At 37.7% G+C, this 144,179-nt stretch overlaps 3 protein-coding genes and 1 pseudogene across 9 annotated transcripts; 2 read left to right on the top strand and 2 right to left on the bottom strand.

Annotated features, from left to right (window-relative positions):
• The first annotated feature begins 6,955 nt into the window (after nt 1-6,955).
• LOC145795874 (uncharacterized) lies at nt 6,956-7,835 on the top strand. The gene is made up of 2 exons (XM_082880802.1): nt 6,956-7,344; nt 7,430-7,835. Exons 1-2 carry the CDS (start codon nt 6,956-6,958, stop codon nt 7,833-7,835), a joined length of 795 nt encoding a protein of 264 aa, XP_082736928.1.
• Nucleotides 7,836-31,184: 23,349 nt separating this feature from the next.
• On the top strand, nt 31,185-63,951 carry LOC114277691 (Pentatricopeptide repeat (PPR) superfamily protein). Of its 5 annotated transcripts, none has more exons than XM_028219624.2 (12): nt 31,185-31,503; nt 39,891-40,014; nt 47,321-47,552; nt 47,740-47,842; nt 47,926-47,990; nt 48,816-48,935; nt 49,022-49,123; nt 49,959-50,112; nt 51,420-51,529; nt 58,084-58,233; nt 62,480-62,575; nt 63,666-63,951. In XM_028219624.2, exons 1-12 carry the CDS (start codon nt 31,470-31,472, stop codon nt 63,777-63,779), a joined length of 1,404 nt encoding a protein of 467 aa, XP_028075425.2. In that variant the 5' UTR covers nt 31,185-31,469; the 3' UTR covers nt 63,780-63,951. The 5 variants fall into 5 exon arrangements, with proteins under 5 accessions (XP_028075425.2, XP_028075426.2, XP_082734268.1 ...); XM_028219625.2 differs by having other exon boundaries at nt 31,262-31,503; nt 47,327-47,552; XM_082878142.1 differs by having other exon boundaries at nt 31,263-31,503; nt 47,327-47,552; nt 51,420-51,533; nt 58,088-58,233.
• A 1,300-nt stretch (nt 63,952-65,251) lies between these two features.
• LOC114277692 (uncharacterized) lies at nt 65,252-124,835 on the bottom strand. 2 transcript variants are annotated; one of them, XM_028219627.2, is made up of 11 exons: nt 124,271-124,835; nt 123,371-123,465; nt 121,282-121,339; nt 98,551-98,745; nt 80,443-80,519; nt 74,695-74,777; nt 74,390-74,441; nt 73,207-73,275; nt 70,978-71,064; nt 70,791-70,852; nt 65,252-65,773 (listed from the first exon to the last, which is right to left on the bottom strand). In XM_028219627.2, the coding sequence occupies exons 1-11, from the start codon at nt 124,386-124,388 to the stop codon at nt 65,539-65,541; spliced, it is 1,131 nt and encodes a 376-aa protein (XP_028075428.1). In that variant the 5' UTR covers nt 124,389-124,835; the 3' UTR covers nt 65,252-65,538. The 2 variants fall into 2 exon arrangements, with proteins under 2 accessions (XP_028075428.1, XP_082734269.1); XM_082878143.1 differs by lacking the exons at nt 74,390-74,441; nt 74,695-74,777.
• Nucleotides 118,890-120,865, bottom strand: LOC145795148 (GDSL esterase/lipase At1g09390 pseudogene; annotated as a pseudogene). Its single transcript, XR_014335467.1, has one exon. The product of XR_014335467.1 is annotated as a GDSL esterase/lipase At1g09390 pseudogene (transcript).
• Nucleotides 124,836-144,179: the final 19,344 nt, after the last annotated feature.

Genomic DNA, 144,179 nt, shown 5'->3' with positions numbered 1-144,179 from the left:
TTTTGAAATATCTTTGAGTATGATATAAATTTGATGAAGGAATTTGAATTAGAGTCAAACTCATCTTTTATCTATAAATATTTTGAAAAATCCTATCCATATGATATTATATATATCCCTGCCCTAAGTAATTAAAAAGTGAAATAAAATATATATTAAAAAAGAGGAAAAAATAGGAAAATAGAATGAGAAAAGAATAGATGTGCCAGGAAAGAGTTTAATATATATAGTATAGATTTTTTTTTCTCTCCTAATCATCAAATCAATTTTAAAAACAATCAACTATTATTCTAAATACAACTTTTTTTAACCACGCTAAAATAGTAAAAAAAAAATCAATTAAAATAGCCAAATTTCCAAATTAGCCCTCAAATTATAATAGTTGTATTGGAATGCATCAGTACAAATTTTAGACACATGGTGGAATTTTCATTTTTTTTGCATTTTTTTTTGCATTGTCATCAAAACAATCACACCAGAAGTAATTAACCCTAAAGTGGATATATAGGTTAATTCTACCTAATCACACAACCTTAATCAATAGCAAAGTAAACAAATTATTGATCAATACCAATAATCATCTAACACAATCTAAGGAATTAATAGAGCAAGAGACTCATAATTATTTAAGTGGAAACCTTATAGAAAAAGTATCTCCCTGGATAAATACCATGATACCAACAGCCACAAGACTCCTTGCGCCAACAAGCTCTGTAAATCCAAGAATCATCACGAAGCTTTAAGCTCCAATCCCCAAATGAATGGATTCAATTCTCAATCGACCATAGTGTTTTATGGATGAATAATAAAGTCTTTTAGATTTCTTTCAAATCAATATAACCAATCTAAAGGAAATTGACAGGTTGAAAACATGGTTAATATTCTAGGTTGATAGATCCATCAATGGACTCTTGAAGCACAAGCTTGGATGAAACTCTAGAGAAAGAAAATATATCTGAAGCTTGTATTCACGAATCTCTACCAAGAAGATGAGATTAGATTTGTTTACAAAACAATTTGTGGGTAAAAGGTTTTGAAAAGACCACAAAAATACCCTGCCAAGAGCCGACATAGTTTGACTAACGCTGTGTTTGGTTGGGGGATTTGGAGAGGGATTTGAAAAGGGAAAGGAAAAAATTGTGTGAAACTAGGTAAAATATAGGTATGTTTTATTCACATTTCACCTACCTTTTCTATTTCCCTTTCCAAATTCCTTCTCAAATGCTCCAACCAAACACAACATAAGAGTTGAGTGTTAATTGAGTGTGATTCATAAGAATCAAGCGCTCAAGCTCCTATTGTGACAACTCGAGTTTGACCCGACCCTTTTCTTGCTTCATTTGATAGATTGACTGTGTTTGTTTATTCAAAAACTTGAGTTAGTGATTGATTTACTGAATTGAATTGTTGATGTTTTGATTTTAGGAGTTAAGATAATTGAAAAAAAAAATTGAAATTTATGGGGAAGCGATCCATCGCACTTCATGGAGCGATCGATTGCTCTGTTTCAAATTTGTTCCATTTTTAGGCAATAGCGTGCGATCACTAGGTGTAACTCCCCAAAAATATAAATTATAATTATTTGAATTATTCATATGTTAATTGCGGATTATATGATTTAATTTGTGTATATTTGTCCAAATTGAAAAATTATTTGTTGAGAATACAACTTTAGAATTGAAATTGACGACCTTACTGGGTTCAGAAATCAAAATTGAGTACAAGGCTATGTTAATTGAACTTTTTAGAGTTATCCAGAAAGTTTAATTAAAAATTGATTCTGTCTGATTCGCTAATTTTAATAGGTTGGAATCAAATAATTAAATAGGAATTAGAGCCTAATTTATATTAGTATAATTGAGATTATTTAATGTAGAGGATTAATTTATTTGGGTAGAAATGAGTGTTTCTTTTTTTAATTATTTATTTATTTGTATTTAATTTAATTGGAACCTCAATTTAACAAACTAATTGAAAAACTAAATAATAAATTATATTTCTACTCATCTCATAAATATAGACTAAGAGAGAGAGTGCCTGGTTACCTTAAGTTAGTCTTCTTTTTGCACACCAAACAGACCACGTAGAGAGAGATTGAGGGGAGGAGTGAGTTAAGCTTAAGCTCATATAAGAGAAATTGAAAAGGAGGAAGAGCAAACTTAAGAAAAGTTGGAACTTTGGTCTTGAAGCATCAATTACGGTAAGAAATTATTCCAAATTCTTGGTATTGAAGCTCTATTACACATTATCTTCCAAGATATAAATTTAAATGAATTGAATTTTTCCCCAAATAGGAGATTTGCTCATGTAATTGAGAACTTAGGGCATGCATGTTAAAACACATTGAAGAATTGATTAATTTAACTCATAATCCTTACATGCATGGCATATTCTTAAGAGAACTTGGGTTCGAAACTTGTTTTTAACCATGATTCATAGAGTTTGAAAAGAGATTAAACATGAATTAAGCTTGGGTTCATGAAAACAGAGATTTCATGTAACTAAGTTTTAAATAGAGGATTTGAACTTAAGAATGTAAAGTTATGGGATTATATTTGAATTCAAGAGTTGATTTATTTTACATGGAAATTGAGTTTCAAAAATGGAAGAATGAGTTGAATTTGATATTTAGAGCCTTTTAAGAATTCAATTAAAAATCTTATTTAGGTTTGTAAAATTAGATATAGTCATATTAAGCCTTAATTGAGAATTAATTAAATTCAATTGAAATTGAGTTAGGCTTAAGATTATAGAGATAAATGTGAAGATTAATTATTTGGGCCTTGATTTGCTTGAAAATGGAGTTGAAATTGCAAAATGTGCATATTTATGAGTTTTTGATTCAGTAATTTAAACGTGACTGAATAATTATAATTTAATGTGTATTAGCCTAATTTAAGTTTGATTGTGTAATTAGTGAACTTAATAAGGGTTGGTATATGATTAGATTATTCATATTTAATCAGTTTGGTTAATACATAGGTAAACATATTTTAATTGGTGGTTAATAATTTAATTTATTCCTAATTTTTGTTATCTATATTTAAAAGCTTAAAGCTTAAGTGAACTAAATATGTTTAAGATGATTGTGTATCGTGCTATGCATATTTGTGATTGTAGGTCACGAGTCAAGGACTACTTGACCAACCGTTCTGAAAGCCCATTGTGAGTAACATTTCTGTAAAGATATGTTGATATAAATTATGTTTTAATTGTTATCGACAAGCTATAGTTTTTTGAAATGCTAACTTGATTATGTGAATGAATGTCCTATTTGTTAATCTATTATGGTATCCACAGATAGTCCCAAGTCATGGGGGACAGCATGTAAATGCAGGTCCATGACATATATGTGATACGAGATCTCGTGAACCGCTTCATTGCGGTGATATGTGTTTAATCGGTATTCGGAATCGATTACTCTAGTCGGAAGACGATATGTGTTATGTTCTGTGAGATGTACCGTTATGTTATGCTCTGATATGAGACTGATATGAATTATTGTGTCACGATTTGGTTTACGGATATGATATCTTTGGAATTCGTTCACTAACCCCTTTACTTTAATGTTATTCACTAGGCTTTAGCTCACTATTTATATATATATATATATATATATATATATATATATATATATGTATAGGTGAGCGTTCTGGAGGACAAGTCTAAAAGGAGTCTTTAGTCGAGCCACCATTTTGAAGCCTACCGCGTGGTTTTGAGTGCCTCGGAGTTGAGGCCTAGAAGGCCGTTGTCAGGCTTTTGATCATGTAGTACACTTTTGTTATGTGCATATGTTATGTATAAGATGTTAAGTTATAAGTTATGTACTGAATGTGGGTAAATTAACGTTTTTGCATGTAAATATTTGTTCACATAGATGCATAGCTCATTGGACTATTGGTGTTTTTTGTATATTTCTTCCGCTAGCCCCATTTATTTTTGATTATACAGGAAGGCCTTTGGTAATCTCGAATTACTGGCCGGTTACGACACCGAACTTATAGGGGCGGGTTTGGATCGCGACACTAGGCGATCGATTACGAGGTAAGGGATCGTTGGGTGATTGATCACAGAATAAATTGCATTTTAAGCAATAGGCTCTGATCTCTAGGTGGTTGATCCCTCTTTGGGGCAATAGATCGCTCTGCCTTGCACGATCGATCGCTAGGGTGAGATGTTGTTTTGATGCATTTTTCTCTTCTTTCTCTTTCATGCTTTCCTTTATCATTCAAAATTTTCTCTTCCTTTCTCATCATTTTCTCTTTGAAAACAAGCTTCAAACCTTGATTTCACCTAGTAAAAGTGAGATTTTCACCCTAGTTCTTTGGGCAATATTGTTGAACAAGTCAAGAGCTTCAAATCCATCAAAGAAAAATCCAACTCTGGGCAACCTTGATCACCTGGGACTTGTTCTCCTTAAACTTTGAGGTAAGGGTGTCTTGTTTTTAGTAAATATGGGTTCTAATGTGAATATATGGTAATTTCCTTGTATGAAAATGTTAAAGTTTTACTCATTGCATGAGGGTTGGAATTTTTGGGTTTAAATTTGGATTTTTCTTCATTATTCTCATTCAAATTCATGCTTTGGGTTATGAATATCTTGATATATGTGATAAGTGGGGAAAACCCCAAATTTATAGACAGAACCCTAATTTTCTTAGAATTGTATAAATTGGGGAAATTGGAAACTAATGAACATTTGAGAAATTAAATTTGGATATTGCTAATTGAAACTATGATAAGAATTGTGGACATTCAGTTTAGATAGTTGGTTGAGAATATGGAAATTATCCTCTTTACATATATATTGAATTAATTGAGGATTACTATTATATATTGTTATTATTGCAATCGGTGAAAGATTGCACGTTGTAATGTTGAATTAATTATTAAGCCATTGTTAATGATTGTTGAGTAATGAATCTAGGTAGTATAGTTGGGAAACTAAGTTGGCAAGAGTGTTCATAGTTAAAGACCAATCCGTGCGGAAGTGGGTACCACTTTTCTTCTGGTTAATGACCGGTAAAATAGGGATATTATTTAGTGGCCTGTGTATTCTAGGGTCATTGGAATATACTAGTCTGGGGATTCATTATTGTTGCTCTTATCTTGATATATGGAATTGTATAGATAAATTGGATTATGTACCATCTTATGATTATCTTGAAATTACTAGTGGTGGTGCACTTGCATTGCAGGTAATAATTTTATATAAATATACTTATTATCCATTCAAATTAAATATTTTTTGAAGTTTTATTAGTTTTATCAGTTATAAAAAAAACATTTTTAAGGATTTTGTATTTTATGTATGCATGTTATTGTGAGTGAGTGAACTAGGATATTAACTGTCAATAACCTAATAATTTATTTTGTTGGATATATTGACAAATAGCAATTGTAGGAGTCAATAGCCATAGCATGCAACACCAGCATAATTTGACACCAACAATCTCAACAAATTAAGGGAATAACTTTTAGCATCATACCAATTATTAAACAAGTTACAAAGGGTATGAAAATCTACCAACATGACAAATAGGCTAAAGCACACCAATAGTTGTCAAAACTTTTGTGGGGAAGTATTTTATGAATGACAGCACGTGGCTAAGATGACGCCGAAGTGCCATGTGGCCTGGTCACGCTGCTGAAATGATCTCAGCTAGGCCGAGGTTATCTGCAGAGATGTCAGAATCCGAGATAAGCAGATAAGGGACAAGAGTCCTATAATAGGGGAGGATCTCAGTCTGGATAAAGATAAGGCTCAAGAAGAGTTTTTCTTTATCTAGATGGGGGTCCAAGATAAGCATTGAGCCTAAGTCCATTGAAGTAAAACTTCTAAAGGGATTAGGTCACTGCTGGTTATAAGAGCAAGACACCCTCGTGGGTCTAGGGTAAGTTCTTTCTTGTGACTTGCTATCTGTGAGAGATATTACTGACTTAATCGTTGGAGTGCCTCCGGGTGGATGAACCATTAATTGATTCTCATCTTTTTATGCATGTTGTTGGGCTTAATCTATTCTGTCGGTGCTCTCAAGCTGAGTTCTCCCTTTTGGTTGTGTGGTCAGAAATCAACACCCACAATTTGGTGTTATCTATGGGAACTTAAGGAGAATAGATGGCTAACATCAGACAGGAAGAAAAGATTGGGGATGGCATCCATAGTGAAAGTGGTGAGCATATAAATCCTAACGTTGAGGAGGAAAATTGTAAAAAAGGAGCACAAGATCCGAATCCTGGGGAGAATGATGTCGGCGAAGAGGGTAACACCCCGAAGAAAGCTGGTCGAGATGAGTATTACAATGAAAGTGACCTCCAGGTATGGAAGGATAGATGCCTAAGGAGGAATGGCGAGATGAAAGGGATGACAAACAAGTTGGCAAACTTATAGTCGGTTGTCAACTTCATGATGCAGAACAACGTGATACAACCACCGTTCCCATTGCAAGATACGCCGATACCAGTGGCCAAGACTGATGCCCAAATAGAGGGGCAGAAAATGGTCCTAGTAGTCCCGCAGCATGGCAATGAGCGCTTACATTGGCCTTCACGGGATGCCAGGCGAGCAGAGTCAGTAAGAGATGAGTCACAGAAGACACCGCGAACCAAGGGGACTTATGTCAAAGAACCTCAGCATGTCTAGGGAAAGAGCATGTGTTTTGATACAGCGAATGAAGAGAAGTCCAAGAGGACAAATAATGACACCCAAAACAGCGCACCAAAAAGGCTGAAATCAGTTAATAGCCGAGCTACCGGTCGAACAAAGGAGGACTTGAGAGACTACCTCTAGAAAGAGTGGCTCAACACTGAGATCACATCCCCCTTCAAGCCGAGGACACCGTTCTCAGTGAAGTTGGATACATTCAAGGCCCCAAAGAGGTTCCACATGTCGAGGTTCCTGATTTATGAGAGTAAGTCTGATCCGAACTTTCATGTTGGCTTATATTTAAATTCAATGGCTTTGTATAGCGGGAATGGGCAGTTGCTATGCAAGGTGTTTCCCTCATCCTTTAGGGAAATCGCATCGGATTGGTTCTACAAGTTGTCGAAAGGAACTGTGAAAAGTTGGGAATTCCTGATTGAGATGTTTGTGGCCATGTTTGTTACAAACAAGTTACAGCCACTAAGGGTAGACTCCTTGCTGGCTTTGGATATTAGCGATGGTGAAAGCCTTAGGGCTTACGCCAAGAGATATTACGAGGTGTTCAACCAAATTCCTGCTTGCAACCAAGAGCTAGCGGTCGTATCTTTTAAGAACGGTCTGGATGATGAATGCCCTCTTCAGAAATCATTGGCAAAAACCCTACCAAAAAGTATAGAGGAGCTCATGGCACAAATTGAGAAGTATGCCAGAGTAGAAATGGACACCAAAGCAAGAGAAGATTAATGGCTCGCCGAAGCGAGGTTAAGGTAATTCTGGTATAAACAGGCAGGAGATAGGATTGAGGGTTGCGCAGGTAGTCACCACAGTATTCAGGATCCCACTCTACAAAGTTCTGGAAAGGTTCAAGAACCAGTCGTATTACAGAGCACCGGAAAAGATCCTTGGCGAGTTTATGGAAAGGAGCCTTGGGAAGCACTGTGCTTACCATAATAAGGATGGGCACTTGACTCAGGGATGTAGGGTTCTGAAGATGCACTTGGAGGATCTGGTCAGACAGGGTCACCTAAAAGACCTAGTAGATGAGGCCAAGACAAGGGAAGAGCATACAAGGTTTTCCCAAGCAACAGCGGCACCACCTCCACCGCCGCCGCTACAGCAAGCAGATGAACCTCGAGTGATCAATGTGATTCATTCGAAGGTCAATGAGAATGATATACGAGGGGAGACCTAGAGAGTAAGGCATCTGTAGCACGTATATCAGGTCCAGCAAAAGAAGCCTAAGACAATTGAGTACCAGGGACCTGTGGTTTCTTTTACTGAGGCAGACTTGGATATGGTGCAACATCCACACAACAATGCCCTAGTGATAACACTGAAGATTGAAGAATGCTAGGTAAGGTGCATATTGGTTGACCAAAGCAATTCTTATGACATCATGTATGTTAGATGTTAGAAGAAGCTTGGCCTTCACCCAGATGATCTAGAACAATCTGACAGTCTGATGGTTGGATTCAACAAGATGCCGACATGGCCTCTAGGAGCAATGAATTTGGAGGTGCAGGCAGGCACCAAGAAGGTAAGTACGGAGTTTACAGTAATTAACACCCATTTCCTTTACAATGTTATTTTGGAGAGACGGTGGTGCACACAATGAGGGTTGTTCCCTCAACGCTGCACCAACTGTTGTTTTCCCAACCAAACATGGGGATTAAGGAGGTCAGAGGGGATCAGGTGTAGGAAAAAAATTGCTCCATAGCAGCAATGAAGTACATTTGCAACGTGCGAGAAGTAGAAACAGTAGAAATTGAAGATGAGGATAGAGAGGTCCTAGATGATGTCAGCAAAGAACCAGCCGACAAGAGTGAAGAAGCTTTGCAGAAGATTCTGGTCAAAGAAGGTGATAAAGAACACTTCTTTCTTCTCGACTCAGGCTTAGCTGAGGAGGAGAAAAAGGAGTTAGAGACTTTCCTACGAGCAAACACAAAAGTGTTTACTTGGACATCCTATGAGATGCCTGACATTGACCCCGAGGTCACTTGCCATAGGCTCAATGTGGACAGGTCGGCTAAGCCTGTCATCCAACAAACAAGAAGGCTGACCTTGTTATATGTGGAGGCAGTCTAGGAGGAAGTGGATAAGCTGTTGGAAGCCCAGGCCATTCGAGAAGTGAACTACCCTACTTGGTTGTCCAACATAGTGGTGGTGAAAAAGAAAAATGGTAAGTGGAGGGTCTGTGTAGACTTCACGAGTCTAAATAAATCTTATCCCAAAGATAGCTTTCCTTTGTCTAAGATTGATCAGCTGGTGGATACCACTTCAGGGCATGGGATGATGAATTTCCTGGACACATACAGAGGCTACCACCAGATAACAATTATGCCCCAGATGAGGAGAAGACAACGTTCATTACCTCAAAAGGACTCTATTGTTACAGAGTGATGCATTTCGGGTTGAGGAATGTAGAAACAACCCGCTAGAGGTTAGTGACCAAAATGTTCAAACATCTGATTGGGAGGACAGTAGAGGTCTACATCGATGACATGGTCATGAACACCAAAGAACTTGGGAATCATTTGGTCAACTTGAAAACATATCGGCTTGACTCAATGTTTCAAAATGCTCATTTGGAGTTGGATCCGGTAAGTTCCTAAGATACTTGGTCACAAGGAGGGGCATTGAAGCAAGTCCAGATCAGATCAAGGCCATCATTGACTCGAAAAGCCCGACATCAGCCAAGCAAGTACAGATGTTGACTGGGAAAACAGCGACCTTGAACAGGTTCATTAGTCGACGTTCAGACAAGTGCAAACCATTTTTTAATTTGCTGAAAAATGCCACAGATTTTCTGTGGACAGAGGAATGTGAAGTCACTTTGACCGACTTGAAGAGATACTTGACAATAGCTTCAGTTTTGTCAACTTTGGTGCTAGGAGAAGAACTGTTTTTATACCTGGTTGTTTCAGACCACGCCGTAAGCGTGGTCGTAACCCGCAAGGAAGAAGGAGAACAGAAGGCAGTATACTACATGAGCAAGACCCTGGCAAGTGCAGAAACTAGGTACCTACCCCTGGAGAAGTTGACACTAGCCTTGGTGATGGCTTCCAAAAAGTTGAATCACTATTTCCAAGCCCACAAGGTTGTGGTACTGACAGAGCACCCACTAAAATCCATGTTACAGCAAGGAGATCAAACAGACAGAATAGCCAGATAGGCAGTGGTACTGGGCTAATACGACTTGGAGTTCAGGCCTAGAACAACAATCAAGGGCCAGGTGCTGGCTGATTTCATGGCCGAGTTCACTCTTAGCGCAATCTCGAGACAGGCTTCGGTGAGCCTCAGCTTAGGATGCCCAAGGGAGCAGGAAGAGACCCAGCTGGGGCCAAAGAACCCTAATCTCGCAGTGCAGAAGGAGGAAAAAAAACCAAAGCCCTGCGATATCTACATCAGAGACTCATTTCAGCTCTTTGTTGACAGCAGCTCCAACCGGCAGGGATCGGGGGCAGAGTAGTATTGGTATCGCCAGATGAGCGAATGATTGAGTAGTTTATTCGTTTGGGGTTCAAGGCCTCAAACAACGAAGCAAAGTATGAGGCACTGATTGCGGGGTTAAAACTAGCAGCAACAATGAAGGCCGGTGATGTGGTAGTCTCCTGCAACTTCCAGCTCATCATAAATCAAGCAATAGGCAAGTATGCAGCCAGAGATGAAAGAATGATAGCCTATGTCAAGGAAGTTGTTAGGTTGCTAACACTGTTTGAAAACTACCGGCTGCAATAGGTTAACCGAGATGATAGCAGTCATGCCGATGCCCTGGCAAACGTAGCTAGTGCAATAAAGTCAGGGGAACTAAGGACAATCATGGTTGATTATCTGACAGGACCAAATATAGAACTCTGATAACGAAGTACGAAGCAATGTCCATGGAAATGGGTCCCAGCTGGATGGAAGCCTTAGTTGTGTTTCTCAGAGATGGCAGGCTGCCAACAGACAAGAAAGAAGCACACAAAATCATATTGAAGTCAGTCAGGTTTTGCATGTCAACAGAAGGCCATCTGTACAGAAGATCCTTCATTGGACCTCTACTTCGGTGTGTGCACCCCTCTCAGGTAGAAGACTTTTTATATAAGATCCATGAAGGAGTTTATGGAAGCCATGTAGTGGGCAGATCTCTTGCCCACAAAGCCATTTCCCAAGGATACTGGTGGCCATACATGCAAAATGATGCCGAAGCCTATGTGAGGAAGTATAAGAAGTGTCAAAGGTTTGCACTTTTGATACATCAAGCAGTAGTAGATCTAAACCCAGTGTCCAGTCTTTGGCTGTTTGCCCAGTGGGGTATGGACTTAGTGGGACCACTACCCCAAGCAACTGGGCTACTTCACAAAGTGGGTAGAGGTTGAACCTCTTGTGAAGATTCGAGATATTGATGTGAAGAACTTCATCTGGAAGAACATAATCACCAGGTTCGGGATCCTAAAGGCCATTATAGTAGATAATGGCACCCAGTTTGACAGTAAATTGATCAAGGGCTTTTGTACAAAATACAAATTTAAGAACTATTACTCTACTCCTAGTTTTCCCTAAAGTAATAGTCAGGCAAAATCATATAACAAGACCATCTTGGATGGGATCAAGAAGAGGCTAGAAGCAGCCAAGGGAAAGTGAGTGGAAGAATTGCCCAATGTGCCGTGGGCATATTAGACTATGCCAAAAAGATCAACTGGGAAGTCTTCTTTTGTTATGACATATGGCACTGAAGTAGTCATCCCACTGGAGGTTGGTATCCCCCAAGTCAGAACCTAGAGAGTGGAAAACGGGACCAATGAGGCATTCCTGGCCCGAGATCTGGATCTTTTGGAAGAAAGAAGGAAGAGAGCAATAATTCGGCTGGGGGCATACTAGTAGCAGCTTACTAGGGCCTACAACAAGAAGGTCAGCTCAAAGGAGTTCAAAGTTGGAGACCTCGTCTTAAGGAAGGTTGTCGACAATAAGAAGGTTCCTGGGGAGGGCAAGCTTGGCCCAAACTGGAAAGGACCATATCGCATCATCTCGGTTGCCGACAATAGAGCATATCGGCTAGAAGACAGTGACGGCAAAGAGTTGCCAAAACCCTGGAACACTTGCAATTTGAAGTTTTTCTACTACTAGTTTTTGTTTTTTAAAATTTATGCAATGATTTTATTAGCCGGAGTTTTAATAAAATGCTAGCTCGATCTTGTTTTTGTAATTATTGTTGAAAAACTTGTGCAATAGAACTGAAATAGTCTTATGATGATGTTCCCATGGTGAACATGATGAATAACTTTATCACATGGTAAAGTTGAATTACACTTACCATATGATAGAGTTGAATTAAGTTGGTAATGTTTCTAAATGAAACATGACGAATAACTTAGACTTATCACATGGTAAAGTTGAATTACACTTACCATATGATTGAGTATAACTAAGTTGGCGATATTTCCGAATGAAACATGATGAATAACTTAGACTTATCACATGGTAGAGTTGGATTGTACTTACCATATGATAGAGTTGAACTAAGTTCGCGATGTTTCTGAATGAGACATGACGAATAACTTAGATTTGCCATATGGTAGAGTTGAACTAAACTTGCGATGTTTCTGAATGAAACATGACAACTAACTTAGACTTGCCACGATGACAGATTTGAAATAAGTTTGATCTAGTAAGATTAATAGAGACACCGAGGTAGAAAACCTCGGCTAAGATTTGTTCGAATTAGACTTCAGCAAAAAATAGAGATGCAGACTTAATGTGAACATCAGTGGTACTTAGGTTCACATTAGGGGGTAGGAAGTAGGAATAAGGAATAGGTTTGACACTTGTTGAAATTTTTGAAAACAAATTTACAAGTTGGAGTCAGCTGAGGTATCCAGATGAGGGGACACTTGAGTTGTTTGTTACCCGAGATCACCAACCAAGTCGTCAAACCTGGAAATGTTGGAAGTGTAAAGATAACAAGTACAAGTAAGGAAACAATACTTGTTGAATGTTATTCAAAGAATAGTTATAAAGTGCCTGTTGGCCAAGATCACAGTAAAAGGTGAATTCCGAGGTAAGTTGGTCCGAGGTGACTAACTAAGGGTGCACTCGAGATGATTACATGACAGATGTGTTCTAACCCGAAGTGATTATACAGTTAAAGTATACTGGGGAAAAGTACAAAAATATTCTAAGTATGGAAACATACAAGACAGTAAAGACAAATACAATTCAACACTAGTAAAAAAGAAGACTTGTATTAAAAAAGGCAACTAGTTCAGATACAAAAAAAGGCACATCGGCCAAACAAGAGCAAACATTGTTCACAAGCAAAAAGCTTACAAGTAATAAAAAGAGAAAAGTTCAGAGAAAAGAGGAAAAAAATCCCGAGTACATGAGTCTCTAATATTTTCCTTAAACTGCCTTGCCTTGGCAATTGGCGTTATTTCAGCCTCGGCAGTCAATTGGGCAGATTTTTTAGCTTAAATCTCAGCATCGATTTCGAGTACGGTCTGGTCAAGACTCTTCTTGGCGGAGGCGATCTTGGCTTCAGATGTAGCTTACCCCAGAGGTGTCTTTGGGGACCTTGTCCTTATCCTCTCCGGTCAAGTCCAGGACTTGATCGTCAAGGGTTGGGGACTTGGCCACTATATCAACCTCGGCCTGAGTGGTAACTTTAACCTCGTCTTCTTCTTCGATCCCAACATCGGAAGAATCCGGAGAATGGGGGAAGGGAACTTGCAACTGGGTAATATCTCGAAGTGGCGAGTCAATGGGCGCCCCCAGCTTGTCAAGAGCAACCACCCAGCCCAAGTAGTAGCCTCTGTTGCAGGCTAGGTTGATTTGCTCCTTGTACTGATCACGGACAGCGCCTTGGCCTTCTTCAAATGCCTTCTCATCGGCCGCCTTAACCTCGACCTCCTTTGATTCAATGGCCTCTTTGAGCTTGGCCTCGGACTCCACTACCCTGGCATTGGTAGCCTCAACATCGGCCTTGGTGGCTTATGCAGAGGCCTCAGTAGCTTCGACTTTTACCTTGGCTTGGTTTTATACAACTTTGGCAGCCTTGACCTGATCCAGGAGATTTCGGTTGCTGACCTCGGCATTGTTCAGGGAGGAAAGGAGCTTGGCAACTTCCTGAGTTTTTTTCACTAACTCCTTTCTCGTCATCTCGGTCTTGATCGCATACGAATGTGCATGCTAGATGGCCTATAAGAAATGAAACAGATTCGTAAAATTTGGCTAAGTGTTGGAAAACTTTAAAGGATAAAGTAAGAAATTTACAAAGACGGAGTGTTACAAAGACGGAGTGTTGCATCATGAGGCCGAAGTTCTTGTACACATGAAGATCGAGCATATGATTCATGTCAACTAGGAGGAGCACGGTCATTGATAGGGCGACGCCGACCTCTACGCTCTCGATCGCACTATTGCCGGTTGTTAAAGGTCGATCCCCAACCATGATCTCGGGCACCCAAGTCTGATTGCATGGGAAGCTGCTACTACCCTCTAGGCGATCAGACCTCGGCTTCTTTGGTGGTGGGACGTCGGATGTTGCGGCCTCGGCTAGCCTCCTCTCGGACTGGGCTAGCTTTGATATTAGCCCAGAGTCCTCAAGATCCTTCTTAGATTCAGAAGGAACCTAAGTCACTGTGGCCTTGGCCTTGGCCTTCTTCTATCTTTTTGGCTTTGGTTTGGATTGGGATGGAGAAGAAGAGGACTGGATGGTCACAACCCCAAGAATGTTGGCAATGAGGTCTTCAACAATGGCTGGTTTACGGCCTATCTCGTCGACTGTTATAGTTACGGTAACTTTGGTGCCGAAATGGATTGCAGGAAGGGTTATGGGAGGGTTGGGTGGATCGTAAGCCGATGCCTCAGATTCTCGGCGTTTGCGACTGCGAGTTCTACCACCATGAGCGTTCGGAAGAGCTCGGTGTCAACGACAGCGCTGAGAAGGTGGAATCAACTGGGGTAAAAATGGACGGCTAGTCTGTTGAATTCGATGTGGAGGCCTGATCTAGCCATGGTGATGAAGCAACTGGTGGAGTTGTGGCAGAAGGAGGAGTTCTGCTTCGTTTTAGAACGTCGGGCAAGGACAACTTGTACGTTGGTATGTAGTTGAGCAACAATAGGGCCTTATGTCTTTGAATCGGGAGATCCAAGAGCTTCTTTAGATCTCGGCTAGGAAAATACGACTGCCGAAATCCCTTCGCTGGCTGAGGAAGAACTGTAAAAGCAAACAGCTAACATTAGCATAGATAAGAGAAATAAATTGACAAGACTTAGTAGAAACATGAAAGCCATACTTGTACTAAGTTCTTACCCTCATCCTCTCTAAAAATTGCTCGGCGTAGAGGAAAGAGATGAAAATCGTCATCAAGTGTGAACTCCCAATTGCCCGAGACAATCAGGTAGTCATCTCTAGCACATTTGTTTGAGTCAAGAAGGTCGGCTATAAACTTGAAGGCGATAGATCTGGGCTTGAGGTAGTATATGTGACCTTTGTCAGACTTCAGGCCACACATGGTGTAGCAGAACTGGATGTCGGCTAGTGTAATCCTAGCATTTTCTCGATGTGCTAGTTCGATTATGTCATTGATAACCCTATATGAGTTGATGGCTAGTTACACGGGGTTAAGTTTGTAGTAGTAGAGGACTTCTCGAAAAAGAATGTCTAGGGAAAATCGAAGTCCACATTTAATGAACGCAACTACGGGGAAGGGCATGGAGTCTTCATCATGCATGATAGAGTCCTCCTTCCCAGTCAACCTGATTTGAACATCGACTGCGATGGAGAACTCTTGACGAAAGTCCTCTAGTTTGGCTGGGGTATCTACCCTCTATCTGAACATTCCCATAATGTTGGCTTGAAGTGTTTGGTGCTAGATTTCAAAAAAAAAGACACTGGTAGGGGGTTTGAGACCTCGGTTAGACCCTAAATAGGCACTAGGGCAAGGATTTTGAAAATCTAAGGGGAAATTTGTTTCAGTTTTTCCGAAGTATATGGTTTCTAGGCAAATCCCAAGCCTAAAACTAAACACACAAACAAAGGTGCAAGGGAAAGAATCTAGAAAACAAGCCAAGAAAACAAAAAGGAACATGATTCAGAATCAAGAAACTAACATTTAAGAAGCATGGAAACTTACAAATTCATAAACAGTGAGTAAGTGTGTGCAGATGTACGAAAAATCACAAGCAAGACAATTGACGTTCCAGAAACATAGTGATGAATTTCAAAGCGCATAACAGATCCAAGAAGCAAAAATTGATTTGCAAAATGAAATATGGCAACCAAAATCAGGGAATTAATGAAGAAAAATAGAGTGTAGCTATGAATAACAGATTCAATGGCGGCAGATACAATGTAAACATGTGGCAAAAAAGCATATTGAAAAAACAATAAAGATAGAAATCAGAAAGAACAAATAGAGAACTTATCGACTAAAGCCGAAGAAGTGGATGCCGGAGTGAGACGACCGAAACAGTCGAAACGGAATGACAGCAAGCTTGTCGGAGGTGAAGAGCGAAAACAGTTACAGAAAACTCAAAGAGATGACGATGGAGGCTAGGAAACGAAGAGAGAGAATCTTAAGCAAGAGAGGGAAATTGAATTTGCAAAAGTGAAAAGATGAAGAGAGAGAGAAAGAGTTTTGTCAAAAATACGAACAGGTGGCAAACTGTAATGAATTAGCTTTGGACGACATGCTTGTCAGGTGACGTGGAAAGAAATGACGCGACCTAACAGTGCGTGTTAAGTACGAACCAATGAGGAGGGGACAGGTGGATGAAACGGTTGAAAGGTTATGTGTGACAACTCATGTGCAGTTAAAACTCTTGAAATTCTCAAAATAATGAGGCCATAACCTCGGCTAGAGAAGCGATCTCGGTTGAGATATATAATGAACTTATGAACTTGGTTCTTAATCCTAGATAAAGTGGATAACTGAGTCCAGGTTACTTGAAGCCGACGAGTCTTAATCTCGGACGAAGAGAAGAATGAATCTTTAGCTGACATGTAGTGTGGACAAACAATGTTGGTTTCATCACCTCAGGTTGCCGAGGTAATAGAACCTAGGGGGCAATTGTGGGGAAGTATTTTATGAATGACAGCACGTAGCTAAGGTGACGTCGAAGTGTCAGGCAAGGTGCCACGTGGCCTGGTCACGCTGCCGAGATGATCTCGGCTAGGTCGAGGTCATCTGCGAAGATGCCAGAATTCGAGATAAACAGATAAGGGACAAGATTTTTATAATAGGGGAGGATCTCAATCTGGATAAAGATAAGACTCAAGAAGAGTTTATCTCTATCTAGATGGGGGTCTAGGATAAGCATTGAGCCTGAGTCTATTGAAGTAAGGCTTCTAAAAAGATCAGGTCACTGTTGGTTAGAAGAGCAAGGCACCCTCGTGGGTCTAGAGTAAGTTCTTTCTTGTGAGTTTAAGCACGACTTGTTATCTGTGAGAGATATTACTGACTTGATCGTCGGAGTGCCCCAAAGTGGACGAACCACCGCCGGATTCTCATCTTCTTGTGCAGGTTATTAGGCTTAATCTATTCTGTCTGTGCTCTCTAGCTGAGTTTCCCCTTTTGGTTGTGTAGTAGGAAATCAACACCAACACCTTTGTTACTTGAGTAATTGAAGTAGTACTTATTATAAAAAATAGAAAAAGAAAATTTATGAGGTTGCCCAATGGCAAATCCGATCCTAAAATAGATAAAATACTATATACATAAAATAAAATAAATAGAATAATTTGCTATAAATAATCATGGTTTACGTTGGCTATATCAACAATGTAGTGAAGGTGTATTTCTTTAGCAAATTTATAAATTTGATTCTAAAGAAGAATAAACAATACACTATACAATCAAATAATCTTATAATGTGTATGGTTCTAGAAAGAATATTTTAATGGGAGGCATCATGCCATCATTACAAAACTTTGAAATTTTACGATATTTCAAAATTGCAACTAAAAGGCAAAGCCTCACTATTTGGCCACTATCTTAGGTTAGCGATGTCTTAAACACCATACTAACATTTTTAGCAACATTCAAAACCATGGTATCAGTCTTGGAAGCAACAAATTGCAGCCAACAACTGATGTAATCATTGATTTATAGTGGCATTTTTATTTTAATAACATCAACGTATTGAGATTTAAATAAAAAAAAAAAAAAAAAAAACCTTGAAACATATAATTGATGGCATGAACAGAACAAAACAAAAGATAAAAATTATAATCCACATCAAAAAATTCCACATACACAAACAGCATCCATATATAATATGACAAATATGTACTTTAATTATTGTTGGTTTCTATTGGATTACCAATCTAATGAGCCAAAGAATACCTCTCTTTCTACAGAATCTTGATTGGAGCTAATATTTCTAAGAAAATAGAAAAACAAAAGGAGAGAAACAACACAATCTAATGTGGTTTCAAATCGATGTCGCTGATGTGGATTGATGGGTTAGGTGGAACTCTGAAAAGGTCTTGAATGCATTATAGATTGATTTCTGGTAGGAGAATGGCAAAAAAATAGTCCAAGCGTTAAGCAATTGTTGAACTTGGTAAGATGATTTCATCCAAGAAGCTATCTCATTGAGTTCTAGTTGTAGGACTTGGGACCAAATATAAAAACACAGAAATATTTAGAAAGAAGTTGGTTTGAAAGAGAGAAAGAGAGAGAGAGAGAGAGAGAGAGCCTGATTGGTTTTGGGGATAGAGAACGCCAAAGAGAGATGAAAAGAATAGGGATTTACAAAAAGAAAGGGCACTGAAGAGAATGGAAGTGGTAAGGGGGTGCCCATTTAATAAATGCTTTGTCAAATGCAACGGTTCGAAAAATGCCAATTTTATGAATAGGATAGGCATAAAACGGTTCATAAAACATTTCTTTTTTTTTTTTTTTTTTTTGGTTAGTGCACTAGTAGGCGGTTTGGAAAGCATTAATAATTTGTGAATTTATTATGGGTATTTTCAGAATCTAAAAATGTAAAAGACACTTGGGCTGCTTCAGTCTTTTAATGTTGTGTTTGGTTGGGGGATTTTGAGAGGGATTTGGAAAGAGAAATGGAAAAGGTAGGTGAAATGTGAATAAATTATGCCTATATTTCACATAATTTCACACAGTTTTTCCCTTTCCCTTTCCAAATCCCTCCCCAAATCCCCCAACCAAACACACTATTAAAGTAGTAATAAAAATAGATAAAATCTCAAGAGAACTATATTATGTATCACTTGTATCATAATCATGTTCCACTATTGCACATATTTCTTGAGTATAGAGATTTTCATCCCTCATGATTAACTATTTTTCAAGTTTAGACGGTGTACCGCCACCGCAAGGTTGATGGTGCAGATTGTGGGCTCAAATGCCTCTTTTTGGTTGATTTTGTGTGTAAAGGCCTAGGGCTATATTTGTAAATTAAATTGTCGGGCACTTTTATTTGATAGAGGAAATTCCCTCTCTTTTGTGTAAGGCTTAGGGCAATGCTTTCATTTTGTTTTGTTGATGAATGACACATATGCCATATATTCAGATTGTTTCGTATTATGAACATAAGTTACATATGTTTTTGTTTTTGTAATCCAAGTTTGTATGAAAAAAACATTTACACATATAAACATGTTATCCCATGTAGACAACCAAAAGGGGAGTGAATTGGGTTATTAAAATTAATTTTATAATATTAAATTAATAAACACAATATTCAAATTTTAACAAATAAGAAAACAGAACAATAATTATCAATATAAAAGTAAGAGAGATAGGAAGAGAAAATCAAATACTGAGATTTATAGTGGTTCGGCCCACCAAGCCTACATTCACTCCTCAAGGAACCTCCTCGAGAATTTCTTCACTATCAAATTGAATCAATATACCACCAAAATTTCACCAAGCTTGTGGGTCTTACTCTTATCCATTGAAAATGCCTCACCCTAACAAAATTTTTCTCACAAAATAATCAATAACGATAAGAGGTGTTTAAGCCATCTTTTACAATAATTCTCCCACAAAGAGTAGATATGAAAGTTTAAGAACAAAAACAACACTTAGATTTTAAAATGAAAGAACAGAGTGAAAAATACAATCACAATTTTGGAGCACACAAATTTTTTTCTCTTCAAGTTCTTAATTTTTCTCCACACAAAACACTTCTATATATACTCAAAAATATACCCGTTAGAAGGCGGACGCTCTTCGGATCACAAGGTGACGAAGCGCAAGACGCTCCTCCTTTGACTTTTTCCTTCACGCGAACTAGATACGCACGCCACACGTTGTGTTTGAAAAATATAGTCAGGTTGCTATCGATGAATAGTAACAACAAAATTTTTCAAACTTCTCCCGTAAATGACAAAAATGCATAGTGACTGCATACTAACTTTTCTATTAAAATATTTGACTACACAGTAACTTCTCTATTAAAATATTTGTATGCAAAGTAAAATCTTTTTAAATAACATTTATATTATATCTGAAAATATATATTCCTTTTAAAATTTTTGTAGAAATTTTAAATACACATTAGTGAAAAAATGACCCACCACCCATGTGGGTATATCAAGTTTTGTCAAAAGATAACAACTCACCAAAATCAAATTTGTCAAAAAATAACAACTCACCAAAATCAATTTTGTCAAAAGAAGAACTCTTCAAAATCAAATTTGTCAGAAGATAAATAGTGATCAGCTGGATTTTTCAAAACCGTGAATAGTAAATTTTTTTAAATATTTCTATTTAAATAATATTTATAACAAATATATCATATAACATATATTTTAAACAGATAATATTTTATGCCAAACAATATAAAGAATGTATATTAAAAAATCATAATTTATCACGTAATATTTTAGACATTATCAAATAAACCACATGATTAACAAAACGAAGTATGGGTTGTTTCATTTCTAACACTTCGTCATTTATCAATTTAGTTTCTCTCGTTATCGTTTAATTGTCCTACCAATTCGTGTATTCCAAATCATATAAATATCGAGGCGTGTCACATGTCAAATGCAAAGCGAATACGACTCATAGAAAATCAGGCGCTCAGTCTCCTATAAAGCGTGCCTTGCAAGAGTTTAGGTTCTTGAGCTTCTGTCAAGCGCTAAGTGAACAAGTTCTAATTTTTATTTTTTTGAAATAGATCTCTAACACTATGACATGTATAAGAGGGTTTGGACAAGTCATATATCTTTGCTAATCAAAATCCCATGAAATATAATCACAAAACAAAGAAGACTGAGACAATAGGAAACTCAATCTTTCTAAAACTATTTATAACACCTCGTTCCACATTGGAAGTTTGCATGGGTGTTCTTGGGCATACCTTGCTACTAAGTAACTTGGACTTAAGCTTTTTGGTCATGTTGGTAGTAGACCCACAAGTTACTTGGGCAGCAGATAGTAGGGCGTTATAAATGATATCAAAGTCGGCCCATGCACACAACCATGTGGGCCACTTATTCTAGGCTGGCCACGAGCTTGTTGTGGTACTCTGATTGATTATGGACCCTTGCGAGGACATGAGTATTTATAAGTAGGGGAGTTTGTAACACCCCGTTCCACATCAAAAGTTTGCATGGGTGATCTTGGACATATAAAGTATCACTACCTTGCTATTAAGGAACTTGGACTTAAGCTTTTTGGTTGTGTTGGTAGACCCACATGTTACTTGGGTCAGCAGGTAGTAGGGCATTACACTATTAACCTACAAAGCACCCCAAACAATTACAAACACTATAGGTTTTGTACAAATGAAAATCAGCCAACTATAGCTAACAATCATGGTCGTTAGGAAGTTGTTGAAAATTCGACGTCGAAAAATTACCCAAAAAATGGTTACCGTAAATTATCATTGGCGATCGATGCCTTGCAGCTGGTGAGGACCGTAGTGTATGAGAAGAGAGAGAGAGAGAGAAGATAAATTTGTTTCATAAAATTACATGATACCAAAAAATGAGGTGAATTTGGAATGGAATAAAATGACTTTAACTCACTTAAACAATGAATTTTTAGTTAATTATCCATTTAAAGTTTATTAACAAGTAAGGAGCTTCTATTTACACAATAATTCTATCTCATTACACCAATTTTCTATTTATGCATCCTTTCAAATTCAAAATTTTCAAGTACTCTCCATAATTTCAAAAACAAATCCTTATCCTTAACCTTCTACATTTAATTTACAACCCTAAACATTTCAAAGCCCAACTCTTGCACCCACCCGACCACCACCACCTCTACTCCCGACTACCATATCGTAATCCCTCCACTGTCACCAACAGTACCATTTCGGCTCCCAACCACCATGATTCCCCCTTTATTTACTACAAATCCCCTATCATTTCCTCACTGGTGACTTCCGTACAACCTTTCCCATACCCGCAACCTACGACCCTACCAATAGAACCCCTTTTTTTACAACATTCCTCCACCTTCGTGCTTGTAGACACCTCATTTTGACTAGCCCTAAGACTTGGGCATTATTTTCTGAACACCCGATGATGAAAGTTAGAATGTGCTATCTTATGAATTCCTCCGTAGGAAAGCCAGTTTCAAGCTTTAATCCCAACCTTGCACCCGTTTTGGCTAAAGTATTTTAGACCCTCTTAAATCCCTTTTCAAACATTTCTACAAAGTTCCGAGGCTTGCATTTTCAAAATTCAGGTATTACATTTTCTTAGTAAATTGAGCAAGAACAAAGTGGAAATGAGTGGAATGAATGAAAATTTTATGGAAAAAAAATCCTATTTTCCCCTTTGAAAAGTTGTCCGGCCAAACGAATTTTTGTCTAGCCAAACACTTTTTTGATTGGCCAAAGGTTTGTTGAAGAAACAGAGTAGTTTCGAAAAATTCTGCATTTTCTTCGAATTTTACACAAATATCTTAGATATTTTACCTTGGGCTTCCTCTGCAAGTTTCTTAGATATTTTTATTTCCCTCAAAAGTATATAAATACACCTCTCCTTCTTCATTTCAAAAGGGTTACAAAATTGTTTACACCTGCACCTCATCTTTAACCTTCTCATCCATTCTCTTCACTATTTTTTCATTGATACACCACCCAAAACTCCATTAAAGGTAAAATCAAGGTTGAGAAATATTTGTGAGAGGTTACAAAATATTTCAAAAGACTAAGAGATTTGTTTAAAAGCCTACCTCTTACACCTCATCTTCAACCTCCATTTCTCATATACCAACCATCAAAACTCCATTAAAGCTTGAGTCCAAGCTTCTTGCTAAAGACCCTAGGAACTCTAAGCCATATCTAAATGACCTTGAGGGTGCCAAGAAAGAGTTTGACAACCAAGAAATTCACCCTCTTTCAAGAGGTGAAACTTTTGAACTATTTTCATTTTCTCTCTCTTGTTCTTCATTGATAAGCTTTGTATCTCACTATTACTTGTTGTAATCATGTGATGGGTCCTCATGGATGTGGAGGGAACTAGGATATAACCACACATCCATTGAGTTGATTGTTCTCTTTACTTTCTTATGCTTTTTTACTCTTTTCTTGATTTCTAGTCCTTTAGTTTCTTGTTGTTGTATATAGATGTGATACTTGGAACCTTGTGGATGTGGAGGGAGTAGAAAGTAGCCACCGATCCACAAATTTGATTATGTATAGTTTTTTTTTTTCATTTTATACACTTTTTCATCACATATCTCATCATCTTAACATATTGGCCTATATGCTTCAACCCATGCTCAATCTTAATGAGTAGTAGAGGTTGTTTCATGGGGTTAGTTAGATGATTTTTGGGATTTGATGTTGAGAAAGTGGTTGATTTTCATTTTTATTGATTTTCCTTGGAAGCAAAACAAGAGATTCTATGGTAAGAATGTTGAAATCTCTCTTCTCAATCTTTCATGAACATGGGAATGGGTGGAAACATCCTTATTCCATGAATAGAAGAAGAGTTCTCAATAGTTTTTGATGAATCCCTTGCTTTAAAAGCAAAGCTTCCACTAAGAAATGATTTGCATTAATCTACGCTCCTTACTTAATAGTATAGATTTTGGTATTGATTTGCCTTTATTCACAAAAAGAAGATGGAGGTTCCTATTCATTTCTTGGGTTTGAATTTGTTCTTACTTTTGATCCATTTAACTAGTTAATTTATGGCAAAATATCTATTGTATATATATCTGTTATATCATTGTTAAGGGTTACAGCCCATCTACCTTATCTTTAAGTGATTTCTATGGATGAAAGAGGTAGAAGGGATGAACACTTCTTAGAAAGGGTTCTTGGCTTCTGTTCTGGAAAATTTCCACCAACCTAGATTCTACTTAGAAGAGAGGTTCAACTGGCCCATTTTTTATTCGGCCAACCACTGTTATGTATAGGCGGCTAACTTTTCTAAGAATAGAGCAGACAACTTTTAGGGGGTGGTCTCCTGGGGTGGTTTTGGAGCTGCTGGTCAAGTTTTTTTTTTATTTAATATGATTTGTTAGATTCAGCAGTAATTTGGCTGAATCTAGTCATTGTTGTAATAACTTATCTAACCCCCCCCCCTTTTTTTATATTATTCATTTAATTATTGTATTCTCTCTTTCTTTCTCTCTCTCTCTTCGCCTCTTTTTCATTTTAATTGTTGTAATAACTTCTAACCCCACGTCTTTCTATCTCGTTTATTTACGTGCTTTCTGTATATACATAGCATCATGTTTTATTAATCATGTCCACGCTTTGCATCCATCTTTTATGCATTAGGATTCAACCAATTTGAATTTGTGGGTTTTATCAATTCTTATGTGCATTTATGCGCTAACTCATGCCTTGAGATAATTTATATATCAAATGTTAGTAGCTGAATCTATAGTTGCATTCTTGTACATGTATTGTACTAGCTGTTTACATATAGGATCATGCATATGTGTATAGCATATTATTTTGGCTTGCCATAAATGAATGCTAGGTGAGTATTTACTGTTGTAGCGTCCTGATTGTGTATGTTATTTTACCATGTTTAGCATTTTATCATGTGGCTAAGTGCTTAAATAATATACCTCCTTGGATGATAGTGGATGAATGTTGTGTTGCATAGGTTGGAATGATACTAATTGATAGGCATGTGAGCTCAATTTTCATTTTGAGTTGTACATTTATTTAAAAGGTCTTTCAAAAATGCTTGAAATCAAAGCATACCAAAATAAGTAACATAATCTATAAATTGCTTGACTCACATAGTAATTTTAGCATTATTAAAATAAGAACATGAGCATATAATGTTTATAAAACTCATATCATAGCTTAGTAAAGGCCAATCTTTTGATCGGGTGAGCGAGGGGTACTCAATTCATGACCTTCCCCTCTCATACATAAGGTTCCAAACCGAGGTACAAATCATGGGTTTCCTAATTTTTTTCAAAAGATTAGGTGGCGACTCTGAGATTTGGTGATGCAGTCCATTTCTGGCATATTTTTGCAATAAATGGATTTTCTATAAAAATTGTTGGATTTGGACTCTTATTTTTTGTTTCACATTGCCCTAGTGAAACTAGATCACGAGATCAGGAGTTTAAACTGTTGGGTGTGCTTGGTAACCCCAAAAGCATCCCACAGTGCCCTATTTCTCTGCGACCTAGGGTTATTCATATACGAGCTTAAGGTTTGAAGAAGAAGAAAAATAGAAGTTCAGACCAACAAAATAACTTGTGTTCGGCTTCATAACATTGATTCTCAATGTCTAGTGTTTAGATTTAGACAACCAAAGTGAAACTAATGGCTTATGTTCGGTTCCTTTATGTTGAATTAAGGGTGTTCATTTGAAAACCAACCATCGAGCGGAGAAAGAAGGGTAGTAGAGAAGGTAATGGTTGTAATGGTGAGGAGAAAGTGGCCGTGGAAGGAGTTGGTGAAGAGGTCATACTGGTTTAGCAATGAGAGAAATGATTTTGCAATAGGGGTACAGGGTTCAGGAAGTAGGTTGTAGTGGTAAGGGGTTCACTAATAAGAAAAGAGAGCTGGAGAGAGGGTCGCCTATGGGAGATGAAAGGCTTGATGGAGGTGAAGGTTATAACAACAATAGTGATAGTAGTGGCTAAAGGTGGTGGTTGGGGATAGGAATGAATTTAGTGAGTAAAGAGGTTTTTCAAATTTTAAAGTTTGAGGAGTTTTAGGTAAATTAATGTAAAGATAAAATGAAAGGAGTAATAAGTTGTGGTGGTGTAAATGGAAGCATGCCTAACAAATGTCCTTAGCAATTAGAACAATGTTAGACCATCTCCAATAGTTGCTCAAATCTTTCATTAAATTTGAATTTGATGAAAAATGATTCATTTTCTTGCTCTAACGATTTTATCAAATAGGTATCAAATCGAGAATTTCACTTTTCTTTCATCAAACTGAGGATCAATGTGCCTTTTATTAAATCACTATTCATTGCCGTTGCCGAATGTCCCCCCAAATATCTGCCCAATCGTTCCCTCAGATAACCATCTCAAGGCTAAAATTTGTGAAAAAATTACACTGGCCGGTCGACTGATGGTTTGATGAAACTCCAAAACCCTCTGTTAGAGCACTTGATATCAAATGAAGTTTTTACTCAAATTTGGTGAAAAAATTGATGCACTGATAGAGATGCTCTTAAGAACAATATTTAGTATACTAATAGGAAGATGTTATAGTATACACTCTTCAAAAAGTGTGTACTATATGCACCTTGTTATTTATTTTTATTTTTTTTGTGGTGTATATTATGTATATATGTGATAAATGTTACGATAATTTGTTATTCAAAAATCATGTTACGTATTTTTGTGACAATGTTATATTTATTTTTGTTCAAAATACGTGACTTCATTTCTAAACTACAAATTATTATAATTCCATCAGAAAAAATATGTAACACCACAAAAAAATATAATAAGGGTGTATATGGTGGTACACCACAAAATATATAATAAGGGTGTTGTTGGAACAATCTTCTGTGTACAAAAAATAAATTGACACCAAATCAAACAAACAAAATAAATAATGTAACAAATTTATTTCATCGAATCGAATGAATAATAAAAAGATCAAGTCGAGTGTGTGACACTCTGTCCTTAAGACAGATTCGCCCCGCTACGATGCTTACGGTTAAATGGTGTCTATCTCCTAGGATATAATGATCTTTACAAATTGTAGTAGTACTTCAAACAATTTGCTCGGCGAACAAAACCTATGTTCTAAACTCTCTGAATTTTTTCCTAAAATAATATGAAGAATAATTGATGCAAAAGAGCAAAAAGAAGGCAAAAGAAATGAATTTTTCAGACTGCCAAATGCCGGAACAGATCTGGAAATATGTAGACCCGAACAGGTACATAATTTGAAGTGAACAAATGCAAATTCAAATTGGACAGGTGCAATGGATAATTGCCCAGTAGTTTCTATCTGTTGGAAAACTGCTGCAGTTCAAAAACCTGCCTGGCAGAAATGAATATGTCTGGGTTCAAACAGATTTGAAAACTGTTTGAACAGTTTAATCTGTTTTGGAAAAATGGACTGGAAGAGGTAATAAAGGTCAAAAAATTAAATTCAAATTTTGAATTAATTGGAAAAAAATTCAAATAAATTTTCTCCAAAAAATTAATATAATAACCGACCCTACCCACACCCAGCACGGACGGTGGCGCGCGCGTGGTGGTTTGGGCTAAGGTTCACTTTGTCTATAACTCCTCTCTTTTACAAACTTGGGGTGCCCCCTAGGGCCCAACCCTAGTGTTGTAATCTAGAGCTTATATACACACAAAAACTCTCTTAAAGTTTTAACGTGGGACAACCCATTTCAAAGAAACCCACAATTTATTTATTTAATTGTCCATTCCACGAACCCGAAAACGACGTCAACTTCTTATTTACTCATAAATGGTTTTGACGAACCGTCTTCGCCGTATGACTCACCATGCGGCAAGGAACACGTCACCTCTTCGGACCCACCTTAAAAGACGTTTGAGGCCCACTCAATTTTGGGCTCAAAATTAGTCTAAAATAAGCCTTATAAAATCAAATTTTCCAACAGGTGTACCATAGCAATTCCCATACCAATAAACATATAAATATGTTCATAGATACTGTTTCTTGCAATGCTGTAGCAAGACATCATTGAACAAATAATAAATTTATATGTACATGAGTTGTTGGCTTATTTTTCCTACGAAGGAAAATATCATAAATGCGAGCGTACCAGCAAGGATTGAAAAATCCTTACAGATTAAATTCAAGCCAATTATCAAGCGATTGTGTTGACGGTTCTTTTGCCTCAACGAAGAGGACTTCAAATTTGCCAAGTGTAGAGAAAAGAAAAAGTAAAAGAAGAAAGAGGGACGGAGAAAGACGATTGAGTGAACAATCAAAGTAATAATTACTTACCTCTACTCCTGTGCTTCGAAAAGAAATTGCATGAAATGCTTCGAAATGGAAATACTGAGAATAAATGCTTCGAAATATAAATCTATATTAAACTACTCCTAAGATAAGGAAAATGACAAGAAATATTGAAATCAATTATCTTTGATTTAAGTTCTGGATCCATTACAATGTAGCCATTAATGGCTATTTATAGAAGAAAAAATACAGTAATAACTACTTAGTAACTACCCATTTCTTCCATCTTCATTCTTGTCTTGCCATTTGTCCTTCCACTCATCCACTTTGTCCTCCCACTCATCCACTTTGTCCTTTATATTCTCCATTATCTCTATAACTTCTTTTAACTTCCAAATGAATAAGAGGATGCCACGTGTCCTGCGATTATATAAATAATAAATAATAATAAAAATTGCAGATTTATGGTGCTAACATTACATGAGTGAAACACAATGAAATACAAATTTCGCATAACGGGTGAGCATAATGTCAGATCAATATTTTGTAAGACATATCATATTCTGTATATGATCTTTGTATGACTTCTTTTGAGAAGTGTCACATTACCTTTTTACATTTTATAGATTTTTTTTTTTTTTTTTGTAATAAATAAAAAATCTAAGATAGTGTTTGATTTAGTTTTGAAATTATGATTCCAATTAAAAAAATTTAAAACTCTTTTTAAAACTCATAACTAAACACACAATAATTATTTTTAAAACTCAAAACCAAACTTATTTCAAAACTCTATTTAAAAAATTTAATTTTTTTATTTTGTTCTTTAAAATTATTTTTTATTTTATATTTTTTTGAAAAATATAAAATTTCAAAAAATATTTTGTTTATTTTTTTGAAGAAAAATATTTTTTATCATTTTTAATTTTTTTGAAATTTTTTTTTTGTTATTTTTTAAGTATTAGCCAAATAATTTGTTATGATTTAGATATTTAAAAAATTTAAAAAATTAAAAAATAAAATAAAATATTTAAAATAAAATTATATATTTAAAATAAAAAATACAATTCATTTTAAATTTTCTAAAAAATAAATATTTACAATAAAAAATATTTATTTAAAAAAAATAAAATTAAGAAATTTTTTGAATAGTTAAAAAATAAATAAATATAAAAAGTTTAAAATACAATTCAAAATTAAAAATTTCAAAACTCAATATTCTTTTTAAACTTATAATAAAACAATTTTTTTTTATTTTAAAATTAAATTTAAAATTTATAACTTAAAATATAACTTCACATTCAAATTATAATTTTAAAATTAAACCCAACAGAGTCAATTTTTTTGGGGCTTTTCCCATATTAAGCCAATTTAGTATCTTAATTCCCAAACTAGGTCTAGTTTAGACGGAATTCCCAAACTAGGCTAAAACGCTATTACAAATCACGCTTTCACTGTTTGGAACCGAAAATGTGATGAATAGTGAAAGCGCTATTACAAACCACGCTTTTAACATAATTTTTTTTTTCAAAAAACGTGGTTAGAAAGCACGCTTTTAAGTGAAAAAAAAATTCTACAGAAAACGTGGTTCCAAACATGCTTTTACTGTGCTTATAATTAAATTTTATTTTTTTGAAGAAAACGTGGTTCCAAACCATGCTTTCACTGCGCAGAATTATTTCCTTAAGAAAACTTTTAATATATATTAAAATGTGATCAAAGCAAAACTTGAGTTCTTTGTAGCTCAAATGGTAGTGCAATTGTTATGCTTAGCAAAGGCGCGGGTTGAATCCACACTAACTCCCTGTTTTTTTCCTTTTTTTTTTTTCACTCTATACTTTATATATTTATTATGTAATTTTTTTATCAAAAAAAGTAAAACGTTTGTTTGGTTAACTAAATTTTTTTTTCTATAAAATACAATTTTTTTCAAAATGTCAACATAATTGTTTAAAAAATATTTAGTGTATTTGGTTTGAGTTTTTTGAATTTAGTTATTTGAAAATTGAGTTTTTTAATTTTCGTATTTTTTTTCTTTTTAGTAAATATTTTTTAAATTTTAAACATTTTTTTTTTACTTTTTTAGATACACCTTAGTTAGATGTATCTAAAAAGTAAAAAATTTATGAAAAAAATATTTTAAAAAATTAATAAATACATAAAAATACAAAAAAATGTACTGAAAAAATATTTTTGTATTTTTAGTATTTTTTCAGCAAAATATGAATTTTTTCAGCAAAATGTACTCAAAAAATGTACGCTTTTAAAATATTTTAGTACATTTTAAAAGCGTACATTTTGCTGAAAAAATATTTTTTGAGTACATTTTTTGAGTACGCTTTCACCGTGCATATTTTTTTGAGTACATTTTGCTGAAAAAATACTAAAAATATTTTTTCAGTATATTTTTTGTATTTTTATGTATTTATTAATTTTTTAAAATATTTTTTCACAAATTTTTTACTTTTTAGATACATCTAACTATGGTGTATCTAAAAAAGTAAAAAAAATGTTTAAAATTTTAAAAATATTCACTAAAAACAAAAAAAATACGAAAATCGAAAAACTCAATTTTCAAATAACTAACCCAAAAAACTCAAACCAAATACACTGAATACTTTTTAAACAATTATATTGACATTTTGAAAAAAATTGTATTTTATAGAAAAAAAATTTAGTTAACCAAACAAATGTTTTACTTTTTTTTGATAAAAAAATTACATAATAAATATATAAAGTATAAAGTAAAAAAAAAATGAAAAAAGAAAAGAAAAAGGAGTTGGCATGGATTGAACCCGCGCCTCGACCAAGCATAATAATTGCATACCATTTGAGGTACAAAGAACTCAAGTCTTGCTTTGATCACATTTTAATATATATTAAAAGTTTTATTAAGGAAATAATTCTACACGATGAAAGCGTGGTTTAGAATCACGTTTTCTTCAAAAAATAAAATTTAATTATATGCACAGTAAAAGCGTGATTTAGAATCACGTTTTCTGTAGAAATTTTTTTTACTTAAAAGCGTGCTTTCTAACCACGTTTTTTGAAAAAAAAAATTTATGTTAAAAGCGTGATTTGTAACCACGCTTTCTTAATTAAAAACTTGATTTATAATAGCGCTTTCACTATTTACCACATTTTCGATTCTAAAGAGTGAAAACGTAATTTGTAATGATGCTTTAACTTAATTTGAAAATTCTGTCTATATTAAATCTAATTTGAAAATTAAGATAGTAAATTGGGTTATGGGAAAAGCCCCCAATTTTTTGGGCGCTGGTCGAACAAATGGTGCAAACCACGTGACAGTAGGGCAGAAAAGGACACTTTTTTTTAGCGCATTGTGAGGTATCAGACCGCGAGAGAGCTTTCGCCGTCCTCGAACTGCACTGACACACACGCGCGCGCGCGCGCGCACACACACACACAATCAAACTGCTCACAACTCACACACACACAAAAACACCTCAATTTACTCACTCCATCATCATACCCCCTCTCCCCCAACCCTACATATCTCTCTATGGCGATCGCAGTGGCTCCGTCGATTTCCCTTGGTAAGTACTGTCAAATACCCCATTTTCATGCAATAATTTTTACTCGGTTTACTCAATATTTCTCTTTATATATATATATATATATAATGGACTGGCTCGAGAATTTGGCTATTTTAGTTGACTTTTTATTATTTTAACTTGGCTAAAAAAACGTTGTGATTTTGATGATAGATGGTTTGTTTTTTTAGTGGATTTGATAGTGGCGAAAGAAATGGTAAAATGATTATGATTTGAACGTGATATTTTGTATTATTGATCATTTTAATCTTTTTTTTCTTTACCTGTTTTAGCCTAAACCTAAGTTGCCGAACATATGCAAAGGAAAATTGACTTTTCTGCTGAATTCTCCTATTACCCACTTCGATATTTGCTTATTTTAGGAAGCCCATTTTGATTTTTCTCTGAAAAGTTAATATTATTTGCAGAGATTGTGGTTTCCTTAGAGTATTGTTTTATGCTTATTCTTCTTGTACAACACCAGGACTATAGGTTGCGATTAGGAATTTTGAAGTGCAGATTGCACTTAAGAAGATGAAATCGAATAAGGTTTTAAGACCCGATGATATCCCTATTGAAACTTGGAAGTGTTTGGGTAAAAAGGGGTTGTTTGGTTGACTAGGTTGTTTAGTAAAATTTTGTTGATTAGGAACATGCCAGATGAGTGGAGGAAGAGTATTTTAGTGTCAATCTATAAGAACAAAGAAGATGCCTAGAATTGCAACAACTATTTAGAGGAATCAAGCTAATGTGTCATATAATGAAAGTGTGGGAGAGAGTGATGGAACGCCGATTGCGAGATATAACAGAGGTGTTAGAGAATCAATTTAGGTTTATGCCTGGTAGGTCAACAATGAAAGTGATCTATCTTTTAAGGAAAGTATTAGAAAAGTATAGAGAAAAGAAAAGAGACATTCATATGGTGTTTATCGACCTTGAGAAAACATATGATAGAGTGACCCGGGATATAATATGGTGGGTGTTAGAGAAGAAAGGGGTGACAAAAGGTTACATTGATGTGATTAGGGACATGTATGAAGAGGTGGTGACCACTATTAGATTGCCTGAGAGACTAATGAATTTCCTATCAATGTAGGGTTACACCAAGGATCTACCTTATGTCTTTATCTTTTTACTTTAGTTATGAAAGAGTTGACGAGAAATATTCAAGATGACGTGCCATGGTGTATATTTTTTGCAGACAATATCATGTTAGTGGATGAGATTAAAGAAGGAGTTAACACAAAGTTGGAGATTTGGAGAAACACTCTTGAATCTGAAGGATTCCGGATAAGTAGAACTAAGACAGAGTACATGGAGTGTAAATTTAGTAACAGTAACAATGAAAGCAGAGGAGAAATGAAGATTGAGAACCAAGAATTGCTTAAGAGTGAACATTTTTATTATTTAAGGTCGATTTTCACAATAGCGGGGGAGATTGATGCAGATATGGCCCATAGGATTAAAGTGGAATGGTGTAAGTAGAGAAGTGCATCTGGGGTACTGTGCGATAAACGAATATCCACTAGACTAAAAGGTAAGTTCTATAGAACGGCTATTAGACCAGCGATGTTGTATGGGACAGAGTGTTGGGCAACCAAGAAATAATATGTAAATAAGATGAGTATGGCTGAGATGAGGATGTTAAGGTGGATGTGTGGCAAGACTAGACAAGACAAAATTAGGAATGAGTGTATTTAGGAATGGGTAGGAGTAGCACGCATAGAAGATAAGTTGGGAAAAAATCGATTGAGATGATTTGGTCATATTCAACGGAGACCAACAGAGGCAGTAGTGAAGAGATGCGATGCTGTAACAGTTGATGGAAGTGTTAGGGGACGTGGTAGGCCTAGATTAACGTTGGCTAGCATTGTAAATAGAGATATGGATCTACTTAATTTGACTAATGAAATGGCCTTTGATAGGGCCGCTTGGAGAAGAAGGATTCATGTAACCGCTCCCATTTGATGGGACTTAAGGTTTGGTTTGGTTTGGTTTGGTTTGTTTTGAAATTTATCATTTAATATGTTTGTTTATGTGGTTGAGAATATGTAGTTGATTTTTACAATTTATGCTAGTTATATATGGACCTCCCCTAAAAGTTTATGATAATTACATGGATCTCCCCGTTCTTTTTGAAATTACACTGCCGTCCGCAATCATAGTTGTTGGCTAAGTGAGTGAGCTTCTATTTACCCAACAAAAGAGTTCATCATGCCCACTTTGTAATTAATTAAACTATTTAAAAAATTCAAAATTTTATTTTTATCTCCTTATTCCCTTCATAATTCCAAACATACCATCATCTCTACCCTGTTATCTTCTCTTTACACCCACAAACGTTTTGTACTCTATTCCATACCCATCCAAACCACCACCTCCAACCATTACAACCATCACCACTTCTACCTTCGACCACCACTCCCAACTCTTCTCCACCCCCTTGACCACTCTTGCAACCCTCCCCCACCCCGCAACTACCATACGTATAGGACCCTCCACCCCTGTGACCACCCCTTACTACCCTCCCCTGCCCTTAAGATCACTACTATTGCTACCTTTTGCAGAGAATGTGAGAGAGAGAGAGCGGGTGAGAGAGAGATCTAAGGTTTTCAAAAGAAGAAGAAGAGGTAGCTGGGGAAAGGGAGATAGGTGATCAGGTGGAGGTGGAGATGGTGGGGAAGGGGTTAGGTGGAATGGGAGATTAGGGTTTTTATTTTTTTGAGTTTGAGTACTTTTTGGTTATTTTAGATTTTTGATAGGGATGAAATTGTAATAAAAAAATAAAAAATTGAAGGGGTGATGAATTTTTTGTGGTGCAAATAGAAGCACCCGCTTACTGAATTTAACAGTAGTTGTGTAATTGCCCTTTTGTCCCTTTATAAAACGAAGTTCCATGAATTATATTCCCAAAGAACATCTAAATTTTCCTAATAACTAAAACCAAACAGCCTTCTTCTCCTCTCCATTATCTTTCACTCTCCTCTTCATTATCTTTCTCTCTCCTCTTCTTTGCACCAAAACTTCTTCTCCACCTTTTATCACAATCAATCAGAGGGCCCCATTGGCTGTGGGTACCCCCACCACCCAAAGCCTCCTTTGGCCGCTGGTACACCCACCACCCGAAGCCCCCTCATTGGCCATACCTTTCAAATACAAAATTGAAAACTCTAGCCCCTGTGCCGCCACTCCGTCACTCACCACCACAGACCTATCATTTGGTTTTATGTTGGATCACTTTTTCAATTTTTGTTTTGGAATAACCCTATTCATTAAATGCAATGACAACATTTTTAAAGGTTTTCCAATCTTGTTTGTAAATAATGCATTTTGGTCAAAAGCTCAAAAGATGACAATGAATTTCGAGCATGAATCTAAATTAGACTGAAAATGGAGGGAATTGAAGAGCATTCCCTTCCACAAATAGACCGTCATTACTATTGGAGTTGGTCATAGCTACAAGTCAGATGAAGCAATCGGTTTTTGGGTTTGATTTAAATGGGTCCATCTCTTTGTTAAACCTTTAATCACCCATCTCCTTCTGTCTCGCTTCTTATCTCTCAACGTCTAAAGATTGGAACTTTAGCATATATGTATATATTGATATGCTAAATAAACCATTGAGAAGAAGAACATTATTTTGGGAAGTGATGGTAAAGTGGATCTGGATAATCAACTCCACCAACCAATACCACCTGCCAATAAATCACTCACGCTCTAATCGAAACCATTCAATTATGTAAAATACATTATCCAAATACATACATATTATATATATGTGAACATGGGAGAGATTATGCTGGAGATTTGTGGCGCCCAAACATAATAAGGAATGAGAAATGCATCATTGAAATTAGTAAGAAAATATTTTATTGGGGAACAAAGACTCCATGACTTCGAGACTCGGTGTTGTTGGTTTGGGCAGGTGTGGGGGTGGTCCATATGTAGAGGGGTGGCTGACAGTATGGTGATGCTTTACTTAATTGCACAATATTTTTCTTGTAGAAGCCTAGTGCTTAGTTTTTTTACACATAGAATAGTAAAGTTCTTGTTTGCAACGCAAAGAAAGAACCAGGAGTTCTCCCCTGAACTCGGCATGCTCATGTGGTAAAAGTTAGGCCTTGTTTGGCATGATCTAAAAAAACTAAAAAGTCAAAAAGTCACTATCCTATTTAAGTCACATCATCTTATTTAAGTCACATCACCTCTCTAACACATCACTTCAAACCCAACCCATATCCAACCCATATTTCATAAAAAGTCAAAAAGTGCACTTATTTAGATCATCCCAAACCACCCCTAGATTTGGTGCACATACACGTCTTCGCATTTGGATCAAACTTGGACCTGGCACACCCGCATACACATACACACAACCTTTATGTTTTCATTCTTTAGGAGGTGAAACATATTTTGGCATGCCTAGACCCTAATCCTGTGTCACAATGACTAGTAAGGGAAGAGGGAAAGTTGTTCAGTAGTAGATATCGCACTAGACAGTTCTGGCGCTAAATCCAATAGGACCACCTCAAACCAACAACCAAGTCTTGAGAATTTGCATGAAATGACTACAAATGTAAGGAATTGTATTGTTAACCAATCGATAGCTCTCCAAGGAGTTATCTCACTCCTTGGCTTCAACTTTGTATTAGATGAAGGAGGCTTAAAGTGAGCTAGTGAGGGCTATTGGTAGGATGATAGCTGTTTTGGGTGAGAAGGTTACTATAAGGTTACTACTCCTTCACCATCCATGGTGTCACAAGCAGCAACTGCAGGAGTTACCAGCTCTGCCACTGATGTGAACCAATCTTGTGGGCACTCCTAGCCATTCCAACAATCATTGCTGACAATACTGGTTTGGACAGTGCTGACTTGGTTGCTTGGCTTAGAGCAGAGCACCACAAGGAAGCAAGCACTACAAGGATTGATGTCGTTTCTGGATTTGTAAGTGTTTCAGTTTAACTAGATGATTTAGAATTACTCATAAGATCTTTGGATTGCTAAGAAGCATATACATGGACACGCCAGGTTAAATATTTGAAAAAAATGTAGGATACAACATATGGGAACATGTTCAAACATATAGTTTTATGTATTTATTTTATGTCATATATATGAATATTTAATTCAAAGATAATTTTTTTTAAATCTAAATGAAGAGATTGGGTCTTAATTTTCGTTGTTTTTCTTTTATCATTAATTCCAATTTATTTCATGAAAACTTGTAATACTAGAAGTCGGGACACGTGTATAGACTAGTGGTTGGTGCACGCGATGCATGTGCAATTCAAATAAGTAAAAATAAACGAAATGTTTATTATATATAGTGTGTCACTCAAGTGGTACGTGTTTTCTCCATTCAATTGAAGGTCGAAGGTTCGAGTCTCATGCATCCCATCTTTCTAATTTTTTTTATTTCAAATAGAAACGTGAACACTTGGCAGCATAAGAAGCCAAGGCTTCGGACACCATAAGGGGTGTTCAATTTATATGTAGTATAGATAGATAGATAATTTAGATGTTTTATGTGTGTGTCTAAGTGATAGACGCGTTCCCCAAGTGTTTGAAGTCAGCTGAGTCCAAATATATATATATGTATATTTTAATATAGCCGGACATGTTTAGACTGTGTTTAAGGGAAAAACTCATGGTTCTTTCTTTGTGTTGTAGACAAGGACTTCACTATTTTCTAAGTGCGAGAAATTGACATAAGCATCGGGTTTGGTTTCTAAAAGAAAGTATTGTGCAATAAAGTAAAGTGCAGAGCTTTAAAGGAAAAGGACAACATTGGAAAATAAACTTACTAGGATTACCATTGGTTGGAATGAAGTTTACAATTAGTCCAATAAACAGGGAGTGCAATTGCTCAACGAAAGCTTGAGAAAATTTGTGAAAACAAAGACCGAATGTAAAGCTTGGGAAAGCTAGAAATTGTGGCTTGGTATATGAAATTGAGTAAAGATAATGCTAGATTGAGTTTTACAAAGTTTTGATAATTTGTGTCGTGATAGATCTTTTGCATAGTCTTCATTTTTTGTATTTATAGATGCTGAACATGACCATTGGCTCTTATCCTTTTCTTAATCATGGCCCATGTTTTTATCCTTCAAGAGTTCGACATGTCCTCTGTCCAAATGGCCACTATCATCTTGTATGCAACAACTCCTTTTAATCTTAGAGGCTGCCTAATGTCCCTCAACTCTTTTTCTTGGGAAGCACCTAAAGACCCTTTGTTTTTTGCATTGTTGGAATGCTCACGTGTTATCTTCCCATTGCTTCAATACCCACCCACATGCAACAAACATCACTATATTATAGGTAGACTATTACAGGTAGAGAGAGATAATGGGATGGGATTTCATTCCCACTATCTCAATAACTGCCACTCTTAACAATTCCCCACTACCACATCCAGCTAGGCTTCACTTCTCCTCTAACCATCTTGCCACATGGTGTGTTCTCATTGGCTTGCTATGTATGAGTGATTCTATTTACACCACAAATTTGTCTTCTTACACCCTATTTCTAATTACACCTTTAACAAAAAATTAAAATATTGATTTACTCACCTTACTCCCAACCATAATTAATACCAAACATATCCTCATCAATATACCTCAAACCTTTCAAACCCTAATCCTACCCCCACCCCTAAACACCACCTCCTCCACCTTTGCCAAGCCCCTCCTCCCCCACTAGCAACCCCCCTATTCCACTACAACCCCCTTCACACCCCAGCCTCCCTTCACCACTGCGATCCCCCCTCACCAACATCCTTAACCCACCGACAACCCCCACTATGACCCCTTTCCCCCACCGCAAAACACTTTCCCCTGCCCTTTTCCCCCACTGTGAAACCTTTTCCCTCATTGCAACTCCCTTCCACCACTATTGTGAGAACCACCCAGATCTAGGGTTTATAATCAGAGCCGAACCAATGGCATCTGTGCATTTTCATGGTGTCAATTCAACACCCAATATTTGGATCCAGACAGCTAAAGCTTAACCAATGGTTGTTTTTTTGGTTTCTTCATGCTGAGCAGATAGTGTTCGTTTGGTGATTGACCATCGAATGGAAAGGTTGGGGGGAGGAATGGTGGAGTGGAGGAGGGAGTTGCAGGGGGGTTTGCAATGGGAATAGGGGTTGTCGATGGGGGAAGGGGATAGGGGAGGGGGAGTTGTAGGGGGAGATGGGAAGGGTCACCAAATAGAGGGAGGGGCTGGGGGAATCAGAGAAGGAAGAGGAGGGGTTAGGGGTATTTTTCTAGTTTTTAAGTTTGTTCAAGTCCTCAACTATGATAAATGAAAATTCAAGTCATAGGTAATTTTCTTTTCCTACACATGTGCACCATATAGGAAGTAATTGATTTTAAAAAAAAAAAAATTTAATTATGGTTTGTTTAAATTGTTTAAAATGAATTCATTTCATTTTAAATTAACAATTTTAAACTTTTTCATTCATAAACCATATAATCCAGGCTTTTGTAGGTGCAAAACAAAATCTACAATAAATGTCATTAGAGTAATAGAGTTTAATTATTTCTCATTAGTTGTTTTATTCGGAAGTTTTAGCCCATCAGATGTTTGCTTGGAAAATAGAACATATTATTTAAGAATATCGGATGTGGTTTAATAACGTCTTGTCTTTTCTTGGGAACCAAAGTAGCATAAGTTATATTGGGGGTGTTTGGTGGGGCTTTTTTGAGCCAACTTATGGCTTCTGGCTTTTAAAAAGTTATTTTGGACTGTTTGGTTAAACTTATTTCAAACAGCTTCTGATTTTAACAACTTATTTTAAGTAAAAAAAACTGATTTTGAGAAGCTGCTCACCCTTGTTTCTGATTATCAGTTTTTGCTGTAGACATATTAATTCACGGTTATACTCCTAGATTTTTTTTTATTTTTTAAAAATAGAAAAAAACCCAAATGGACTATAGAATATTATTATTATTTTTTATGAGAAATGTAGACAAATAGTGAATAATAAAAAATAAAAGTTAATTGAAAAAGTTACTTCATAGCTTATTTAACAAAAACTACTCAGTAACTTAAATCTGTAATCCAACAGTTACACCAAACAGATTAACAGTTTCTGATTAAAGTCATAATCTATAATCTGTTAAGTTATAATCTATAATCTGTTTTAACAGCTACACCAAACAGGACCATTATCCCCAAGTTTACATCATTATTTTTCTGTTTGTTAGTTTTTGTGGCAACCTAATGGTGTTTTCATAATGTATATTTAATATATATGCACATTTGATATGCATTTTTTTGGTTGCAACTTATTTTCTTGTTAAATCACCCCCTCATTTTTTTTTTTCCTTTTTTATATATATAATTTTTTTTTTTGCATAATATCTTTATCGTTATTTTTTGTGTTTCAGGACCCACTCATTGCCATCTCTGCCATGCAGAAGGGATTGGTTGCTCTACGTCATATGCAGTCACTAGCAATAGGATCAAATCTCCTTTTGAGAGTCAAAGATTTTCTGATTGTTCTGGCATAAGGTGAATTGAAGCTCCTAATTGAGATATCTAAGTTAAGGTGGAAGTTGGCAACCTTGTATATTTTGTGAAATTGAATTTGGTTGTTTCTTGTTGATTTCTTCGTGATTTTTCAAACCTTAGGATTTCTGTTGTTTGTCGGGAAATGGAATGAAGTTAAAAGAATTTAGAGTCTTGCTTCCAACTTAGTAAATAATATTGTTTGGTTTAGAGTTTTCAAACACAATTTTTGACTTTTTTGTTTTGCCATATTTCGTTGTCTTTAGTGAATTTTTTTAATATTATAATCAAGTTTTTTACCTTTTAGATGCACCTAACCTAGAAGCACCTAAAAAGTAAAATATTTGTGAAAAATCTTTAAAAATGCACTAAATACCAAAAAATAGAAGGAAAAAAAAAGAAGTACATATATATATATATATTTATTGATTTTTTTTTTTTTTTGTAAAGATTTCTCCACAAATATTTTACTTTTTAGATGCATCTAGGTTAAGTGTATCTATAAATTAAAAAGAAAAAAATGTCTAAAATATGAAAAAAATTCACTGAAAATAACAAAACACAAAAAACTCAAAAGCTAAATTGGAAACTCAAAATCAAACAAAGTGGTCTAATCTGCCTCCATGAAGAGGACTTTCTTGCCAAGCACTTGGATTTTAGAATTAAAACAAAGTCTTGAATCTTTTGTTTCAGTGGAGAAATTGATGTAAATGCAATTCGTGTTGAATAGGTTAATAGACATAGTTGGGTCCATTTCCTATAAGCTTAAGCTTTTGCGAAAGTTGGTGACTTAACATGGCATTAGATCTTAGGTTGAGAGAAGTCTTGGGTTTAAGTCTCTCTATTGGCATTTGGTATTTGGTCCACTTTTGGTTTGTTCTTCTTTGTTTGGTTGTTTGCTTCTCTTTTTGTTTGGTTCTCTGTTTGTCTCTCTTCACGTGCAAGAGGGTGTTGAATAGCTTGATATGTATAGTTGGGCCCATTTCCAATAAGTTTAAGCTTTTGGGAAAATAGGTGACTTAACAATTTCAAGTAGTAAAAATGTATGTTTCCATGGTTTCTTTTCTTCTCATGTATCCCTAAGAAGCACGAACACGAACACTGGATAGGGAAATTTTCAAAACAATCAGGATAGGGCACGACAGGGATACTTTCAAAAAAAAAAAAAAAAAAAAAATTGTATATCACATGTTAAAGAAGATATCATCCAATACATCATTAAAATCTAAGAAGGAGGAAAACACAAGCAAATAGTTTTGTTGGCAATTAAATAAAGATCCAAGCAAAGCAAAAAATTTTGAATGATCATAAATGATTACAAACATACTAAATGATTAACTGAAAATTATAATGGTAGGAAATTTACTCGGCCTCTTTCAAATAAATTTTGGGCACAAATATGTTAGAGGCTTTGAAGTATAGGTTAATTGGTATTAACATTCCACAAGATAAATTAAGAAGGGTGGCAGGTCAAATGGGGTGTGTCTGAATCTTTGTGTCACGACTCGAACTTGCACCTAGAGGTCTAGGTCATGATCGGCCAGTAATCTTTAATTATTTTGGGCCTCAAAGACAAATACAAATTGTATAATAGACAACGGGGCTTAGCGGAAGCATTAACATTAATTAAACAAGTCCATTGAGCGGTGCTTATATGCCAAAATCCAAATGGACTTAAACTCCATTCAACTGATCATAGTAATATACACAATAAACTTAAACTTTTAACACAACTCCAATCTATGTTACCAAAAAACGTTAATACCCTAGCAAATTACGTATTAGTACGCACGTTTCGAAATATGGGACACTTCCGTTCTCAAAAGGGTAAATTTAGTGATCCAAAATGATCCCAGAAGTTTTTTTCAATAGATGTCCTTAAATTTTACCTTAGGAGGAAAAAAATCAAATATAATGAATTAAAATCTAAGGTGAGTTAAGTTTTGACAAGACAAAAATATTAAAAAATAGATCATAATGCTCATAAAAAATATTACATTTTATTAGATTTCTAATAGTTAAAAAAAAAATTAATTTAGAAGTACTTTAAATTCTTAAGTATAATATATACAAGTTTACCCCTATCATACAACATTTTAAAGCATGTGGCGTACTGCGTTTCCGTTCCCGTTCCCGTTCCCAGTACCAGAACAATTCACGTTCCAGGTAACATAGGCTCCAACATACAAACAAAGTCTTCAACTAACAAAACAAAACCAAACCAAACCAAACCAAACCAAGCCTTAAGCCTCATCAAATGGGGTCGGCTACATGAATCCTTCTTTTCCACGTGGCCCTATCAAAGGCCATTTCGTTAGTCAAATTAAGTAGATCCAAATCTCTATTTACAATGCTAGTCAACGTTAATCTAGGCCTACCCCATCCCCTAACACTTCCATCTACCGTTGTAGCATCGCATCTCTTTACTACTGCCTCTGTTAGTTTCCGTTGAATATGACCAAACCAACTTAATCGATTCTCTCTTAATTTATCTTCTATCGGTGCTACTCCTACCCATTCTCGAATACACTCATTTCTAATTCTGTCTTGTCTAGTCTTACCACACATCCATCTTAGCATCCTCATCTCAGCCACACTCATCTTATTTACATGTTATTTCTTGATTGCCCAACATTCCGTCCCATATAACATCGCTGGTCTAATAGCCGTTCTATAGAACTTACCTTTTAGTCTAGTGGGTATTCGTTTATTGCACAATACCGCAGATGCACTTCTCCACTTACACCATCCCGCCTTAATCTTATGGGTCACATCCGCATCAATCTCCTCCGCTGTTGTGATAATTGACCATAAATAACGAAAATATTCACTCTTAGGCAGTTCTTGGTTCTCAATCTTCACTTCTCCTCTGCTTTCATTGTTACTGTTACTAAATTTACACTCCATGTACTCTGTTTTAGTTCTACTTATCTGGAATCCCTTAGATTCAAGAGCTTTTCTCCTTCTCTCGACTTTGGACTCCCGAAGCAACTCTAGACTTGACGATCCTCATGCTCATCTACATATATATAAGGGAGGGGTGAGTTAAAATCTAGTGAGTAATATCAAATGAAGTCCAACACAATACAAAACATGACTTATATTCTCAAAACGAATCACATAACGAATTTCAATCGAACTTTGTCAAATCGAAAACCATTAATCATGCATCATATGTGGTACATCCAATAGAATAACAAAGGGGCTGAAGGCCTAAATCAAAGGGACCATCAAGATCTAGCAAAGGGACTATCAAGGTCTAAACAAAGGGACCATAAAGGTCTAGCGAACGGACCACTCGGGTCAATCATCAGAGATCTCTGTAATTCAATAATCGAAGGGCCATGGTATTGTTTCTCTCAGGCGAGGGCCTCACTAAAAGATGCAATGAATACTTTTCAAATAGGACATTCATTCATTCATATAAAAATAACATTCATAGATATCATTCTTGAAACAATTCAAAGTACATTTCAAACATATCTTTATAGAGATACTACTCACTGTGGGCTTGATTTGATGTAAGTTTCGGGTGACTAACCTACACAAGACATATAATAAAGATACAATGAAGCATATCATACAACAATTAATCGATTAAAGCCTATTCCGGTTTAATTCAGTCCCTTAAGTCGGTTTCATAGCTTATTCCCTCATTAATGATGCCTAAACAATGCCCAAGAATGCCTAAAAGATCATGAGAATGAAAATATGCACTTGAAAGTGTTTTTCAAAAGTTGCTGAAACAGGGCAGTTCGCTTGAGTGGTCCTTTGGTCACTCGAGTGGTTTGCAAAAGTGTTGGATGCTCAAAATCTAGGCTTGACGGGCTCTCGAGCCAAGTGTAATGAAAACTGAGTTCGCTCGAGTGGGCTCGTGGTCACTTGAGTGATTGTGCAAATTTGCAAAAATACTGGATGGTCTCAAAGTGCACTCGAGCGGTAACTTCATCGCTCGAGCGATGAGGCCGAATTCTGGATTTTCCAAACAAAATTTTGAGCTCAAAACATGAGTTTCAAATTCTAAAGCTTGCACGGTTGGTACAAACATATGAAAACTCTTAGAAAAACATGAATATGTATCCATTTGAAGTCAACAACTCAAAACTTAACAAATTTGTCAAAATTGAAATCAAAACTTCCATGCATGAGGAGTTCCAAACTCTTTTCTTCAAAATTCTCAAAATATGAATTTGATCCTTTAAATTCATGAACTCACACCCTCAAACTTCTCAAAATCAAAAATATGGATGCAAGTTAACTTGAATTCCAACAAAGATGGTAGAGTTCATCGCCAAAATAGGATAACATGATGAAATCATGCATGCATGTCCTTTCCAAACTAATTATCATCATCTTCTTGGAAACTCCTTCGAATTACATGCATATGATCCTAAATAATTCATAAACTTAGCTCTTGGATTGATTATCTATAAGATTTAAGGATTAATTACTCACCTAGAGCTTGAATTGATGATTCATTAGTTGAATTCCCTTAGCTTCTCTAATCAATTCCTCAAATTCTTCAAATTTAGCCCCCTCTCTCTTAGCACCAACTCTCTTCTTCTTACTCTAAATTCAGCACAAATGTTGATTATATGAGTTCCTTTCTTTTCTCTTATAACATATATATATATATATATATATATATAGGTTAGATTAGCTTAAGTTAATTAAGCAAGCTTAAGACTAATTAATCCCACTCAATTCTAATTGATTATTTCTAATTATTTTTAATCCGAATCAAATTTTAATTAAGCTTTTCCAAAAGTTCTAAATATTCAAATTAGCCTATTAAACTTGTCAATTTTTGTTTTTGAATTCATTGAGATCTTCAATTTATGATTCAAAGTGAGCATTCTAACAAATATTTCATAATCAAACAGATATATACAAAATTAAACACATAATCATGCAAATTCTCTTAATAAAATAATATGCCAAAAAATGATATGTACGTTGGGGTCGTCACACTTTGTCAATTAAATACTTGGTGCTTCTTGTGGGGAACAATCCTGGATCATAAATTTTGTGGGCCCCAATGATTGAGAGGATTGGTAAGAGGTTGGGAGGTTGGGGAGGTTGGAAGAGGGCAATGTTATCTAAAGGAGGAGGCTTACTCTAGTTCTAACTGGTTTAGCTAGTGTTTCGGTTTACTGTCTTTTTTTTTTTTAATTATTTAGAATTTTGATTGGAGTAGCAAATAAAATTGAGAAGTTGACTAGGGGTTTTTTGTGGGAGGGAAGTGTGGAGGGGAGGACACATCATTTGGTTAGTTAGGAGAAGATAGTCTCTTCGGCTAGGAATAAGGGGGGTCTTGGGATGGGAAATATTGTTTCTAAACTTACTACTTTGCTTGGTAAATGGTGTGAAGATTTCTTGTGGAGCGTGATTCTTTGTGGCATGTTGTTATTAGAGCATCTCCAATGGTAAATGCTATAATAGCATTGCCATTGCCAAATTGTGGCAATGAATACTAGAAAATGGATGAAAAATAGCAATGGTGCTCCAATGGTTCAGTTGCGGCCAGTTGTCTAGACACACCAGTTTTTGTGTTTCTTCTGCAAAAATGGCGGAATGGCGGGCAGGCGGGAGGGAAGGAGGGATGTTTTGCTTGGCGGAGAGAGGTGTTTCTTGATGATTTGGGATAAATAGTAGTTGCCAAAGCTTGTGTCAAATTTGACATAAGCTTTGGCATTTCTTAAATATAGCAGCTGCTATTTCTTGCCATCGGAGCACACTGCTCTGCTGGAGTTGCCAAATTATGGCAAGCCATTGGAGCTACTCTTAGAAGCAAATATGGGATTCAAGAAAATGTATGAGACTCTAGATCTATGTTACCAAAAAATGCTAATACCCTAGCGAATTACATATTGTTACGCACGTTCCGAAATATGGTACACTTCCGTTCCAAAACGATAAATTTAGTGATCCAAAGCGATCCCAAGAGTTTTGTTCAATATATGTCCTTAAATGTTATCTTAGGAGGAAAAAAATCAAATATAATAAACTAAAATTTAAGGTGAGTTAAGTTTTGACAGTACACAAAATTAAAAAATGGGTCATAATGCTCATAAAAAATATTACATTTTATTGGATGTCTAATAGTTAAAAAAAAAAATTACTCTAGAAGTATCTTAAATTCTTAAGTATAATATATATACAAATCTACTCTTATTGTACCACATTTTAGAGCATGTGGCGTACCATGTTCCTGTTTTTTTGACGTACCAGAACGATCCACATTCCAGGTAACATAGCTCTAGATATCTTAATGGGGGAAACTTTTGATCTCCTTGGAAATTTATTTTTCATGAACTTTCTCTTTCTCTAGAAATATTAGGATAATTTATGGGTAATGGGGAGAATGTCCGCTATTGAGAAGATGTTTGTAGGGGTGAGGATTCTTTTGCTCATTCATTTCCTCACTTGTATCATTTATCTTGGTTTCATGGTGTTCCTATTGCTTCTTTGGTTTCTTCCTATTCTTCTTAGGTCTCTTAGAATTTCAAAATTTCCATATATCTTAATGATAAAGAGACATATGAGTTAGTGTCCTTGTTGTCTATTCTTGAGGGTGTTTATTTGAGAAAGGGAGTTCAAATTTTGTGTGGTCGATGGTTAAAGGAAAACCCCATACCATTGATAAATGGTTTAGAGGAGGCCTAACTGCCATTTGTCTCCGGTGGTCTGTCATGTGCAGGAGGGATGAGGAGCATATTGATCACCTTCTTTTGCACTGCCCCTTGGCTATGAGTTTGTGGTTCATTCAGAAATAATTAAAAAAATAAATAAAACGCCATGAGGCATGTCCAACATGTGTCTTGGCATGTCCAAGGAGTGTCTGTGTCAGACACGGTTACAAATGACTAAAATGAAGTGTTTGCGCTTCATAGGGCTGTTTCCCTTGGCAATCAAGGTGGCACTGCAGCATTGTACTTTTAAATGTCTATTAAAATTATGAATGACTTTTTATTTTATTTTAATTTATTTACTTCTGTGCTTCAAAAGGAGGCAGCATGAGTAATTTGGAAACTGTATTAAGATTAAACATATATTTATTTTAGAAAAAAAATATTTGTCCTTCACAGAAAAAGCCTCTTTGTATGAGGGAGCCTCATGCACTGGGACTTTAGGTTTAGTCTAACTTTCTAACAAAATGTTTGTCCTTTTTTACTTTGTCTGTTTGCTGGTGGTAGTGGTGATGTATGGCTTTGATGCCATATAACAATTTTCAGTTTTCAAATGTTTGTACCTTTAACAATGTTACACTCCTAAAGGAAAATAATTATGTAGCTCTCTCTATATCTAGTTACAGATGCAGAAGTCCATTTTTTGGAGCCACACAATTACATTGGTTGCCTGTGGGACGTGAAATTTGCCTTTCAAAAGTTTCGGTTGCTGCAGATTATTCAGATTCATTTTCTGATTCATCTAACTATGTTCATAATCATGGATATCATCCTCTCGAAGATCTCAAAGTTCGAAAAAGAATCCGTGACACTAAGCTCACCCCTGCTGAAATAGCAAGGACTACTGTTGAGGTGTTTTCTTTTCTTCTTGAAATTTCTTTGTTAGAGGGCTAGAAAGTTTGTGCCATGTGAATGTGAAATTCTATTTTTTCTATATGGAACAAAACTCAAGAATGATTGGCATACTCGGTATTGCTTAGTAATGATAATGCACTATATTAATTTGGAATGCATGGTATTGTTTTTGCTTTTGTCTTAGGCTAACAGCAGTGCCTTGTTGATCTTCCCTTCTACGGTACACTGTGAACCACATGAACACATCTCATGGGCTGAATTTCAGTATGTTATTGATGAGTATGGAGGTGTGGTTTTTTTATTTTAAACTTTCATTTTAATTTTGGTCTATTGTATCCAACTGACTATTGTTCTGATTACTTTCTCCCAGATATATTTTTTGAAATCTTTGATGCTGAAAACATCTTGCAAGATCGTGGAGCAAGTAACCCTGTGGTGAGGACTTGCATGCTCTTTTAATGTTGTTCTCCATATGGCAAGGAAACATGGTTGCTCCTGAGCCATCATTGTTGGAGGTCGATGCATATCTAGTAAAATAATTAGATGTAATAAATTAGACCTTAAAAACTCCAATATGCTGTGTCTATTTAATTGTAATTCTTGAAAATTAACTTAAGCTTATGTGAAAATTCATTTGAGAGAACCTGTCAAACGACAAAGAATGTTTGTTGAATTCTTGAATTGTACTGTTTTTCTTTCTGCTTTTCACTTTTTGTTTCTTTTCTTATTTTTATTTTCAAGAGTTGAAGCCTGCTTTTTACTATGAAGCCTCCAAATCAACTTCACTGTTAAGTAACCTCCTTAGCTACTTATATGTAGGATTGTAATCACTCTTTCAAAGGTGGGTGATTGAGGTATTTAAAAATTTCAGTGTTTTTTATTCTGTTGTAGCCTTATTTTGCTACTTCTTAAGGCTTTGTTTTGAGCACCATAACTCTGTGAAACCTAAAATTTGATTTTTGTATAATTTCGGCCTTGATTTGAGTTCTGGTCCACCTTCAATTGTAGTTGTTGGAACATCCAACCAACTACATTTTTTTTTTTTTTTTGATAAATACATCCAACCAACTACATAAGTACTATAGCCGTCAATATTGGTTCATGGCTAAGTTGGAGACTAGTTGAACACTTTTTAACCTTATTTCTTGATAGCACATCAGTCCCGCTTGATAGCATGAAGAATTCTGATTTTGTGATTTGAATTGCATAGGACATACATAATCTTTATACTAATTGTTAAAAAGGGTGGCATTCCTTCAGAATGTTTTAATTGGGATGGATATCACTACATACGAGAACAGAAGGGTAGCTGCTGCTGAGTATAACATTTTAGAAACTGGTGCTAGTGATGATATGCCTTTCAGTGATGATTATTTTGAGGTGAGGAACCATTTACACTTGAATACTATTCTACAGTTGGAGTTCACATTTTTAGGTTGTTGATTTTTCATCTTGCTGTAAAATAGGTTGAGGATAATGAAATGTCTGATATCCCAGTTGAGTGGGGCATGCCAATAGATACTGCCAGTGGTGTTCATCCAATATATTTTGCCAAGTGCTTGACAAAGGTATTATGAGGGTTTTTTTGAAGCTGTTTTTCTTTTTCTTTTTTAAAGATGTTTTTGGTCATAACCATAACTAATGTTTAGCTTATCTGTTAGGCCCCAATGTTTCGTTAAATAGTATGACAATTTTTATCAGTAATGACTAAATTTTTTACCACTGCACCTTCTGGCATAGTTGGTATATGGGCCCGTCGTTGGGGATTGGAGTCCTCCCTTCCCCTGACAGAAGCATGTTCTTGCCAATTTAAAAGTCATGAATTTTTGGTTTACATCTCAAAATACTTTGGTGTTTATCATCAACGTCGTATTCAAAACTACTAATGAAACCTTGATTGATATGAATTCTTAAGTGGAAGTTGAAGCTATTAGTCATTTATTTCTTTATTTATTGATTAAATTACAAATACACCCCCTAAGGTTTGTTTAAAATATGGATTGCCCCTGTAGTTCTAGAAATTACGAATAATGCCTTGTCAGAACCTTTTTAGTTAATGGAATTAACAGAAAAAATAAAATTCGTAACTATTCTTCTATACAACAATAAAATTACTTGAATTATTAATTAAAATATATTTCTAATATCATTAAAATCTATTAATTGACTTCATGATTTATTAATAAAAGGGGTCATTTGTTATGCGATTAGAAACTTGAAGAGGCGGGATGTAACTTTCAGAAACTCAGGGGTAATCCGTATTTTAAGCAAACCTCAGGGGGTGTATTTGTAATTTTCCCTTATTTTTCGTACTTGCTTTCTTTATTTTGGTTTTCTGTTGGCATCTATTCAACATTGCAATTTCATATTGCAATATTCTATTGAGTATATGCTTTCTTTTAGGTTGTTAATTTGGAGTATGCTAAAAAGATGGACCACCCGTCAAATGGAGTTTCCATTATGGGTTGCCTCAGGCCTGTCTTCATTGATGAAGAATTATATTTGCGGCGACTCTTCAGTGGTGAAGATAGTGATGGCTACAACTCAGACTGGAAAGGTATTGGGATGATTTAATTATGTAACTGACATTATGGAGCTAAATCTTCCCTTTTTTCTTGGTTATTTATTTTTCACTCCATCAACTAGTGGGGATTTGTCGGCATCACCAAATCAGGTGGATTGCACCAGAACAATATTATTGGTTGATTCTAGGTTATATTTATCTGACAAATGTGAAACTTTATGTTTCATGAATTTCGAAGTGTGCATAATCTGCTGTTAATTTCCAACAGATATTCAGTTTTGCCTCTTGCTTAGGGCCTATATTCCTTTTGTGAATCATATGGCCATTTATCTAGAGATTCTGTTCAGTTATTGTCTATTTTTGTTCACTACTTTACCAGTTCTCTTCAGTGGGGTGTCCAATCCTTATTTGCACGGAGCAGGGACTGGGGATGGGGGAGTGGGGGTGTATAGAAGTTTCTGAAGTTAGGTGTGTCTATGGGAGCATATAAATATTTTACATATTAGAAGTGAAAATATGTTCTAGTAATTTTTTTCTTAGTTGTAATATATGTATTACAATATGAATAAATACAGATATTGATTTCAACTACAAATTGTCTTCGTTAAGTATTAATAAATATATTATGTAAATAGAAAGTACTAGAATAAATAGTTTTCTTTTGTTTATTTGAAATTTGTATGTTTGAGAGGTTCTATCTCAGTTGGGAGCGAGTTTCATACAAATTTCTTACTTGGGAGCTAGGAATTACAATTCTAAGTAAGAAATGTTACCCAAGTAGGAGTTTCCTGTTACTTAGGTCCAATTTACTTTTTATCTGTCAGTGGGATGGTGACTCTGGTTAAGATATATTGACCCCACTTGATTGGGACACAAGCCTTCTTAGTTTGGTTTGGTATTTGTGACATTTCTTACCGCACATTTATTTAGTTCCTTTCCTAAACTAGTAGGCCCTAAATTTTAAAATTTTATTTATAATTTTGAGTAATTTAGAGATTTTGTACCACATGGTGAACTACTGAGCTGAGTCCATACAAGAGGAAGATGAACCAAGATTTTCTTTATCTGGTATCAAATGGGAGCTACAAACAAATAGTATACTTTTCTTCCATCTGCTTGGAACTGCTTATTTGAAAATCTTGGCTGGATAGCTTTGCTTGCTTACCTTACCACCTTATCGTAGTTGTTAGCTGATGGAAACCTCTACTTTTTAACTACAGGAAATAGAAATTTAGCATGCTATTATTCTTGCTAATTTGAATTTGTATCTTGTATTTGAAAATTGCTGACTTATTTATCTTTGGATTCATTCATTTCACTTTTCTCAAAATTTTCTTTAGATGGTGAAGTTTGGGACTTCAGAACCGAAGGTGATGGAAACTGCACTAGCTCAACTCTCTATAGGTTGGAGATCATGAGAATAGAGCTATTCTCCATATACGGTATTCAGGCATGTATATATTGCACTCGCCATCGTCGTATTTGAACATCTGACACAATTAAAATGTTGTCCTTGTTTATGTCAAAAAAGGTCGGATACGTATGCTTGTCAAAAAAGATTCATGTGATGTTGTCACTGTTTATGTCACAACCCCATCCCATCTCAAACTGAGATAGAGTAGTGACCGGCTAATAGCCATAGACTATCAAAGGCCTTACTAAACAAGCATATGGCACTCCTGTAAAATTTGGGGTAAAACTGCTTTGGATAGCGGAAGCCATTAAATTATATAACTTGCTTATTCCACAATATCTATTCAAAGCAAGTGCATAAGTAAATAAAATAAAACATACATTATTCTTAATTGTACCTTTCCAAGCTTGAACACAGAGTACAATATTTTACAAGAGAAGAACTACTTGTTCTCTCCAAAGTTGAACGTGTACACTTCAAACTTCAAGTCTTTTGTCCAACAACTACGCATACAGATTTCCATGTCTATTCATCTGTACACTTAACTTCAAACATGAAGCCTTCATGTTTTATCCACATCACCTACATATATAGAGAAGAGGGGTGAGCCAAAGCCCAATGAACAGTGATATATCGAAGCTGTTTTAGGACAAGAATATCTTCATTTCAAATGATTGTAAGCAATCCAAAAATTAAATTTGCATTTGAACCACAACATATTTTGTGGATTTGCATTTCTAAACATAATAATAATGCCCATCTAGAGGGTGTGAAACAAAACATAATTGGGTCGACTCTCTGTATGTCAAAACCACAATCTAGGGGGGAGCTTGTAATACCAATACTATTAATATATTTACTATTAGTATATTTTACGTTCCTAATAGCCATTGGGACTAAAGCTGTAGATAGAATCTTATAATTCATATATAACCAACATGATCATCTTGAATGATCAAACATTTCATATTCGAAAAAATATAGCATAGATTTAAGTTCCTAAGAAGACTTACTAAAATAAACTAAGATATATCACTACTCCTTTTTCCCTTTCAGAAAGTAGGTTAGTTCCACGAAGTAGTTCAACCTACATGAGCATGAAAAACACAATGCAATTGATAAGTCATTGCACTAAATGCAGTAAAATTAAGTGTACAATACATGTTAGATTTTTTTTCTTCAAAACAAGTCATAAAAAATCTGCACTTTTAGGTATCTCATTTTTCTCTCTTATTTTAGTGTTAAGTTTGATTTTTGATGCTGAAATTAGGTTATGCAGGTCATAAGGAGTTCAAACAGAGCACAAAAGAAAAATGCTGCAGCTGTCCCACACCGCTCGAGCAACCAGCTCGTCCCTCAGCTTTTGCTCTCTGTTTTAAATTTTTCTGAACAGTTTTGCTGCCAACTCAAAATTATCATTCCAACGGTTTAAAAACTTAATTTAAAGCATTTTAAAACCATAAAAACATGGAAAAAGTATTTATTTATTTATTTATTGTTTTGATCGGCAAAAGTTAGTGGTTAGTTGTTAGATTAGCACATTGGGAGAGTTGAACTCACACCCTCTCCTTGCAAGTACTAAGTCTTGCTTCCCATTCCACTCCTAAGAGTGGAACCCAATAGCTCCCCTTATGTGAGACTTGATGGCCAAAGGGCTAGCCACACACGCTACAACCCTTCATTTTCTTTATTTCTTATTTCTGATGTAAATTCAAAGCTTTTCCAAATCAAATGCTTGAATTCAATGAAAACAAGTTTCAAAACTTAAGCTTTTCAGTTCTTTCTTCAAAGATGGTTTTCAAACAAAATCATTCAATTAAAAGGTTATAATTAGGTGTAGAGGCATGAATTTTACCTCAATTCAAGTTAGGAACAAATTTAGGGCAAGAATCCAAGCTTTCCCCTCTTCCCTTTTCTTTTTCTCCTGGCAGATTTTCACTTTCTTTTCTTGTTTTTTCCTTAATTTTTCCATAGAGACACTTATTTCTATTTTATACGTGTCTATCCTCCAAGTAGGAGGTGGCATGGCCCTAATACGGATGTGTGCCTACTTGTCTCTACTAATCACACCACAAACTTTGTTAATCTAGATCAATACTAATTAAGCTAGGTTAGTTTCTAATTAATTAACTGTAAGAATTTATGTATTTATTGATTGATTGATTTTTGATGTTACAAGATTGTTGTATTGATGTGTTGGATTACAAATCAGAGTGGCATTATATAGGAGAGGGTTTGGGTAGTAGGTGTAGTGTAGTGGAGGTGGTAGGTGAAGTGGGTGCTAGTGGAGATGGTAGGTGGAGGAGTAAATTGGTAAATTCTAACAGCCCCCCGCAAACCCAAGGAGGATAGAAACTAACCAACTTGAGTTTGAAGAGAGGAACAAAACAAGAAAATACATAAAAATAAACAAGAAAATACATAAAAATAAAAATAAAAAAAAGATAGGAGACACTGTATGGTCGTGTCAGACCGTTGGTGAAGACTCTGAAAGGTGGTGTCATAATGTGGTAGAGGACACTGTATGGTGGTGTCATAACGTTGTAGAGGACACTGTAGGGTGGTGTCATAATGGTGTAGAGGACACTGTATGGTGGTGTCATAACGTGGTAGAGGACACGGTATGGTGGTGTCATAACGTTGTAGAGGACACTGTAGGCTAACCGGAATCAATGTCGGGACAGTTTATGGGGTCTTGTCGGACCGTTGGAGATGCTAACCGGAATCAAATGTCGGGACAGTTTATGGGGTCATGTCGGACCGTTGGAGATGCTAACCGGAATCAAATGTCGGGACAGTTTATGGGGTCATGTCGGACCGTTGAAGATGCTAACCGGAATCAAATGTCGGGACAGTTTATAGGGTCATGTCGGACCGTTGAAGATGCTAACCGGAATCAAATGTCGGGACAGTTTATAGGGTCATGTCGGACCGTTGTAAAAGTGGCACCCTCAAAAGGCGTGCCCAATTTTGTCAAAAGGCGTGCCATCAAAAAGCGTGCCCAATTCATCAAAAGGTGTGCCGGACATGATGGCGAGGCACGTGAGTGCCTTGGTTGGCGTGCCCGTTTGTCGTCTGGCGGCAAGTGGCGCGCGATGCGCGTGGCTGCCTCGGCTATAAGACGGAGGCTGAGGCTGAGGCAAAAAAAACTTGCGAGCGATAGTCTGAGAGAGATTTCTGAGAGAGATTCTGTAACACTCTGTTTTCTGAGAGAGAGTTCTGAGAGAGATACTGTGTGACACTCTGTTGCCTAGAAAATGGCTTCATCGTCTTCCCGCGGGCTGCTCACCCTCTTTCCCGATCTCAACGAGTCAACGAGAGAGAGAACTGGTGCGGTGGCACTGGAAACTCAACCAAGCGCCCCGGAGTTTGCTCCGTTGAACTTTCCGATGCGGGCGGTGGAGCAAAGAATGGCAGGGCAGTCAGATGTGGAGGCCAATCAATATACTCTGAAGGCATGTGTGGAAAGCATGACGGCGGTCACAAACTTGTCGAACCGGCTGCAGAGTAGGACAAATGAGGTGCAGCATTTAAATGCCCAACTGGCTCTGCTCCAACGCATGTATAAGGATGCGCGAGCAGAGATAAGTGTGCTGAAAGCAGAAAATAAGGAGCTGAAGCGGAAGGCCACGGTGATGTTCCGATTTGGAGGTCCGCCGTATGCTGCAGTGGAGGAGCAGGGAGTAGTGATCGTGCCCAGTGGAGTGGGAAACACGGAGGCAACACCGTCAAGGGCCGCCCAGGACGGAGGCAAGAAGAAGAGACCGGCGGCAGAGTAGAGAAGAAAATCCTGCCTGTGGATGTGGTTGATTTGTTGCTGTTTTTTTTTTTTTTTTTTTTTTTTTTGGTGGTGTAAAAGTGTGATCGGGGTTGAGCCCCGGAGATGAATAAAATATGGTTGTTGTGCAAATGGAAAAAGGGTTGTGGTTGTTTTTTTTTTTTTTTTTTTTTTTTTTTTTTTTTGTTAAAGAGGGGGAACACGCCCAAAAACAAATAATAATAATGATAATGGTTTGGGTTTTGAGTAAGATAGTATAATAAAAAGAAATATATATATATATATACAAATGGGGCAATGGTGACGAAAGTGGGGTGTGGTGACTGTTCTTGAGTGGAGAGAAAAGAATAAAATAAAATAAAAGAAAGAAAAGGAAAGTAGGAACAATGAGGGCACCAAGAAGTTTTTTTTTTTTTTTTTTTTTTTAATAAAAAAAAAACAATTGTGGGCGGTGGATGCAAAGTGAGGAGAGAGAGTGAGTGTGAAGTTTGGGCGGTGGATAATTAAAACAAAAGAAAGTTTTGGGGTGTGTAAACCATGTGTCGGTTGCTTTTCAACAATGGCGGAACTTGCGTTGCTATCGCAGGTGGCGATTACTGCGTGATTGCGGCTGATACACGAAGGTCGACTGGTTACAACATTCTTACTCGCGATTACTCCAAAATCTGCAAACTAGCGGACAAATCTGTGATGGCTTCATCTGGTTTCCAGGCTGACGTTAGAGCTTTGCAAAAGGTCTTGGCAGCCAGGTACTTGATCTATCAGCATCAACACAACAAGCAGATGAGCTGCCCTGTAATGGCTCAATTGCTCTCAAACACCCTCTACTACAAACGCTTCTTTCCCTATTATGCTTTCAATGTCCTTTGAAGGAAAGGGTTGTGTCTTCACATATGATGCTGTTGGCTCCTATGAGAGGGTTGGATACAGTTCCCAAGGTTCTGGTTCCACCCTCATCATGCCCTTTTTGGACAACCAACTGAAGTCTCCAAGCCCTCTTTTATGACAGTTCCACCCCAAGCTTGATGGTTTGATTAGCCATACTTGAGAGGTCAAGAACCACATCCCCTGGAACCCGTAGCTCCGTCGGCAACATCATCAAGATCTGAGATGTGAGATGGGATCTACGTAGATCTGTCCAGATCTGTCGTGGTGGAAACCGAAGCCGTCACCACTTTGAAGGTTGGTTCCCCACCATGTTATCAAGGAGAGGCTGAATCGGTTGCCTTCGGCCTGCGTTGGAGACAGGGTGATGGCCACCGTGAAGAAAGGGAAGCCAGATCGCAGGCTGAATCGGGGTGCTGTTACTATTTCTTGGCTGATGAAGTCGAGACCAACAATGAAGAAGTCATTAATGCCATCATGCAGGATGTGGACACCGACAAGGATGGACGTAGAAGTCATGAAGAGTTTGCATCAATGATGAAGGCCGGGACGGATTGGAGAAAAGCATCAAGGCAGTATTCAAGAGAGACGGTTAGTGTGTAGAGGTCCGGCGGGCGGCCAAGGGGAGGCTGCCGCCCGCCGGGGAAGCAGAATTACTAGCTTCTTTAACCTTGCTCTGATACCATGTAAAAATTTATGTATTTATTGATTGATTGATTTTTGATGTTACAAGATTGTTGTATTGATGTGTTGGATTACAAATCAGAGTGGCATTATATAGGAGAGGGTTTGGGTAGTAGGTGTAGTGTAGTGGAGGTGGTAGGTGAAGTGGGTGCTAGTGGAGATGGTAGGTGGAGGAGTAAATTGGTAAATTCTAACAGTTTAACTGATCATACTCAATCTTACTTAATCATGCTTAAGGTTAATTAATCTTGATTAAATCTATTAATCATGCTTAATTAACACTTATCCCGATTAAGTTCACACATTGCATAGAAATGTTAGGCACATTGGACCATATCAACTAAGCACATTGATTGAGGAAATATAATTACATATTGCTTTCATATGCAAAAAATAAAAGTCTTTCTTTCTTGTCTCTAAGTTTCTTTTCATTTCATATCAAAGAGAGATCTAAGAATTATTTTACTCACTTAGCATGACTAGGCATGTTGCCCAAAGAACAAATACTTCTAGGCCACATCAAAAGATTATGCAAGCATGTTTCCAAGTGTTTCACATGACAAAAGAATTCAATTTAGCAGCATTCAAGTACGAAAATATGCATATGTCATGAAATTACACCTAGGGTGCGATTAAGTTCACACATTGCATAGAAATGTTAGGCACATTGGACCATATCAATTAAGCTCATTGATTAAGGAAATATAATTACATATAGCTTCCATATGCAAAAATAAAAGTCTTTCTTTCTTGTCTCTAAGTTTCTTTTCATTTCATATCGAAGAGAGATCTAAGAATTATTTTATTCACTTAGCATGACTAGGCATGTTGCCCAAAGAACAAATACTTCTAGGCCACATCAAAAGATTATGAAAGCATGTTTCCAAGTGTTTCACATAACAAAAGTATTCAATTTAGCTCCAAGCATTCAAGTACGAAAATATGCATATGTCATGCAATAACACCTAGGGTGTTACAGTTTAGGTGTGGCAGATGCATGTCTAAGAGTTGCCGTGAAGTAGAAGGGTATTGTACCTAAATGATGTCTAAGCCAGGCATGGTTCCTTATCAATTCAGTTAGTTTTGTATCTTTATGAAAAACTTCAAAGATATCTTGTTTAACCAAAATGCGCAAAATGTTATTTGTGTCTCAACATAGGAAACTATTCAAAGATTGGAATGCTCTTCTTATGAGATTCAACCTTGATAAATTGTAATTCTTATTACTTTTCATATTCTTCAGTCAGCGATTGGTTTGCAAGATTTCCAGGAGGCCGAGCCTGATGTTCTTGTACACTCTACTCCAGCAATTGTAGAGCGCTTTGGTGAGAAGGGCACAAGGTGCAATTTTGCTCTTAAAGCTCTGTGCAAAAAGAAGGGGCTCTATGTTGAGGTAAATTTTTATTTTTATTTATTTTTATAATGTTGTACATTTTGGTTTAATTCCATTCTCATTTACTATGCATCAAGTTCCACATTTTTTGTTTGTTGCACCTTGTGGTTTCCTATTTCTATTTTTAATTTTTTTTATCAGAAACAAAGAAATTCTATTAGCATAAAAGCAAAAATAGATGGAAAAGAAGTACAAAGGGGACAAGAAGTCCAACAAGAAAAGTAAAAACAAAAAGAAGTTATATTTTTTCACCCGAAGCACCGTACAAACTACACATTTCCAAGGAGTTCAGGCTTTTTGGTAGGCTAAATTGAAAACCCTAAAATTAATTAATAATATCTTGACACAAGAAGGGGGTAACACCCAATCTACCTCCACCAATTCAAGAAACCTCCATGATGTAGAAAAAAAGAAAGGCAAGAAAGACACCAACCTACTATGACACATTCGACACCCTTAGCATGGTTGAGTGACTCTCCACCCTAGCATAGCCTCCTATATCTCAATTCGTTGACTGCAGAGCTATCTCCAGTGATCTCCAAAAGACACCATGTTGCTCACTCCAGTAGGTTGGGAATAGGGCCTAGGGACCCCTTCAAGGGTGGTACTAGGGGTGTTCAAAAAACCGAATCACTTGTGAACCCACCTGCCCGGTCCCGACTGACCCGTGTATGCCATGGACGGTTTCACACGCATTTTCGGTCGGCTGCAGTTGTATTATCTAAAAACAAAATGAAATTTTGGTCGGACATCGGATTGAATAAAAAAATAATAACTTAACCTGATCCAACCGACTTATATATTATTTTAAAATAAACAAGCTAAAGGCATTCTGTCAATCCTTTTTTCCAAAGACTTTACATTTTCCAATACAAAGTTATCCTTCCCAAGTCTCTTTGTGTGACAGCTCACCCTTATCAATCAATCAACTGTAACCTTTTTCTTCTTTTCCAAGTCGAGATATACACCCAATATCTATTATAAAAAAAAACAAAATCTGAGAGTATTTACTCTCTAAGAGATACATATCTTTCCAAGGTCATATTTATCTTCTCAATAAAAAATTATTCCTCAATTCCAATGTATTCTTCTCTCTCTCAAATCTGACAACTCATTACTCTTGTGTCTCTCTCTCTCCTCAATCCTTTTGTTTTCTTCTTCTCTCTTTTTGTCCAACCTTTCATCTCCATCTCTCTCTTAACCCTTTTGTGTCTCTCTGTCACCGACCCTCCTCTCTTTCTTCTCTCCTTCATATACAAACTCATCTCTCATTCTCTCTCCTCATCTTTGCTTCTGTTTTTTAATTTTTTTTTTCTTTTTCCTTCCCTCTTTCTCCCGTTGTTGATGGGGTGGTGGTAGTGACAGACAAGGTTAGTGAAGAACGATGTTAGTGACGATGAGCGATGGTGTTGCGATGAGCAAAGATAGTGGCTGCGGCGATAATCTGTAATTTCTAAATGTATATACATCAAGTGTAATCTGTAATTTGTTACTCATCTGTATTATGTCACTCTCTGTCACTGATCTGTATTCATGAGTTTAATTTGTTGTTTTGATTTCTCAATTCTATTTTTTCGCAAAATTTTCTTTCCATCCCTACTACTTTTTCGAAATCGACTGAACCGACCGCCAAGCCTTGACTATTCATTCGGTTGATTTCGAACTGTAGTTCGGTCGACAATAGATAACTGATTTTCCAACCCGGATGTGTCGGTTCGGCTGACGGGCCAAGGGTAAACCCGAGCTAAATTGACCCGTGAACACCCCTAGGTGGTACCACAGTTATGGAATGCTCGAACAACCCCATGACTGTTGTGCGGAACCTCCGATGTCTTGTGGCTCAATATCTAGGCTGAAGGTTAGTCACGGCATTCGTTCCCCTCCTTGAGGGGCTTCCTGTATCAGTCTTGCAGAGATCTTCACAAGGCAAATTTAGATCATGATAAAGACACTATGCTCCATACATCTCTGTACCTGAGGAGCACACTCGACCACCATTACAACTGCTGAGGCCTCTAAGTAGTACTGGTCTTTACCTCTAAGGTATTGAGAAAAAGAAGGGAAGCCACATGTGCCCTTCTCTCTACCCAAGCAAATGACACCATGCATTTTGGTGAGCAAGCCTTGAAGGCCAACCCTCCTATAAATAGGTCACAACCTCCATTTCCTCCTGCAAGCTTAGAGGTTTTGGTTCTCTTCGACTGCCACTCTCCTTCCAAGATCCCCTTAGGTCTCACCTCACCTACTTTACCATCTCAATGCCAAGCTTAACTTTATAGGGGGCTCCACAACCAGTCCACTCACCCTTCAGTCATACATTTGAATATGGCTACCACTGCCTTTAAGCCTATGCTCAAAGATAACAATTCCCTTTGAATGACGATGCTCGTTTATTGTGCATATTAAAATAGTATTATAAGGTTGTCATGCTTGAAATTGGCATGAAGTTTTACATTTAAATGTGGTAAATGGGTGGCATTTGTGTCAATATTTCAAATTTTGAGTATCTCATAGGAATGTTGTGATAGTATTGAGGGAAAAAATGAAATCAAAATTGTGTTACATGCAAGGAAAATGTAACTCCCATTTTTTATAGATAGTTGACATGTGGTCAACCTTACGCACTCGATGAACGGGGAAAGTGATATTTGCTAATAGTTGAGGGGGTCTTGATGTGATTTTTTTGATAAATAGAATTTGTTGCCAAAGCATCAAGAAGATGCTAAAGAAAACAAGAGAACAGAAACCCCAAGAATAGGGGAAACCTAACCAATCAAGTCATTTATAAAGTCCGAAAATACAAAAAGATCCGGATCCGCCCTACCCAACACCCACTTGTATAAAACCCAAAAAACCAAGTCTCTAACCGAGCCACCGTTTGAGCAATCCGCTAAAAAATACGCCGATTCTACTCCAACCAAAGCAGCCACATCAAACACAAAGGAGCTAAAGCCCAACCTCTCCACCACCCTCTTGGGCTGAACCCACACCACTCCAAACGTAGAAAAAATGAACACCCACAACCGAGTAGCCACTGGACAATGAATAAGCAAATGATCCACTGTCTCCGCATCAGCGTGGCACATGCAACACCAATTGACCAAAATGTGGTGACGACGAATCAAATTGTCAATGGTCAATCTTATCAAAAGCTGTCGTCCACACAAAGAAAGCTACCTTTGACGGAACACCTGGAACTTAAACCCGCCACCGCAGGAAAACCCACCACCACCCTTACACAAAATCCGATAAAACGACAAAATTGAGAAAACACAACCCCCCCCCCCCCCCGGCCCGCTAGCCAAAAAAAATAATAATAAAAAAAAAAAACCAAAACATCCTCCCCCACCCTCCCAACCTTCACCCCATACAAAAAACTCAACAAGTCCACCAACTCCCAACCTCCCAATCCTGAACCTACCAACGAAACACAACATCCCAAACCACCACCTCACCACCCCCACCCAAATAAGAAGCCACTACAGCTTCTAATTAACCTATAAATAAATGATCAAGGGTGGGTTAGATGAGAAAAATAAGGAAATGGGCTTCGCACCTTTCAAAAACTCTGTCAATGTGTGAAATTGGTTCAAATTTCTTGTCTTTCTTTTTTTTATTTTTATTTATTTATAATTATTATTGGTATTTTTTATTTGTCTTCCTTAGAATGGTCTTTGATGAGAATTGCTGTACAATGAGAATTATGAAGTGCATATGACAACAAAACGATGTAGCCATTTAATTTTCATGAAGACAATATATTCATTATGCCTTCTTTCATCCACTTCTTGTTGTGGGGGCTTGTAACTCTTTAATAATATTCAGATATGTCCTTTTTATCTAAGTCTTTTCTTAGATAGTTTTAACTTTTAAAATTCATATATTTGTCTTTAATGGTATTCACAAATTAATAAAAATGAACACACAACAAAACAAAAAATGCTGTTGAAATACATCTGGGGTTACAAAATTTTCATACAAAATGATGTGGCAGTTGCAATTCTGGGCTATAATAATTTTTGTTTTAGCTTGAAATGAAAGGACCATTGAAGGCCACATCATTATGTATGAGTTTTATGTCTAAAATTTTTATTTGTAAATCATTTTCCATACATCTGTGATGTTTTGAATTGTGTTATTCATTGTGTGTGTGTGTGTGTGTGCATGTGCATGTACACATACATGTGAATAATTTACTTGTTTTTTGTAATTGTTCTGAATCTCTTATCTAATCTGCTCTTTGTAGGGAGCAAATTTGATTGGAGTTGACAGTCTTGGTATGGATGTTAGGGTTTTCTCTGGGGTGGAAGTACGAACTCATCGTTTTCCCTTCAAAGTCCAGGTAAACAATAGTTTTTCCAAAATAATTTGATCTCTCAACTACTTGTACTTCTCAATGTTAATTTATCCTCAATAGGTTTATGTTATTAACTTCTTATGCTTGTACCTAGGACACAGACACCTCTCCTAGACCTATGTATCAATGTTGGACACATCTGAGGCATAGACATGCTTGGACATGTGGAAGTGTCCAAAATTATTTTTGAATTCTAGACATGTTGGGACACATTGAGGATGTGATATGAACACATTCTAGACACTCTAGGGACACATTGATGACGCTTATAGGACACATTAAAAAAAGCAAAAAAAACCAAAATAAATACTAACAAAATAAAATAAGGAAAATAAGCTTTGCTACCTGACAACTGTTGGATCTGAAAAAAATTTAGATATTATTAACCGGGAAGGAAAAAGAGAGGAAACTAGAAATGTTAATTCTCACGTCCAATATAAGTTGTAGTTGGCTAATTTTTTATGGCAAATCTTTTGATTATATATGTCAAATTGTCAGGCTAATGGAATTTTTAGTGCCAATTAAAAATTTAAGAAATTTTGAATGATGATGAAATGAAAATGCCATAGATGCTTAGTTCTTGAAGTTTTATTTGATCGGTTTGTTTGTTTTTATTTTGATTAGCAAAAATTATATTAACCAAAAATTGCCATCAAGAGGGTGAACAAAAAGAAAAGCCCTGTACATCAAGTGCTATAAACAACTCTTATAAACTGCACAAAAGAGGCAATTTTTATATATATTTTAGCTTGTAACAAACAATCTTAAGATTAGTCTTCAGATGCAGATTTTGTGCTATTGCCACAGTTTTCCTGTTTTGAATAGTGATTATCATCTTTACTACTGTCTTTGATAAAATTCATTGCTATCGTCCAAAAATGATGAATAGAAACAATTATTTGACAATTTGAAGAACCAAATTATGTGAAATTTTTGTGTTTGCCCAAACAGCCGATGACACTAGTTGACAACACATGTCCTATTGTCTAGAAATAGTAACATCAACCATCTTGGGGAAAAAAAAGGAAAGAATGATGTTCATGGGTTGATATAACTCTGTATACCGTGTCTGCAGGCAACATCTGAGGGGGCTGCTGAAAAACAGATCCATCAGCTCTTGTTTCCACCGGCTCGACGAAAAAAATTCAGGACTCATGGTGATGGACTTAGAGATCTAGATCCATTCTAAATCTCCTCTTTTTTTTTATTTTTATTTTTATTTTTATTTTTTATAATTTAGCTTAAGTTAAATCATTAATCATTCAGCTGAGAGTTTGACATTAAACGGTTTTGTTTGTTAGTCTTACCATGTACAGAGGAATAAAAATAAAAATAAAAACCTGTGAAGTCTTTAATGCTAATCTGTCGCAACACCAGCCTAATTTGCAATTTTCTCATATTTTATATATATATATATATATTATTTTGGTGATTTCCTTCTTGATTAGCAGCCTTTGTAGCGGAAGATGATTGCCTTCACTATGTTTGACAGAAACCATTTATCATCATGTATTTGATTGACGATAAAAATAAGTCTTCTTTTTGTTTTTCGGAAGTAGAAAAAACATACAATTTTGCTCCATCTTAGGTGAGTTTGGTTTGAATGAAAACAGGTACAAAAATGCAAGAAATAGAGGGAAAAAAAAAGGGACTCTTTTATTGGCATTTGTTTAGCATTTGTGGTGAAAAGTCCAATAAATAAATAAATATATTTTATGTAAAATTCATATCAGCATTGTAACTGAGCTATCTGGCTCAATTTTTAGAGTGGAATACAAGAATTTTTCTTGTCCAAGTAGCAAAATGATTTTTTTATTCATTTATAACAGTTGTCTCATTTTACAATTTTCTTATCTCCTCCCAATTATACATAATGGAGACAAATATTGTTCTTCCACCTTGTGCTACATTTTTAATTTTTTATTTTTAGTTTTTGGAACATCGAACGAGCGAACTTCATTAAGCCACCATGAGAACAACCAAACATAAACTTCCCCGCCAATCTTGTAAGCAACCAAACCCCCATAATAACAATCTTTACACCAAATCAAATCCACAAGAATTATAAGAAAAATTGAATAACATAAAAGTAAACCAAGCTGAAAGTAAATAAATAAAGCAAAAGATTCTTTTTTGAAATGCCTAGGCACATTTTTTTTTTATTTATTTAATCCCTTGTGGGCATTTTAATCTACAGCAATGATTGATGGCCACAAATTTTGTGACTCAAATGGCCTGAAAATGTCAAAACGATGTCGTTTTTGGTACAAAACAACTCCGAAAATGTCAAAACGACGTCGTTTTGGCATTTTTGAGCCATTTGAGCCACATAATTTGTGGCTACCAAACATTCTCCTTTAATCTCTACTGACATTTTTTTTTTCTACTTTTTGAGTCGTACTAGGCTAGAAAGCCTTGAGAAGGGGAATTAAGAAGGACCAAATTTGAAAAAAGTACACAAAGAAAAAAACTACCTTCTTATTTTTTCAAGTCTATTGTTTACATGGCAAATTCCATTTACAACACGACCATACTGCACTTTCAAACAAATTATTTCTACTAGGTTTTGAAAATCAAACTGGACTTGCCAGCTGAACTGGCGGCAATCGTTTAAAGCTAGAAACCAGTTGTTTTCCACAAAATTGATCTAATCGATGCCAGTTTATCATGATCAGCTGGTTTTTTTTACCTTATTTCTTTCCCAAATTAGGGCTCACAAGTACACCGTGTCAAAAAAAAGAAAAGGGAGAGTAAGAAAATCTAACTCAGCTCCACACGCATGCATTATTTCTAGTTCCACCTAAATTGAAACATAAAGCAAGAAAAGAAGCTTCAATTTTGCAATTCACAACTTCCTCAATTCTTTTATTTGAATCGCATCGTTCCAATGCCCCGGTTACTCAATCGCGACGCAAGTATCATTTCCTATATAATAAAAAAAAAAAAATTCATATCTTCTTCCCTTGTGTATCTTTTCCCAGTGTCCTACTTTCAGTGTCCTTTATTGCAGTACTGCTAGTAGAAGCAAATTCACTCTTACTACTACTATCTCCAGTTTTTGAGCACCCAGCTGTAGTTTTCTGATTAGGATTTCCCGAACCAGCCTCCTCATCAAAATGCTTGCTTCGCTCAGCCTCTTCATCTGCAACCTCAGCGCGGTTTTGATCCTCTTCTTTGTCACCCCTGATATCAACAAGCATAGGTTCAAATATTAGACCAACACTCACTTTTGTTTTCTTTTTCAAGTGCCAAACTAAAATTTCGTTGGCAGTAGAATTGGTCCTTATGCCATTTCCAGAGCAGATAAAAAAATAAAAAATAAAATCAAAACACAAAAACTTCTGCGAACTGGGTTGTGATTTTCATTTATATTGGCTATTGTCAATATATTTTCATCCAATCACTTTATAAGGAGAAGGAATTTTCTGTCCTTGTAGCGATATAGGTTATCGAATTGATCATTTGCATCTTTTGATGGCCCAAAATTATTTTCAGACATACCTCAAATCAACCAGTCCCAAGGTCGTCCCATAATCTGATCCACATATATGGTTGATAAACTAAGAAGTAAGGACACGTGACGCAACATGTACATTTTGACAAGACAATATTTTTGAAATGCAAGACACGACATTTGGAGAACATGAAAAAAATAGAATGTTCTATATATTTATTATATACCATATATGAATAATTCATTCAAAGTTAAAAATGCAATGTATTATGAATTTCTAAAGTTAAAATGGACGATGGATTAATAGTATAAATCTTCATTGTTTTTCTTTTATTATTAGAACCTATGTTGTTTTGTTCAAACTTATAATGTGTTTCATGTGTGTAAATGATGGATGTGTGTCCCCAAGTGTCCAAGTCTAAATTTCAAAAAAAAAAAAATAATAATAATAGGACATGTTTGGAAATATGCCCAACACATTTCAGAAGTGTCTGATAAGTGTCAGCAAGTTTCGGGCACAAACACTGTAAAAAATAAATTGAGATGTATATTATTGATTGATGTATTGATGATTGATTTGTTGTTCTGTCTATTACAAATGGTTCCTTATATAGATGTAGGTGTAGTGGATGGTGGTAGTGGTGTAGTGGAGTAGGTGAGGTGGTAGTGGTGTAGTGGGTTAGGTTTAGTGGAGTAGGTGAGGTGGTAGTGGTGGTAGGTGATGGTAGGTGAGGTGGTAGTGGTGGTAGGTGATGGTAAATTCTAACAGCCCCCCGCAAACTCAAGGAGGATAGAAACTAACCAACTTGAGTTTGAAGAGAGGAACAAAACAAGAAAATACATAAAAATAAAAAAGGATAGGTGACACTGTATGGTCGTGTCAGACCATTGGTGAAGACACTGGATGGTGGTGTCATAACGTTGTAGAGGACACTGTATGGTGGTGTCATAATGGTGTAGAGGACACTGGATGGCGGTGTCAGACCGCTGTAGAAGACAGTTTATGGGGTCATGTCGGACCGTTATAGAAGACAGTTTATGGGGTCATGTCGGACCGTTGTAGCAGACAATGTGGTGACAGTTGTTGTGACAGTTTACGGAGTCTTGCTGGACCCTTGTAGAAACTAACCGGAATCAATGTCGGGACAGTTTACAGAGTCTTGTCGGACCCTTGTAGAAACTAACCGGAATCTATGTCGGGACAGTTTACAGAGTCTTGTCGGGCCCATAAAGGAGCTAACCGGAATCAATGTCGGGACAGTTTACAGAGTCTTGTCGGACCCATGAAGGAGCTAACCGGAATCAATGTCGGGACAGTTTATGGGGTCATGTCGGACCGTTGTAAAAGTTGCACCCTCAAAAGGTGTGCCCAATTTTGTCAAAAAGCGTGCCATCAAAAGGCATGCCCAATTCATCAAAAGGCGTGCTATCAAAAGGCGTGTCCACTTTATCAAAAGATGTGCCATGAAAAGGCGTGCCAGTTTGTCGGGCGTCATGAGGCGCGCGATGCGCGTGGCTGCCTCGGCTATTTAACCAAGACGGAGCCTGAGGCCGAGGCAGAGGCAAAAAACCTGCGAAATCCTCTGAAAAACTCTTCGTTGTGCTGAGAGAGAGAGTCTGTAACACTCTGTTGCGAGAGATATTCTGTAACACTCTGTTGCCCAGAAAATGGCCTCGTCTTCCCGGAGTCTGCTCACTCTCTTTCCAGACCTCAACGAGTCAACAAGAGAGAAAACTGGTGCGGTGGCACTGGAACCTCAACCAAGCGCCCCTGAGTTTGCTCCGTTGAACTTTCCGATGCGGTCGGTGGAGCAAAAAATGGCAGTGCAAACGGATGTGGAGGCTAATCAGTATACTTTGAAGGCATGTGTGGAGTCCATGACGGTGGTCACAAACTTGTCGCACCGGCTGCAGAGCAGGACAAATGAGGTGCAGCAGTTAAACTCCCAGCTGGCTCTGCTCCAACGCATGTATAAGGATGCGCGAGCAGAGATAAGTGTGCTAAAGGCAGAAAACAAGGAGCTGAAGCGGAAGGCCACTGTGATGTTCCGATTTGGAGGTCCGCCATATGCTGCAGTGGAGGAGTATGGAGGAGTGAACGTGCTCGGCGGCGTAGGAAACACGGAGGCAGCACCGTCAAGGGCCGCCCAGGACGGAGGCAAGAAGAAGAGACCGGCGGCAGAGTAGATAAGAAAAAACAAATCCCGTCTATGGATGTGTTTGTTTGGGTTGTAAAAGTGTAATCGGGGTTGATCCCTGAGATGAATAAAATATGGTTGGTTGTGCAAATTTGTAAAATGGGTGCAATGGGGTTTGGTATTTTTGTTTTTTTGTTTTTTTTTGTTTTTGTTTTAATAAGAATAATAATAATAATAATAATAATAATAATAATAATAATAATAAAAGAAAAGTGGGTGGAACCAGCACATGGTGTTGATTGTAGGGTGCATGATGGTAATATAGAAAAATAAAAGAAAAGTGTGAAATGGTGTGGACAAAAGGTGCTGTTAAAAAATAAATAAATAAAGAAAGTGAAAGGAGATAAGAACAGCATGATTGCTGTCATGGGCGGTGCATTTTTTTTTTTTTTTTTTTAATTGAAAGAAGAAAGATAAAATAAAATAATATAAAATAATATAAAAGGGATAGTGGGATGCGTAATAATGAGTCTGTGGTGTGGTGTGGTGTGGATGGATGTCTCTGAAAATGGGTGTGTATATCAACTGCAGCCAGCGAAAAACTCCACAAACTTCGCAAGCCTAAAGCAGCAACAAGGTAGCAGAAAGCAGTGACAGTAGGGAAATCGGAGGTGGAGAAGGAGAAGCTGTCGTCGTCCATCAGACCCAGGTGGCAACAGGCTTCACCCAGAACCAAGTACCTCCATTGCCCTTCTTTGTCGCAGTTTTTACAGAGACCAGCCATGACCTTCTTCTTCAAATCCGAAACAGAGAAGCACTTGAAAGAGGGATAATCCGCTGAGTCACTGGACGAGTTATTCGACGACAGAAGCTTGACTCGATCCTTGGACGAGTTATCGGATGAGAGAGAAGACGAGTCATCGGAGGCCATCTTGAGACGGGGAATGTAGTCCTGAAGCATATCGGCGACGTGGTTGAATCGCCGGAGATAGAGAAGCGAACGAGCTTTAAGCTCCAAAGCAAGCTCGAAGCGTGGAGAGATAGCGAGAGCAGCGTCGAGAAGATTGAGAGCCGATGCGATCTCACTCTGTTCCTGACTCGCAATGAGTACTCTTGCGTCTTTCACATATTTATCTACCATCTTTCTGTTGCTAAGCCACCAGTGCTTCTTCTCTGCACCACACAGAGATGGAGATGAAGCCATTGTTGGTGAACAAGGATCAAACATCACCCTTTTGTTTTGTGTGTGTATATATATACACATCTATCAGCACATTTTACATTTCTATTCCATTGAGAGGAATGAGAAGAGTAGATATTGGAAAGAGAGTAAGGGGATGATGGGTTGAGTTCGGGTTCTCGCCGGAGAAATGGGGTTAGTCGGAGTTGTGGTGTTGTTGGTGGACTATCATTGTTGCAGACATGGTGTTCGACGAAATGTCCCAGAGGGATTTTGGGTTTGGGTTTGCTTCGGCGAGGTGGTGAAGAAGAGTGAAGGTATGTGTAGAAAATTTTAGCGGACTAGGTTGAGGTCCGGCGGGCGGCCAAGGCGAGGTTGCTGCCCGCCGGTGAAGCGAAAAATACTAAATTCTTAACCTTGCTCTGATACCATGTAAAAAATAAATTGAGATGTATATTATTGATTGATGTATTGATGATTGATTTGTTGTTCTGTCTATTACAAATGGTTCCTTATATAGATGTAGGTGTAGTGGATGGTGGTAGTGGTGTAGTGGGTTAGGTTTAGTGGAGTAAGTGAGGTGGTAGTGGTGTAGTGGGTTAGGTTTAGTGGAGTAGGTGAGGTGGTAGTGGTGGTAGGTGATGGTAAATTCTAACAAACACACCACCTGCTTAGAAGTATATGTGCTTCTTAGTTGATAAATTTAACATGATTTCAAGCTGATCATGAAATTAGATTGGCTAATTGCCAAAATCTGACCTCTATTGAGCATAATATTGGCCCTTACTCCCATGGTTAACTAATCAAATCAACATTCGTACACCACTTTGAAATTATATATTTCTGAGGCTTTTATGATCTGAATCCTTGTTTGTTTGAGATTGGATTGACAATCAAAACAAGCTCAAAATTAGGCTCAAGCTCTGCTGGCTTAACAAGTTGCAGATGATCTGGACTTGGGCTGCTTGTGAGCTACTCGTCTTGTTTTGCAGCCCTAAGAAAGAAAAACAAAATGGCTGCAAGGCCTAACACAAAATCCAACATTTTGCAGTGTGGAAAAATCTGACATTTCATACCAATAAAATTAGAGGTCAATATGTTTTTTATTTAACCATAATAAGGAATTAACTTGTTATCACTTCTTGTACCGAAAATAAAAGCACCCGTTCTCCTACTTCTCAATAATCAACTTTTTTCTATTTTAGCCTCAAAAGCTGTAAGCAGAAGACGCTGCACCAAATACTCTAGCACAGTTTCCCACAAAAAAAGAAGCAGCTATAAGCTGCACCAAACAGGGGCTCCAGTCTTGAGCTTGACTTGTTAACATGCTAATGTGCCTCAACCAGCTGAATAATCAGCTTCAAGTTGCTCCTTGTTAGGGTTTAGGATTTAGGGTAAGTCTTCAAGAAAAATCAAAAAATTACATACCCGGAATAAATAACAAGCCCAACAGCAACAGTACCAAAGGCTATGAAGTACATCCAATCAACCTGAGGAGGAATTCTGGATTCAGACTGACAGTTCTAGATTGTAACAATTATTAACTTCAATATTTAAACTTAGAATTAATCTGGATCTCCAATGTAATACCCCAATAAATTTTGTTCTCACAAACCTTCTGACGGTAAGCGAAGATGCGAATTAAAACAGTCCACATGTCTGAAGTCAGTAAAGACAGGTTTAGCATTGTGGACCCGCTGATCTGTGCAAAGAAAAGAGAGAATATTAAACAAAAATAATATGATCCAACTGTTGATATCAAAGATTCACTTAAAATAAGTGGACATTTATTCGATGGAAATCCAAATTTTTGTTATTCGTTGCTTGTAGTCGGTAAAACTATTCAAGTCACTAACTTTTTTCTTTAAGACCCGAAAGGAGTAACTTTTTAATAATCATTCTCTTAAAAGACATTAGTTCAGTTGGGTTTCAAATAGAGCCCACTAAATTTTACAGACACTCATTTCTTATTTTGTGCAACCGCAAAGAAGAAATTAGAGAAAAGAGAGGCAGAACAATAACCAACACCTTATTGGAGAGCACAACGATACATGGGAATGTGAGAATACTGAATGAAAATTACACCATTATTAGATTACTCTCAATTACAAAGATGATTTACAGTGTGAGTCTTGATGAAAAATTCTGCAAGCTGCAAGGAGGAGAAGGTAAAGGGCAGATCAATGGTGTACCCAACTGAAATTTTTTTTTTTTTTTTGGGTGAATACCAACTGAAAATGTTGACGAACAAAAAAACAATCAATCTCGTCACTTGCATAGCAGAGAACATGGTGATGGCTACATTCGAAGGGTCGACTATGTTTGATTCTTTGGCTACAGAGATGCAATAGAATCTGAGGGAGAGAGATGATGCAACGAAGTTCAACAGAGAGACAAAGACATGCATGACTTCAATGAGAGAATTGTGAAAGTAAAGATGTTCAATGAGGGTAGGAGGGAGGTCTCTGTGACTCTGATTGATTGTGCAATAAAGAGTTGTGAATTGCAATTGTGAACTACAAGGGTGCAATGCAGGCTTGTGACAAAAGGACGGAAAAGAGGGCTGAAATGAAGACTTGTGAAAGCACCAGAAAAGAAGAGAGAGATGACTTCAAAAGTCCAGCATCGTGTGATTTCAACGACTACGTTTCCGGCGGAGCTCTGACACCATGTGAGAATAAAGAGAAAATTATACTATTACTGTATTAACCTCAATTACAAAGATGGTTTACATTAATTAAAGGGGAAATAACATGTCAGAGGTAATAAGTAAAAATAATTACAATTTCATGGAAAAACTTATAAAATTATTTTGGATAAATTACAAATACAACTTTTGAAGTTTACTTAAAATACAAATTGCCCCTTATGATTTTGGAAATTACATCCTGCTCTTTGAAATTTTTAATTTCATAACAAATGACTCATTTTATTAATAAACCATCAAGTTAATTAACAGTTTTTAATGATGTTAGAAATTTATTTTAATTAATAAATCACATAATTTTATTATTGTATACGACAACAGTTAAAAATTGGGTAAACTACCAATAGGACCTAATAGTTGGACTTAATTTCCATCAAGTCCTATTGAAAATAAGTTCTAGTAAAATCGTTATTAAAAATAATTTTTTGTGACGATTTTTTACATGTCACTGAAAATTAAAAATTAGTGACTTTTTTTTGTCACGGTTTTTATAAATTGTCGGTAAAACTTACAATTAATGACTTTATTTTCTGTGACGAATTTTTCAAACTGTTGTTGAAAGTTGAAAATTAGTGACTTTTTTTTGACAATTTTTTTAAACTGTTACTAAAACTTATAATTAGTGACATTTTTTGCGACAATTTTCAAACTGTAACTAAAAATTAATTGGTGACGTTTTTTAATATTATTTGATAAAAAACGTCATTAATTATCATAGGACTTATTGGATAATAAGTCCACCAATTAGGACCTACATATAAGTCTCCCTTCTCCGTTAATGTTGTTAAATAAAAAATTCCAAGTAGGTATTTGTAATTTTGGGAGTAATCCGTATTTTAAGCAAATCTCAGGTGGTGTATTTCTAATTTACCCAATTATTTTTTAATGTTCTAAAATTTTTCATTAATATGTTATTATTTTTTCTACATTCCACTTAAATGATATTTTCCCTTAATTAAATAGAGAGAAACTCCAAGCACTAAAAATACAAAAAAACCACTATACACAAACCAATAATACAACATTCACAGTAACAACCAGAATAAGAAATGGAAATCTCAACCACATGTAAGATGAGAGAAAATTAAAGCTAAAAAAAATTAAAAATTGTAAACCTTCAGCAACTCAAGTCCATACCTTCAGCAATATGGGGACACCTGAGTAAAACAGAAACATCGCCAATGCAAATCCAATAAAAGGAATCACCTAAAATTGAAAGATCATGATACACATTAAATTAAACTCTGTTCAAGAAAAATGATCAAACTTCTTTACATACTGAACTAAAAGGCATGCAAACCAACAGAGGAATAGGCTTCATAACAGACAATTCACTCTTGATTTTATTTTAACTATTCTCTCTTAGATAAATTCCTTATGCATGTTATTTCACTTATTAGCATATTGTTGAGGAAAAATGTATCCAAACAGAAATTTATTTCGAACAAGCTAGACCACTGTTCTTCTCAAAATTCATTATGCCAACTATGACCCACGAGGAATTTAATACATTTATTTTTTCTTTCAGTTAGCCACCAGTTGCACACCATTTTATTTAATAAAACCAATATATTAATGAATTTTCATCTGTAACAATCATGAATAAACAATACAGAGAGAGAGAGAGAGAGAGAGTACTACATCATTTTAATTACTTTGTCTTGGGGAACTCTGGTCATAGACAAAAAGAAACTACTTCAAGAAACCTCATTAGGTTTGAACTTTAAACCCACTAAGCAAAATTTGAAAGATCAATTCAAACAACTCGAGGTTTCAGATGTTAGAAGTCTTATTAAACTTGGTTCACTTAAAAAATTAAACTAATTAAGGGTTGGAATTAGGCTTTTCATGCCATAATTTTGAAGGGAAATGCATGTGTTCCGGTCGGGGTTGTTCTAGATAAAAATCTACTGACCCCGTGAATAAATGCTATTACTATAAAATGCACCAGCTCTCCTTCAGTGTGAATTTCCATCACACTCCATACATTTATGTACTATAAACATCATGTTTAGTTCAAGCTCTTAAAATTTCCTTATCAGCAGGAACTAAAACAAAGTATGAAAAAACATCAAACTAAATTCACAGTGGTAATTTCTAAACTGAAACTTAGTAAAAAAAAGACATTTTTAAGTCCGTCTTACAAACAAAAAAAATACCTCTTATATTAGACATAGACATGCAATGTGAATCAATTTAAATTAATTCATTTTGATCTCTAAAATTTTGCATGTCTCCCTCTGTTATCATGCCTACGAATGTGGTTGAAATTTTCTCATAAAAAATTGTCTATCTACTAGATGAAAAACAACAGACTTACTGCTCCGGCTGACCAGTGGATAGATTTGAGCTCATTCTGCTCGAGTATGATTCTAAAAACGTCATAAGGAATACAAGTGGAAGGGAAAATAAAATATAAAGATTGCACTGTATTTCTATACAATATTGAAAGATTCAAGGATATGAACATAACAAAATATTAACGGCACAAAGCAATGAATATATATGAAGTAAAGCATGTCAAATTATCATTAAGCTTTGGCAACTATTTGATCACCTCTAAATTTTTAAAGCAATGCATGTTGGATATAATCAGAAATTCCATAACAATGCAAGGTAGGATACATTTGGCAAGCACTGATAATAGCACCAAAAAGGCCCAACATTCCCATGAGTTCAACCCTATCAGCACTTTTCACAAAAAACTCCTTCAAAAGACAGAAAACAGGAATTAATGACGCAAAATTAGATACACTGCAGTTCAAAATGAATAAATAACAAATACTTGCATACAAACACCCGTACACGTCTTCATTTATGTAATAGGCTGTGTGTATAAATAAGACTTATGAGAACCACTGAGTGGCGTAGCCCAACAAACTTGCAACAATTATGGAAGACCAATATTTTCTTTTTCAATTAATAATTCCCTATGAAGGCAGATGTTCAAAATCATTAAAAACTGATTATAAACTAATAATTTGAAGAGAAAAAAAGGAATTGCACATTTTCACCTGAAACAATAAAGCAACCAGAAACATCTAACAACATTGCTTGTGTAACAGAATAAAGTTCAGAAAGAAACATCTAGAAGCAGCCAGGAGAATGTGAAATAATTACACAGGCTTTACACATTTTTTATTAGCAACAAAAAAAATAAAAAAATAAAATAAAACAAAGAATTGTATTAGAGAATGTGCCGAGGGGCACCGCCTTTATCAATGAAATAAAAAGAAAAAGAAAATAATAATAAAAGGGACTCATAGATACTCCTTATACAGATCAAAAACATCCACACTCATCTATTAAAGCCTGTGCAGTTATTTCACGTCCACACCCGACTACACAGGCTTTACAAAAATGCCAAAAGATAAAATAAAGGGGAAAAAAAGGAAAAAACGAAAAAGAAAAAAGAAGGAAAGAGTATAAGGGGGTGCATGAAGGCAAAACCACAGCCAGACAAAGGGTGAGATTTGGAAATAATTAAAAAAAAGGTCAAGAAGTGTTGGAGGTCACCCCATGTGAAAGGGGTGATCCTCATTTCATGCAAAACCATACATACAGAGTCAAGGATGATGGCATAGGAAGACCTCCACTGGAAGTGAAAGTTTGAATTGGGCATCTGCAAGACCCGGCCTTCTCTACACGTTGTTGATGTTTGTTGATTTTCACCATTCACCATTAAAGAGGGTAGACATTTTTTGGTGGGTTGGTATCTCTCTCTCCCTCTCTTTGTGTATAAATAGAGATGGGAGGGAGAAGATGTACTGTATCAAAAATTTGAGAGAGAGAGCTGTGAGTTGAGTGAGAGATTTTATCTCCTCCTCTGTTTTGTATTTTTGCTCCATTTTAGTGAAAATTCTCATTTTTGTCCGTGAATGTAGGCATTGGGCCGAACCACGTAAATATTGTGTGCTCTGTGTGTGTGAAATTATTTTCTGGGTGTGTTTGATCCTAACAAAGTGGTATCAGAGCCGGTTTTGTGCGTTTTCGGAAAAACAAAGTGTTTTTTCAAAACTTGCCCAGAAATCAAAGTGGTCGAAATCCACTTTTGATCACATAACCTTGAAGCTCTAGACGAGATGAGCACATAGGTGAAAACCGCGTCAAAAATGGAGGTCGGAGGTGACCGCACGCGCCACAAGCGCACTTGACGCCGTTCTCACGCGCCGGTGACTGGCTGCACGAGCTTCACGCGCGAACCCAGGGAAGAAGACGACCCTTCTGTTTTATGTAATAAATACATATTGGTGAAGCTATAAAACCCAAGGGTTGTGTTGGCGTAGTGGCTAAAGTCGAAGTGTTGTTGCTGGAAGTCCGGAGTTCAAAACTCCATGGAGACAAGACATAATAATTTTTTTTGTAAATTCACTTCAGCCGAGCCGCCCAAGACAAAACCGTTGACCAAGCTGAGCCACGTTGACCAAGCCGATGACCAAGTCGAGTCGGAGCCGAAGCCGCTGACCGAGCCGATTGACCAAGCCGTTGACGCAAGTCGAACCGGAGGAATTATCCGGGGCTTCTCAGCCGCACAAGCTTTTGCCGATCTGAGCTGTCCAACCTGTTTTGGCTTGATCTGAGCCATTCTGGGTCCATTTTTGATGATCCAATAATGCTTTCCAACTATGTGGAATATTCCGGACACATCCGTATGGTCAGATTTTGCAAATCAACTTTCAAAAATTTGCAGTTTTTATTTTGGCAATCCGAAGTGATTTTCCAACTAATTTGATCAGTTCGGACTCCACAGTGGAGCCTGTTTTCAAACAGAGATCACTTTTTGTATGATGGAGGAATCCACATTAGTTTCAGGGCCGATGATTTGGTTGAACGCTTCTAATTATGCGATATGGAAGCCGCGGATGGAGGACATCCTGTATTGTAGAGATTTGTTTGACCCTATAGTGCTAAAGGGGGTCAAACCAGATGGAGACAAGGATGAGGACTGGATAAAAACCAACCGGAAGATTGTCGGTCAAATCTGTTAAAATTGATGTATTATTGATTGATATTTATGTTATGTTTACAATGAGTCCTATATATAGAAGATTAGAGGAGGTAGGTATGTAGTAGGTGGAGTAGTAGGTGGAGTAGGTGAAGTGGGTGGAGTAGGTGTAGTGGTAGGTTTTGGTAGGTTTTAACAGCCCCCCGCAAACTCAAGGGGGATAGGAACTAACCAACTTGAGTTTGGAGAGAGTAACAAAACAAGAAAATAGACTAATACATAAAATAAAAGAGGATAGGAGACACTGTATGGTCGTGTCAGACCGTTGGGGAAGACACTGGATGGTTGTGTCATAACGTTGTAGAGGACACTGGATGGTTGTGTCATAACGTGGTAGAGGACACTGGATGTGTGTGTCATAACGTTGTAGAGGACACTGGATGCATGTGTTATAACGTTGTAGAGGACACTGGATGGTTGTGGCAGACCGTTGTAGCAGATAAAGTCGGGACAGGTGACGAGGTCACACCGGACCGATGGAGAAGCTAACCGGAATCAAATGTCGGAACAGTTTATGGGGTCATGTCGGACCGTTGGAAAATACACTGTATGATGGTGTATATAGGCTGCCCAAATATATATATACATGGATATATATATCGAGCCCTCAAAAGTCGCGCCCTCAAAAGGCGTGCCCACTTCATCAAAAGTCGTGCCCGACAGAAAGCGTCAAGCCATCAAAAGGTGAGCCGGAGACGCGGCGAGGCACGTGAGCGACAGAGCGGCGTGTCGGCCGCGTCGTCAGTGTCGATATAAACCAATGCGGAGGCTGTGGAAACCAAACCAGGCTAAAACCTCCGAATATTGTCATTCTGAAACACTCTGTAAATACTCTGGATCCAACCCTTCTCTGAAAAACTCTGCGTTTTCGGAGAGAGAAACTTTGTAACACTCTGTAGCCCAGAAAATGGCCTCGTCTTCCCGTGGTCTGCTCACTCTCTTTCCAGACCTCAACGAGTCAACAAGAGAGATAACTGGTGCGGTGGCCCGTGAACCTCAACCAAACACCTCTGGTTTTGCTCCGTTGAACTTTCCGATGCGGTCGGTGGAGCAAAAAATGGCAGTGCAAACGGATATTGAGGCCAATCAGTATACATTGAAGTCATGTGTAGAGACCATGACGGCGGTCACAAACTTGTCGCACCAGCTTCAGAGTAGGACAAATGAGGTGCAGCAGTTAAATGCCCAGCTGGCTCTGCTCCAGCGCATGTATAAGGATGTGCAAGCAGAGATAAGTGTGCTAAAGGCAGAAAACAAGGAGCTGAAGCGGAAGGCCACCGTGATGTTCCGATTTGGAGGTCCACCATATGCTGTAGTGGAGGAGTAGGGGGGAGTGAACGTGCTCGGCGGCGTGGGAAACACGGAGGCAGCACCGTCAAGGGCCGCCCAGGACGGAGGCAAGAAGAAAAGACCGGCGGCAGAGTAGAGAAGGGATAAGGAAAAAAGTCCCGCCTGTGGGTGGGTGTTTGTGGGTGATGTTTTGTTTTGTTTTGTTTTGTTTTTTTTTTTTTTTGTGTGTGTAAAATTGTGATCGGGGTTGATCCCGGAGATGAATAAAATATGGGTGGTGTGCAAATTGGTAAATTGGTTGGTTTTTTTTGTTTTTTTTTGTTTTTTGTTAAGAGGGGGAACACGCCCATGTGATAATAATAAAAATAATAAGAATGATAATGAGAATTTGCTCATTGTCCAGCAAAGTGATGGGAGATAGGAGGAGAGAGAGTGTGTTTGAGTAATATATTATAATAAAAAAAGATATATATATATATATATATGTATGGGGCAGTGGAGAAGATGGGTTTTAAAAATAAAAAAGGGAGCATGGTGGGTATGTAAAGTAGATAATAAAATAAAAGTGGGTTTAAAGAAAGTGAGGGATGTGGGCGGTGGATGAACAAACAAATAAATAAATAAAGGAATGAAAAGAAATAAATAAAGAAAGAAAGAGAGAAATAAATAAAGAAAGAAATAAATAAATAAATAAAGCAAGCGTTGTGTGTGTTGCCCTTTTCCCTCTGCTGCGGCAGTGTGTTGATATAGTTCAGAGCAAAGAAACCAAGTCGATAGAGACTGTGCTAGTGAAGAAGAGAGTTTCTTTTGCTCCTGTGTTAGAGACATTTTGCAACCTCTCAAAAGATGCATGGAAGGGAGGGATGCAATCTCGAGTCACAAAGTGAGCTTTGCATGGCACCCCAGTAAGGGGGTGTGAGCACTATGCACAGAGTTGCATAGTGGTAGCTTGTACAGACCAGTGGAAGCTGTCTTGGCAGAAGGGCTAACTGTCAAACATCAGTACGGACGTACAAGTGAGACATAACCGAACATCAGGGATTACAACACAGACAACGGGCGTATAAGATCGCTGGGAAGTTGTTCTGAAGTGCAGAAAGCAAAGACTGGTTGTTCAGAAATAAGTTCCAAGCAAGGAAAAGTGAGGATGTTGATGTGTCAAACTCTGAAGTTTTCTAGTTGCTCCCGTGTTCATCATGCAAGGAGTTGCACGGCAATGCAGGGTATCCTGAGTAGGGGGTGCATGGTATCCAATCAGGGGGTGCTTGATTCCTTGGCAGCAGGTTTTGTTGTGGATCACCTTACATGGGCTGAGGGGGTGATTGTTGGAGGTCACCCCATGTGAAAAGGGGTGATCCTTATTTCATGCAAAACCATACATATAGAGTCAAGGATGATGGCATAGGAAGACCTCCACTGGAAGTGAAAGTTTGAATTGGGCATCTGCAAGACCCGACCTTCTCTTCACGTTGTTGATGTTTGTTGATTTTCGCCATTCACCATTAAAGAGGGTAGACATTTTTGGTGGGTTGGTATCTCTCTCTCCCTCTCTTTGTGTATAAATAGAGATGGGAGGGAGATGATGTATTGTATCAGAAATTTGAGAGAGAGAGCTGTGAGTTGAGTGAGAGATTTTATCTCCTCCTCTGTTTTGTATTTTTGCTTCATTTTAGTGAAAATTCTCATTTCTATCCGTGGATATAGGCATTGGGCCGAACCACGTAAATATTGTGTGCTCTGTGTGTGTGAGATTATTTTCTGTGTGTGTTTGATCCTAACAAGAAGAACGGGAAATGAAGTGTTGAAAAACAAGCAAAAGGAGATTCCAAGAAAAAGTAGAGCTAGGAGAAACAGTTAGAGCATATTCTAACAATTGGGAAGCAGGAGACATGGAGAGAAGATTCTTTCAATTAAAATAAAATAAAAAAAGCTTTTATAATAAGGAAAAAACTATTTTTAAAGCAATCCTTGAGGCTGAGATATAAAACAAAAATGAAAAAGAGAAGCCAATATACCTGCAGACACGTACCCTTTCATAAAATGTTTGTGTTCTTTGAGAAAAAATAGGGTAAACTTACCTCACTGACATTACTGATAGCATAAAGTGTAGACCCAGCTATCACTAGCATGTCCCCTTTAAGTGGGTTGCTCCCTCCTGGAAACCATAATAAAACTCATTATTTTATACTTTTACAAAATGACAAATGAGAGGAAAAAATTCCCTGATGACAGATTAGACTATAAATTGGCAAATTATACCTGCAACAATGCATTTGTTTCCTTATTGGATTATTGCTTTTATTTGGTTTACCTATATTAGACTAGGCTTGATATGAGATTCAGATATTAATTTGGAATTGTCATTCAAGCTCTAAATTTTTGGGCTCCTTTGGATGAACAAATCGTGCAGATCGACTCAAATAAATATTGTGGTATAAGGAAAATTTTCTTTTGGAAACCTTTGGTTGTGCTTTCTGAATTACATTGCTCTTCACTGGCTGATGAATATATAAAAGTACATTTGCTAAGGTGTTACAGAATACAACATTACAATGAAACAAGAGACCATTGCAAAAGTGCCATCGACCTAACACCATCATGCTAAGAGCACAGATATCTAATATAATAGTATTTCTTAGTTTAAGAGACCTTAACTAGTCCAATCAGTAGCTTCAACAAAACTCAAGACCACATAACCAGACTAGGAGAGAAAAAAAAAAGTATAACCAATCTAGAAATAAAAATTGAGGTACTAAATATAAAAATGTGAATAATTTGAAGAATTTACGGGACACCATAATGTATTGTGTGACTTTTATAAGGAATGATAAACAACCACCAGAAACTGATGCATGCGCTTGTACAAGACCTCTACACTCAAACAAGCAAGGATGTTTGTGACACACCAAAGAATGCCATGTACCATGACCTTGAATGCCTCAAGTCAAGTTAGTTATCTCACTAAACAGAATACTTGAAGTAAAGCATAGAAGCGAATAGTTGAAAAAACTTGAGGAAGAGTGCCTAAGAAGAAGGGATTTAAGGATACTTGTGATTGATGAAAAACCTAAGACAATTTAGAAATAGAACCTTGGTGTGGGAATTGACAAGTAACATGGAGTTAAGGGATGGATTTTTGATATGGATATTGAATGCTTAGATCACCTAAGAAACCTTAATTGAGGAGCTTAAAGATCTTCGACTAATATGCTTGTTATTTTAATGCTATAGGATTAGTGTTCATTAAGTGAGCATAGTAAGCCTTAATCACGATTAATTAAGTTAAGCAAGATTAAGTTTAATCTTGATTAATTATAACTAAAATCGATTAATTAAATTAATGATGGAGATTAAGGAATTAATGAAGCAAGCACATAAGTGATGCATACATACACCACCCCTTTTGTCCCATGCCTTCCTTGTCTTCCAACCCTTTTGTCTCACCTTGCTAGGTAAAACCAAAACAAGAGAAAAATCTGTAGGAGCAAGAATATAAGAGAAGGAAGGAGAAGGTTAGAGAAGAGTTGAGAGGATTTGTATTCTAGGAAGAGAAGAAGAAAAGAGAAAGGAAGAAGAAAAGAGAAAGGAAGGAGAAAAGAAGAGGAGTCAAAGAAATTCAAAGTCTTCAACGAAGAAATTAAGAGAAATTCATCAAAGGGTAAGAAATCCAGTCCTCTACCTCAAGTTATTGTTGTAACCTAGAAAGAAAATCATTTAGACTACATTTTGAAGAGATTGAAATGAAAGAAATAGAGAAGAACTTGGAAAAGAAACGGGGTTTGAAGAATTGGTTAGAAAAACTAAGTTTTGATTTGCCTTAACTTAGAATTCATCTCATATTAATGTTTACCTATCAAACACACATCACCGATTCATGATTTGAAGTCTTAAACTGTTAAAACCTACCATCACCTACTCCACCTACTACACCTACCACCACCTACCACCACCTACTACACACCTACCACTACCACCTACTCCACCTACTCCACTACATCTCCTATATAAGGAGCCCCTCACCATTTGTAATAAATAACATACATCAATCAATAATATATCAATTTTAACATGGTATCAGAGCTATAGGTTAAAGATCTTGGTGTTTTTCGCCTTCCGGCGGGCGGCAACCTTGCCTTGACCGCCCGCCGGATCTCAACCAATTCAAACCTCCCTCTCCCTCTCGGCACCTCACCGAAACACACCACCATTGCCTTCACTCGACACACACACACACCAGCTTTCACACACGACAGAGGCACATACCAAAGACACACAAACACCATCTCTCACCATCTGGTCTTCAAAAATATCAATTTTTCATCTCCTGGATCGATGAATCTACTCATGGATTGATGAATCTGTCGCTCTCTTCTCTCCTGCATTTAAATTTGGGGCCCTCCTGGGTGACACCACCATCGAGAACAGACAGCAACACGTCCATGAAGTCTTGCTCAGCCTTGGCCTCGTCGGAATTTCTTTTATGCTTATGTTCCTCCAACCACCCTCGAAGCACACCGTCTAGTTCCTTGGCTGTCTTCTTCATGGCCTTCTCATAACCCTCTGAATCCAACCACCTCAAGAATGGAACCGCATCTGCCACCGTAAACACCCTGCCTGTCGTCGAACCAGTGTGTACTCAACGACGAAGATCCATACTATCTCTCTCTAGAATCAAAGAGTATTTGCTTCAAAACAGTGAACCCTGATCTTGGTGGCTGAATCGTTGATCACAGAATTGGCCCAGAGCATCTTCGTCCTTCTCACTGTTCAATATCTTATCATCGCCATGACTGGGTCTGCCCAGTTTATCTCTGTTCAGCCTGAAGAGCTCAAATTCCAATATTGAGCTGGAAAAACAAAGCTACAGTGATCTTAAAGTTACATCCAACATCATCATCATGTACCCCACTCTCTCTTTCTCTCATTTTTTTCACTTTCCAACCCACCAGCGCACATGCTTTCCTCCTTCATATATTATTGTTATTATTATTATTATTAACCCACAAAAAAAAAAATATATATATATATATATATACCGAACCCCATTACCGATTTTCACAAAACAGTGGGACAAGAAACCACGCGAACCACTTTCCTTATTTCCCCCATCTTTCATTTTGATTTCAAATTTATTCTTATTATTTCTTTCTTTATTTTTCTTTCACATTATTTTTCATCTTTTTCAAATTCCATTCATACCATATAGCTTTGCACACCAAACCATCTTTTATTCATGTCAGGGATCAACCCCGATCACAATTTTACACACACAAAAAAAAAAAAAAAAAAAAAAAACCACAAACAACCAACCAAAACACAACACCCAAAGATTTGTTTTCTTTTCTGCAACCGGCCACCCACCGACCTCACTTCTTCGCCTATTCCGCCGGTCTTTTCTTCTTGCCTCCGTCCTGGGCGACCCTTGACGGTGTTGCCTCCGTGTTTCCCACTCCACTGGGCACGATCACTCCACCCTGCTCCTCCACTGCAGCATATGGCGGACCTCCAAATCGGAACATCACGGTGGCCTTCCGCTTCAGCTCCTTATTTTCCGCCTTTAGCACACTTATCTCTGCTCGCGCATCCTTATACATGCGCTGGAGCAGAGCCAGTTGGGCGTTTAACTGCTGCACCTCATTTGTCCTACTCTGCAGCCGGTGCGACAAGTTTGTGACCGCAGTCATGGTTTCCACACATGACTTCAATGTATACTGATTGGCTTCAATATCCGTTTGCACTGCCATTTTTTGCTCCACAGACCGCATAGGAAAGTTCAATGGAGCAAAACCAGAGGTGTTTGGTTGAGGTTCACGGGCCACCACATCAGTTATCTCTCTTGTTGACTCGTTGAGGTCTGGAAAGAGAGTGAGCAGACCACGGGAAGAAGAGGCCATTTTCTGGGCTACAGAGTGTTACAAAGTTTCTCTCTCCGAAAACGCAGAGTTTTTCAGAGAAGGGTTGGATCCAGAGTATTTACAGAGTGTTTCAGAATGACAATGTTTAGAGGTTTCAGCCTGGTTTGGTTTCCACAGCCTCCGCATTGGTTTATATCGACACTGACGACGCGGCCGACACGCCGCTCTGTCGCTCACGTGCCTCGCCGCGTCTCCGGCTCACCTTTTGATGGCTCGACGCTTTCTGTCGGGCACGACTTTTGATGAAGTGGGCGCGCCTTTTGAGGGCGCGACTTTTGAGGGCTCGATATATATATCCATATATATATATATATTTGGGTAGCCTATATACACCATCATACAGTGTATTTTCCAACGGTCCGACATGACCCCCTAAACTGTCCCGACATTGATTCCGGTTAGCATCTCCCTCGGTCCGGTGTGACCTCGTCAACTGTCCAGACTTTATCTGCTACAACGGTCTGCTACAACCATCCAGTGTCCTCTACCACGTTATGACACAACCATCCAGTGTCCTCTACAACGTTATGACACAACTACAACGTTATGACACAACCATCCAGTGTCCTCTACAACGTTATGACACAACCATACAGTGTCTTCACCACCGGTCTGACACTCCCATACAGTGTCTCCTATCCTCTTTTCTTTTATGTATTCGTCTATTTTCTTGTTTTGTTACTCTCTCCAAACTCAAGTTGGTTAGTTCCTATCCCCCTTGAGTTTGCGGGGGCTGTTAAAACCTACCATCACCTACTCCACCTACTACACCTACCACCACCTACCACTACCACCTACTACCACCTACTCCACCTACTCCACTACATCTCCTATATAAGGAGCCCCTCACCATTTGTAATAAATAACATACATCAATCAATAATATATCAATTTTAACATAAACATTGTGTTTAAGGGATAGAAATGAAGAAAAAAATGAGGAAGGTTAGAACAAAATGGAAAAGAACTAGGTAGTGATAAATCTTGTTGTTTGATCTTGTTTTTGATGTTCTGGATTTGAAACAAGCTTTGTTGTCACACTTTCTTATGATTTTTAAGAGTTTTTGCAAGCTTAAATTCATACTTTAGAACCTTGAAAAGAAAGGGAGAAAGATAAGAAAAAGTGAGGTTTTCGGACTCAAACAAGTGTTCCTGAACAGCCACTTCGGCACACGCGCCACCCATCCCCGCATGTGCGGCCAACCCTCACAGAAAGTGATTTTTCCTACTGCAAAAACCGTATGTGCGGCCCTGATCCCCACACTTGAAGCACCCCTGATTCAGCCCAATTTCAAATGGGCGTATCTCTCTCATCCGGACTAGGTTTTAAGCAATTCTTGAGCTTAGTTGCAGGAATCGCGCAACTAGGTGGCGATTCTAAGTAAGAATCGCGATTCCGCGATTCCGCGAAAGAAACGTGTAAGAATCGCGTTTCTGTGGAGAGAGAAACGCGATTCAGTCCAAGATGTGATCGTAAAGGAGAGAGAGAGAGAGAAACCCTAACCTGATCGATCGTCTTCATCTCTGAGGGCTTCGATCTTCGTCACTCTCTCGATCGTCTTCGTCTCTGCTTCTCTCCCTCTTCATCTCTGTTCGTCGTTCTCTGCTTCGTCTCTGTTCTCTGCTTCTCTCCCTCTTCGCGTTTGCTTCGTCTCTGTTGTCTTCACTCTCTCTCTTCGTCTCCATGTAGTAATGTTTGATCATATATATTATACATATAACATATAATATATATAATTTATCATATATATATATATATATAATTTATCATATATATAATATATACATATTATATTATATACTATATAATATATATAATTTATCATATATATATATGTAATAAAATTTATAAATTATAATTTTTACCATATATAATAAAATATTCAATTATTATTTCTTAAAATATGATATATAATAATAATTTTTGTAAATTATTATTTCTTAACTTTTTAACATATAATAAATAAAATAAATTATCTAATTTTTCTTTTTATTTATTTGAACATAATTTATTATTTCTTATTTATTATAATTTTTTATTTATAATATATAAGCGCTCCTAATTTACGACTCCTCTAAGTGGTCACGTTCCCCCGCTCCCGCTCCCGCTCCCGCTCCCGCTCCCGCTCCCGCTTCGTGCAACTAAGTTGAATTGAAGTAGGAGCTTGTAAGTTGAATTGTGTTCAATATCTTGTTCATGTTCTATGTAGTTCAAGCATTTGGAGGAAGAAAACACCCTTGGTTCAAGAGCCATTTGTGAGTAGTAGTGTAGTAAAGTTATGTTTGTTAAACTATGATTTGAAATGCAAAACCTATGCTATGTTTATGAAAGCTATGCTAATTTTCTACCATGAATGAACATCCTATAATCTTTTATCATGTATTAAGATGACAATTTAGATCTCGTTTTGTTATTGGGAAATTATGCCAATAACCTCTTGCTTGTTAGCTGAGCTCCTCTTGCCACCTATTGTAGACTCTTGATGCTCTCGAAGCCCTTGGAATGTTCATCGCTATGTATGTGCTTGCAAGTTATGCTTTGTTTATCATGTACAAATTATGTTATGTTTGAACTATGATCTTCAGCTTAGTTTTATTAAAGCTCATTGATGTTCATTCATTTACCACTTTACTATATTACTATTCATTGGGCAATGGCTTACCCCTCTTCCTTACATATATATATGTAGGTGATGAAGAGTCCGAGTACAAAGAGAAGTTTAATTAGAAGCCAGTCTTGTATGCTTGTGCTGGATTTGTAAAACTTTGTTATAAGTGTTGTATTTTACTTTATTGTTTAGATCATGTAATAATGTAAGATAACAATCCAAGAGGAACGATGTATGTTTTCATTTCATATAGTTATGCACTGCTCTGAATGGATGTATTAAATGGACTCAATATAAGAAAATGTGGGGGCCGAATAATGGGGGTCATAAATAGGCCGAGTAGATGAACTTGGAGAACTGGAATATATGTATAGTATTCGGCTTCATCCCACACATCCAAACCCTATCCTATTCGGTCGAATAGCCGAATAGGGCAAGGGCCGAGTAAAAAGCAATTTGCTACAAAGGAAGCCGAATGACGAACAGAAAGTGGGCCTAATCCCGAGGCCCAAGAGAGAAAGGATATAAATAGAAGAATATCAGCCAGTAAGAGGTATGTGAGAACTATTACACTTTACTTAAAATATAAGCAATTCAGAGTTTAGAGACTGACTTGCCCGTCGAAGTGCTAATTCTGGCACCCCCGACCGGAGTATTTATTCCTTTTCAGATGACTAGAAGAGGATCACTAGCGTCCTCCGGGATCAGAATAGTATTTCCAAACCACTTCTCCACAATTGGCGCCATCTGTGGGAATACTCAAACACATCCATGGCGGGCGTAACGGAAGACCCTCCGATAGTCACTGCTGAAACCACGCAGAGAGACGACCTCACTCCAACAAACATGCTTGGACCGGAGACCATCCCCGTAAGACGCGCTCTGAACTTCGCCTCACCCTCGACTCCAGAGCATGAAGCAATGCAAGCGATCATGGAATAAGCAAAGCAAAGCAAAGCAAAACGAACAAAGGTTGGAGAACATGATCGCAGAGAGCAAACATCTCCGTCAAGATTTGGCCTTGGAGCTGGCGAAGTCCAAACAAGCTGTACACTAAGGCCCGGAACGACCTGTGAGGGCAGGTGGTCGACGATCTCGAGCCCGACAACAAGACACTGATAGCAACTCCGACTCATCATCCCCGGAGCCCAAGAAGAAGGGACGATCTGAAACTTCCAGTTCTTCTGAAAAGAGTCCCCGTATAAGGCATAAGCAAAGAAGAAACAGTTCGGATGAAGATTAACATGATCCCTTTGTATGACGGATTGCCAAGGCAGTGCTACCCAAGAAATTCAAAGCACCGTCATTCACCTTGTACGATGGTAAATCAGACCCCACCGATCACATCCGCCATTACAAGCAAGCCATGACATTGCATGCAGATGACGAGGCTTTGATGTGCAGAATATTTCCGAGCAGTTTGGGACCACTAACTGTCAGGTGGTATTACAAACTGGAGCCGGTTTCGATTAAAAGCTTCCACCAACTCCCAAAATCCTTCAGGGCAAGGTTTATCACTAATGAGGTCCAGCCAAAGCAAGCCGATTCCCTCTGGGCAATGCAGATTCAACTGGGGGAAACCCTTTGTGCCTACTCGGCGCGGTATTGGGAATGCTTCAATCTGGTAGACGATGATTGCAATGACTCCATGGCCATTACCGCCTTCAAGATGGGGCTGCATCCCGACAGTGCCCTCCATAGCTCTTTGACCAGACGGCCCCCCAAAACAGTTTGGTCGTTGATGAAGAAAGTTGAAGAATACTGTAAAGTGGAAGATGATGCCTTAAGGGTTGAAGTCGGCAATGTGACCAACAAGACGACTCCTGCTGAAATTGCTCAGCCGTTAAATTCTGTAACACCTCAGAGCCCTGAACCACGGCATCGGGCGAAACGAGATAAGAGACGGGATTCACGCCGATCAAGCGACCAATGCTCCCACCGAGAAAATGAACAGCTGCAAATTGACAGCAGGCGCACGAGGCGCGCCGACAAGAAATATATAGAGTTGACTGAGCCGATCAGTGCGGTTATGTCCAAAATCCAACACCTTCCGTTCTTCAAACGGCCGTCGAAAATGATGGGACCTCCCGACACGAGAAGACAGGACAGATGGTGTGAGCATCATAAGGACCATGGCCATGATACTGATAGTTGTTATGCACTGAAGGACCTCCTGGAGGAATTGGTACAAGATGGCCGACTACAACAGTACGTTCGAAAAGGCAACCCAACCAAAGTAATAGCCTTGAGACAAGATTCACCTCCGCTCGGCGTGATCCACATGATATACAGCCTACCAATGTCATCGGCGGTGCATGCGATTCAGTCGAAGTCTGACCCTCAAGACCAACTCACTCCAGCTAAACGGCCCCATGAAGCCGAGGGCATTACTTTTGATGATTCGGATTTGGCCGAAGTAACGCTGCCCCACATTGATTCCTTGGTAATCGAGTTACGCGTAAACCGATTCACAGTTGAGCGCGTACTCATTGATCCGGGGAGCACATCGGAGATTATGTACTATAAGACATTTACCAAACTTGGCTTCTCTGAATCGGATCTCTCTCCGGCCCCTTATCTACTATTCGGTTTCAATGTCAATCTAGAGTACCCGTTGGGGAAAATCAGACTACCCGTTCGAGGAGGCTCCCGAACAGTGGATGTGGAATTCTTAGTCGTCAAGCTGCCGTCGCCATATAATCTCATCATGGGGCGATCCTGGTTGCATACTATGCAGGCCGTGCCAAGCACCTATCATCAGCTGCTACGCTTCCCGACAGAACACGGTATTGTGCAAATCCGCGACTCCCAGAAATCGGCACAAGCATGTTATCTCCTTGCTGCAAAAAGGCCAAAGGAACTACAGGTGAATTCCATTGAGGTGCCGGATCGAGAGAGCCTCGACAATGTTGGGCGGCTCCCAAATGAAAAGGCCACGGAAGGTTTAGACCGAGTTGAAATCGAAGGAAGCCCAAACAAGTTCTTCATGGTCGGCGCCTCCCTAAATCAGGTCGACAGACAGCAGCTAATCTCTTTCCTGCTCAGCAACCTCGATGTCTTTGCATGGACTCCGTATGAGATGCCAGGTATAGATCCGTCAGTTTCACAGCACCATTTGAATGTCGATCCTAAGTGCAAGCCGATCATTCAGAAAAGCCAACGGTTAGCCGCAGAGCACACTGCTGCCGTTGTTGAGGAGGTTGACAGGCTGCTTGACGCCGGGGCAATTAGAGAAGTCAACTACCCTATGTGGCTCTCTAATACAGTGGTGGTGAACAAGAAAAATGGGACTTGGTGCGTCGATTTCACGAATCTAAACAAAGCCTGCCTCAAAGATTGTTTTCCCCTACCCAGAATCGACCAACTTATAGATGCGACGACATGCCATCAACGTATGAGCTTCCTCAATGCTTACAGAGGCTACCATCAAATCGCCATGCATCCAGAGAACCAGGACAAAACTGCATTCCTCACCCTAAGAGGAACCTACTGCTACAAAGTTATGCCTTTTGGGCTGAAGAATGCAGGGGCAACCTATCAAAGACTGGTCACCGCCATGTTCAAGGAGCAACTCGGCCACACTATGGAAGTATACATTGACGATATGATGGTCAAGTCCAAGGAAGAACAGAATTATATAGCCGATCTAGAAAAGACATTCAGCATTCTACGCAAATATAAAATGAAGCTGAACGCTTCCAAATGTGCGTTTGGGATTGGCTCTGGCAAGTTCTTGGGTTACATTGTCAACCACCGAGGAATCGAGGCCAACCCGAGGCAAATCATAGCAATCTTGGAACTCGGCTCCCCCCGTTCAGTAAAAGAGGTTCAAAAGTTGATGGGGATAGCCGCCGCACTCAACAGGTTCATCAGCCGGTCTACAGATCGCTACCAACAATTCTTTCATACACTACGGCAGGGCAAGGCTTTTGAATGGTCCGCCGAATGCGAAGTCGTTTTCAACGGACTCAAGACCTACCTCCGCTCAGTACCACTCTTGACAACACCCGCTGCTGGTGACCTGCTCATTTTGTATCTGGCAGTTTCCGACAAGGCCGTCAGCGCCGTACTGATAAAGGAAGAGCTGGGGGAGCAGCGGCCAGTGTATATCACGATTGGCTATCGGCGCATGACGTCTTTGGGCCGATAAAGCCTCTGGATTCGAAACGCCCTTCGTGGATATCACGATCGGCCAAATAAAGTCTCCGGATTCGGAGCCCCATCGGCGCATGACGTCTTTGGGCCGATAAAGCCTCCGGATTCGGAGCGCCATTCATGGATATCACGATTGGCCAAATAAAGTCTCTGGATTCGGAGCCCCATCGGCGCATGACGTCCTTGGGCCGATAAAGCCTCCGAATTCGGAGCGCCCTTCGTGGATATCACGATTGGCCAAATAAAGTCTCCGGATTCGGAGCCCCACCGGCACATAACGTCCTTGGCCCGATAAAGCCTCCGGATTTGGAGCGCCCTTCGTGCATATCACGATTGGCCAAATAGTCTTTGAATTCGGAGCCCCATCGGTGCATGACGTCCTTGGGCCGATAAAGGCTCCGGATTCGGAGCGCCCTTTATGGATATCACGATTAGCCAAATAAAGTCTCCGGATTCGGAGCCCCATCGGCGCATGACGTCCTTGGGCCAATAAAGCCTCCGGATTCTGAGCGCCCTTCGTGGATATCATGATTGGCCAAATAGTCTCCGAATTCGGAGTCCCATCGGCGTATGATGTCCTTGGGCCGATAAAGCCTCCGGATTCGGAGACGGAACCCCATCGGCGCATGACGTCTTTGGGCCGATAAAGCCTCCGGATTCGGAGCGCCCTTCGTGGATATCACGATTGGCCAAATAAAGTCTCTGAATCCAGGGCCCCATCGGGGCATGACGTCCTTGGGCCAATAAAGCTTCCGGATTCGGAGCGCCCTTCGTGCATATCACGATTGGCCAAATAATCTCCGGATTTGGAGCCCCATCGGCGCATGATGTCCTTGGGCCGATAAAGCCTCCGGATTCAGAGCGCCCTTCGTGGATATCACGATTGGCCAAATAAAGTCTCCGGATTTGGAGCCCCATCGGCGCATGACGTCCTTGGGCCGATAAAGCCTCTGGATTCGAAGCGCCCTTCGTGCATATCACGATTGGCCAAATAGTCTTCGGATTCGGAGCCCCATCGGCGCATGACGTCCTTGGGCCGATAAAGCCTCCGGATTCGGAGACGGAGCCCCATCGACGCATGACATCTTTGGGCCGATAAAGCCTCCGGATTCGGAGTGCCCTTCGTAGATATCATGATTGGTCAAATAAAGTCTCTGAATTCAGAGCCCCATCGGCGCATGACGTCCTTGGGCCGATAAAGCCTCCGGATTCGGAGCGCCCTTCGTGCATATCACGATTGGCCAAATAATCTCCGGATTCGAAGCCCCATCGGCGCATGACGTCCTTGGGCCGATAAAGCCTCCGGATTCGGAGGCCCTTCGTGGATATCACGATTGGCCAAATAAAGTCTCCGGATTTGGAGCCCCATCGGCGCATGACGTCCTTGGGCCGATAAAGCCTCTGGATTCGAAGCGCCCTTCGTGCATATCACGATTGGCCAAATAGTCTTCGGATTCGGAGCCCCATCGACGCATGACGTCCTTGGGCCGATAAAGCCTCCGGATTCGGAGCGCCCTTCGTGGATATCACAATTGGCCAAATAAAGTCTACGGATTCGGAGCCCCATCGGCGCATGACGTCCTTGGGCCGATAAAGCCTCCGGATTCGGAGCGCCCTTTGTGGATATCACAATTGGCCAAATAAAGTCCTCAGATTCGGAGCCCCATCGGCGCATGACGTCCTTGGGCCGATAAAGCCTCCGGATTCGGAGCACCCTTCGTGGATATCACGATTGGCCAAATAAAATCTCCGGATTCGGAGCCCCATCGGCGCAACGCCTTTGGGCCGATTAAGCCTTCGAATTTATTGCCAGGGTCGTGTAACATGTATGCTGAATAAATATTTAATGAAGAGCGCTCCGTTATGACGAGCCGGCAAAAACCGTTTATTCGAACAATGTCTATCCAATAAAGCACATTTATGCAAAAACAACTTTATTCAAACATTTATGAAACAAAACACAAAACATGCAAATATAAGTGTGCCAAAGAAAAATTATAAAGCAACAGGAATATTGAAAACAAAGCATTTTGTTCATTCAACCAATAATTAAATAATTTTAGACGCAATCCGCGTTTGAACATTACAACGAATATTTTTATGCGGCGTCTCCCTCATCGTCGCTCTTTTTGACTTCAAAGGCAGAAAAGGGCAAGTGATCACGTTGGTACAGCGGCAACGCCGAATCGACACCCTTTGCTCGGAGAGCCTCCGCGGCATGAAGTGCCGCAATCCAACCGTGCTTAAACCCTGATTCTCGCATCGACAGACCTCCTCTGCAAGTTTCTCTTTCGTTTTGTCGATCCCAACCTTCCGGCCCGCATAGAAGCCTTGCTCATAACCCTTGGCCCTCGCATTTTCTACGGCAAACATGCTTGCCGTATCTCGGTCGGCAATGGCATGACTCAATAGCCGTTGGGTCACCCTCTCCTCCACGATCGGGTTAGATTGACCCGCCGCATGCGGCTCGGTGGATTTAGCCTTCCTAAGCTCCTTAAGCTCACGCTCGGCTTTCTCCGCACGAGCCTCCGAACTGCGGATCCGTTCGTCCATTTTCTCTATCTCCTGCTGCGTGGCGCGCAGGCGCATGCCGACTTCATAGGCGGTGTACAGCCCCTTCACCGCCCTATGGATGCCCTCTCGAAATACGTCAAAATCCTGTCGACCAATCATCGACTGCTGGACCTCCGATGGAAAAATCTGTCGAGCAAACTTGATCGCCACACTTGGGTCCTTGATAATGGAGTCCGCCTCCGTCATTGGTTTATTCCCCACAAAAACTGCAAAACTCAACGGTCGCGGCGCTACGTCGGCCTCATCTCTGGGGCGCGGTCGCGGAGAACTTCCCCGTTGCTGTTTCTCCTTTCGAGGTGATCTGCTTCGATGACTTGGAGGCTGATGTTTTTCCCGTTCTTTGGACGCCCTACTTCCCGCACGGGTGGGTTCTCTGCTGCGATTCATTGCAGTATCAAGCTCAGCCAAAGTTCGAGCTTCGCCTCTGCTGTTGAAGAAAACTCTATTTGACATTCGCGACAAGTTGTTTTGAATTGAGTCTGAACACAGTAAGTGAAGTTACTGGCGCGAAGAGCCCATCTCATTTATTTCTAATGCTTGCAGTGACCCCGAGGCAATTTCATTAACGCTAAACTCCAAACGAAGGATGCCGATTGATATGTGCCACAGTCACTTCATGTACTAATTTTTGGCTTTTTAAACGGCCTAATTATCTAAACGGCAATTATAGATCAATGCCTTGGAGTTCATGCACTGGCTGGGGGAAGGGCAGATTTATTAATCTAACTGGCCAAGCATCTTGGCCCCATGCCGATTGATATGTGCCACAGCCACTTCATGTACTAATTTTTGGCTTTTTAAACGGCCTAATTATCTAAACGGCAATTATAGATCAATGCCTTGGAGTTCATGCACTGGCTGGGGCAAGAGCATATTTATTAATCTAACCGGCCGAGCATCTTGGCCCCATGCCGATTGATATGTGCCACAACCACTTCATGTACTAATTTTTGGCTTTTTAAACGGCCTAATTATCTAAACGGCAATTATAGATCAATGCCTTGGAGTTCATGCACTGGCTAGGACAAGGGCAGATTTATTAATCTAACCGGCCGAGCATCTTGGCCTCATACCGATTGATATGTGCCACAGCCACTTCATGTACTAATTTTTGGCTTTTTAAATGGCCTAATCATCTAGTCGGCAAGTATACAGAACGTTTTATCCAAAACAGCAACAAAACAATACCATTCATTAATAACAGCAAAGCACAAAACGAATTTTCATTAAGTAAATTGGGCACAAATTGTAACTATTTTACATATGAAAATTACTAAACAAAAAGCTGTAAAAAGCTGAAAATTACTAAACAAAAAGCTGTAAACATACACGCAAATTCTAAAACAAAAACAAGAGCCGCCCAAATTAGTCCTCAGAATCAGACTCCAGCAGCTCAACATCCACTTGCTCGTATGGAATCGGCGTAGCCAATGTCACATCAGCAGCAGCAAGGGCTTTGAGCCAGCCGTGTTTGAATCCCCGATTTTCAAATTTGGGGACTTCGTCTACGTATTCATCGAAAGCAGATTTTTTCCCAGCATCGAATGCCCTGGAAGCCTCCAGGTCGGCTGCTTCCTTCCCCTTCTTTATTTCTTCCAACGCAACCTCCAATTTAGAGATCGCCTCCTGGGCCAATTTAAGCGTGTCGTCGCTCGCATCCGCCCTCTTCTCGGCGACCGATCTCAATTCTTCAGCATTGCAGGCTCTCTCCATCTCGGCCTCGGCGCGGGCGCCCTCCATCTTCGCCCTTATAACCTCGAACTCGGCCCTACTCCTTTGGCCCTTAACCTCCGCTTGTAAACGGCCAATCTGCTCGACAGCATCGTGATGGCGACGGCCCATCTTGGCTATCCTTCCGGCGGCCTACAAAACAGGAAGTTAAGACTAAAACAATATTTGCGTAAAGTGAAAAGACAACCGATTGCGCGGCCAACGCAATTGCAACCAGATCCGGCTCCGCTCAAAAAGCCGCATTGTCAGCAGGCAGTGAAACGGATGTGGCCATGCTGAGTGCGACCGTTGGATCTTTGATTACCGAAGTGTCGGAGGAGATCGGCGTATTTTTTATCTTCAGTTGAATAACAAAAGGTACAATCACAGCCGATTCCTCCAAACGAGGTCGTTTGTCGGCACGGTCTTCTTTTGAGCCGGCCTCAATCTCGGCAGGGCGCTTCTCTACCCTTTACTCAACTTCTACACTTGCCTGCACAAAAGGTTCCGCCTCGGCACTTTCGTTTTTTGTCGTTCCCTCCTCAATAACAGGCAAGGAGGATTGGGACTCGCCAATAGGCAGGGAGGGCTGAGATCTACCAAGAGTCTGGGAGGGCTGAGATTCGGCAGCCCGAATGGCCTCCGCCCTTCGCCGCACGGCCATCATTTCCGCGTTCGCCTTCTTGGCAAGTTTAGTGAGGCTCAACCCAGCCATATCTTCTGGGTACGTGCCGGGAAGGTCCTCCAAACCGTGAAAAATATCGTCAAGTGGAAGGTCCTCTCGACCCGAAGTGGACGGAGGATCAACTGAATTGAGGCCGGCTTCTTCAAATGCTAGCTTCAAAGCCTCGTCGACCTCGACTTCGGATTGGTCTGACTCGGCGGCCTCAGCTACTTCCTGTCGCTCCGAATCTAATCCCTCGAAACCGACTTGCCTCAAATTCTTGAAATCGGTCAGGATAAAGGCGGTAAGAAACTCCTCACCCTTCGGAATTGGGATGTTCTCTGCCGCCGAGAAGGTTGTATAGGTCGGCTCGTAGCGGAGAAGAATGTGGGCCGCCCTCTCTTGTTTTTGAAGACTCGGCCGGCCGAAATATCTGAGCGCAACCTTGATTTTCGAAAGAATGGCGTCGTCGGTTGAAGTCAGGACTTTCTTCAAATCGTTCCCTGCACAAGCAAAGCCATGAGGTCTCGAAAATGAAGCTTTATGAATATAACAAAAATAAATAAAAGAAGCTACACGGCCACCTGGTTCGCCCCTCTGTCTAGGAATAGGATTGAGGCGATCCTCACCTTCGCCGAATTCCCAATTACCTTGGACAACAACCATAACATCATCGACTCGCTTCCCAGAGCTGGAAAGCATAGTCACTAGTTGATGGTCGGTGTCCTTGGCCCTAAGGAAGCAACGCCTATGCCGACCAGAAGACTTGGCCAAGGCATAACAATGCCGAATAGCAAGAATGCGGAGCTTAATCCTAAGGCGACGGTTTAGTGCGATAATCCCCATTACGATTCTAAAAAAATTAACATTGGGTTGGGAAGGGATTAAACTCCAATGGCAGAGCACAACCCTAAGGAATGGATGAAGTGGGAATCGGACTCCACCCTCTGCGATTGATAGGAGAGGGAAGACGATCGTGGATCCATCAGCCCTCTCCATATTGAGGGTGTCGTCTGTCACGAATGACAGACGGACGTCATCAGAAATGGAAAAATGGCGTCGGAAGCCAGAAATTCGATCCGAAGAGAGAAGGTCTTTCAGGTGTTTTGCCATTTCCCACAGTTTACACGAATGCTCGAAACCAAAAACAAACCAGGCAAAAGGACTTAGAGCAGAAAGGGAGAGAACTTACGAGAGACGAAGAAGATAGAGAAGGAAAGGAAGTTGCAGAGATAACGCGGAAGACAGTTCAGTGGCAAGTATCTGAAAGTGTGTATTTGAAAAGACGTCAAAATTTTAAATTATAATAAGGAGAGTACGAAGGGGCGAGAAGTTGAAATGATGACCGAGAAGCGTGTGTTCAGACATCTGCATTGGAATGGGGTCAGCCGCCGAATTTCAGCTCTGACTTTTCGCCTTCGAAACCAAACACTCCAACCAACTGTCATTAGTGGAATGCTTGGGGGGCAATTGTGGGGGCCGAATAATGGGGGTCGTAAATAGGCGGAGTAGATGAACTTGGAGAACTGGAATATATGTATAGTATTCGGCTTCATCCCACATCCAAACCCTACCCTATTCGACCGAATAGGGCAAGGGCTGAGTAAAAAGCAATTTGCTACAAAGGAAGCCGAATGACGAACAGAGAGTGGGCCTAATCCCGAGGCCCAAGAGAGAAAGGATATAAATAGAAGAATATCAACCAGTAAGAGGTATGTGAGAAGTATTACACTTTACTTAAACTATAAGCAATTCAGAGTTTAGCAACTGACTTGCCCGTCGGAGTGCTAATTCCGGCACCCCCGACTGGAGTGTTTATTCCTTTTCAGGTGACTAGAAGAGGATCACTAGCGTCCCCCGGGATCAGAAGAGTATTTCCAAACCACTTCACAGAAAATAATGATTTCCGCACTTGAGAATGTTAAAATTCGCCCCAATTATCATAGGAGTCCAACTCGTTTTGAAAGTTAGGCCTTTGGTAGTCTACGACTACTGGCCGACCACTACACTATCCTATTTGGAGTGGGATGGGGTGGTGACAATGTCCCATAATATAAGTCCATTTGTTAAAGTTAGCTTCTTCATCATGTAAGAATTGGCAGGTCCATTTGTTATGGGAAGAATTCTTCCCATAATATAAGTCCATTTTTTAAAGATTTTTAAAAATATTAATAATAAAAATGACTTAAATTAAAGAATCTATGGTCACCAGTAGCAATCTCACACAGGCAGAACAAGTATTAAGATAAATAAAATCCAGTAAAATTGTAAATTATATATATACACATGCCAAGTGTTTATATAGCCAAGAATTCCATAAATCTTGAGCAAACCCCTTAAAAATTCAGACACTAGCATGTATTATATTGTGGTCATCATTTTTCTTTTTCCTTTTTTTGGTCTGGATTGTCCTTATCAGTGCATAAACAACTATTAAACATACGATCCACATAAACATATCCAGAACACCAGGCAAGATAATCAGACTATTATCCTTACAGAAGCATACAAAGAACAAAACAAAACTCAAATATTCTACTTACAACAGCATTTACTAACCTGACCGGTTGTTTGAATGTACATCTGAAAAGACAACCACCACAAGGCCAGCAACACAGATAGCAACACCAATATATTTTTTGAATCTGTATTTTGTCTTCAAGAAAAACCAGGTAAGGAATATTACGGATGGGATTGACCAACAATCCAGTAGCATAACACTTGTTACGGATGTGTACTGATATGCCTTCACCACTGCACATTTAAAAGACCACCATCAAATCAGCTCCCATGACAGTTAACTTTTAGCAACAAAAAATCCCTTATTTATGAGACATATGTGAGGAGGAATTTGTTTACACCTGGCATAAGAATTTTTATTCATATACCCTCTGTAACTTATTGTGCATCTCACCTTATGTAAAACATAGTTTGGATTCATACTCATCCTATGTCCTTCATGCTTTCCAAATTACAAACAAATTGGAGATCAAGAGTTAGGTCATCCATTATATTATATATAATATAACTCTAGTTTTGAGAGCTGTATCGATGAATTAGCTTTTGATCTCCGATTGACCTAAAATTTGGCAAGTATGAAGGGCAATAGAGAAGCATGAAATCCACAGGTAGAATTTGCGAAAGGCAAAACACACAAAAAGTTACAGAGAGGGGTAAGAATAGCAGGTAATCAGAAATATTACATATATTTTACATGAAAGGTTCCAAAATGGTTTTTCTTCACTTGAACTGAAATTTCCTGATGAAAGTGGAGTATTATGCTTTTTATTAAGGAAAACAATGAATTCCATACACATCCATCATTACTTTCATAAATAAAAGAAACAAAAAATGCCCAGCAAATCAATTTTCAAAACACTACAATCTCAATCAGTAGGATTATTTGCTCTCAAGCTATAGTTACCAGTGTTTATTTGAGAGAAAACTAACTTAGAGAATGATTAGACAATCACCCCCTTTTATATTGATAATAGGTAGCCTACAATGAAAACCTTGGAGGCACAAATAAGGAAATAATAGAATAAGGAAATAACAGCTAATAGAATAAGAAAGTCCTACGACACTAATTACGGAATCAAAATATAATCTAAATAAGGAAATAAATAATAGAATGATCCTAACATATATTCTAGCACTCCCCCTCAAGCTGGTGCAAAGATATCTCTCATGCCCAACTTGTCAAGAATATCATGAAATAGTTTACTGCCAACTCCCTTGGTGAGAATATCTGCAAGTTGTTCACCAGACTTCACAAATGGAATACATATTGTGCCACTAGTGAGCTTCTCTTTGATGAAGTAACGATCAGTCTCAACATGCTTTGTCATGTCATGTTGAACAGGATTGTGAGCTATGTTGATGGCAGCCTTATTATCACAATATAACCGCATGGAGTCTTTCTGGTCAATTCCCAGATCATGCAATAACAACTTGATCTACTAGAGCTCACACACACCTTATGCCATAGCTCTAAACTCAGCTTCTGCATTAGACTTGACAATCACATTATGTTTCTTACTCTCCAAGTAACTAAATTGCCTCCAACAAAAGTACAATACCCTGAAGTGGACCTCCTATCAGTTACTGATCCTGCCCAATCAACATTCGTATAAGCTTCCACACTAAGATGATCATGTTTGGAAAAATAAAGACCTTTTTCAGGAGAAGATTTCAAGTATTTCAAAATTCTCATAATTGCCGCCAAATGTATTTCATGAGGAGCGTGCATAAACTAGCTAACTACAATAACGGCAATATCAATATCAGGATGACAATGGGCTAAGTAAATAAGCTTACCCACTAATCTCTGATAACTCCCTCTATCAACGGCTGCTCCCCCACTATCATCACAAAGTTTTTGATTAGATTCCAGTGGTATGTCACAAGCTTTACTTCCAAGTATCCCTGTTTCCTTCAACATGTGAAGGATATATTTTCTCTGACAAATGAAAATCCCATCTTTGGACCTAGCCACTTCAATCCCCAGAAAGTACTTTAGTTCTCCAAGTCTTTGATTTCAAACTTACTGGCCAAATACTTTTTCAACAAAGAGATTTCCTCAACATCGTCTCCTGTAAGCACTATGTCATCCACATATACAATGAGAGTTGCAGTCTTATCATGAGAGGAATGTTTAACAAACAGAGTATGATCAGCCTGACTCGGTTTGAAGCTATATTTTAGCATTGCTTGAGTGAATCTCTCAAACCAAGCCCTAGGGGACTGTTTGAGGTTATATAATAACTTTCGAAGTCAACACACCTTAGCCTTAGTTCAAAGAGTTTCTGTAGCGATCCCAGTTTTGCCACTTCGCTGAGTATGTCAGGGATCGAGCTGCCCGGTCAGCTCGCGGGGGTCCAGGGGGCAGCGCCCCTTGGCGGGTCCAAGGGCAGTGCCCTGGCAGGGATCGAGTTGCCCGGTCAGTTAGCGGGGGTCCAGGGGGTAGCGCCCCTTGGCGGGTCCTATGGCAGCGCCCTGGCGAGGTTGAGGGGTAGCGCCCCCGAAGCAAAAATGCAATATGCATTAGAAATTGCTTGTCCGCTTGAGCGGCCGTTTATGCGCTCGAGCGAAGAATGTTTGGTTCCAGAAATTTGACCTGTCGGCAAAAGTACTGGGAAGGTGCATTCGACGCTCGAGCGGGGCATTCCACGCTCAAGCTGACCATGTATTATATCAGTTCGTGAATCTGATATTTCAGATCACTTTTGTAAATCTCTCTCTCTAAAACATTTCCTCTCCCTTTTCTCTACATTTCCCTACGCCAAATTAGATTGAAACTTTGATTTCTCAAGATCCATTAGCGTTCTGCCATAGGTTCTTCAACAAAGTTGGTTAACTTCTCAAGGGCTTCGTTGTGTGCAATGAAGATCGAGTTTCGACACCATTGATTTTGGGGGTTTCGTTTCGTTTCGTTTCATTTCTTCTTCAGAACTTGAGGTAGGGATTTTCTTAGAGTTATATATATATTTTTGCAAAATCTATATGATTTTCGAAATCATCTTTCGATAGCTTTGAAAATTGATTGTTAATTCAAGAAGTTGAGCGATTTTGAAAGTGAGTTTGTCTCTTGTTCTTTTAGAATGATCTTATGGGTTTTGATCTTCGTTGATTGATGAAAAGATGATTTTGGAAAGTTTTCTTTCAAAAAATTTGAGTTGTATAGTTTTGGTGAGAAAACCTAGAATTTGAATTTTCTTTTAAAAGAGATTGAAAATCCATGAATGATATTGTTAAATTTATTTTGTGTGTCAAAATAAATGATGTTTGGAAAATTTCTTATTTATATTTTTACAAATGATGAATTTTAGAGAATATGAGAATTTTTGTTCATTTTGGAAATTATTGTTCAAAATGTTGAAATAGTCTTGAAATGACTAATTATTGAGGATACTTGAGAAGAGGGAATTGTTTTATTCCTTGGATGATAAAGTGGAATAAAAGTATTTATATTTATCTTGTGTTATTGGCATATCAATTCATTTGATTACATTAAACTTTAAAAGTTGATTTGAAAATTTGCATTGAGAAAAGAATGTTGGGAAACAAGTTTTCATGGTATGATTTTGGGGTATATACGCTGGCAAGTCTTGATAGGTGGCGGAGATGATATTGAACAAGTTGGCCTGAGAGTCCGGAGTGAAAGACCGAAAACCCGCGTGAATAGGTGTCGAGCCTTCCGATTAATACTGGTAAAAATGACAATTTGATAGTACTTGTATAGTCTACTTGCAGACACCGACCTAGGGATTATCAGAGTCGTATTTACTGCCTTTGAAATAAATTGTTAAGTTTTGAACAATTAAAATTACATTATATTATTGAGCATGATGGTTTTCAAAAAATGAAAATATGATTTATGTTCAAAAAGAACATAGCATGGCATGTGCATTTCATCTCTTGAGACTTGTATAAAATGTATATACTTTGTTAAGAATTTCCTACTGGGCTTTATGCTCACCCTACGGGATTTTTGTGCAGGAAAAGATGTGGTGATCTCACCTAACTAGGGGCGTGGAAGTATGTGGATTGGGAGTACAATGCTCTCATTTTGCTGTGACTCTGTGTGTAAGCCAAGGGTTGTGTTTGTGTGGGTTTGAATAATCATTTTGTGTAACCAGGCTCAAGCCTTGGAAACTTGTAAACCATTGGGGGTATTTATTTGTTTATTTACTTGTTGTTGGATTAATGTATTGTTGCATGAAGAACTATTGTATCATGTAATATAAGTTTGGAGATTTATATTCGGTTTTCCTTGAAAGAGTCATGATTGTTGTCTTATCATTTAGGCTAGAAATTTGGGGCGTTATAGTTTCAAAGCCAGAAGGAATGTCCATATACACTTCCGCTTCTAGGTCACCATACAAGAAAGCATTTTTTACATCAAACTGATGAAGTGGCTAGTCCAGATTAGCTGCCAGAGAAAGAAGTACTCAGACTGAATTCATCTTTGCAACGAGAGCAAATGTTACTTGGTAGTCCACCCCATAGGTCTGAGTAAAACTCTTTTGCCACAAGTCTCAATTGAACCATCTGCCTTGTGCTTCACAATATACACCCATTTGCATCGCACAATTCGTTTGTCCCTAGGTAACTCAGTCAAATCCTAAGTGTCATTCTTATGAAGTGCTTTCATTTCCTCCACCATGACCAATTTCCACTCAGGGAATAGTAAGAGCATCCTGAAAATAATTAGATATGCTAACAGAGGAAATTTTTGACACAAAGGTTTTTATATAAAGAGGACAAATGAGAATAAGACACAAAGTTAGAAATAGGATGATGAGTACAAGATCTCACATTTTCTCTTGACAATGGGGATATCAAGATCAGTAGGTTCAAACTTAGGTAGTAATATCAGGGGTTTTAGGGTTACTTGGACCTTCATTAAGAGAAGGAGACGACAGTGATTGATTAGAAATGGTCTCTTGTATCTAGGTAATTTTCTGCCTTTCTGTATCCCTAACATAGAATTGCCTTCTCTGTTTTTGGCAACATCGAATTTTGTATTGCTAGTAATAGATATCACTGGAGGTGGTACTGGGCTAGGAACAATAGGAGCAACAATAGGTACTGCTGGTGGTGGTATTGGGTCAAGAATAATAGAAACAACATGACTCTCTTCACTCCAAGACTCCCCCTAAGAGATTGATAAATTTAGAGAATATCAGATTAGGGAATGATTAGGATATCATCCCCTATTTATATTAATGAAGATCAATAATTACAAGGAGCCCTAAGGCATAGAATAATTACAAAATAAGAACCCAAACAATAATATATTATTCTAACACTCCCCCTCAAGGTGGTGCGAAGATATCTCGCATGCCCAGCTTGCCTAAAATGTCATGAAAGGGCTTACTTCCAAGTCCCTTAGTGAGGATGTCAGCAAGTTGTTCACCAGACTGCACAAAGGGAGTACATATCGTGCCATTAGTGAGTTTTTCCTTAATGAAGTGGCGATCAACCTCAACATGCTTTGTCCTGTCATGTTGAACCGGATTGTGAGCAATGTTGATAGCGGCCTTATTATCACAATATAACCGCATGGAGTCTGTCTGATCAATACCTAGATCACTCAACAATAACTTGATCCATAAGAGCTCACACACCCCTTGTGCCATAGCTCTAAACTCAGATTCTGCACTTGACCTGGCAACCACATTCTGTTTCTTACTCCTCCAAGTAACTAGGTTGCCTCCAACAAAGGTGCAATACCCTGAAGTCGATCTCCTATCAGTTACTGATCCAGCCCAGTCAGCATCTGTATAGGCTTCCACACGAAGATGATGTAAGTGTGGTAGGTGAGGAGTAGGTGAGGAGTAGGTGGAGAGTAGGTGAGAGTTGAGTGTGGTAGGTAGATGTAAGTGTGTTAGGTGAGAGTTGAGTGTGGTAGGTGAGTATGTTTTTCTCTTCTATATATAGGAGAGTGATTGTATACATTCAAAAATATCAACAACATACATCAATCAATAATATACATCAATTTTTTTACATGGTATCAGAGCAAGGTTAAGAATCTAGTAATTTCGCTTCACCGACGGGCGGCAACCTCGCCTTGGCCGCCCGCCGGACCTCAACCTATTCCGCTGATAAAATCAACAAAGATTTGTGCAACTGTCGTCATGTGTTTCACAGAGATTACTTGGATAGATGGGTGGATAAAACCAAGTACTGTCGTCAACTGTCGCCTCAGATTCCAATTCCTGTAAGAAAGCAACATCAAAACCCACCTGTGATGCCAATCCCAGTCCTTGCCATCACATGCCTTACAATCAGTACAGCAGCCGAAGGGACATGTTAATGCCCAAGCACCACCAATGTCACTCCACTTCAACCCTCTCTGCCCACTGGCTCCACCCAGTTGCAGCAACCAATACAGACAAGTGGCATTATGCATCTGCCGCTGCAACCCCCACTGCCACCACAACCGAGACCACCTTCAATGCCGGCTTTCTCTCACCAGATTCATTCACAAATTGGGCAGAACCCTGGTTTCCAGCACTCTGGTCCACCTCAGCTGCATCATTCACAGCCCATGTTTCATTTAGGTAACAAACCTCCACCTAGCATGGGGCCTTCATTTCCGCAGGGACAGCCCCCACTTCCAAGTCAGCCACCACCTCAATCAGTGTATTAGGTAGGAGGTTCACATTTCGGTACAGAATTCAACAGTCAAGTAGGAAGCTCCATGCAACCCGAAAGAGCGCCTGCTTGGATTCCAGGTCCAGCTGATAATGCAATGGGATCACAGCTTCCAGGACCACCACTGATGCTCTCTCTCTCTCTCAGGGGCTCTTTCTCTCTCCTCCTTTGTTGTGTGAGACTGATGATGGGGTAGCACAGCAGAGATGCTCCACTTTTTATCTCTTTCTTTCCAAACTCAAGACCCTCTCTCTCCACTTTATCACATGGGCTTGTCATTTCTCTCTCCTCCGTTTGATTTCAAAATCAATTATTTTTTATTTATTTTCTCCAAATCACTTTTAATCTCTTTTAAATACCCACTCTACAATAATATATTTTTTTGCAGGGGCACTACCCCCCACTTTCTTTTGAAACATCCATGTTCCCTTTGTCATCCACCTCACACCGATCTTTCTTAAATAACCCATCCAAAAATATTTTTTTTTTATCTATTTTTTATTTTATTTTATTTTTATTATTAAACAAAACAACAACAAAAAATACCACCACAAACATTCCACCAACTTGTCATTTCTTCATGCCGGGGATCAACCCCGATCACAATTTTACACCAAAAAAAAAAAAAAAAAAAAAAAAACTCGTTTTATTCATGACAGGGATCAACCCCAATCACATTTCTACACCAAAACACAAACAAAACAAAAAAAAAAAAACCAACACCATCACAACAACAAAGGATTTTTTCTTCTCTACTCTGCCGCCAGTCTCTTCTTCTTGCCTCCGTCCTAGGCGGCCCTTGACGGTGTTGCCTCCGTGTTTCCCACTCCACTGGGCACGATCACTACTCCCTGCTCCTCCACTGCAGCATATGGCGGCCCTCCAAATCGGAACATAACGGTGGCCTTCCGCTTCAGCTCCTTATTTTCCGCCTTTAGCACACTTATCTCTGCTCGCGCATCCTTATACATGTGCTGGAGCAGAGCTAGTTGGGCATTTAACTGCTGCACCTCATTTGTCCTACTCTGCAGCCGGTGCGACAAGTTTGTGACCGCAGTCATGGTTTCCACACATGACTTCAAAGTATACTGATTGGCCTCAATATCAGTTTGCACTGCCATTTTTTGCTCCACCGACCGCATCGGAAAGTTCAACGGAGCAAAACCAGAGGCGCTTGGTTGAGGTTCACTGGCCACCGCACCAGTTATCTCTCTTGTTGACTCGTTGAGGTCGGGAAAGAGAGTGAGCAGACCACGGGACGCAGAGGCCATATTCTGGGTAGCTGAACGGGAAGACGAGGCCATGTTATGGGTTGCTGAGTGTTTCAGAGAAGGGTTGATTACAGAATGGCAACAGAGTGTTCCAGAATCTCTTTCTCAGAAACGGAAGAGTTTTTTTCAAAGATTTTCGGCGGTTTCAGACTGGTTTGCACAGCCTCCGCCTCAACCTTGGTTAAATAGCCGAGGCAGACACGCGCATCATGCGCCTCTCGGCGCTCGCCGACAACATGGGCGCTCCTTTTGATAGGCACGCCTTTTGATGGCACGCCTTTTGACAAATTGGGCACACCTTTTAAGGGTGCGACTTTTTAGGGGTCCGACAAGACTCTGTAAACTGTCCCGACATTGATTCCGGTTAGCTCCTTCATGGGTCCGACAAGACTCTGTAAACTGTCCCGACATTGATTCCGGTTAGCTCCTTCATGGGTCCGACAAGACTCTGTAAACTGTCCCGACATTGATTCCGGTTAGTTTCTACAAGGGTCCAGCAAGACTCCGTAAACTGTCACAACAACTGTCACAACATTGTCTGCTACAACGGTCCGACATGACCCCATAAACTGTCTTCTACATCGGTCCAACACGAGCCAGTGTCTTCTAGATCGGTCTTCCATAACCATACAGTCTTCTACAACGGTCTGACACGACCATACCGTGTCTCCTATCCTGTTTTATTTTATTTATCAGTTTACTTTCCTGCTTTGTTACTCTCTCCAAACTCAAGTTGGTTAGTATCTATCCTCCTTGAGTTTGAGGGGGGCTGTAAGTGTGGTAGGTAGATGTAAGTGTGTTAGGTGAGAGTTGAGTGTGGTAGGTGAGTATGTTTTTCTCTTCTATATATAGGAGAGTGATTGTATACATTCAAAAATATCAACAACATACATCAATCAATAATATACATCAATTTTTTTAGGTAGATGTAAGTGTGTTAGGTGAGAGTTGAGTGTGGTAGGTGAGTATGTTTTTCTCTTCTATATATAGGAGAGTGATTGTATACATTCAAAAATATCAACAACATACATCAATCAATAATATACATCAATTTTTTTACAGATGATCATACTTTGAAAAATAAAGACCCTTACCAGGAGCAGATTTCAAGTACCTCAAAATTCTCATGACAGCCTCGAAGTGAATCTGATGAGGAGCATGCATAAACTGGCTAACCACACTGACAGCGACAGCAATATCCGGACGAGAGTGAGATAGGTAAATGAGCTTACCCACTAATCGCTGATAGCTCTCCTTATCAACAGCTGCTCCTCCTTCATCATCCCCCAATTTCTGATTGGGTTCCAGTGGAGTGTCACAAGCCTTGCTGCCAAGCATCCCAGTTTCTTTCAAAAAGTCAAGTACATACTTCCTTTGTGAGATAAAAATCCCATCCTTGGAGCGAGCAACTTCAATTCCCAGAAAATACTTTAAGCTTCCCAAGTCTTTGATTTCAAACTCACTGGCTAAATATTTCTTCAACAAAGGTATTTCCTCACTATCATCGCCTGTAAGAACTATGTCATCTACATAAACAATGAGTGTTGTAGTCTTACCACATGAGGAATGTTTCACAAATAAAGTGTGATCTGCCTGACTCTGTTTGAAGCCATATTTAAGCATAGCCTGAGTGAATCTCTCAAACCAAGCCCTTGGAGACTGTTTGAGACCGTACAATGACTTCCGAAGCCTGTACACTTTGCCTTCTGTCTTATGATCCTCAAAACCAGGAGGAATGTCCATATATACCTCTTCTTCAAGGTCACCATGGAGAAAGGCATTCTTCACATCAAACTGATGAAGTGGCCAATCTAGATTAGCTGCTAGAGAGAGAAGTACTCTGACCGAATTCATCTTAGCCACTAGTGCAAAGGTTTCCTAATAGTTAACGCCATATGTCTGAGTGAACCCTTTTGCCACAAGTCTAGCCTTATAACGCTCAATAGACCCATCCGCTTTGTGTTTCACAGTATACACTCATGTGCATCCCATAGGTCGTTTGCCCTTAGGTAACTCCGTCAATTCCCAAGTGCCATTCTTCTTAAGTGCTTTCATTTCCTCAATCATGGCAAGTTTCCACTCAGAGGTAGCAAGAGCATCCTGAAAATGGTTAGGAATGCTAACAGAGGAAATATTTGACACAAACGCTCTATAGGAGGACGATAAATGGGAGTAGGACACAAAATTTGAGATAGGATGTTAAGTACAAGATCTCACACATTTTCTCTTGGCAATAGGAACATCAAGATCAATGGACTCAAGAGATTCAAAGTTACTTGGACTCTCATCAGAAGCAGGAGATGGCAATGGAGGAGCAGAAGTGGTCTCTTATATCCAGTTAACTTTCTGTCTGTCTTTGTCCCTGACATAAGCTTGCCCTTCCCTATCCTTGGGGACAGTAGGTTCTATAGTCCCAGTAGGAGGTGGTGGTACAAAAACAACCGGTTCCACCGTAGGAATCACAGGAATCACTTCACACCAAGGCTCCCCCTGAAGGGAGGACTGTGACACTGGAGAGGACAAGAAATAGGATTGGGACTCAAAGAATGTGACATCCATGGACACAAACCACTTACGAGACGGAGGGTGGTAACACTTATACCCCTTTTGAGTAGGAGAGTACCCTAGGAAAACACATTTGAAGGAGCGAGGGTCCAACTTTCCACGAGTAGGAGAGTGATTGTGGACAAAACAGACACAGCCAAATATTTTTGGCGGAATAGAAAACAAGGTCTTGAAACCTAGGAGGACTTGAAGGGGAGCTTGTTTTTGCAAGACTTGGTGTTAAAATCCACCCACTACACTAAACCTAACCCACTACACCACTATCACCTCCACTTCACCTACTCTACTAAACCTAACCCACTACACCACTACCACCTCCACTTCACCTACTCCACCTACCACCTACTACCACCTACTCTTCTATATATAGGAATCATTGTAACATATCAATAACATTATATCAATCAACAATACAATTCTCTATTTCTCTTTAGTATTTCTCGCTTCACCGGCGGGCGGCAACCTTGCCTTGGCCGCCCGCCGGACCTCAACCTATTCCGCTTATTTTCTACACATACCTTGACTTCTTCAACATTTTCTTACACCCCTCCTCCGCTATGTCGGCGGCGGCACCCGCATCATCGTCTAGCCTCTATCGCCGTTCACCTTGCCTCTCACATATCCGTGGTTGTACTCTTACTCGTCGTCGTCGTTGGCGTTTCTGGCGCTGCTTTTCTGCTCGTCACTGCTGTTTTTTTTTCCCGATTTGCTCTCTCTCTCTTAGCCATGGATTTGGGTGTGGGGTGTAGAGCTGTGGCTCTGTTGTTGGTAGCCATGTTTGCTGGCTTGAAGGTTTCAATGGCAGCAGTGTACAAGGTTGGGGACTCCGCTGGTTGAACCATCATTGGGAATATTGATTACAAGGCCTGGGCTGCTTCCAAGACGTTTCATGTTGGAGATGTCATCATTTTCGAATACAATTTTCAATGTCACGTGTTGCAAGTGCCCCACAAAGAATACCAAGCCTGCAGAAGTGTAAGACAGTAACATGCATCTTCACATACAGCTTGGGTAATGTGTAACTATCAAAAGCACAAGCTTCTTGGACATCCCTCTCTCTCTCTCTCTCCATGGACCCAACATCATCATCATGCACCCACTCTATCTCCCTCTCTCTCATCTTTTCCCACTTTCAAACCCACTTTAATCATATCTCTCCTTTCTCTTAATTTATTCCATCCACAAATATTTTTCTCTATTTTCTTTATCCATTATTTTCTTTTATTTTATTTTTCTTATTAAACAACACCACAAAATAACACCAACAACATTCCACAACCTTGTCATTTTATTCATATCAGGGGATCAACCCCGATCACACTTTTACATCAAAAAAAAAAAAAAAAAAAAGAAAACCCACACAAACAAAAACAAAACTACCACACCCACAGTGGGATTTTTCTTCTCTACTCAACTGCAGGTCTCTTCTTCTTACTTTTATCTTGGGTGTCCCGTGCCAGTCCGGTCTCCGTGTTTCCTTGTCCACCGAGCACGTTCACTCCCCCATACTCCTCCACTGCAGCATATGGCGGACCTCCAAATCGGAACATCACGGTGGCCTTCCGCTTCAGTTCCTTATTTTCTGCCTTTAGCACACTGATCTCTACTCGCGCATCCTTATACATGCGTTGGAGCAGAGCCAGCTGGGAATTTAAATGCTGCACCTCATTTGTCCTACTCTACAGCCGGTTCGACAAATTTGTGACCGCCGTCATGGTTTCCACGCATGACTTCAGAGTATACTGATTAGCCTCAATATCAGTTTGCACCGCCATTTTTTGCTCCACCGACCGCATCGGAAAGTTCAATGGAGCAAAACCAGAGGTGTTTGGTTGAGGTTCACTGGCCACCGCACCAGTTATTTCTCCTGTGGGCTCGTTCAGTTCTGGAAAGAGAGTGAGCAGGTTCTGGGTAGCTGGACGGGAAGAAGAGGCCATGTTTTTGGGTTGCTAAGTGTTTCAGCGAAATAGCAATTTCCAACTGATAATGTTCGGAAGGGTTGGTGACAGAATGGCAACAAAGTGTTCCACAGTTTCTCTCTCCGCAGAGGCAGAGTTTTTTCAGCGAAGGGTTGGTTTCAGAGGTTTCAGAATGGTATGCCTCAGCCTCAGCCTTCGTCTTGGTTAAATAGCCGAGGCAGCCACGCGTATCGCGCGCCTCTTGCCGCCCGACAAACTGGCACGCCTTTTCATGGCACATCTTTTGACAAAGTGGACACGCCTTTTGATGGCACGCCTTTTGATGGCACGCCTTTTGACAAAATTAGGCACTCCTTTTGAGGGTGCAACTTTTTATGGGTCCGACAAGACTCTATAAACTGTCCCGACATTGATTCCGGTTAGCTCCTTTATGGGTCCGACAAGACTCTGTAAACTGTCCCGACATAGATTCCGGTTAGTTTCTACACGGGTCCGACAAGACTCTGTAAACTGTCCCGACATAGATTCCGGTTAGTTTCTACAAGGGTCCGACAAGACTCTGTAAACTGTCCCGACATTGATTCCGGTTAGTTTCTACAAGGGTCCAGCAAGACTCCGTAAACTGTCACAACAACTGTCACCACATTGTCTGCTACAACGGTCCGACATGACCCCATAAACTGTCTTCTACAACGGTCCGACATGACCCCATAAACTATCTTCTACAGCGGTCTGACACCGCCATACAGTGTCCTCTACAACGTTATGACACCACCATCCAGTGTCTTCACCAATGGTCTGACACGACCATACAGTGTCTCCTATCCTCTTTTATTTTTATGTATTTTCTTGTTTTGTTACTCTCTCCAAACTCAAGTTGGTTAGTTCCTATCCCCCTTGAGTTTGCGGGGGGCTGTTAAAATCCACCCACTACACTAAACCTAACCCACTACACCACTATCACCTCCACTTCACCTACTCTACTAAACCTAACCCACTACACCACTACCACCTCCACTTCACCTACTCCACCTACCACCTACTACCACCTACTCTTCTATATATAGGAATCATTGTAACATATCAATAACATTATATCAATCAACAATACAATTCTCTATTTCTCTTTATACATTAAATTTCTACACTTGGGTAAGAAGACGATTAATAAGATGGGCAACGGTGAGAACAGCGTCGCCCCAGTAGGACCGAGGTACACTCATAGAAAAACACATGCACCGAGCCATATTAAGAAGATGACGATTCTTGCATTTTGCCACCCCATTTTGTTGAGGGGTATTAGTGCAAGAGGTCTGATGGATAATGCCATGAGCAGAAAAATATTGCCCTAACCCAGAATCTATATATTCTCCCCCATCATCAGAACAGAAGATTTTGACGGTGGCCCCAAATTGAGTACAAATCATCTTATGAAAATTGCGAAACACGGAGAAAACCTCACTCTTGTCTTTCAAGAGATACACCCAAGTAGTACGAGAAAAATCATCAATAAATGAAACAAACCATCGATGACCTTTCACAGACATAACACGAGATGGACCCCAGACATCAGAATGTATTAATGAAAAAGGAACTAAACTTTTATTAAAACTGGGAGCAAAAGAAGCTCTGTGTTGTTTTCCAAGTTGACAAGACTCACAAAGAAACTCAGACACATTATTGTTTGCGAAACCAGATGGAAATAAATGCTTAAGTAAATAAAAAGAAGGATGCCCAAGACGTCGATGCCACAGCCATAAATCATCTTGGGTAGTAGGACTCGTGGTGGAAAAATGAGCAAGCTTGTCAGGTTGATCTAGGAAGTAGAGACCATTTGCTGCACTACCACTGCCAATCGTCCTCCTCGTGACAAGGTCTTGAAAAAGACAATGATCAGGAAAAAACGTCACACTACAACTCAAATCCTGGGTAATACGACTCAAGGATAACAGGTTAACAGAAAAATCGGGAACATGGAGAACAAAATATAGAGGTATAGTAGGAGTGACATCGACTAAACCTTTCCCAGAAATGGAAGAAACAGTACCATCGACAATCCTAACTTTGTCCTGACCTGAAGAGGACTTATAGGCAGAGAAAAGATCAGAGGATCCAGACATATGATCGGAGGCACCAGAATCAATAATCCAAGGCAAAGACTTATGAGACAGGAAAATACACGGAGAAGAGGCTAAGTTACCTGAGCGGGCAAACGACGAGGAAGATGTACTGAGAGCAGTAGAAGACCGGCGATCCAGCAAGTGATGCAGAACATCCTCAAGCTTAGGAGTAGTCATGCCAGAGAGATCATTAGAAGGTTGGCCAACAGAAGCAGAAGTAGAATCAAGTGTATCAACGGTATTAGACTAATGAGCCCATGGATGAGAACCCCGTCCTCCAGACTGGCCTGACCGACCTCCTCTAAAACCAGACCGATCACCTCGACCCCCGGATGGAGTCCCATGAAGCTTCTAACATGTCTCACGAGTATGCCGCGGTTTTTTACAGTAATCACAGAATACAGATTTCTTGGCTGCAGACGGAGGGATGGGAGTCAGGCTAGGGCCATCTCTAGGAGTAGACAGTAATGCAGAGCAGTCAGTAGAGATAGGGGACATCATAGCAGACCGGCAACTCTCCTCATTCTGTACATAGGCAAATGCCTCCTGAAGTGAAAGAAGAGTGTCCATACTCAGAACCCGACTCCGAACCGGATCATACTCCACATTGAGCCCTGCCAAAAACTTGAAGACCCTTTCCTGTGCAATAAACTTCTTGTATCCGACTGAATCAGCTGTGCAAACAGGCTTATAATCCTACAAGTGATCAAGGCGTTTCCAGCCGTTGGTGAGGAAGGTGAAGTACTGAAGAATTGGCTGCTCCTCTTGAACAGAGCTCTCAATAGAGCGGCGTAACTCAAATGCTTGGGAGAAATTCCCTTTGCGGGAATAGGTAGCGGCCACAGCATCCCAAACATCCTGGGCAGTCTCCATAGACAAATAGCCCTCGCCAATGTTTGGTACCATCGAATAAATAAGCCAACCCATAATTAAAGAGTTGGTAATCTTCCATTGGTCATAACCCGGGTCAGTGGTGCTGGGTGTCTGTATCCTGCAATCAACATACCCCATCTTCCCTCTGCTCTTCAAAAACATAGTCAAACTCTGCGACCACGCTAGATAGTTCTGACCATTAAATGGAGAGGTGGTGATTTTAATACTAGGGTTAGGGTTATCAGTCATAGTAGTAGGTATAATGGAACTCTCACACTTAGGTGTCGACACACCTGTGGAATCTGCCATAGATACTGTACTACTGAACTCTCAACAAAACTAGTGCCAATCACAAACTCGGAAGGAGGTGGTGGAAGGGAAAAAACAAACAACCACTATGACAATATAAAGATTTAACAACCCATAATTTCCCCCCCCCCCTTTTTTTTTTTAGAGAACTGTTTCAAGAGTAAATAAATACACTGGTTCGGGTTTGGGTTTTGTTTCAAGAGTAAAGAGATACACCTACGAAGTGAATACTTTCAAAGGACGAGAGACAATTGAGCAGGATCAAGAGATGATTGCATCGGGGAAGTCGACTGAGGCAGAGGGACTACCAAGGGCAGCCAGCGGAGCAGATGACAAGAGCAGACGACCAACCCAGGTAAGTTTCGAACCCTAAGGGCTTTCGTTGCTGACTTCGACCAACAAGGGTGAGTCAAAACCCTAGACAGTCATCAACCCACCCCCTTCTCAGCTTGAGCCGAAGCCCTTCAGGGTGGAGTCGGCTTGAGCCGACAGAGAGAGGAACTATCTCCGATGGTGGCTGGTGGCTCCTGGTGGTGAGTGGTGGCTCCGGTGAATAATAGGAACAGTATGGGTAGATGGGTTTAGGTTTTAGGGTTAGGCTCTGATACCATGATAAATTTAGAGAATATCAGATTAGGGAATGATTAGGATATCATCCCCTATTTATATTAATGAAGATCAATAATTACAAGGAAGCCCTAAGGCATAGAATAATTACAAAATAAGAACCCAAACAATAATATATTATTCTAACAGAGATGACTGGGACCCTAGATGGGATAATAAGTAGCATTGAGAATAAGGGCCACGACACGCTAAGGACACATTAAAAATAAATATTTATTGATATAATATACCTCACATATATAAATATTTATTTAAAATGATGAAAAAAAATATAATTTAACATTAACTAAAAATTTAAACATTACAAAATCACTCTCACTCACATGGCACACAATCATCAATATAAAAAAAATACAAATATACACATTTGAGATAGCTACTTTGACCATTTAATTGGTTGATAGATGCTACTTGTTTTGATATTTTGACTGGTAGGTGAAAAGTTGAAAGCTTTATTAGCTGGTAGGTGGCAACTTTCATGAGTAGTACACCCTTTTCTTGGAAGACAAAACGAGTAAACAAACATTGGTTACAAAAGGAGGCTTTTGCTCTAATTACAAAAGGAAGCTTGGTCTCTCTCTCTCTCTCTTTTCTCCGTGTTGTAGCATGATGCTTCTGCTTTCATCGCAATGGAAGCTTGGTTTTCTTCTCTCTCTCTCTCATCCATGTGTTGTAGTTGGGGCTTTGAATAGTCCCCAATGGATCTTGTCTCAAACATGTCGCCTGAACAAAGGGACTTCTCTCTCTTCTATCTCCTCTCTCTCTCAGGCTGTTTTGAAAAGTTCCTGACGTGTCGATGAAGTGTCCGGACGTGGCTCAGATAAAAAGGAAAAGAAAAAAAAGAGGACAAACAAGACTGCGTGTCTGACGCGTGCCGATGTCCAACACGTGTTGGACTCTGATACACAACCTTGGGAGACATGTCGATGCTTCATAGGATCGAGTTATGCTTGAGCATGATGAATCACTCTGTGCAGACCTATTGCCAATAATAAACTATTTAGCCTTATATGAGAATGGAAAACTAGAGCATTTTCTCTAATAAATTTAAGATTTTCATTGTTTTCAAATCTTTTCTTATTGAGGAAAAATGAAAATTGAAATGACCAGTATTGGATATTTTTTTATTTTTTTTGATAGATCATGACCATTGTTGGATTAATTACAGGACAACTTTAAGAAACTTAATTACAGCCTATAATAGGTATTGTAGTGGATTTTAGTTGTAAGAGAGAGACGAAGATTTATGGGGTTAAGAGATGAATAGGTGTGATTTTTATTTGATTTTAAAAGTGGCAGCTTGCTGGATTTTCAAAACAAAAGCTATTAAGGGCCTACACAATGAGTAATTTATGGTCTTAATGGCTAAATAGAAGTCCAATAGGTAGGAGAATGGATTAAAAGTTTACTTTTGTGTGATCGGATAAGGTTTTGGGGCTGAAAAGTGCACATTTTGATGGTTGTAATCAGTAACCCGAGAATAGTGTTTGGGTTATTCGCACAAAGAAGAAGAAGAAGAAGAAGAAGAAGAAGAAGAAGAAGAGAGGGAAGAGTTTAGGCATTGACACAAATGTAATCCCACATTCTCATAATATCAACTACATCCTGAAAAGAAAGATCACAAGCCTATTTACAAGCTGCTAGACTTTTTTAATTTTATAAGGACTATGATTCCATAATTAGAAGTTGAGAAACTTTTGACTGACTAGAATATTCTAGACCTAATGAAGACTCCATGAAAGACCCAACAACAAAATTTGACACGTAAAAGGACCCATAGGCAACCCTACAGCTCAGGAGATTCTATTTACACACCATAATTTCACAATTTTTTCAATTCAGACATAAACTTTCGAACAAAAATTAATTGTTCGGATATCAACTTCCGTTCGGAAGTTGATATCCAAACCTTAGTAGTAGGAAATTCTACTTGGGTGACGTTACTTACTAAGAAACGCAATTCCGCTCTCCCAAGTAAGAAACTTGCTCCCGTCGAGAAAGAAATTCGCTCCCAACTGAGATAGAACCTCTCAGGCATACAAATCTCAAAGAAACAAAAGAAAAATAACTCAAATTTATTTTTATTTTAGTACTTCTTATTTACGTAATATTTATTTATACTTTATAAAGACAATTTGTAGTTGACCGACATCAATCTCCAATAATAATTCAAATTTTAACACATATTACAACTAAGCAGAAAAAAAAAAAAAAAAAAGAAAAAAAAAATGGTTGTTAAAATATTTTATATATTTAGTAAATAAAATATATGCACACCCCCATCTCAGTCCCCGCTTCATGCAACTAAGATCCAAATAATTAATTTTTGTTCAAAAGTTGATATCCGAACAACAAAATGGTGTGAATTGAGAATTTTTGTGGTGTGAATAGAAGCTCCCATCCAGTTCATTCCAACAAATAATAATGTTAAAATTGATGTATTATTGATTGATATATGTTATATATTACAAATGGTGAGGGCCTCCTTATATAGGAGATGTAGTGGAGTAGGTAGAGTAGGTGGTAGTGGTAGGTGTGTAGTAGGTGGTAGTAGGTGGTGGTAAGTGTAGTAGGTGGAGTAGGTGATGGTAGGTTTTAACAGCCCCCCGCAAACTCAAGGGGGATAGGAACTAACCAACTTGAGTTTGGAGAGAGTAACAAAACAAGAAAATAGACTAATACATAAAATAAAAGAGGATAGGAGACACTGTATGGTCGTGGCAGACCGTTGTAGAAGCTAACCGGAATCAAATGTCGGGAGCAGTTTATGGGATCATGTCGGACCGATGGAAAATACACTGTATGATGGTGTATATAGGCTGCCCAAATATATATATACATGGATATATATATCGAGCCCTCAAAAGTCGCGCCCTCAAAAGGCGCGCCCACTTCATCAAAAGTCGTGCCCGACAGAAAGCGTCGAGCCATCAAAAGGTGAGCCGGAGACGCGGCGAGGCACGTGAGCGACAGAGCGGCGTGTCGGCCGCGTCGTCAGTGTCGATATAAACCAATGCGGAGGCTGTGGAAACCAAACCAGGCTGAAACCTCTGAACATTGTCATTCTGAAACATTCTGTAAATACTCTAGATCCAACCCTTCTCTGAAAAACTCTGCGTTTTTCGGAGAGAGAAACTTTGTAACACTCTGTAGCCTAGAAAATGGCCTCGTCTTCCCGTGGTCTGCTCACTCTCTTTCCCGACCTCAACGAGTCAACAAGAGAGATAACTGGTGCGGTGGCCCGTGAACCTCAACCAAACACCTCTGGTTTTGCTCCGTTAAACTTTCCGATGCGGTCTGTGGTGCAAAAAATGGCAGTGCAAACGGATATTGAGGCCAATCAGTATACATTGAAGTCATGTGTGGAGACCATGACTGCGGTCACAAACTTGTCGCACCGGCTTCAGAGTAGGACAAATGAGATGCAGCAGTTAAACGCCCAACTGGCTCTGCTCCAGCGCATGTATAAGGATGCGCGAGCAGAGATAAGTGTGCTAAAAGCGGAAAATAAGGAGCTAAAGCGGAAGGCCACCGTGATGTTTCGATTTGGAGGTCCGCCATATGCTGCAGGGGAGGAGCAGGGGGGAGTGAATGTGCTTGGTGGATTAGGAAGCACAGAGGCAGCACCGTCAAGGACCGCCCAGGACGGAGGCAAAAAGAAGAGACCGGCGGCAGAGTAAGTCGGTGGGTGGCCGTCTGCAGAAAAGAAAACAAATCTGTTGTTGTGATGGTGATCTTGTGTGGTTTTTTTTTTTTTTTTTTTTTTTTTGTGGTTGTGGTGTAAAATGTGGATCGGGGTGAATCCCTGAGATGAATAAAATATGGTTTGTTGTGCAAATTTGTAAATGGTTTTGGGTTGTTTTGTTTTTTTGTTGTTTTTTTTTTTTTTTTTTGAAAGGAAAAAATGTGTCAAAATAAAGTTGGGGTAAAAAAAAAAGAAAAGATAAAAAGCTGAGGTTCAAGGAAAAGTTGGGCGGTGGAAAGAAGAAAAAGAAAAAAAAATATATATATATATATAAGAGAAAGAATGTTTGGGGCGGTGGAAAATGTGATGATAGTTTTGGGTGGAGAATATTTGAGAATGGAAAAGGGTATATAATAATAATTAGAAAAGTGAATGGGGTGGCCCGAGGAGGGTGCAAGTCAGTGCTCTAAGAAGAATAAGAAAAGGAATGGGTTTGAATTAAAAAGTATCACACGAAAGGCGTGAAATCCCATCATCAGGAGCAGTACCCATGACCACATGGCACCTTGATATTATAATTGTATGGAGGGCCTCCAAAGCCACAACAAGCCGCCAATGGTTTTGAGAAACCATGTTTGGTATAGTTGGCAATGAGGTCATACTTGATGGAATATATATCTACATACACAATAATAGCATCCACCATTTCAGATCTCATTTCCTCGCATAAATGGCGCAATCCTTCATTGAATATTCTTGCAGCAGCATTGTAACTAGAAAGGCATCCGTAGGGATCAACATCGTTGGGACGTCTTTGAACCATCGAAAGTTTTTGGGGAAGACAACCCAAGGGTCCAGTGTTGTGAATCCAAAATTTTCTGCCACCTTGACCATATATAGCCTTCACAGCATTCTTGATCTCTATAATGATGGATGGGATCCTTTTGATAACTTGCACATATGAGAGATTCCGAGTGAATGAATCAGCAATGTCATTCTGTCCAATATCAATCATATACAGTTCACTGTTGAACCCTTCATCATTGATCAAATATTTGAAACCACCGCAAAATTGGCACCATTTGTGAACGTGGTTCCCAGTGAGTCTAGGTATGGCCTCAAAAAGCTCGTATTCACGCTTTGGCAGAGGAGATCGAGGACAAGGCGTCCATCGGAGAGGCGACCGGTCGATGTGCCGAAGAAAGTGCGGCCGTTGGGCGGATTGACTGGGAATCCGAGTCCAGCGACGAGGCCCCCCGTGTCGGAGTTGGAATCCCCGAAGTTGAAGATGACTGGGGGGTTCTTGCATTGAGAAAGAACTGGTTGCGATTGTAGAGAGAGAGAGATTATGCATATCAAAACATAATGGGTAGTAGAGAAGCCAAGAGAAGGAGAGAGTGAGAGTTGCGAGGAGGAGCCCATTGATTGCTTTGCTTTGCTCTGTTTTCATGGTGAGCATGGAAGATGGGTCAATTCATGATATTATGCTGAAGACCAAGAAATCTCCAGCGGGGTGAAGGTATGCGTAGAAATCTCCAGCGGGCAGCGAAGGCAATGTTGTCGGCCGGCTGCCCGCCATTGAAAAAGAAATATGAGCCTAAACCTTATAACTCTGATACCATGTTAAAATTGATGTATTATTGATTGATATATGTTATATATTACAAATGGTGAGGGGCTCCTTATATAGGAGATGTAGTGGAGTAGGTGGAGTAGGTGGTAGTGGTAGGTGTGTAGTAGGTGGTAGTAGGTGGTGGTAGGTGTAGTAGGTGGAGTAGGTGATGGTAGGTTTTAACAAATAAAATTACCAAAATAACCGAGAATAGACAGCCACTAATGAAACCCAAGCTTCCCTTGAAAGGAGGAAAGATAGGTGTGAAAGATCCAAGGACCATTGTTATTTGCAGAATATAGTCATAGGATGTTATTACCTTCATTGAAGAATATACATGCATATTATCTACAAGCATTGCGAAACATTACTACTAATTAAACTTATGATTTTGCTAAATTTCTTTGCTTCATTTGATTTTTATATTTTGAGAAGTGGACCTGGGGGGAGGGAGAGGCACATGTGTTGGGGTTTGTCTAAAGAGAGGACAAGAGAAAGGAAAAGCAAGTATCACCAACTTTATGCATGAGTTGAATAGAATGATGGCACACTCCCCATTCACAGCCAAAGGCTCTTTCATGAAGTCTCACTTTCCACTTAACTTCTGTTTTAAAGAAAATGACTGAGACCAGGAATCATAAGAGAATGAACAGTAAAAGTCAACTTTGTTCTTCCTTAAAAATGTTACCATATGAAGGCATAACTTCACCATCTGAAATTTCTAATCAAAAAAAAAAAAAAGAAGCAAGAAATAAAAGAAAGAAAGAGAAAAACATCATCAGCTGGAACACCACAACAGAGTATCCACAGGTAATAAATTATTAGGGAGCCACTAGAAATTCTTTGTAAAACATTACTTAATTTTGCACTACATTGATTACACAAATATTTATATATTGCCTATTACGTTAAAATTTCCGAAAATATAACCGTGAGTAGTACCATTTATATTGCAAAAGAAGTAATGATACTGATAAGTTCACAGCATTCTTTCAGAGGGAGATTGGTCCAGCAAGAGTTGTAACCAGTGACTGGAAATCGAAAATGCAAATGCATGTGTTTCCTATGTAATGCAACCTAACAAAATTAAATATCTTGATATCAAAAGAAGTGAGACAGCAAAGAAACTTTTTGTAGATGCACTTACCAAGAAAATTTGCTTCTACATCTACTATTGCAAGAAGTATGTAGTAATAAAATTTTGCCTGCATAGAATCCAAAAATGAAGCATGAATGTAACCATAAGAGAAGGATTCTAACTCGGCAATCATTTGACAGTGGAATAGCAGCAGCACATAATTCATTCAAGAACTAAAAATTACATAAACTCTACCCCATGAAGATATTGGCTGTAAGATCAGGATGCATGACCAGCCAGTAGCATAGCTACTGAAGGCCTAACTGAACTGAAGTGTTGTGCACTTGTTAATTTTGAACATTTTGACATAAATATAGCAGAAGCAAATGTGATTCAAATGCTATAATTATAATGAATAAAAGCAATTTTGCACCAAAGATGGTACAAATCCGTCGAAATAGAATATAGCTTTAACAGTGCAAATTTGAGCATCTATTTATACTATGATTAGCATTTAAATCAAAGCATAAAAGTAAGCATGTGGTATAATTTCATGTCTTAAATTACTTAAAATCCTCAGTAATCAGCATAGCACATAAGGAGAATAATGGCAAGTCTGTACATAAGGACCACGATGAACAAGCTCGACCTAGCACCCGCCAGGTCTGGGAGCAATAAGACCTCACAATTTGGTCCCACATGGCTCTCACACTATGATGGTGCCTGAAATGAAGTGAGTGTTACATGGTCTTGGGTAGCTATTAAGGTGAGGGTGCCCTCACGCTTTTATACTGCATATTACTTTAGTACTCTGGTGATGTGGGACTTCGCTTCATAATGAGATCCCGAAATACAAATGCAAATGTCACATTGTGATAGTGAACATCCAAAATCATTATCACAATCATAAACCAGTAAGTTCAGAGTCCCTCGCATTATATGACTTTCGAGGGTAGTAGCATAGCTTCTCAAATATCATTTCAAACATTATGCATCCATAGACTTGCAAAACATATCATATCATGTTGTATAACAACAAACAATGATGTAAAAACATTTCATTTGAGACATACGAAAGTAAAGCAATGTACAAAGCTTAGGGATTTCCTGAACTTAAGACATAAGAACATTGCATTCCAATCTTGTTCCCCTCATGGTTCTCATCAAATCTTACAAAATTAGGAATTTCTCTCAACTGAAAAGGATGAATTGAACACACACATGGTATTCAATCTTATTTCTATCATACTCATTCTGAGCCTATTTTAATATATTTATCTTCATATCATAAAGATAGAATTAGGTCTTTGAATTAAATATTCATGTATATCACATATAATTGTTTATCTTTATATATGTCATCTAATAAAGGGTTAATTACACTTTACCTCCTTGTGGTTTAACTCAAGACACTTCTCCTTATGGTCTAAAAATATACACGTAACCCTCATGTAGTATGGAATGAAATGTAAAGTCCAACTCCATTAATAAATTTTGCAAAAAGTCTTTACTCTTTTCTCTAATTTTCTTATTTATGCCATCATGAACCAGGCTCCTTCTCAACCCATTTTCTTTCATTTTTCTCTCTTTTTCCTCTTGACTTCTTCTTCTCCCTTTCTTTCTCATCCCATGGCAACAGTCAGCAGTTGCATGCTCCAGCAGACCACCCACCCAAAAAACATGCCCAACCTACATACACTCTCCTTTTGGAGCAACTTTCTCAAGTATGGGAGCTTGTTTTTCCACACACCACTTTCTTTCAGTTCACACATTTTTTTGGTTTGGACATCAACTTTCAAACCAAACAACATGGTTCGGAAATCGACTTTAAAACAAAAACCTATGGCTTGGCTATATCTTTCGTTCTGAAGTTGATTTCCGAACCATAGATTTTCATTCAGAAATTGATTTCTGAACTATGTCATTTTGTTTGGAAATTGATATCCAAACTAAAAATGGTGTGTGAAATAAAAGAAAGTGGTGTGGAGAAAAAGAGTTACCATCCAAACACGCCTCCAATTCTTGTTTCCTCTTTCGTTTACGGCAGGAACTCGAATCTATTCTTGAAAAGTCATGACTGTACAAAACTTCATTGATTTCAACCACTATTTTGCGCCATAAAAAATTCAAGCATTTGTCTGAATAACAGAGAACTAACCTTGAGAGCTTTCCTTCGATATAGTAAAGTGCCTCCATACACTAAAAATAGGAGCACATAATTTAGAAAAGACTGCGATGTCGGTGCATTAATGCCTATAATACACAAAAGTATACACAAGTCAAATTAGAAAAAACCATCCAATAACTCATCTCCTGAACAAATAAATAAGAAGTTAAAAATGGAGAAAAAAGGGAATTGAGATATGATGTAACAAAAACTAACATTTGTAATTCTCAATACCTATAAACAGTTAGAATATAATATTTAACAAAAAGGTGAACTCATAACTTCAAATAATGAAAGAGAAAATGTGCACTTGCAATTCACATAATAAGAACTAGCCGTGGGTGCAAACTCAATGCGTTTGCAATTTTATGTTTAATTTTTTGAATAGTTTGATTATTGAGAAAAACTGACATCAGTTTTGAACAGTTTGATGAATAAGAAAAATCATTCTAACATGAGAAGGGCATTCTTGGAAAAACTAACTGAGGTGTTGGAATAGATAGATAAACAAATGGTCTCCATATAAAACCAGGATAAGCAATATGTGCAAAAAACCAAACTAAAGTACAATAAATCAATAAATAAATAACTAGATATGCAACTAGTAGGTGTTAAATTGAAGGGCAAATTTCACTTTTCCCTTGCACTAAAGTGCACCGTTAAATATTTCGTTCAAAAACACGTCTAGGTTATATGCTCATTTTCAAATATCGAAAATATTTGTAGCTTCAGTCTTTTTCATTAAATAATAATCGGAGCTAAATGTGCACCTCAGTCCACAAATTACAAAGGGGCTGTGTGGTTATTACCAAATAAGATGAAATAATCCAGACATGGACAAACCAAGGAGCAAAGTGAAATTTACCCAAATTGAACAAAGAAGAGACATACCTCTTCTGGCGAGTTCCGAGGACGAAAAGCCAGTGGAAGTGATCAGAAGAGAAAGAAATTGCCCCAACCCAAGACCCACCAATGTCTTCTTTGTCCAGAATCCATTAAAGGCCACCATTTTTCTCTCTCTCTCTCTCCAAAATTTTCAAAAACTAGCAAATACCCAGTTCAAAGAAGAGATAAAATACTCAGAAACCCAATTGCAGAAACCTCATTTCCGTCTCCCTGATTGATCTTTGACAGAGTGAGGCCTCACAATACAAAAAACACTACTTTCTCACGCAACATATAGAGTACCCACTAAGCCTTTTTCTCAGAATAGATATAGAACAACTCCATATCCATCACAAGCTATATATATATATATATATATATATAATTGACGCGGTGATGATATGAAGAATTGAAATATGACTAGTAAAGAAAGATGCGTTTAATCTGAAAAACTGTTGCGTGAACCAATTGGCTGTGAGCACTTGGCCAATGTTCTTAAATACTCAGTCCGTTGAATTTGACAGAAAATGACGGAAATCATACAATAGTAGACAAAATAATACAATAATATGCATTTATTACCAAAGTACAATACAATAATAATAGAACGGCAGTGGTGGGACCTTTGATAGTAGAGCTCTGACAGCATCGGTATCTCTTTAAAATTTTAATCAAATTATAATTTAAAAAGTCATTTTTTATTTTCACTAGGCACCAACAGTATCAAATTTTTTATTTTAACTTAATTTTATTAAAATATATATATATATATTTTTTATAATTAAATTGATGAGCTATTAACTAAACAATTCTTATGTTTTACAAAAGGTAAAACTGGAGGAAATGTAAAAGAAACAAAAAATATTTCCGTTGAGCAGTTGACCGGCCGAAGTTTTGGGCAGATGTTCGATTACACCCAAATCGCGTGTTTTAACTATGAACAGTTGCTCGTTTCATCAGAAGAGTTACTGTAGTAAATTTAACAAAAAGTTAATTTAGAAAAAAATTTGTTGAGACTAATAGAGGGAGAATTTGATAATTTATTAGCTATATTTTAAATTTTTGTTATTTTGAAGATACTGATACTGATGTTGATGCTCTAACAAAAGCTCTACTGACGTGGCAATCTTGAAAAAAAAAATGTACAATAACACTATGGCAGTGGGTGGAGTTCACTGCCACATCATTAGAGCTATCACTAGTTAGTGAGCATTTTCCATAATAGAATCACCGCATAGACAAATAATACAATATATATATATATATATATATATATGTATGTATGTATGTATATTTTAATCAAGTCAAATAATACAATAGAAGCAGGGTTGTCTCCCATCTAAATCGGATTGAGAAGTACTACTTGATCTTCATGGGCTCACTACAAAGTTCGTATTGATAATTTGAACTATTCAATAAATAGAACTCGTCGATGATTTCATTATTGTAAAAAATTACGTTGATTGGATATCAATATACACTTGATCAGATCATGTTTATGTCAACGGTAAATATAATTTTAAAAATGAATTGTTGACACAAATGAGATCAGATCAAGTATCTATTGATATCCGATCAACGTGATTTTTTATAGAGATGAAGTGCACGACAAGCCCTACATAGTGAATGGCTCAATTATCTATACGAACTCCGTAGTGGGCCCATGAAGGTCCAATAGCGCATTCCAATTGAAAAATCTAACTAGAGAGGAGCTTGCTCCAATACAATAATATGCTTATTGTTTCTGAAAAACAAGACACTCACCCCAATATATAGGGGCCATTTGGGAACATCATAAAAAAGTTAAAAGTCAATTTTTAACCCATTTTGGATTACATCACCTCTTACATAAAAAAGTCAAAAAACTAGCTTTAACCATCTTCCCAAAACACTCCGTATATAAATTATGGGCATTTACACACAAGTCTCATTTTGTAAACTTATACTTCATTAATAAGATTTTCAACACTGATTGGTAACTCGAATTTGAGTTTGCCCGAATTTTGTTCGACCAGTCATCTGGCAAAAAGGTGATAGGTGCAGTCGATAAGGGTGACAACCACGGTAAACAGGTGTTGCACCGGTCATCCGAGTAGTCGTTCAGGTGGTTGATTGACAAACACAAATTTGGGCTTTCGGGGCAAACTCAAATTCAAGCTATTAATCATTTTTCTAAGATTTTTTACTATTTCAAATCCCATTAATTTTTAATAGATAAAATTTCCCATCAAACAATAGTTGCTGTTCATCATTTGTAAGGAAACAACTAATTGCATGGAATTAAACTGTTTAAATAAAGACAATTTATTGAAAATTTCTAAAATGCTAGTTTAAAGAAGTTCTTGGTAATTTTATACAAATTGATGTTGAAGAGTAACTATTTCAGATGGATTGAAAAATTATAACAGAAGACAAGTCGGGATAGAAATAATATATTTTAGTAGGAAAATTCTATAAAACACACAACAAAAAAGGTGTTTATCATATGCTGCAATTATAATCATTATGGTTTTTAGTTATAACACATTGTAGTGTTAGTTATAACTCTTGTCATTGTTATTTTGGTTAGAACCAAAGAGGTCTTTGGTTATGCATCAAGTGGTGTTTGATTATGACTCGTTCTAATATTAATTATGACCTATTGTGATTGTTATTTTTTTGTTATGACCGAAGATGTGGTATTTGGTTATAATTTGTAGTGGTCATTTTAGTTATAACTAAAAGTAATTTGGTTATAACACTTTATAATATCAATGCCACAAAATTATAACTTGTATATAAAACATTTTTTTTTGGGGGGGGGGGGAGGGGATTGCATAATATAAGGACCCATTTTAGTATGATCTTAATAATTAGAAATAAAATTCTGAATAGGGGGCCACCATTACAATTTTAAGAAGGGATGCTATTTTAATTTTGTAGAGAATATATAAGGTATAATCTATATATTTAGGAATATTAACATAATTATTGAAACTTTAGTAGGCACGTGACCCCCTGGACACATTCTAGCTCCGTCACCGCTCTAAATACAAAATAGAAAATGCTAACGGTGTATATCATATCGTATGTACTTTATTATGCATTTTTTTTTAAAATGTTATAAATCTTCATGATAAATATTACACAATCTTCTAATACATATGATATTAAAAACTAATATGCAATCGTAATAAATTAATTTCTCTCTTCATTTTTATTTTTTCAAATTAAAAGGTTGCACCCCTTTTACCCAAAATTTCTATCACCCTTTCTTTGCCTTTTTACCCCTCCCTTTTTCCCTTTTCTATCAAATGCAAAGGTTGTGATGCCAATCCAAGACCCCTTTTTCTCTATGATTTCAGAAAAGCGGTTTTTGGGTACCAAACCTAATAAATTTCTAGCCGTTGGATTGTGTTATTATGCAATCTAGTCCATCCAATGTAAACAAGTCACAACAGGTAAAACAACACGTAGCCGGTGAAAAGTAGTGAAACCTCCTGTTTTTCATGAATATTTTTTTTAGTTGATGAGAAAGTAGGAGGAAATCAATCTATTTTATTTTTTCTTAATTTTCTCTCTTTTAGTGGATTGTTACTGTAATTTAAGGTTGTGTTTTCATAAAATTTGTGTGGTTTTTTTTTAAGTTGTTTTATTTAGATTATTTGGGATGAAAAAATAAATTAACTCTCTTTTTGGTTTATGAGGAAATTACTGTCAATTTTTTTTTTTTGGTTACAGTGATTTATTTTATTACCTTCTGCTTGTGCCGATGATATACGGCATTAGCCACTTGGAAACAAATAACGGTTGCAAACTTGCAAAAATGGAGGGGAAGATGAATGCAAAATGGGGCATTAAAAGCCTTCAACTATATATTTTAATCAAAAAGTTAAAAGGTTATTATAAGTTATCATATCACTTTTTCTATTTTTTTGTTCGTAAAAAGATAAAAAGTTACTAAAATAATCTATTCCCAAACAAAATTATAATTTCAATTTAAAAATATTCGTAGCAAATGGAAAACTCATTTCGTTGATATGTTGTTGTCACATTACCATAAGTTATCACATCACTCTCTACTATTTTGCACATCTTTTCATAAAAGTCAAAAAATTACTAAGTCCTCGTTTGGTTTTCATTTTGGAGCTAAAAAAGCACAAAAAAACAAAATAGACTATATAAGTCAATAAGACAAAATGTCATATCCAAACCATAATCATTACAATTTTTTCTGTTATAAAAGTAAAAAAAAAACTCAAAAACAAAAACCAAACGAGACAAAAAAAGTCTCAACACAAAAAAGTTGGCTACCGTAGCCAATGCCAAACAAAGCTTAAAATAACATGTTCCCAAATGAGGCTGACCTGATAAATTCAATTTAAAACAACAATGATTAAATTGAAATTTAAATCAAATTATAAAATTTAAATTTAAATCAAACTATAAAAATTAAAAATATAATAAATCCATTTTTTAAAAGCGATTTGTATACATTAAGTGATAATTGTAATCAAATCATACTTACTGCTCAGTGATATCCAACTTACTATTCTATTAAAATTGATTTATTATTCAATCAAACTACACTTACTACTTACGGATATTACTATTATTCCATTAAACTTGACTTATTACGAGATTTCTCTTACTTCTTAATAAAATATTAGACTTGACTACCACTCAAATAAACCACATTTACTATTACTCAAATGGATTTTATTTATTATTTCATAACTTTTTGCTTACCATTTCATTAAATCATACTTTCTAGTCAACGAGATTTCACTGACTACTTTTTTAAACTTTACTTACTACAATTTTTATTATGGAATTATGGTGGAGTTATGGAGTAATTAGAGACAAAAGGGGAAGCACAAATATGGAGAGAATTTACACACTCCATTATGTTAGCGTAAAAGCCAATATATAGAATACAAGATGGTGAATACAAACAAAACCACACTTAATGCATATCTAACTTGGCAAGACTTTACGGCCAAGAGTTGTAAAAATTTCTAATACCCTAGTTAAGCCTAGTCATAGGCTTTAGAAAAGGTCTTCATAAAATAAATACAAAGAGATAAAAATGGTTAAAGGAAAGACTACAATTATTTTCTATGTGCTATAGTTTTTACAATTATATATACACTGTCTACCCTCTTCGGTTTTCAAAGAGATAGACTGTTATAGATAAGCTTTGGCTGAGCTGATTTGTCGTGCAGCGTCGGCTAAAAGGATATGGCTGATCACTTTCCGCCTAATAATGCAGGTTGCTCCACGTGTCTTGGATAAGGTTGGAGTCGATCAAGAGACAGCTGTATTTGATAGTGGGGTCCACTATGCTTCCATCTTGTTGACGAGATTGTGATATTCTTCATCAGTCTCTGATGGAGGGGAATCCGGATCCTGGTTGTACCGCTCATTCCGAAAATGTACTAGTCAATGAAACTCCACTAACTACTTTTTTAAACATCACTTACCACTCAAATAAACCTTAATACTATTCAAATAAACTCCACTTAGGATTTCATTACTCTTGGCTTACCATTTCATTAATCCATACTTACTAGTCAATGATACACAACTTACTTGACTTACCGCTCAAATAAACCTTGCTTACTATCATTTCAGTAGACTTACCTTTTTTCTTTTTTCTTTTTTCTAACTCAAATAAACTTCACTTAACACTTCATTAGATTTGATTATGCACTTAAATAAACATCACTTACTACTATTTAAATAGACTTGACTTACTATTTTATTACTCTTGGCTTACCATTTGATTAAACCATATTTACTAGTCAACAAGATTTCACTTTAATACTTTTTTAAACTTCATTTACTACCCCTTAAAAAACTCCACCTATGATTTCATTACTCTCGACGTATTATTTCTTTATACTTTACTTACTAGTCAATGAGACTCCACTTATCACTTTTTAAAACTTCACTTACCACTTAAATAAACCTCGTTACTACTCAAAGAGACTCCACTTAGGTTGTTTTAGGAAGTAGATTAAAATTTAGTTTTTTGATTTTTTTTTTTAAATGTGTAAAAAAGTAGAGAGGTAATGTGGCCCAAAAGAGGTTAATGATACACCACTTCCCACTCTTGGCTTAACATTTCTTCAAATCATACTTACGAGTCAATGATACACCACTTTCCACCTTTTAAATTTGATTTACCACTCAAATAAATCTCGCTTAGTATCTCTTTCAATTGGGAGATCATTAGAATTGACGATATCATATTCATTACCAAAATTATGCTCACCAAAGTAATTTTATAACATGATCACAAAATATTACTCATAACTTACTCGAACGTCAAGCAAATAAAAATAATTTCATGATTATTTAAAACCTAATTCTACTACTATTCAATTAAACATAATTTACTACTTAGTAAAGGTCCACTTACTACTACATTAAATTATTAAATAAATTATTTGGACATGCGAGGTATTTTTTAAAAATATTTGAATTTATAAAAATTACTGAATAATTTTCATTTATCCTACTCATTGATATTTCAATTATTACTCAATCAAATTGACTTACTACTCAATTAAATCTCACTTACTAGTCAATAAGACTCCACAAACTACTCAATCAAACCTGACTTACTACTTAACCACCGCTGTTACTACCACCACCACCACCACCACCACCACCACCATGCCACCATTACTACTACACCACCTTCATCATCATTGTCATTATTGTCATAAACATCACTAAAATTTTACTACCACTGTCATCACTGCCTCTACCACTACCTCCACCAACACCACCCCCATCAACGCTACCATGCCACTACTATTACCATCACTACCACCATGTCACTACCACCATTACCACTGTCACAACCACCAACACCACCACCACCACCATTATCATCTCATTACTACTACTTAATCAAACTCCATTTATTACTCAATTAAACATGACTTATTACTCAATAAGACACCATTTAATTGGATTTGGCTTACTACTTAATTAAATATTACTTACTACTCAATTTGTAACGCCCCAAATTTCTAGCCCAAATGATAATACAACAATCATGGTTCTTTCAAGGAAAACCGAATATAAATCTCAAAACTTACATTACATGATACAATAGTTCTTCAAGCAACAATACATTAATCCAACAACAAGTAAATGAACAAATAAATACCCCCAAGGGTTTACAAGTTTTCAAGGCTTGAACCTGGTTACACAAAACAGTTATTCAAACCCACACACATACAGCCCTTGGCTTACACACAGAGTCACAGAAAAATAAAAGTCTCGTACTCTCAACACACATTTCCTCGCCTTTAGTTAGGCGGTATCACCACATCTTTTCCTGTACAAAAATCCCGTAGGGTGAGCATAAAGCCCAGTAGGAAATCCTTAACAAAGTATATACATTTTGTACAAGTCTCAAGAGATGCAATGCACATGCCATGATATGCCCTTTTGAAAGAAAATCACATATTTCTCTTTGAAAACCATCATGCTCAATGATGTCATGCAATTTCAATTCTTCAAAACTTAACTATTCATTTCAAGAGCGGTAAATACGACTCCGGTAATCCCTAGGTCGGTGCCTGCAAGTAGACTATACAAGTACTACCAATATGTCATTTTTACCGGTATTAACCGGAAGGCTCGACACCTATCCGCGCAGGTTTTCGTCTTTCACCCCGGACTCTCAAGCCAACTTATTCAATATCATCTACACCACCTATCAAGACTTACCAACGTATTTACCCCAAAACCATTCCATGAAAATTTATTTTTCAACATTCTTTTCTGAATGCAAATTTTCAAATCAAATTTCAAAGTTTAATGTAATCAAATGAATTGATATGCCACTAACACAAGATGAATATAAATACTCTTATTCCAATTCATCATCCAAGGAATAACACAATTTCCTCTTCCGAGTATCCTCAACAATTAGTCATTTCAAGACTATTTCAACGTTTTGAACAATAATTGCCAAAATTAACAACAATTCACATATTCCCTGAAATTCATCATTTATATAAATATAAATAAGAAATTTTCCAAATATCCATTTATTTTGACATACAAAATAAATATAATAATATCATTCATGGATTTTCAGTCTCTTTTAAAAAAATCCCCAAATTCTAGGTTTTCTCACCAAAACTATACAACTCAAATCTTTTGAAACAAAACTTTCCAAAATCATCTTTTCTTCAATCAACGAAGATCAAAACCGATAAGATCATTTTAAAAGAACAAGAGACAAACCCACTTTCAAAATAGCTCAACTTCTTGAATTAACAATTAATTTTCAAAGCTATCGAAGGGTGATTTCGAAAATCATCTAGATCTTGCAAATATATATATATAACTCTAAGAAAATCCCTACCTCAAGTTTTGAAGAAGAAATGAGATGAAACCCCCAAAATCAACTGTGTTGAAACTCGATCTTCACCGCACACAATGAAGCCCTCGAGAAGTTAACCAACTTTGATAAAGAACTTATGGCAGAACTCTAATGGATCTTGAGAAATCAAGGTTTTGATCCAATTTGGCGTAGGGAAATGTAGAGAGAAGGGAGAGAAAAGAGTTTTTAGAGAGAGAGAAAGGTATACAAAAGTGATCTGAAATATCAGATTCACGAACTGATATAACATGGTCTGCTCGAGCGTGGAAAGCCCCGCTCGAGCGTCAAATACACTTTCCCAGTACTTTTGCAGACAGGTCAAACTTCTGAAACCAAACATTCTCCGCTCGAGCGCATAAATGGCCGCTCGAGCGGACAAGCAACTTCTAATGCATTTTGCATTTTTGCTTTGGGGGCGCTGCCCTAGGACCCGCTAAGGGGCGCTGTCCTTGGACCCGCCCAGAAGCACTGCCCCCTGGACTCCCGCGAGCTGACTGGGCAACTCGATCCCCAACATCCTCAGCGAAGTAGCAAAACTGGGATCGCTACACGATTAGATTCTACTTACTATTCCATCGGATTTATTATTGTCCCAAAAAAGTTAAAAAATACTCATTGAGCTTCCACTTAGTACTTAATGAATTTCCACGTACAATTTAATTAGACTCCACTTACTAAATTTTAATTTCACTTACTACTCAATGAGTTTCCACTTGTTACTTCACTATACTCCACTTACTACTCAATGAGTTTCCACTTACTATTTCACTAAATTTCACTTCTATTCAATGAGTTTTCACTTACTATTTCACTATATTTCACTTACTACTCAATTTTAATTCCACTTATTACTTAATGAGTTTCCACTTACTATAATAGGCTCCACTATCTACTCAATTTGGGTTTCACTTACCATTCAATGAGTTTCTACTTACTACTTCACTAGACTCCACTTACTACTGAATTTTGGTTCCACTTACTACTCAAAGAGCTTCCACTTGCTATTTCACTATACTCCATTTACTACTCAATGAGTTTTCACTTACTATTTCACTTCACTTATTACTCAATAAGCTTCCACTTGCTATTTCACTATACTCCACTTATTACTCAATGAGTTTCCACTTACTATTTCACTAGACTTCACTTACTACTCAATGAGTTTCCACTTACTATTTCATTATACTTCATTTAGTAAAATCATATTATAGAAACTTTCTTCATTTTCTACCGAATCAAATGTCATTTCAAAGTCATATTTTTTAATTAGTTGATCCATACACTAACATCTCGTATGGTTGGGAGATCATTAGAATTAAGGATATTCTCTTGATTGGCAATGTTGTACTCACCAGTGTCAAAATGATGATGATGATCATCATCATCATCATTATGTAATTCATATATAGTGTTGTTATGCCCAATGTTAACTTTTTTCTGTGGTAAGCATAATAAAATTAATTAGATTAAATCAAATGGTAAGTGATATTACAATTAGTTAATGAGATTTCACTTATTTTATTAGATTTTACTTACTACTCAATTAAATCATACTTACTATTTAATGAGTTTCCACTTACCACTTCATTAAACTTTACTTACTACTCAATTAAATGCCACTTATTACTCAAAATCTCCACTTATTACTTCACTTGTTACTTCACGAGCTTCTAGGTACTACTTCATTTGACTTTTACCTACTACTCAATCAAACCCAACTTATTACTCAATGATACTCGACTTTCTACTTCATCAAACTTGACTTATTATTAAATAAAACCTCATTTAAAGAGTGTCATACTAAGTGATAAGTCATTTCAAAACAAATGGTTATAACGAGTGATAAACAAATTTAGAAATCTAACCAACTTTAGAGAGTGTCATAGTATGATCTCATTTGTTATTGAATAAGATTTCACTTACTATTTCATTAAATTTGACTAACTACTTTGTTAAATCACATTTACTACTTAATGAGATTTCACTTACGATTTCATTAGACTTAATATATTACTTAATTAAATTTCACTTATTATTCAATGAAACTTCACCTACAATTCTATTAGCATTAACTTATTACTTAATCAAACATTTGACTACTGACATCTATTGAGTGGTAAGTAGAATTAAAACGAATAATATGACTTGACTTATTACTTTATCAAATATCTTACTATTGACAATCATTGATTGATAATTAGAATTAGAATAAATAATAAGTATTATATTTTAGAGTGATAAGTATTGTCATAATAAGTGATAAGTACTATCACAATTGATTATAAGTAAATTAAAATATTTACTTATTATTTGATTTGACTTGACTTACTATTCAATCAAATATGACTTGTTAATCAATGAAATTTCACTAACTACTTAGTACTACTCTACTTACTATTATATCGCTGAGAAAATATCATTTCAACCCCCAAACTTTCACATGTTTTCAATTTCACCCCCAGACTTCGATTAATATCAAGTTTACACCTAAACTTTCAAAATTTTGATCAATTTGACCCCTACCGTCACATTCTGTCTACAATTCGACGAAATCTGCTGACGTGGGAGGTAAATTGATTTTTAAGGTATAATTTGGGGGGTAAAATGAAATTTCTCATGAACTTGGGTACCACGTCAGCACATTCTATCAAATTGTAGACGGAATGTGATGGCAGGGGCCAAATTGATCAAAATTTCAAAAGTTTGGGTGTAAAATTGATATTAATCAAAGTTTAGGGATCGAATTGAAAAACGAGTGAAAGTTTGGGGGCAAAATGATATTTCCTCTATATCAAACTTAACTTGCTACTCAATTAAACCTTACTTGTCAATGAAACTCCACTTATTATTGAGTCGTAAGTGGAGCCCAATGACTGGTAAATATTGTATTTATGAATGGTAAGTATTAGGTATTTGGGATGATCTAAATAAGAATACTTCTTGATTTTTTACAAAAAGATGTGCAAAAAAGTAAAGAAATGATGTGACCTAACTAAGTGTACTTATCTAAATAAATGCACTTATATAGGTTATGCTAAACACCAACTTTGCTTGGGCTGCATTGTACTAGTAAAACTCATCGAATCTAGACTGCACACATGTCCGTGCCATGGCAAAAATATGTTCTGTTCAAATTTGTGTTTAAAAGAGTGAAAGTATGCCTCTGTTTGGGATGTGGATTGACTTTTTAGCTTTTTGACTTTATAATTATTTTGTGTCTCGTTTGGGATGAGTTTTTTTGACTTTTTTGACTTTTATGAAAGAAAAAATGAAATAATTATGGTTTGGATGTGACGTTTTATCTTATTAATTTGTTCACTTATTTTATCTTTTTATAACTAAAATAACCAAAAACACTTATGCCAAACATATTAAGTTCAGCTCTACATAATGTTAGCTCTTTTAAACACAAATTTGATAGATGATGGATTAGATCAAATTTTAATAGATTAAATAATTATTAAATTATTACTTAACATATAGACTAATTAGCCTAATAAAAAATTATAAAAAACTAGCCTCAGTTTAAATATGTTATTCACTTCTCATTATTTGAATATTACTTAAAATTTTAAGCTCACAAAGCTTCACAAGTAATCCAATCTATATATTATATAAGGAAAAGGGGGATTTTAGTGAGAAAACCTTCAAGGCCTTCACAAGCCCAACCTCAATTTCTCATTTTTCTAATTTAAAAAAATAATAAACTATTCATATGTCTCACATAATTTTGAATTAAAAAATAAATAATTAAATAAATTTGCAAACACATCTCCTAAGATTAGTACCTAAAAGATAATCATTTCCTAAAATCAAATATAGAAACATAATCTGTTAACCTTTCAATTTATTTATTCATCTTCTAAAATCTTTACCTAAAATCTTTCATTCCTTTAAATAAATTTAAAAAAAAAATAATTCAAATTGTTTAATTGATTTTGTTTCCTTATAATTCAAATGGAAAACTAATTTGGTTGTTTTCCTATAATTAAATTGTTTTCCTATAAATAAATTAAATAAATTGATTTGACTGTTTCCCATACTAAATCTGTAAAATTTTGAATTTAAAAAATAAAATAAAAAAATTCATAATTTATGATTTAGAAAATGAAAGATGAAGAAAATCATTCTAGTACACTCTTTCTCTAACCAATTCTTTCTCCTACTCCACAACCCTAGCCGTCATACATTACATTTGTCCAAGTCATTCACATTCTCCTCATCCTATAAATATTACATTCATGCAATGATGCAATTTATTATTTTTTCTCTATCTTTATGAGACAATTGCAGGTTAGTTAATATAGTCTTCTGCTTTTAAACAGACTCTTTCATCATTTAAGTACACATTTTTTTTTTAAAACTTTTGACCTTTTTCTGTTTTACATTTCATATTTTACGTATCATTTGTCCTCTATTCTCTACTAACCATTATTTATTTTTTTTGCTTATAACCTTTTTTTTTTGGTTGAAAAATATAATTTCACAAGAATTTTCATGCAAAATTTTACCCTAAAATGATGTGATAGTACCATTTGTATAATGAAAAACATGTCAATGGACTTTGTGGGAGCCGAATTTATGTAGCCCAATACCATCGGGCCCAAATTACGACTCGGCCCATTGGGCCTCATCCATTGGACACATTTGACCGAGTCATATCTCAATCGTAAAATATAGACGCCGAGTAAGCTATTACAAGTAGGCATCTTGGCTGGTTGCCAATTCCTCACCATCACGATGGGGTGCGTAGTAGAGGAGAGAACCTAAGACGAAAAGGTCTATAAAAGTTTAGGGAGACCCAATGATCAGGTATGTTCCAAACAACTAACCCTTAGACCAGATAAAAGAGAAGACTACCTAGACCATCGGAGTGCTAATTCCGGCACCCCCGACCAGAGCTGTTATTGTTTCAGGTGCCTATAGAAGGACTATTCTGCGATCTGCTTGAATAAAGGAGTATTCCAAATCCATCACTCCATAGACTCTTTTTTGTAAAGTGATAGATCAAAATCCAATCAAATCATTATTAATAATATTTTTGTATTGATTTTATGTTTTCATATCACTACTCTTTTTTATTTTTTATTTTAATATTTTGTGATATCATGAAATGTGTTAATTGACAATTGATGTAAAGCATTACTTCAAAAGTACATACTAATTTTTTCTTTAATATTTTTATGACTCACTTTAGTATTTTTATCTATAGTTAATTTTGTTTAAAAATATCAATTCAAAAAATATTTACATAAAAAAATATCTACTTAATTTTGTTTGAATTGAAGTGATATTTTGTTTCAATTGATTTTTGTTTAATTTTGTTTAAAAATATTATAAAAATATCTATAGTTGTCTAGATTAAAGTGAAATTACGGCCATAATCACAACACTATAAAAAAATACATTTAATCTATTTTTTTCAAAACTATTAAATATGCATAAATATGTACATTTTATTATGAAAAGAAAAATTACTAATTATGTATGTTTACCAATTTAAAAAATATTTACATAAATAAATTGGTCAAATGGCTTTTCTATTTGTGTTGATTGACATAAATCTAACATGACTTGGGTACCTTGATCATCTCATAAAATTTAAAAATTAAAAAAAGTACCCTTACATTTTAACTTAAATTTATCATACTCTATCAATCGAGAGCAATGCTGGGGACCCCCAGCACCTCCACCTCCGCGTGGGGGGCTGCCAATGGAAGAAAAAAAAAAAAAATTTTTGGACCAATCAAAAGGGACCCCAGCACCCCACTGGGGTTCTCATGCATTTTCCATCAATCGACACACCAAATTTTACTAATACAATAATATTTTTGCTAATGTACTTTCTAAAATAAATATAAAAATTTAAATATTTCATTGCAATTTTTTTGTCACATTACCTTAAAAATAAAGAGAGATAGAAGATGAGTGAGAGAGAAGAAGAGTGACAAAAAGATAAGATTGTTACATTGCTTAACAAATTATGGTAGGATGAATTATAATTACGAATTTTATTGATAATGTAATTATACTTGACTGAAAGTATAATTTATATAATTAAAAAAAAATTATTTGTTTTAATTTTACCAATTGAATTATTATATATCTATTTGTTATATAATACTAAGGACAAAACATTTATAGCAAAATAAAATAAAATAAAATAAAATAAAAATTGTGTAACTCATGCCATGTTTGGAATGTTATCTTTTTTATTAAAAAGTCAAGAAACTAAGGAGTGCTAACATGTATAAAAAAAAAAAGTTCAAATTTTTTTGTACTAGTTTAAAAAGACCAAACAATTTTTGTGAGTAAGTGTATAGATGTTTACACCTTTGGAAGGGTAAAATGCAAAATTTAAGTAACAAACAATTTCCCATACAATTTAAAAACTCATTCCTAAATGCATTAATTTTTTTTTTCTCTTTAAAAACCAAAAAGCCAAACACTCTTTTCGTTAAAAAAAGATAAAACTTAGTTAACGTTATTTATTTTTCGTGTTTTTTAAAATTATTTTTAATTAATTTAAAAATAAATTTATCAATCATTGTTTAATCTCGTGCATAGCAAGGGTGATAAACTAGTTAAAAACTATAGGAATTCACAACAAATCTTTATCTTCTAACAAAAATATATAACTGCTTTTAGTTAGGGGTGGGCGCGGATCGGTTGCGGCCACGAAACCTCTAATCCGCCATCCGTCTGCCTAATTGGCGGATTGGTGAAAATCAATCCGCATCCGTCCGCCAATCCGGCGGATGCGGATTTGGCGGATTGGCGGATGGATGCGAATCGGTTTGGCGGTTTGAAATTTTACAAATTTTCAACATACAAAAAAAAAAAAAACCCAAGAAAAAATTCAATTAATATCACTGAAATAAAAAAAAAAACCAAGGAAAAAATTCAATTAACAAACATCACTGATATACCCCACTTTTTTGTGTGTATATTGAATATTCAATATCATATTCAGTGGTAGATAGATTAGATAGATACGCTGTGCTTTGAGTTTGAGTGGCAGTATTCTTTTAACAAAATTTTAAAATGAATGGGCAGACTGCTTTAACAAAATTTTATTTTTTGACAAAATTTCTATGGGCCTTAATTAATTATTTATAGACTATTACTAAAACTCTCATAAAAAAAAAGTGAATTGTGTGGGCCTATAACACTCTGTAATGTTAAAGTGACACATTATCTTTTTCACTATTCAAATTGATTTGGTTTAAATTTGAACATCATTTTCCTTAAAACAAATAACCTCAAAACCTTTTAGCAATCCACACACAAATCAATTTCCAAAGGACTGTTTTCTTTGAGCCAAAAACAATATGCATCAAATCTGCCATTACACAAAATAATGTGTGAATATGTGTTGTAGTTGATCAATCAGAATAATGTGACACCAGATGTGCCAACAATAAAATGTCATTGAGAACAACTTGCTACACTAATTTTGAAAAGTCACTGGGTTCATCATGCTTCTTCCTTATTAGGATTCTCTACCCACAATCTCTTATTTACAGAACAACTTGCTACACTAATTTTGAAAAGGAAAATGTTGCACAAAATTAAAAAAGGAAATTACAGTCAATGACAGTGTAGTAGACAAAACAGATTGTTCAAAAAAATAAAATAATAAGTAAGAATAAAAGCTGAATAAAAGTTCAAATTAGAAGTAAGAATAAAATAAAAGCTGATTAACAAAACAGATTATTCAAAAAAATAAACCAAACCTCTCTGTGGTTCTCTCTGTATCAATCAATCTAACCACGTCTCTAGTTTTAGAACTGGAACAAAACAAAATAATAATAATAGATTAGAATCTAAACGATTAGAAGTTTAGAACTAGAACCAAAAAATAAAAATAAAAATAAAACCAGTTAAGATTCAGAAGAAGAGAAAAAGAAGAAGAAGAAGAAGAAGGAGAGGGAGAGAGAGAGAGAGAGAGAGAGAGAGAGAGAGAGAGAGAGAGAGAGAGAGAGAGGTACCTCAGTTACAGTCAATGACAGTGTAGTAGACTGTATATCGATCAATCTAACCATCTATTTCGTTTTAGAACTGGAACAAAAAAAAAAAAAAACAGATTAGACTCAGATCATAAGAAGAAAAGAAAAGAGAAGAAGAGGAAAGCAGAGAGAGAGAGAGAGATACGGTCAGTAGTGTATCGATCGGCGACGCCGTGTAGATCGTCCGACGATGGGTAGGGAGAGAGAGAGAGAGAGAGAGAGTGAGAATGTCTGTCTGTCTCTATCGAAAATTAGGGCAAAATGACAAGAGGCGGATAGATGGCAGAAAGGAAAAGGGGGGAAAATGAGGATATTAGCCAAAAATAAATAAAAAAAATTGCCAAGGTGGTCGGGTCTGGTCTGGTGACTAAAATGGCGGATTACCCGCCACCCGACCCGAACCCGAAATTTGCCATAAACCAGGCCCGTATCCGCCCGCCACGTGGCACGCATCCATCCATTGGGGGTCGGGTCGGGTCGGTCGGGTGTGGCGGGCCGGTGGATCCGCTGCACAGCCCTACTTTTAGTATAATTTCACCAATTAAGAAGACTATACTTTTAATTACCCCCAAAATTATATTTCTTGTTTGTTCAAAGATTTTTTTTAACATGTGATTACAATAATTTTTTAATAGGAGGTTTCATTAAAAAATTTCGTGTCATTCTTTCCAATTTTTTTTGGGATGTTAGATTTAATTTGGGAGGCAATTAAATAGGGTATGATAATTTTGGAGGAGGCCATTAAATAGGGTATAATAATTTTGGAAGATTATCTCATGTCGTTTTTTTTTTTTTTTTCAGATCATCTCATATCTTTAGTTTTATGAGTTTTTAATCCATAATTTTTTTTTTTGGTTTTAGTGATTTTTTGAACATTTTAATTATTTTTTTTAAATTTTTTACTTTTTAGTTTCATTTAATCCAAATACATTTAAAAAGTATAAAATCTGGTCAAAAATCTTTAAAATTTTTGCACAAATTTCATATTTTTTAAGTGAATCTAAAAACTAAAAAAATATTGATTAAAATGTTAAAAATTTACTAAAAAATAAAAAATACATATTGAAAACTCATAAAATCATTTTTAAAAATTTTAAACCAAATAAAATGTTTCAAAATTTTGAAAGGGCCGAAATCTTTCGACCCCTTGTCCCTCCGACCCTAGCAAACATTATTTAGGCTCCAAAGATCAATTAATCAGTACTTGAATTCAAGTGTTGGGATCCTCTACCTTGTCGCTACTCTAACTCAAAATATATATTATTGGGCAAACTTTACTTTACTTTCTAAAATTTGGGTCATGTGAGATTTGTTTTCTTAATATTTAAAAATAACCACATAATCTTTTTATGGTTTGTGAACTGAAATGTACTATTAGGCCCGTTAACGATCAATGAAAAAAATTAAAATATCTCTATATTTTCATCATTTGAAAGACAAAATGCATTTTGACCCCTTATGCTTTATTGCATCTGTGATTTCCCCCTAAAATTCAAAAATGAGCACATAACCCCCTTAGTCTGCCATGTGTTTCGCACTTACTGTTAAATTAGATAGAATGTTTAACGGTGTATTTCAATTCACAAATCACATAGGGATTACGTAGTCATTTTCAAACATTAGAGGGTAAACCGCACATGACTAAAATCATAAGGAGCTAAAGGGAAATTTGTCTTATTATTTATACTATTATATTAAGTGAAAGCTAAATTTTATGTCCAAATCTTTACTTGATTCTCTTTATATTACGTGTCTCTCATTGTTTTAAAGAACAAACAAAGTTTAGTTCTTGTGGTTAGGCATTTTTCTTCATCTCAGACACATTGGAAATAAAAAGTTGAGAAATATGACCGTCAACGAAGCTCTGAGCCTGGTAGACCAACGGAATGAACATGGTTGCTCTATGGAGGAGAAGGACCATCTCATCCGAAGTACAAAAAAAATCAAGAGCACCACTGTCCAAGAGGATGAATCTATGAGTGAATCCTTGTTGGAGATTACAGAAACAGAGGCAATCAACAATGAAATAGAACCATCGCAAGATAAAAACCCTAATGGGAGGGACGAAGTTGCAGACAAAGATCAAATGGAAATAACAGAGGGCAACCACAATATTTCTCGCTCCTTTAAACAAGCCCGCCTCCGATCGCGATTTAATGAAAGCCGAAATGAGAAGAACTTCAATTACGATGCAGAAGAGATTTCATCGAATGAGGAGGATGAACTCACTGCAAAGAATTCTGAAGCGGACAAAGAACCAATGGATGAGGAAAGAGATGGGGTTCCTAAAGTTAAAATCCCCAAAGCTCTCCTAAAGAAAATTAGAGAACCATGGAAAAAATGCTTAATAATTAGATTGCTGGGGAAGAGCATAGGTTACAAACTGTTCATGGCAAAAATGGCAAAAATTTGGGGATTGCAGGCTGATTTTGAAGCACTTGATATAAGTAATGGTTTTTTCATTGTCAAGTTCAACATGGTATATGATTACATGAAAGTTTTCACTGGTGGCCCTTGGATTGTGATGGACCACTATGTGACGATAAGGAAGCGGCAACAAGACTTCAAATTTGATGAACCAGAAGAGGATATAACTGCAATCTGGGTGCGGTTCCCAACTTTACCTATTGAGTATTATAATGAGAAGACACTATATCACATAGCAAAAGTATTGGGCATTCCTCTGAAAATAGACATCAACACAGCAATGGCAGCACGAGGGAAATATGCACGAGTTTGTGTGGAGATGGATCTTCGGAAACCTCTGATCTCACACTTTTCGATAGGTAAACACACATATCGCATTGAGTATGAGCACATACACTCACTATGTTTTTTTTGTGGCAGGATTGGACACCGGAGGGAAGCTTGCCAAGAGAACCCCAGACTGATGCTGGAGAAGATAGGACAAATAACAACTAGAGAAGACAACCATAAGCTGGAAACCAGCACTAGCACTAACACTGGGCCAGAATCAGAGAATGCAACACAAAAGTTGGAGGCCAACCCAGGAACTTTTGGGTCGTGGATGACAGTGTCCAAAAGAAAAAAGAATCCAAAGAGCTCACCTATGCAAAAGAAGCAACCCATCCCACGTAGCAATTGTTTCGAAGCCTTCAAAGAAGGAGGAGCTCACTCTAAAGGCCACACAGCCCATGCAGGAAAGGACAAAACTCATAGAGGGAAAGCCCACCTAGATATGGGCTTCAAGTATAAGGCAAGAGCTAATAGTGAGAAACAAGAAGTGAGAGGAAGCACTGAAGATGAAAGGAAAAACAAGAAGGAGGAGATTAGACTGGGAAAAGCAATAGCAGCTGACATGAAGATACGAGATCCAAAGACAGACCTAGGAACAAGTGAGCCTACTCTTCATAATATGAACCCCATAATCACACCACCCACCCAGACAATCATCAGCATTGCTCAACCTCAACCATCCAAAACCCCCTTACTCACCACCATTAACATTTATGAACCCAACCAAAAGAAAACCAGCATTAACAGACCCCAACACAGA

This window comes from Camellia sinensis, chromosome 7 (assembly GCF_055761805.1).
Source record: "Camellia sinensis isolate YWXY chromosome 7, ASM5576180v1, whole genome shotgun sequence".
Lineage (NCBI taxonomy): Eukaryota > Viridiplantae > Streptophyta > Magnoliopsida > Ericales > Theaceae > Camellia > Camellia sinensis.
This window is presented reverse-complemented; position numbering and strand designations above follow the sequence as displayed.

Excerpts from the sequence above, each read along its gene's own strand:
- LOC145795874 (XM_082880802.1), top strand. The coding sequence starts at position 6,956 with ATGGCTTTGTATAGCGGGAATGGGCAGTTGCTATGCAAGGTGTTTCCC. Across the intron at positions 7,345-7,429 it reads CTCATGGCACAAATTGAGAA|GCAGGAGATAGGATTGAGGG; the intron begins GTATGCCAGAGT and ends TGGTATAAACAG.
- LOC114277691 (XM_028219624.2), top strand. The coding sequence starts at position 31,470 with ATGGCGATCGCAGTGGCTCCGTCGATTTCCCTTG. Across the intron at positions 40,015-47,320 it reads TCTGATTGTTCTGGCATAAG|TTACAGATGCAGAAGTCCAT; the intron begins GTGAATTGAAGC and ends CTCTATATCTAG. Across the intron at positions 49,124-49,958 it reads TTGCCAAGTGCTTGACAAAG|GTTGTTAATTTGGAGTATGC; the intron begins GTATTATGAGGG and ends GCTTTCTTTTAG.
- LOC114277692 (XM_028219627.2), bottom strand. The coding sequence starts at position 124,388 with ATGGTGGCCTTTAATGGATTCTGGACAAAGAAGACATTGGTGGGTCTT. Across the intron at positions 74,778-80,442 it reads CTATCAGTAATGTCAGTGAG|GAGTTTTTTGTGAAAAGTGC; the intron begins GTAAGTTTACCC and ends TGTCTTTTGAAG. Across the intron at positions 74,442-74,694 it reads ATTATCAGTGCTTGCCAAAT|AATCATACTCGAGCAGAATG; the intron begins GTATCCTACCTT and ends TGACGTTTTTAG.